The sequence below is a fragment of the Vanessa atalanta genome, chromosome 19, assembly GCF_905147765.1.
Source record: "Vanessa atalanta chromosome 19, ilVanAtal1.2, whole genome shotgun sequence".
In the NCBI taxonomy this organism is placed as follows: Eukaryota; Metazoa; Arthropoda; class Insecta; order Lepidoptera; family Nymphalidae; genus Vanessa; species Vanessa atalanta.
The window spans coordinates 9,210,915-9,355,093 of record NC_061889.1 but is presented as its reverse complement, the minus strand read 5'-3'; the positions used below and the strand labels follow the sequence as shown (position 1 = coordinate 9,355,093).

The window sequence follows — 144,179 nt, the reverse complement described above, 5'->3', positions numbered from 1 at the left end:
AATCCTCCGCACGTTTGGGCTCAGTTCGCTCCTCTTCCATTATTACTCCGTGCTTCAATTCCACCGTTATCGGACTTCCCAATATTTTTATTTTTTTCACGACAAACAAAATTTGTAATAACCCATTGGTTATTACAAATTTTGTATGAAATTTTGTTTGAATTAATGACAGCTCCATCAAATATGCAGTGATGCCGTTTTTCAAAATCGAATCCCTTTAATTCCCCTTGACAGCAACACCGAGGCATAGTTCTTGATCGTATTAACAAATAGAGTTGCTCGTTCCTCGACAACTATATATATGAAAATTCATTCTGTATTTTTTTCGCTCTCAGACAGACAGTCTTTGTATTATTTTGTGTATCACTTCTAGCTTGTTTTATCGTGATACATATATATATTTTAAAGGCTTTGAAAGAGTCTGCGTTTATATGGAAAATTGGAAATTCATGTGACAACAAATCCCTTTGATAGTACCTTGTTTGACGATGCTTTACACAATTATTTATATTATCAATAGCTGTAACAAATACATTTTTCAATTAACCGGTTCGATTCTCAGCTGTAAAACAGTTGTTTTTTTATATGACATAGGTAAATAGTTGGACAAATGGGCCATCGATGGTTAATGGTGTCCACCAACCATAGATAATGGCACTGTTAGAAATATTAACCATTCCTTACACCTTGTGTCTTTAAATTGCCTTGTGTCTTTAAATTAAATACAACAATACTAAATTCAAGTGGTCGTTCCTCCGTGGTCGAGTAGTATGTACACCGAATTTCATGGGTACGCCACTCCGAGGTCCCGGGTTCGATTCCCGGCCGCGTCGATGTAGAAAAAGTTCATTAGTTTTCTATGCTAATGCAATGCTATGGGTATGTTTGGTCTGGGTGTTTGTGGTACCGTCGTTACTTCTGATTTTCCATAACACAAGTGCTTTAGCTACTTACATTGGGATCAGAGTAATGTATGTGATGTGATTAAAAAAAAATAGTGCTGTTTGTACCACTAAGTAAAAAGAAATATTTTATTAAACTAATAATACAATGTCGTCGTCATGAAAATAAACCCCATAACTGTTTCAGCATTTTCCGATATCCTTGTAGCTTCGAAATTGACCGTCCACGATTCAATGATTCACAATAATTGCTGTGTAGTGTGGTTACTGGTAAAGTAGAATAGAGCCATCCCAAGGATGATTATAATTAATTGTATTAACCGAGCCAATCAATTCAATCAAGCCCATTCAACCACTTATGATATAAATTCTAATATGCCTGCTATTAACGACTTAAAAATAATATTTTTATTCACGTTAATTTTTTAAAGGAGAAATTTCATAATAGGTAGCTGTTACCCGGTCTCTTTAAATAAAAAAGTGGGAAGAATCCATGATATTCAAAAAATTAATAGCCCACGTATAATTATAAACTAATTATAATCTACGAACGATTCTGCGTCGACTGATTGTAGTCCACTGCCGATGCGTTCAGTATTTTTTACGTGATTGACGCACAAACTATACATAAGCTTAAGTGTCTATCGTACTTGATAGACACTTAAGTCACTCTGTTTGTAATATTAAAATAACCGCTTTTTACTAAATTTAAATGTATATATACACGATACATATACCAAAATAACATATTTTTCAATTTTCGTCTGTCTGTCTGTCTGTTTGTTTGTTCTGGCTAATCGCTAACGCGCACGAAGCCCGGGCACAGCTAGTTTAAAATAAATATATCGATATAAACTTTGTAATAAACGATTATCATATTCGATAATATGCGTCGTATTTATCGATTTTTTATTCTGTACAAACAAAATTACTTCCAATAAGAATGATGTGGTTTTTATTTAATTTAAAATATGTAAATGTATACAAATCGAACTTTACAAATAACGATCGCGTGTCATGATGGCAAGTATGTCACTCGAATATCAGTATTTCTATCAGTATATCTGCTTAATCGCAACCCATGTCTGAACCAAACATTAAACCAGGTTGTTCATTTTCAGCAATAAGACGCAATAAAATAGTATCTTGTATTTTACTTAAGGTTTCTACACAATGAGAAAAACCTCCAAGTCTTTCAACTGCAAACGAACCAAAGAATTGGAATTAGATATACAGCGATAAACAATGACGTCATTTGTACGATTCAATATTTTCCGCGACAGCTTCGGCATTTAACACGTCTCCCAGACAAATTTGCCGATGTATCAACGCGTTTAGCGTCTCACAATAAGGCCCGTCACCTTTTCCAGGCATTTCCAGGCAAACTAATCAGCCCGTCTGGTATTTTGCCATAACTATAAATCAATAAGCAAGAACTTCGAGGGTGGCAAAGGCCTTTTTTTATATCATTAAGAGAACCATGGCGAAAAACCTACTTTCTAGATTTAGAGATTTAATATCCCACTGTCGGGATAACTCCTCTCTCTTTTTCTCAAAAGATTCTACCACGCTAGTTCAATGCAGGTAGCATACACATGAGGTAAAATTTCATTGAAATGAGACACATGCTCAGTATATTTTCCATCACCTCGGCGGTGATGGAAACGAGATGAATCAAAAACACAAAAATTCAGGCAATCACTGCTCTAACAACTAGGCCATCTTCGGTCACATTGTGTTATAACGATGCAAAATAAAGGATTTGATAGATCTTGCCGCTTACCACTAGTGGTGGTATTACCCGTCAGAATTCAAAAGGCTCCTACGTATTTAATATAGCACATTTAGCACATTTGTTTTCTTAGTAACTCTTATAGTATACACATACAGAAACAAGTACTGCTAGCCTACTTTATTTGAATACTTTTCAGTCTTGTAAGTATGCCGCAGAGGCTGGGGTAATGCCGCAGATATTGAAATTTTATAGAGCTATTTATAATATTAATTTTAGAACATTATTACGCAAAAAAAAGTAATTGGTGTATTTATGATAATATAATGTTTATACGAATCACTATATAAAAATATTCAGAAGCGGTGGTAGAGTTGAAATATTGACGATTCTAAAATGCTTTACTTTAATTTTAATTGATATCCACGAGTTTACATGCTTTAGATGGCTTAGATGGATCTAACCTACTATGCTGGATATCTGCTATATTTATTGTAGATGAGTTGAAACAGTGCTCGTAACGAGTTATCTCAGCTGAATGATAAATTTCAATTACGCTTCAAGTCTAAGAAAAACATCCTGAGTGGCATAAAGTATTTTTACAGGAGAAATGCTGAAAGAGAAGGTGCCAATTAGTAGTAGAATAGCTTGGAATACTAGATTAAATTCCTTGACTTTCTTCTATCAGAATTTATTTATACGTTCGGTTATTAAAGTATTAAGGCTTTAATTTTAAGTCAAAGTCAAAATAAAAAAATTTAATTAAATGTAGAAGTGATAACACTTGCTTATTGATAGTCAAAAATCTACCACCGGTTCGGAAATTAACACCTGGGACGTGAGAAGAACCGGCGAAAGTAACTCAGAAAACAAGAAAAATTATATTGCTGAAAAATGTATGACCATGACTCAATATATTAACTATATGTTGATACAATTATATATTCTGTGTTAGTGCCTCACAAAATGTTCTGGAACTATTTTTTTTGTTGACTATGATGATGATGTTCTTCTGACCGATTTTGGCCACGACGACGATTATATTGCACAAGTATACGACCTTTTCCTACACTCTGATAATCCGAAATGGCAAATAGAATACGACCATAGTTCATAAGCATGACCAACGGCTTTTCGGGCCGGTAGTATATTCCAACTTCCAGATTCCGGACTGAGAATTATTCTATAGAAAAACGCAAAAATACTATTGACCCTGCCTGGGGTTTGAACCCGCGACTTCGGGATCTGCGGCCTTATATCTTCTTACTAGATCATTTACTTGAATTATACTGTACTGTTTGTTTAATCTTTGAAGATATCGAAATCGTATTCCCATAGTTATCTCAGATTAAAACACGAAATTATCCTTACATGTAATATATATCTATATTATTATATTATTCAGTCCATTAGCATTAGCATTAGCATTAGTAGCCTGTAAATTTTCCCACTGCTGGGCTAATGGCCTCCTCTCCCTTTGAGGAGACGGCTTGGAGCATATTCCACCACGCTGCTCCAATGCGGGTTGACGGAATACACATGTGACAGAATTTCGTTGAAATTAGACACATGCAGGTTTCCTCACGATGTTTTCCTTCACCGCCGAGCACGAGATGAATTATAAACACAAATTAAGCACATGAAAATATAGTGGTGCCTGCCTGGGTTTGAACCCGAAATCATCGGTTAAGATGCACGTGTTCTAACCACTGGGCCATCTCGGCTCATCATCATCAGTCCATCACATAGAAAAATGAATAATTCTATTAACATTTTTAAGATACACACAAGTGGTTTTACAATCCACCGAACCATTTCATTGCCGAAAATATTATTGAACACAAAGGGCACCCTGATCTTATCAATACGTCTAGATCAAAGTAAACACGCATAACTTGAGGCAAAGTTAAATTAAAACGTTTATCTCATGGCAGTGCACTTGTCGAAGTTCCTCTGACATCTGGAGTCTTTGTGTAACCAGATTAATTACCAAATTGCGGGATGATGCGGGTTTTATCCGGCTCAAACTGGTTATTATGGACTAAGAAGATGGCGCCTTCTGTATTTGCTTATTTCGGTGTAAATGTAATAAACCTAAAAATGTTTTTCTTTAAAAGCAAAATAAAACATTTTTGGGATTAGTTAGGATATTAGTTGACTTTAAGGAATGATTGTATAGGTATGTATTAGGTAGGTATTATTATTATTCTTCCTTTTCATCGATAGCCAACAAATATTAACAGTCATTATCGTCACACGTACTTTTATCGTCTGGAGATTCAAATCAACTTGGTGGTAGGGCTTTTTGCAAGTCCGTCTGCTAACAGCAATACTCAATATTGTTGGTTTGAAGGATTAGTGAGCCAGCGTAACTATGGTCACAAGGATTATAAGATAGAAGTTCACAGGGTTGATGGCGCATTGGTACTGTAAGGAATTGTTAATATTTCTTACGGCGTCGATGTCTATGGACGATGGTGAACACTTACTGTCAGGTAACCCATTTGCGTATCTAACTTCCTATTTTTTTTTTTTAATATATCACTAGCGTGTAAAAAATTAGAACGTCTGCCGAAAAGGTACAATTTTAAAATATACAGAAATGAATCACCATCTTTACGTTGGAAATGAAGATAAGCATCTGAATACCTAGTTAGTTTTACAACTTGCTACCTATATTTTTTTTTAAAAATAAATATTAACATTGTATCCAAGAAAATCATTTTATAGTAAAGGAATATCTTTAATACTAACTAAAACATCGAAATCATAATAAGTCCGCAGGCGTTACGATATAAACTTGGCTCTTATCTGTTGAAGTTCACCTTTGAGGCGTCTTGCGTTTATCGGCGCCGAGTTGAAGAGTTGGCGGACAATTCTTAGGAAACTAATTTTTTTTAAATGAAATCTCGCCGGTTGAATTCGACTTATTCGCTTCTGTAAGTTAAATTTTAGCTTCATAACTATGCCTTTTGGCCAATGAACCAGTTACTCCACCTGCTACTATCATTGCTTTGTGTTTCTGGGTATTTATAAATTGTGAGTAAGCCTGTCTCATAAAAAAATATCTCGTTCTGTGAATTTTCGCATTAACATTATAATTGTCCCTTTTGAGATAGGATCACCCGAAATAAATATAGTAAAAAAATTCAAGCTCCAGGTAATTCTCGAGAGTTTTCGCCGGAGATCTCTTGTGAGGGATGATTATCGTCTGTAAACTTTTTCTCATTGTATGTTTTTATCTATACTAATAATATAAATGCGAATGTAACTCTGTCTATATGTCTTTTACAGGTAATCTACTGAGCTGAATTTGATAAAATTATATGAAACCAGCTTGAGCACCAAGGAAAGCTATGGGCTACTTTTTATACCTAATTTAAAAAACGTAAGCGAAGCCGCCAGCGGCAACTAGTATCGTATACTTTATGAGAATAAATAAATAACATAGTAATTTTCATTATGATTAATACAGTTATATTGGTTTATTAGATATAGAATAGGCCAGCGGCGTAATGAAAGACACCAATACATGCCTGTAATTCACGGAAAAACTGAAATTTATTAATTACATATATCAAAAATCTTGTCGGTGTAAAAAGCGAAGCGTTTTTTAATCGCTGATACTTTATAAATAGTAGAAAAACTAGAAATAGATTTAAAGTAATCTTAATTCATAATATATAAATAATTCATTCTTTCTTAAATATGTTAATAGTTTTGCGTTTTCTACACCTTCGGGTAATTAATTGCATAGCTGTGCTCCTTCAAAGAGTACGCTTTTACTCCGTACTTCATTCTATTTTGGTAATTCTAGTTTATTTCCATTTCTAATGCGATGCGAATGAAAATTAGTTTCAAAGATAAACTAAGCGTAAGGAGTTTGTTATTTGTTTTCGGATATGTATATATATTTTATATTGGTAACAATTATTTTATTGATAATATTATTCTCTTTTCGTAAACGAGTTTTGTAAGATAAATCATGTGGAAAAAGATTTTGTGAAGTTAGTTTTGAGAAAACAGTTTTTTTTGTAATAGACTGGCAAATCGGCTTTTAGGCGAGTAGTAGATACTACTCGCCTAAAAGCCGATTTGCCATCAATATTCAGTAGATACTCAATATTGGTTGTTTCTAAATATTCAAAATGGATATGCATAGTAAAAAATTATTGGGTTTTTAAAAATCCTGAAATAGTCTGAAGTTTAGAAATGATCAGTTTATACATTCTCGTGCTGGTGGTCCTAATAGCTCGCTCCTTCGACAATGAGTTGAGGACTCAATGCGTGCCTCAAAAGGACGGTTAAGCTGTGCCTAAACTCTCTAAGTTGATTAGAACGATTGAATAAGTGAGTGAATACAGAGTATTACTATATTTGGTCTCACACGTCATATTTGCACTATGATATTTGAGTTGTTTCTTCTCCGTGAAAATTTGTCGAAAAAACTGAAATCAGTCAGGAGAATATCATCGCCTATTTCGAACCAATTAATATCTCCCTAACTCTATTAGAAGAAGTTAACTAAAACCAACACAATATACATTGAACTTGATGTATTAAAATTCAGATTTAATATTTTTAAATAAATAAGTGTCTGTTAAAGATCCTTATGAGATAATTGTCCAACAAAATAATTTACAAACAGTAATATATATTTAGGGTTTGCTAGAATTTACTAAAATTTATTCGGAAAACGTGAAATTTTTAACATTTCATTCTTACAAATCCAAAAATGAAATAGACGATATAGACGAGTCTATATATACGATAGACGAATAGCAGTCATAATTAATAAAACAGCAAAGAGGTTACTATCCAGTTGAGTGAATTTGTTCCAAGTTAATTTTGCCTTCCCTTGCGCTCGCTTTCCGATCTGGGATCTACGAAAGATTGGGCATTTAAAATTACGGTTATATGAGAAACTTTTGTCAGAAGTTTTTACTTCTTATCACTGTTATTTCTAATTGTTCTACTGCAAATACTCGTTAACTGGAAATATTTGGAGTCTATTCCATAATCTGTTGTTTTTTTATGTAATCAGTAGACGGACGTGCAAATGTGCTACCTGAAGGTAAGTGGTCATCACCGCCCATAGACATTGCCGCTATAAGAAATATTAACCATTCCTTACATTACGCCAATGCGCCACCAACCTTGGGAACTAAGATATTATGACCCTTATGTCTGTAGCTACACTGGCTCACTCATCCTTCAAACCGGAACACAACAATACTAAGTATTGCTGTTTGGCGGTAGAATATCTGATGAGCGGGTGGTAACTACCCAGACGGGCTTGCCCAAAGCCCTCCCAGTGATTTATGTAGCCATTGTGGCGGTCTGCACCTTAGCGCGGAATGCCTGGAGAGAGTGTCAGGGGCCCCACCAGAATGCAAAAACTGCACAAGGGCCAAATTCGAACATTGCGCCCATAATGCATTTAGCAATGAGTGCCCTGTTAGAAGGAAATGGGACAGGTTGGCGAGAGCTTCGGTAGCCTATTGCTAAGATTACCATAAAGGACAACTCCCAGTCTAAATATAAAATGTTCCAGGCAAACCTCCAAAGAAGCAAGTTAGCCACTAACGAACTCCTAATAGAAGCCGAAAAGCAGAAAGATATTGCTCTGGTACAGGAACCATACACTGGAAACACATCTTCATAGACATGTTCTCCGTATTGTATCTTTTCTATAATTTGGATTTGTCTGCATTTTTCAATCTATTTTTGTATAACTATATTTATTTATTTATTTATTTATTAAGGCAAACACAACAGGTTACAATCACATAGAGAATATTTCTTAAGCATTAATAGTGTCGAACAGATTATAACCCTAAGGGTGCATGCACAACATGACGGGATTGCCAATTATTACAGTTAACAAATTCCAATACAGGGGATAACTATGTATTAGTACTAAACAATAACAACAGTAGGAATATCAAGAACATAATAAAATTAAATTACATGGACTAAACAAAAAAAGACAAAAATAAAATATTAAAATTGATATTCAATGAAGTTACACGAATTAAATTTACAAGAAGAAAATAAATAAATGGTATAATAAACAATTTTGGTTTGAATTTACGAAAAAGACAAAAAAATATAATCGTTAATAACTACAATTTTTTAAGTTTACAAATTGCATTTTTAAAATAGACATTTTTTACAATTTTTACAAAGGACGCTTGGTTTATATTAAAAATATCAATTTCATGATTATTATTATTAGTTATTTCGTTATAAAGGCGGCACATTCTGATAACTGGATTATAAAAAGAGGTATTGTTTTTAAAAACTTGTAAAGAAAATGTTTTTGGCTTGCGGCAGTTGTACCTCGTATTAATATTTATGCTCGCGAGCAAAGCAGAAGAATCTAAATTTGAATGTATGATTTTGTGAAGTGTAATCAAGTCCTGCTGCTGTCGACGAGTACTTAATGGGGTCATTTTGAATTTTATTAGACGATCTTTGTAGCTTTTGATTTGTCTATGGAGATTGTTTCGATAAGTTAATACTTTTAGAAACTTTCGTTGTATTTTTTCAATTCTATCTGAATGCACATAGTAAGAAGGAGACCAAACCACGGCACAGTACTCCAGGATGCTCCGAACTAAGGTGTTATACAATGAAATAATAGCATTAGATTCTTTGAAGGATTTTGTTGTACGTATTATGAAACCCAAATTTTTATAAGCTTTGGTTGTAATATTATTATAATGATCGCGAAAAGTTAATTGTTCATCAAAAAGTATTCCAAGATCTTTAGCTACTGATTGTCGAGCAATTGCCTGGCCCTGCAGTTTGTACTCAAAAGATATTTTATGACGTTTTTTTGTAAAAGATATAACAAAGCATTTTTTAATATTTAAGTTCATTTTATTTACTTGACACCATTTGGACAGAGTAGTAAGGTCATTTTGTAGATTTACACAGTCAAGATAATTAGTAATGACGTTAAATATTTTTAAATCGTCCGCATATAGTAAAGAGGGTGAAGTTAACTCATTAATGAGATCATTTATAAATACGTTAAAGAAAAGGGGCCCCAAATGTGAACCTTGGGGCACACCTGATTTAATAATAACCGGTGACGATAATAGACCTTTTAGTCGTACTAATTGATTTCTATTTAATAGATACGATTTTACCCATCTAAACAAGCAACCATGAATACCATACAGTTTTAATTTTTCCAGCAAAATTTTGTGATTAACTTTATCGAAAGCCTTGCTAAAATCTGTGTAAATTGAATCTACTTGATCTTTTTTCGCAAAAGCATTACATAAGAAATTTTTATATTCTAATAGATTGGTGTTAGTAGATTTGCCCTTAATAAAGCCATGCTGGTTTTGGAATAAGGAAGGACTAATGTGACGGTACAAATACTTGTAAACCGAAGCTTCAAATACTTTAGCCATACCTGATAGAATGCTTATTGGTCTATAATTTGCACAGTCTGATTTATCGCCAGATTTATGGATTGGGGCTAAATGTGCCGTTTTCCAAACTGAAGGAAATTTACCGGAATAAAGAGATTTGTTACAAATTAAATACAACGGCAAGGACAGTTCAACAGCACATTTTTTTAGAAAATATGGAGGAATTCCATCGGGACCCGAGCTTTTGTTAGGGTCCAAATTTTTTAAAGCCAAAAAAATCTCTTTTTGTGTGACATGAATTGAACTTAGAGTCGAATTGTAGTTAGGTTCAAAGTTTGTTTCTAAATTAGAATAAATATCTAGAGACTCATCAAATACAGAACTAAAGTACCTAGAGAACAGTTCACAGCACTCCTGGGCATCTGTTGTATCCAAATCTTTATAATACATGTTTTGCGGTAAATCGTATGTATTCTTTTTATTATTTACATATCTATAAAATGCTTTAATATTATGTATTACTGATTTTTCTGTGAAGGATAGGTAGTTGTCAAAAGATAGTTTTGTTAATTTATTGCATCTAGCGCGTAACATCGAAAAAGTATCATAATCACGAGGATTGTTGTGCAGTTTAAAGCGACGATGGTATTTGTTTTTTTCAGCTAAACACTTTATGAGTGATTTTTTAAACCAGCTCGGGTGGTTATAGTTAGATGATTTCTTAACGGTAGGAGTGCATTTTTTAACCTTTATTTTTTATCTAACTAATAAAATATGCCGTATTCAAGTTATTAAGACATTGTACGGTACGAGAAAACTCATCCAAATATTTTCTTACAGTTCAAAGTAAACAATTCACTGAAATGGTAATTACAAGGTGACGTCATTCAGTTATTTTGTTTCGAACGAACGTATTTTCAACACTATCGCTTGAGACAACAAAACATTTCGAAATGGGAAACGAAACAACAAATATATTTAATTTTATAACGTTTCATGATTGATTAACTATTTTCGTGTTATAGAAATGTTTATTTCCTGTTTGAATTTCGTTATTTACAATAAATACAGTAAAGGCTTTTAAATAAATAAATCTATATAAGAGCCGAGATGGCCCAATGGTTTGAACGCGTGCATCTTAACTGTTGATTGCGGGTTCAAACCCAGGCAAGCACCACTGAATTTTCATGTGCTTAATTTGTGTTTATAATTCATCTCGTGCTCGGTGGGGAAGAAAAACATCGTGAGGAAACCTGCATGTGTCTAGTTTCAACGAAATCCTGCCATATGTGAGTCTACCAAACCGCATTGGAGCAGCGTGGTGGAACATGCTCCAAACCTTCTCCTCAAAGGAAGAGGAGGCCTTAGCCCAGGAGTGGGAAATTTACAGGCTGTTAATGTGAAAAAAAATACTATTTCTGTTGTGCACAATGTTTATGATCCGTCGGTAACGTTTTACTTAGTCCTACCAAGCTTTGTGCAAGTGATTAGGGGCAGATGGTGGTACCGACTCTACTCATAACATTCTACCGCTAAACAGAAATAATAAATATTATTATTTAAAGGCTAAATCAATCAGTGTACCGACTGGAACCATGGACATAAAAATGTGTTAAGTATTTGTTACAGTACAAATATCTTTGGGTGATAGTGACCATTTACAATCATGCGTCCCATTTGCTAGCCCATATGCAAACCTGTATTAAATTTAAAAAATACCCACAAGTAATACAATCGCTCGTAAAGTCCATAAAGATACAAAGCGATCAATCATTTCATTCATTCCCAGTTGACGTTTTAGTGATTATTATGACATCATAATAGTCATCCGTTATAGACTGGACAAACTTGACATCGACTTTTTTTCACTTTTCGGCTGAAATTAGTTCGAAAGGCGACGAAATGTGATTAATGAATCTGGTAATCTTCAAGAACGATCTTTATTTAACCGATTTTTTTCTAAGCTAATTATAATTAAATAGTTATTTGGAATTAAATAAGATTTTTTTTTATTTTACTCGAGTAATAATCGTATAATCGATCGGTCGTTTTTTGTATCTGTGGAAAAAGGAACTTTGAGTATTTAGGCGGGCCTAAAAAATGTTTCATTAAAAATAAAATGGCGGCCTTCTCATTAATGTCATTATGTTTAATTATAAGGTTAAACTTGATTCATTTGTTGAAAAATAATAATTCTTATGTAAATAAATATGTAGTCTTAACGTCTGTTAATTATTAAACCGAATACATATATATAATGAGAGCCGAGATGGCCCAGTGGTTAGAACGCGTGCATCTTAACCGATGATTTCGGGTTCAAACCCAGGCAGGCACCACTGGAATTTCATGTGCTTAATTTGTGTTTATAATTCATCTCGTGCTCGGCGGTGAAGGAAAAAATCGTGAGGAAACCTGCATGTGTCTAATTTCAACGAAATCTGCCACATGTGTATCCCGCCAACCCGCATTGGAGCAGCGTGGTGGAATACGCTCCAAACCTTCTCCTCAAAGGGAGAGGAGGCCTTTATCCCAGCAGTGGGACATTTACGGGCTGCTAATGCTAATGCTAAGCTAATATATATAATACTTTCTTTAATAACTATCGTGTTGTTTTATATATTTTATGGTGTTGCATTATTTTTACTCATACTTTTTATTGAAAACAGCTGGCGATTAAATTTCTACGTGTTTTCCTCTATTGTACGTGACATTAGTTGAATATTTTGCGATTAACAAGAATAGACACGCGCCAGAAATAAAAACAGAAGATAGCTTGGAAACAATCGTCAGCTAATAAAAACACTTTAATTTTTCATTTATCTTTATTAGATCTTATAACGAGAACATAAAATGCAAAGAACTTAAGAAACTGCGAAACGTAGCTACTTATAATAATGTTGGTATAAGGCAACAGTTTCCAAGGTTCTAGGTTCAAACCCCAGGTCGAGCCGATAAAAATTGAATGTTTGAAAATTTTCAGTAGCAGTCCGAAGTCTCGAAGTTGGAAGATATACACTACCATGCCTCGGAAAGCAGTTTAAGCCGTTGCTCCTGCGCCTGACCTCTATCCGATCGAATCGGACTTATCATCTAATTGGATCATGACAGTAAAGGGAAGGTGCACCTGTACTGTCACACCTACTTTCCGTTTGCATACGGTACAGCTAACGTTTTTTGGAAATGGTATAAGCATATATAATAAGATACCGGAAAATATTTATATATTTATTTTTATATTTAATTTACGAAAAAATGTTAAGACAACATTAATCAATAAATCTGTTTATTTGAAAAGAGCTAAAACTATGCGAGTTTCGTGTCGTTTCTTCTCACTGGAGACTGCTCTCCAAAACTGATTTAGCGTTTAAATATTGACGATTTAAAAACGCTTCATTGTGTATATATTTGATTTGATTTATAGGTCACACTTTGTACACTATAATATATCCTGTGCAGTTGGTTGGAACTCCGAATCGCGCTGCATCTTGTGGTATACGTTTTTTTATATTATATTTGTAGTTTTTTAATGACACCTTATAAAAAAATGTTTCCTCATTTATTTGAATAGACGACATATATTTTAGGTTAACTTTTTGTATTAGCCCGTTACCATTGTAACTCTAAACATCCTTTATCTAACCCATATCGTACCATAAGACCTCATTGAGTTCGAAAGCCTCGCATTCGCTTGAACACAATAGAGTAACATATTATGTCGTTTGTCACTCAATAGCCGTGAATGGGTATCACTAAAATCCTACTAAATTAAATAAAGTTATCGTAACGAGTAAATAATACGCTTAAAGACTATTTCGCTATTTTAAAGGATAATATTACAAGGCACATTAATTCTCAGTCCATAAAAATTTGCGCTCAAATAAAAATAAACACCAAAAAATCATTATAATTGGGTATACTCCAAACGTTGATATTACATTAACAGCCTGTAGATTTCTCACTTCTGGGATAAGGCCTCTTTTTCTTTTAAGGAGAAAATTTTGGAGCAAATTCCACCACGCTGCTCGAATGCGGTAGACATGTGGCAGAATTTCGTTGAAAATAGACTCATGCAGGTTTCCTCAAAATGTTTTCCTTCTACGCCTAGTACGAGATGAAAACATAAATTAAGCACATGGAAATTCACTGGTACTTGGCTAAGTTTAACCCGTAATCTTCGGTTAAGATTCACGCGTTCTAACAAATGGTGAAGCAGGTGCTCTCACTGATTTTATCAATTTAGCACTCAGGAGTGCAATATTAAATCGAAACTGTCAAAACAAACCATTGGAAAATATATTCTCGTATCATTGAAATAATTGTGACATCTATGGTTTCTCATTAACTGTTCAAAATGCATAATTTGATCCAACTATTCAGCTTCGTGCTCATGCATACATACATACATACATACATGGTGAAATATAAACTAATCGATACGGTAAAATAAAAACCAGTTTGAACCAGTATTGTTAATGTGTCAGTTTTAAGGAAATGGTTCTGCATTGGCCATTACTCAAAACGATATCGCTGACTTACCTCGAGGTTAGATAAACGATATTATTGATGACAATATAGTTTTTAATAATTATTCATATCGTTCTGACATAGTAATTTATTTTATGGTAGGGTTTAAAGATCCATCTACACACACGAGACAAGTCGCACTTTTATGAGAAATGTTTTCACGTAATGCATTTATCTACCATTGCCACCACCAAGCAGATACTTTGCCTTTCCCAACAAACACCTTTATTATCAGTAACAAATAATTATCTCAATATTGGGCACTTTATCTCCTGTTGAAGATAAGAATTGGAGTTTATCCATGCACATTTTAGTAGTTGTCACATCTCTTAGAAGTGGGGTTAAACAAGCCATATAAAATAAATTTCCGGGTTACCGGTTATGTTTCGAAGAATCGCCCGTGGAACAATAAAAAAATACGCAATTCAAAATCCAAATTGCACCCAAAGCATTATAGTGCTTTCCGTTGAATACTTTTTGTAAACATAGAAAAAAAAATGACAAAACAAACCTATGATTTTTGAAATGTATGTAATATTATTGATGTCGTCCTAATCGATTCACGGCGGAGATTCTCGAAGGAGACTTATCACATACTTTTGTGCACAAATGTGTGTGCAAAAACAGGGGCACTTTTTATTCCCTCACTCTTTTAATCAGATGGGACGGCAAATCCGAAACGACCGGGAAGAATTAGACTATACGGAAGTGTACATATTACCAACTTCCAAACTCTGGGCTTTTATTGAGATTTTTTTTATATATTAAAATCCATAATTTTTAATTTGTTAGGACCCGCATATTTTACCATACATCTAGCGACTAGACCAAAAAGGAAGTCATGTTATATTTTTACATATACTAAGAAAGACAAAACTCATTTTGTTGTGTGCGTAGTCCTTATAAGATGGCCGACTAAGATAAAGGGGCGTTTGATGTTAAATAGTAGAACATAAAGAAATCGGAATTTATAGAATGCTCGATAAATTATTACGGAACTTATAAGCCTACGAATAAACTTTTATTTAGTTAACAATCATTTTTTCTACATGGCCTTATTTTAAAGCGTAGCGTAAAATTGCGATGGAGAAAGTCACCAAGTATTCTTGGCTTCCAAAACGATTACAATAACAAACCTAATTTAGTATGGATATGTTATTACACTGTGTTTTTATTAAACGCTTATTTATGTATACATTGAAGCTAAAATACGCCCACTATTTTGCAGTTTGTTCTACACTAAAACTATATATACAAATTATACATTTCAAGATCAGGACTTTAGCTTAATTCGTTTCGATGGCATATAATTCGAAAGGAACTTTCCAACAGCGTGGGAGAAGTTATTTGATGGGCAAATCATGAAGCTCGTAACTGTATTTACTTTGTTTTCTTTTAATATAACTACGAAAACAAACATCCACAACAACATAAACGCGAACCTTTCTCTAAGATTCCTTCCTTCACCACACACTAAATGACTTAACAAAGAATTGAAAAAAAACGTAATAAAATTAAGAATATGAAAATTCTGTTGTGCTTGCTTGAACCTACAAACTTCGATTAAGATTCCATTGTTCTAACTACTGGTGTATCTCGACAAATTTCACTGCTAAATGGTCATAAATCAAATCACCTTTAATCTTCCATTACTAAACTCTGAACCTAAAACTTTAGGGTAAAGTTTGGGACTAGTGCCAGCTTTACTCATTTCTTTGAGATTTCAAATTAAATTCGTATCCATCTTAAGATTTTATAATTAGTCTTTAAAGATCTTGTCAGTGGCAGAGAGTAAGTTAATTATGTCCTCAATTTTGTGAACTTAGTTAAAAATGGTTAGTTGCTAAATCCTCTTCAATTATTTTAAGAAAGGATACAGCTGATAAAACTCATAAGATCAGCGTTTTATGAAAAGTTCTGACAGTGTACTTATTGTTCTTTATATAAAATAGTTTTACACGACAACTGCTACAACAATGGTTTTCCTCCCCCGTTAGCCGAGATAAATTTATGAATGCAAGTCTATTTATAAATATTTAATAATGTGTGACTTCGAAATTTGCACATGATTAAAGAATGGTGAATGAACATATATATTTATAAGCCCAAGGAACATAATGTCTAAAATCGTGTGGTTAGCAGTACATTGACGCTGTAACAAATGGTTAGAACTTACAGTGTCAGAATTTACGGGCGGAGATACCGCCAAACAGTGATGCTTAATTTTTGTGTTATTACACCTTTCTAGTCACCATGGCTGGTGGTGAAAGAACGGTTAATATTTTTAGAGCGCTCATGCATCATAGGCACCATCGCCTATGATTTTTTGTCACCACTTATAGACACATGGCCCATTGGTGTGTCTATCATCTAACTGCCAATTTTCTCGATTCCCTTCGAAAAGACACAAAGAAATTATATGTTTGTTAAATATATATTATCTTAAACGACAAGTAATCCTTTTACCGAATGCTTTCAAATATGATTCCATCTCATTACGAGATATCCGACAGACATGAATTAATTAAAGTGACAAGGGTCTACTGACGATCAAAGGGTTGACTTTTAATGATATAACTGCAAAAACCTTAACGATATGTTTATATTTTTACGTTCTCTTTATAGGATATAGAATTTCGAAACATTAGGATCGTGGTCATCAGATTAAAAAAAAAAATTTATGAAAGTTTTTCTGAGAAACTCGTCCATACATTTTGGGGTCCAAAATATGGTGCTGAATTCAATCAAAGAGGTAATAATGAAAGCGTTTTAAATACACTGCCACGAGACAATCCTTCAGATGGCATCTTTTCCTATAAATTATATATAAATAAAGTCAAAAACCCTATTATAGATTTGTAACGCATCATTTTGGATTGGATATATTCGGAATATTTGGAAAAATCTCCACTTCTTCTTCTTCAAAACATATTATTATTATTGCCACCTGATGGTAAGTGATTACCACCGCCCATAGACAAGGGTGCTGTAAGAAATATTAACCATTCTTACATTGCCAGGCTTGCACAAAGCTCTACCACCAAGTAATATATGAACTTAGTCTACTTTAATTTTCTGTCATGTAACAGAAAATTGTCATAAAATACGTCATAGAAGAATAATATATTTTATGCTTAAAACAATAGTAGTAAATTGAGAAAGGATATGAATCTTTTCTTAAATTGGTCTTTTGGTATGCGTATGCTGTCAGTTATCTCGTTATCTGGGTAAAAACAACCCGTTGCCCCTCCGATCGGTGCAAGGGACGACCATCACTGCAGATTCAGTTGTCAAGAATCCCATATACCCCGTATACTCCCATTTATAATAACCCCAAGGATTTGAGTGCCTCTAGAAGGTCACTTAAAACTTATTAGGTTTTCTTGTGAAATATTATTATTAATATATTTATTTATTATTCTCAGTAACAACCCAGAGCTAGGTCGAAAGATATTGCATTTTTCTGTCAGAGAATCGAAATTTATTTCAAAAGGGAAGCGCTTCTAGTATTCTATCCAACATTCCACGCAGTTTATTTGTACAGTAACTATTTTTAATTTTGTGCTATATAATATTGTTGAACGCAGACTGAGTGACGTGGCTTGGGAAGTGACGTCACCGGACAGACGACGTGGCATAAGAAAATATATGACACACGCGGCGAGGCAGCCATATTTAGTTGACATAAGAGATAGAATTGAATAGTCCTTAATGTTTTTGTCATTTTCTAGAATATAATTATAACTTAGTTAACTAATGAGTACTTGTGTATATTTTTCAATATTTTGATGAATGATAGATTATATCAGAAGTGGGATTGGGTTTATGCCCTATCCGACTCGCCTTCTGACATTTTCTTATATTTTTCACGCATGGACGCTCATAGCCTTCATATATTTTTTTGAATTTAACGTTTTTAAATTTTTTCTCTTTAAAGGTGTGATGATTACTTTGATTTTTGATTTCAGATTTTATGCTATATGGTTATACTAACGTTGTTAGTATTTTGTTAATAATGTCTGACCAAAAGCGTGAAAGACGTAGCCGAGAAAGAGGACGAAGTCGACATGGCCGGCATCGTGACAAGTCCTCTAGTAATGTTAGACGTCAGATGGATTTGATTCTTGAACGTCTAAATAAATTAGAAGGTAATAATGTGCAACAATCGCCAACGTCGGAAGCCGCGACTACACGGGTACCTTCGGACCTTGGCACACGGACGCCGCAGGTGACAAAGAATGTGGAAGGGGCAGGCGCTGGGTCTTCCTCGAGGACTCAATCTGTGAGTGGTATCACTGATGCAGAAATGACCACCACTGAGCGAATTGTAGATGCATTTCGTTCTATAAATACTTTGGTAAATCATTCATTTTATATTTCTAACTGTGATCCCAGTGTTCATGACATTGATGTTTGGTGCGATGAGGTAGATCGCGCGATAGCTATTAACAAATGGAGTAATAATGAATGCCTCCCTCGTATAGGGAATTGTCTTAAAGGTGACGCTAGATTATGGCCTAATGAGTGGGTTACAACAGATCGTAGTTGGAGTAATTTTAAGAGAGAATTTAAGCCATTATGTCCAAAAAAACCCGACGCTGCAAATATTTTATTTGATGTCATGAATACGGAATCAAATAATTATCCCACCTATGCGGATTATGCACGTCGTTCGTTACTTCGTCTCCGAATCGTTCGGGGATAAAGTGATGAATTTATGTCTGCAATAATTATTTGTGGTATCACAGATTCACAATTACGCGCTGCCGTAACTAACGCAAAATTGATGCCTTATGATTTGGTAAATTGAAGTCAGAAACACGAAATAGGGACAATGTTAACTTCTGTATGGAAAAAAAAAGATACAAGCGATAATGATGTGGTAGTAGCAGCTATATGTGGTGTACCTGTAGACATTTTAATTGACAGCGGTTCTACTATTTCTCTAATTTCCTTGTCCTTACTGAAACATTTTGATTGTGTTCGGAAACCATGTTTTCTTGTTTTAAGAGGTATAGGAGGACAAGAAATAGAAACCACTCAATATGTCACTTTACCGATTGAATTTGATGAAATTACTTTAGAGGTAGAATTATTCGTAGTTTCATCAGAACTTATGAACTGTCCTATAATTATTGACACTGATGTACTTAACCGTGCAGGAGTTATATACGTTCGTACGTGTGATCGTCAATATATAAAACATGTTTCCAATGAGGTGACTGATGTGTTTACGATTGAGTCTCATAGAAATATACCCTTAAAAACCAAAATTATTGATGATAATTTACAACATTTACACGAAGTTATTCGTAAGTTTTCAGGATATTTTATAACGGGAACTTCAACAGAAAAAAGGTATTATGTCAATCAGTAAATATTCGAACGTATCGCCTTTCTTAGGTAGAGGTAAGTGTCAGCGACTTTCTCAACATAAAGATTGCAAGAGAATCCATTTAGCCACGAAAAAAGACGGCACGCATCGTATGTGCATTGATTTTCGCGAGCAACTTTTACCTCCTCTTATTGTTAAACAGTGGATAATTTTTAACAAACTCCGTCACCCCGTCGAATCTGGTAAAGTCCTTTTCTATGATATTTTGAGTAACATGATTAAAAACAGGTTTACTACTAAATGTAACTGTTGAAAAATTTAACTGATGTCCGATTTTCCATAACTTTATGAAAGCGTTCTTTCAATCAACAAGAAGTGTGTACAATAAGTTATGTCAGGAACAGCCGAGCATACAGAGGGATCTGTGGATCCATGGTACCTTGACGAGGCGAGTCAACTGCTGAAGCCTATGCTGCATAATGTGAGAGTAAGTAAAAGACATGCTTCACGTCGTGCCTCTGTCTTATGTACCTGAGATATGCTTCACGTCGTGCCTCTATCTCGTACATTTGGGATAGCCTCACGTCGTGCTTCCTCCCTTATGTTTGGTTTTTGAGATATGCTTCACGTCGTGCCTCTATCTCGTACATTTGGGATAGCCTCACGTCGTGCTTCCTCCCTTATGTTTGGTTTTTGAGATATGCTTCACGTCGTGCCTCTATCTCGTACATTTGGGATAGCCTCACGTCGTGCTTCCTCCCTTATGTTTGGTTTTTGAGATATGCTTCACGTCGTGCCTCTATCTCGTACATTTGGGATAGCCTCACGTCGTGCTTCCTCCCTTATGTTTGGTTTTTGAGATATGCTTCACGTCGTGCCTCTATCTCGTACATTTGGGATAGCCTCACGTCGTGCTTCCTCCCATATGTTTGGTTTTTGAGATATGCTTCACGTCGTGCCTCTATCTCGTACATTTGGGATAGCCTCACGTCGTGCTTCCTCCCTTATGTTTAGTTTGTGAGATATGCTTCACGTCGTGCCTCTATCTCGTACATTTGGGATAGCCTCACGTCGTGCTTCCTCCCTTATGTCACAAACTGTGAGATACGCTTCACGTTGTGCCTCTATCTCACTTGTTAATAGCTTCATAGCGTAATTTATCTTCTAAGATGTTTTATGTTTTTTTTTGGTAGGTCCAGACTCATCAAATGATGAGGCCATTCGAGACCAAGTTGCTGGAACTGAAGATGTTCAACCTAATACCTCGTCAGAAGCGGGGCCTAGCAGAGAAGTACAGACACATTCAACAAAAGAGAACGAGGACGTTCTCATGTCAGGAGAGGCCGTGTTGAACGCAGACTGAGTGACGTGGCTTGGGAAGTGACGTCACCGGACAGACGACGTGGCATAAGAAAATATATGACACACGCGGCGAGGCAGCCATATTTAGTTGACATAAGAGATAGAATTGAATAGTCCTTAATGTTTTTGTCATTTTCTAGAATATAATTATAACTTAGTTAACTAATGAGTACTTGTGTATATTTTTCAATATTTTGATGAATGATAGATTATAATATATTTATTGAAATCATTAATGTAAATAATTTTTATTCTCTCAGTTTAAAACAAGTGACCTCATCCGTTGATGCTTTATAGCTGCTCCGCACGGTTTTGCAGGAGTTAAACATTGCCCTCTGTTGCTCCAGCATCCATTCCCATAGGTATGACATGATGTTATAAAGTCTATACCTTTTAATAAATAGGTTATCTAACGCAAACATATTATTACATATCGGTTCGAAGATTAACATATTTCAATTGATTTAACACACAAAAAGGTGTGAGGGCCAATGTACTCTAAATAATGGAACAAGTCTTGCAGAAACGTCATCTGACTTTCGAAGTCTTACGATCACTCGTCTGACGCTCGAAGTCTCGGTTAGGCCCTACCATTTACCGAGCGCTAGGATGTTTACATAGCAACAATAATCTCTTCAGCCTTACAATTTTATTATAGTAATCGATTAGAATTCAATAAATATGCTATTACATAGTACTATTAAACAGGTCATCCATAGGTTTGTGTTAATTGACAGTCAAATCCCTAATTATCTGTAAATCTTTATACAAGACGACATTCGATCAAATATCACAACGACATTCAGAACCGAACTTAAGATGGCTGTTGTTTGCCTATGCTAACCCAATCTCTGAATTCATTTTTTTATACCAAGATAATGAGTTAGTTGTATAAAAATAAAATACAATATTTCTTTAACAAAATCCCAACAGCTACATCGAGAAGATTACGCGCTCCATCACGAAGATTGTGCTCAGTGTTTGCCGCAAACAAGTAACCGTCTATATTACTTCAATTTCTTCAAGTTCTTATCGTGGGATATTTGTATGGACACACGGCGCTACAGAAAAATACTAAATCATACCTCATCAAAAAAAAAAACGTTCTATTTTTAAATGAAATTTTATTTGACGCCTCGGCTATCAATTATTAACTTAGCAGTATATTGTTATGTATTTTTTTAATAACAATCTTTTGATTTTTCTTTTACATTTAATAGTTATAATTAAAAAATTTGAATACTATTATGATCCAATTTTCTTTTTTTTATAATTATCTGTGTCTTGTTTTTAACACGTTTAATGGAGTTTACAAAATGAATCATTAGAAAACTGAGTAGCTACTATTTAAAATATATTTCATCTTAAATATTTTCATCAAAATCAAAATATACTTTATTTTTTTACTTTACAAGCACTTTTGAATCGTTATTTTACAGAACTTTAATAAACGTAACATATTATCTTTCAGATAATATGAGCAACATAATAATTGCACTGTGACAGTACTAAAGTAGAATGAGGCTCATCATCTCTATGTGCAGTAGGCTTCGACTAATTCCCGGTATAATATTTTAACTCAGTAACCGATTTTGTTTGGTTAACGAAATGAGAACCGTTAACGTCAAAGTTGTACCCATATGTGTGAACTTCAACGAAACGTTTTTATAGAGACGCTTTTGAATTACGCCTCGTCGACAAATCTGCCCTTTCTCAAGCGCATCCAATCGTTTTCAAACATGCCTCGAGCACCCGTATAATGTCGCGGAATTACCAGCATTGCATTTTGCATTAGCAGCCTGTAAATTTTCCCACTGCTGGGCTAAAGGCCTCCTCTCCCTTTGAGGAGAAGGTTTAGAGCATATTCCACCACGCTATACTAATACACATGTGGCAGAATTTCGTTGAAATTAGACAAATGCAGGTTTTCTCACGATGTTTTCCTTCACCGCCGAGCACGAGATGAATTATAAACACAAATTAAGCACATGAAAATTCAGTGGTGTCTGCCTGGGTTTGAACCCGAAATCATCGCTTAAGATGCACGCGTTCTAACCACTGGGCCATCTCGGCTCAAATTACCAGCATTTCTATCTATTAGACGTATGATCGAAATCTATCAATTTTTTGTTCGCAACCAACGTTCACGTATTGGTGAAAAGAATATATCTTCCTTGACTGATATGTACTCATAAAAATTTATACGTTTTTTTGTGAAATATCTATCTGAAAAAAAACCTACTAAAATAATACATATGAAACTTATACCAGAAGATACAGCACGTTTCAGAGAAGGTCTTAATGTATAATATTGTTGTACAAGTACCTGGGTTACGCAGCTTCACCTGCTTTAAATTTAGACAATTGATTCGCTACTCGCCGGTCAAGGTGGAAGTCATTGGGAGAGGCCTATGTTCAGCAGTGGACGTCTTACGGCTGATATGATGACGATCTGATATCGTGAATTTCATGGTCTTCTAAATACTATCCCATCAACTATAGTTTACATACTCTTATTAATCTATAGAACTCATTCCAACAAATCAATACCAAACCTTCATATCATTTGGAATGTAATATTTACACAATACAAATAATTATTCGGTAATAGAATCATTGCAAGGGATTAGTTTCATTTTGAATTAATTATTACAAACCACATACGCGAAAGTGCTAATATAAACGTTAACATAGCGCGAAATGATTTCGGTAAAATGGTTTCAGTATATATTTAATTATGACGTAATTTGATTTTTCATATAACTGGACTCTCAATATATAGGATTTATAAATTCATAGATGATCTGTGTTCCTCTTATATTTCGGTTTATAATATAATCTAATATTTATCCGAATTTAAACAAAACACATCAAGTATGGTTTGAGCAATGTATACATTTTAATTTTGGAATTTATGTACGTAATTATGAGTTTAATGTTAGTATGATAAGTAACCAAAAAGTTTTTAATTGTGATAGAATTGAAATCATTGTCAATTTTTTTTTTACATCAGTCACGTACTCAGATTTACCTTGAAATGTAGATGAAATGTCGATCCCTCTCAGGCCTGACCGGAACTACCGTTAGTATTTTTCGTTTGTGAAAATCGAACCACAAATAACAAAAACTAAATAAACTAAGAAAGCGTTGAAGTTAGTGTTCTGAGGAATTATTCTCTCTAATTCCTGCTTCTCCTTTCCTACAAAGATCTACACGTGCTGGCTCGCGATGTCACCACCTAACTGAGACATCGATCCCATCGCCCACAAAGAAATTTGGCAACTCTTTTCTCTGTCGCACTGCCAAAAAATGGAACTCTTTACCAGCACACGTGTTCCCCTCCTCTTATAACCTGGATGCCTTCAAACGAGGCATGAAGAGGCATCTTGCGGGCATGTCGAGGGTGACTAGTGTAGCTCATTCTTGCTGACTTACCATCAAGTAGAGTGGAGTCACATAACTACCCGGACAATATAAAAAAGAACCTCGATCTCTTTAGATAATGTCTGTCTGATGTATTTTAACTTTTAACAAATCAAAGATATGAAGATAATATTTGCGATATACTACTAAAGGGTAAATAACTGTTCACGCTGATTTCCACTGTACGACATAGAAACGTTCAACGATATCGTAACGTGCTACTGTGCGGCAATCTTTATCTAAAAACATCTGTATAGAATAAAGATTTTGGGTAACCGAACCGAACCGAACAAAAGTGTATTTTGACATTGATTAACATTTTATACACCTGTGTGTCCGAAACAGCAATCCGAGTAAAGGGATTGAACTACTGCCCGGCCCAGGGGAAGACGCATCAGGCGATTCGCCATCTGATTACTCGTAGGCAGAGTTAGCTTTGTTAGCAAATGACGGTCATACACAGCCCTCGAGATTATTTGAAGGCGTCATTCCATGTTTATTGTATTACTATAGTATGAAATTTTAACGTTAGACAAGAGATTGCATATTTTCTTATAAATCATCTGTGGATTGCTTTATCTAAAATGGCACTGTATAGTATATCTCTGAGTATCTTTAAACACTGACAAACTTTGTGGTAGGGGTTTGTGCAAGCTCATCCAGATACGTTATACGAACTCATGATCTACTGCTAACCAGAAATACTTAGAATTGTTGTATTTGGGTTTAAAGGTTAGTAAGCCAGTGTAACAAAGTACATATGGGCTCCCAAGGTTAGTGGAGCATTAATGTAAGGAATGCCTAATATTTCTTACATTGCCATTGTCTACATATGTCAACAAAATACGAACATAAAAAGATAATACTTTCAATAATTTGTATTCAACCTTTGTTCAAATTACAGAACGTAATTATATTACTACTGAACAAAGACGTTTTGGAATAAGAAAATCAATCTTACACAACATATTTTCCGCATAAAGATTTTCTCCATCATCAAGCCCAATTATATACACATAAACAAATCACGGTGTTGCAGATATCCATGTGCATATCCACTTTCCATGAGGTGATTTTCCTGCACGTTTGCCACCTATAGCATAAGAAAATACTCAGTGGAACTCGCCCGAATTTGTACTATCGATCTCTAAGATCTACGTTTTATTTCCACTGACAGACTCATTATTATTCCATAACAATATATAATAGGTTCATACCTCACGTGTTATTGCTTTCATTATTACAACTACAATTACCATAATCACCTGCGGAACTAGTGATGCATATTTCTGACCGAAAGGTACGAAGTTTATAAGATTACTGTGACCCAACTGGAACTCGCTCAACTTGAAGCTATTCAGAGCGAGCGGTCGCAAGTTCGCAGTAATTACTCAGTAAGTTAACTACGCGAGACGGCTATCAATCTGGAAGTTCGCGTACGTTAAATTGTACTCGAATTTAGTTTAATCGATGCTCTTTATAACGACACCTTTTTGTTTACGGAAACTGTGACATTTAATAAGTGACCTTGAAAATTGAAGAGAAAATAAGCTAAGCAAGAGTATTTATGTCCAATTTTTTTTTATATGCTATCGGTAGACGGACGTGCAAATGGGCTACCTGATGGTAAGTGGTCACCACCGCCCATAGACAATGATGCTGCAGGAATAGCTGTTTGGCGGTATAATATCTGATGACTGGGTGGTACACAGACGGGCTTGCACAAAGCCCTACCATCAAGAAACTTCTTAACCGACAAGATCTTCTTGAATAATAGAATTGAAAAGGGATGCAAATATGAATAACATTCGGATTGTGACACCCAAAACGTACGCCAACAAAAATTTACTTTCATTAAAAAGTCCATATTGGTTTTTCTTCTGCTTCTCTTTTTCGTAACATTATCAATTAAAAAAAAGGGGTAATGAAAACATTTACATTGAACGAACATTGAGTTGTATTTCCAATTATTAATTTTAAATTATAGGTTTATCATTATTTTATTCCTCTTATATTATTGCTGTGGTATGGAGAATTGATGATAAATAATAAACGATTTGCTACGTTTAATCAAATACGATTTTTACTAAGCACACAAATATATTCTGTAGGAGGAAACATATTTCGGATAGATTTAAGTCCGAGGGCCTATTACTTTTTTATCCTAACTCGAATATACTCACACACATGATTTTACATATTAAGTTATATTATTAAATATAATCACCCATAGCCCAACACTCTAATCCCTATAGAACAGCAGGTCTGGCCATGGTCTTATAGAGCTTCCAATTAAGTTTGTTCCCATAACCTGCCGCTATTAATTTATATCATTTAAACGTAGCAACACTGAATTACTGACAAATTCCAAATAACACTTAGAAAAATCGCACCGATCTTTCTCTAAAATTTTCACCATTATTTTCGTTTTCTTGCAGATTATTTAACATACGAATAAGCTGTCTAAGTTGCCTCAATATGAATAAAGTTTCAGAATTATTGACCCCAGGTCTAATTTCGACTCGATTTCTGATAATCATGACGAATACAACATTTACTCTACCTTTGTTAATATTGTAGATTGACTATCACTAGAATGCGTAGACATTTGCTGAGGAGAAGAACATGATTTTAATACCCGGAATTATCTAACAGTTACGGAACGGTTCACAATCAAAGACAAATTTGCCACTGACGCATATCGACGGAATCTAACCAGATATTCGAACAATTCGATAGTTGAGTAACTTGAAAGCCTTTGAAAATTTCGTAGAAATAGATAGTAATTGACCCCATAGTTTTGTTTTTGCACCCAACTTATTGACTCAAAATAAAGAGAATATAAACCGATAATTCCGTGTTCAAACTCGATCGAGCACACCTGATTATTCATGTGCTTAATTTGGGTTTATGGTTGTTCCTGTCCTTGGTAAAGGGAAACATCGTGAGGAAAAGTGCATTTGTTGCTTATCTATTACCTTTTTAGGTAGTAGGATGGAAGTTGAAACCTTTATATCATGAGAAAAGCTTATGCTCAATAGTTATTGAGAAAACAGTACTTAACCAGTCTAAAGAAATTTGTGCCATCCAGCACAAAGTTTTAACATAGGTCAAACTTAATTTATTTCTCACAAAATATGATATCCAGATGATGTCCTCCTGTTTAAATTCAGTCACATCAGCCATTTTTAAGTGAGAGTAGCCAACAACTCAAAACACCATTTGAACCCTCAAGTGTACTCGCCTGTTGGCGTGGTTCCTTGACTTTCATAATTCGAACGGCAAATCCGAAACAGTTCAAAAGTTCCTCCGGTCTGTTACTGAGACATTTTCAACAGAAAACCTGGGGTTATTATTGTTCTGACCTGGGGCTTGAACTCAGAACCTTGGAGTACAAACCTTGTCATTATAATTCAACCTCTAGACCAACAAGAAAAAAAAACAAAAATTAGTCATTATAAAGGCACAAAGAGGCATGTTTATGATTAATTAGCTCCATTTTCGAAAATAAAAAAAAAATTGGCTGAACCGTAATTAGAAAATTCGTTATCATTGGCAGAATTTTTGAATTAAGAAAACCGATTATACGCCGGTTCGGTTAATTAATAACTCGCTGGCTCAGGCTCAGTGCGGGTCCGAGATGAATTTTAGCGACCCAACTCATTCGTTAAATGTTTTATGTATTTTGTATCGTCGTTTGCTAAATTAGCATTTAGTATTTCGTTTGTAAAATTATTAATTATTCAAACAGCATACATATATATCAACCTATACTATATAACATTTTTGCAGTCGAATTAAAAATGTCAATTGAAAAATATTGGTTCAAATTTTTAAAGCAATGTGGAGTTTCGAAAAGAAATTTATAAGTAACGCTGTTTTTCGATCAACATGTTGCAAAATCAATAAAATAATCAAAATATTCTTTATTAAAGTAGACTCATAAAATAACTTTTGAATGTAATGTAAAGCTACCACAGGTTCGGAAAGTAGATTCTACAGAGATTCGGCAATAAACACTTTTCCACGACTTTAATTACAGAGTATATCAATCAGTAAACTATAATTATTGATTTATTTATTAACTCTATGTCTATGCTTTTTTATCTAATAATAATAATCAATGCATATTTTTGCCCCAGGAAGGATATATTAACTTTGCGAAGTCAGAAACCAAGTATTATTAGATTACAAATAATTTTGTTATTAAGCACTGTTCCTGTTTAGTAGCATTAGCAGCCCGTAAATGTCCCACTGCTGGGATAAAGGCCTCCTCTCCCTTTAAGGAGAAGGTTTGGAGCATATTCCACCACGCTGCTCCAATGCGGGTTGGCGGAATACACATGTGGCAGAATTTCGTTGAAATTAGACACATGCAGGTTTCCTCACGATGTTTTCCTTCACCGCCGAGCACGAGATGAATTATAAACACAAATTAAGCACATGAAATTTCAGTGGTGCCTGCCTGGGTTTGAACCCGAAATCATCGGTTAAGATGCACGCGTTCTAACCACTGGGCTATCTCGGCTCCTGTTTAGTAGAAAGAGTTAATTATGCTGATTGCTAATGTCGAATTTCTGGAAGACCAATTACATCTATTTAATATCTCTATGAGAACATAAACTAATCCTTATTAAAGATTACATGAATACAACGCACGACCAGAATTACATCATAAAAGGATACGCTCAAATTAAGGGATGTTACTTTTTATAATCGTACTACTAAGTGGCACTGAAGTCATGCATTATATTTAATTATTCTTTTTTTATGTGATAGGTAGGTGGACGGGAAAAAGGGCCACCTGATAGTAAGTGGTCACCACCGCCCATAAACAATAGCACTGTAAGAAATATTAACCATTACTTACATGACATCAATGCGCAACCAATTTTCGGTATTACCCTCTCATCACATATTCTACCGCTTGTCAGCAATACTTAATATTGTTGTGGTCCTTTTAAGGGTGAGTGAGCCAGTGTAACAGCTTAGTTTTCAAGGTTGACTCATTGGCTATGTAAGGGTTAGTTAATATTTCGTACAGTGGAAATGACTATGGTGGGGACCACATACCATGTAATGGCAATAGTCCGGCCACCGACCTATTTTATAAAATAAAAAAGGTGAAGAAAATCATTACCAAGAAATCTGTATAATAAACAGCCCACGGCCACAGGACTAACCTTCCCTAGGTTGAAACGTTAAGTACCCTATGCCTGTAGTTACACTGGCTCACTTTCCAAACTGGAAGACAATGATAAAAAATATTACTTTTTGGGGGTAGAATATATGATAGAGATATTAGTCCAAGTAGACCATCGAGGACAAATTGAATTACAAATAACAAATTATGGGTTGAGTAGTTTTAACGTGATTTGAGATAAAACAAACGAACATAACTTTTTCCCGTATTAGTATAATTCAATGGTAAGTTACTGTACAGTACAACACCTCGTATTGTCTAATGTTTATTCATCATTAGATCCCCTAAGGGCGCTAAAAAAAGGAAGACATTACTGACGTCGTCTTCACACACCTACGTCAGTTATTTTTTGTTATGAAACTGCCATTGTGTCTGATTTTATGTACTTTAACAAGTCGTATTGTCTTTAATACGATAATTGTAAAGAGTTCTCTATATTTTATAAAACGAATAAATACGTGTGGGGTCTCGGAACGCTCCACAAGTGATAACTTAAGATATTGTCTGTCCGAAATACGGCTAGTGCATAGGGTTAGAGTGAGAGAGAAGGAGACTACCGCTGCCGTATGCGTAAGAGAAAGGGAAGCCAGACAAACTGACTGACTTAAAAAAAAAACCAGCTGACGCTTGACGTCTGAGTGGTGACGTCGTTGGCGTGATTTCTGTTCAGCAGTGCGATTCTGTAAGAACTTCGTATCACACTCGTGATATGATGACAACTCACTTATGATGATACGCCATTTTGACACGTTTTTTATAATGTTTGTATTGAATGTCACATATCATATTCTGACATTCCACGTTCGTGTTCTACAATTGCTTACTGGACGTTAACCATGCAACTTCTTGCCTTGGAACTGCAGTGTTTCGACGCTCAGAGTTATTGTGATTTGTGATTATTTTAAAATGCAGTTATTTTCTCGAAACTTTGTCTTATTTTGACACGATACACACGTCATCAGAAATGTCTATGTATATTTATTAAAAAATATACATAGACATTTCTGATGAATACTATGCTAACTTGATGCTGTTTAAAGCTGCTTAAAATTACTTGATTCTGTTCTCTGTTACTGTGCTTAAAAAATAAATAACAATATCAATGGCCTTATATTATTTTATATTTTTATTCAAAAAAAAAATATATATAATCTTACAGGAACATGAAATTCACGCGCGTCGCTTCAATAACGAGGTAAATCTTCTTTAAAAAGCTAAAAAAATCTTACAGATTAGGTATTCAAAAATAAGCCTCCTCAATTATTAGAACATATTGTTCAAGCTAATGTCCGTAATGCGTTCAAAAGTCTCTTTAAATTTGTAAACTATTAGCCGATACGATTTGCGCGAATATATTATCAGTGATCAAATGTATTCCAATTGTCGTAGCGATTGGTTGAACGAGATACCAGTTGATGTGCTGCAGCGACATTAAGCGGCTATTTAGATCAAAATGGATAGCATAAGCCTTCTCCATAAGGAATAAAGACGAATAAAAAAAGTTTGAAATTGATTCACGTGATATAATTGGTCGATATTTTGGATAATCGATGCTACCTACTATGGATTCAGGAATAAATTTGAATGTAGGCGAAGTTATCAACGGAACTTTGGAAACGAAATTTATTAAAATGGCTTTATAAAAAAAAGATATATTAATCTGTTTTTAGTGCATAATATAGCAGAGGTTTGTTTATCTTTGCCTTACGATTGGAAATGGATATATAATATATAAAAATATTAATGAAAATCAATCGGTGTCAAACAGCGGACATCCATTTTATACATTATATACACGAACCAAATATTTTCAATGAAAACTAAACTTCGTCATGAATTCCTTGAAATTTTACTCTTATAATAGTATAAAATAACAGGTTGTGAAGTTAATTAACCCCGCATCTTTGTCTCGATTTGAGTTTCTTCCAGTCTTCGGCATATTCTAGAAAGTTCGTTGAGTAATATCGTATAATTATAATAGTTATTCAGCTGGTAATTTGTTAAGCAATTTAAACATAGCAATGAAACTAGTTGGAATTGAAATAAAACATTTGAATGTAAATTAAATTGAAATTAAAAAAAAATTAAAACATTGTATTTTTTATTTATTAAAGACGGACTTGACGGTTGGCGGTTAAGTGGCTTATAACGCCGCAGATCCAAAGTTCCGAATTCAAACCCCGAGTAGAACGAATAAATAATTACAGTTTGAAAGCACGTACTGGCTGTGACTGTTATTCGTTATTATATTAATTGTCAATCAATCATACAATTCGTAAAAGTAACACAAGTAAGGTCTTGGTAGATTATCATCAGACAACTGTACGTTTGGTCGAGATATTTTTCTTCACCGAGCAAGACGTGAATTAGAACCACTAATTAAACACATTCTCCTTAAATTTTACTAAGGAGGTTTGGATAAAACCGCACCACGCTTTAATGCAAGCCTCGCCTGAGTAAGTGCCAACTGCTCACCATGTGTTATAACAACCAACAGCATCTCTTAGTATTACGACTGTTATAATCCGATTTATAGGACTCATCTCAACTCCCAAGGATGGTGGCATAAGGTGGTGATATAAGGAATGGATAATATTTCTTAGAGCGCTAATGTGTATGGATAGCGTTGTCCACTTACCATCAGGTGGCCCTTTAGCCCATCGCTTACTTATATCATAAAATAATGGGTTTGAACTTGTAACAAAGAGAACAGCTAAAGATTCACCTATCCTAACTATTGGCCTATCCTAACTATTTCTAGCAATGGCCAGTAGTAACTAAGTTATTAACATAAACGATAATACGGATGATGAATACAATCCAATTTGTTTAAGGGTATTAGGGCAATACAATTTGCCGGCTAGCGTCGAAACAACTGTTTTAACAAGGTATAGTTCCTTCGCTTGGTGGAAATATTTGTATTTATTGTATACTAGCTACCTGCCCCGGCTTCACGCGAATGCAATAAGAATCTATATAGAACTTTTAGATTGATGATCAATCAATATTATATAGAGAGAGCCGATATGGCCCAGTGGTTAAAACGCGTGCATCTTAACCGATTATTTCGGGTTCAAACCCAGGTAAGCACCAAGCAATTTTCATGTGCTTAATTTGTGTTTATAATTCATCTCGTGTTCGGCGGTGAAGGAAAACATCGTGAGGAAACCTGCATGTGTCTTATTTCAAGGAAATTCTGGAGCAGCGTGGAGCAATATGCTCCAAAACTTCTCCTCAAAGGGAGAAGAGGCTTTAGCCCAGCAGTGGGAACTTTACAAGCTGCTAAACGTCTGCTGCCTTATATCTATTATATAGGGAACAAACATCAGATATTTTTTATTTATTTATTTATTTGGATAACCAACAAAAGTAAACATTATTACATGCGTTATGTTATAAAGACTATATAATAAAAATGACTTAAATGTCCTTTTAATTATAGGTTATCACATCATGCAAAACATTAATATTGTAATGTATCAAAAATTAAATTAAGAAACAATAATGATTAAAAATACAATAAATCTCTTACATTATTCAATAAAACAATTACATTACATAATAATTAAACATTAACATTTGATAATATTATAATATCTATACAATTACCACGAAATTAAACACTATATTTTGATTATTATATTATTTTGATTATTACATTAAATGTGGCTTAAATTTAAATTAACTAGGAAATAAATCTATACCTAAATTTATAAATATACATATATATATAATTTTTATAGGAAGTTCTAATATAATGGACATGTATTATACATATAATCCTCTTTTTATTGATTAGTTGAAATACGTTGCGTAGTTTTAAAGATCTAAGCGTACAGACGATTGGAAGCGACTTTGTTTTATACGAAACTTTTATTAAAAAGGTATATTACTAGTAAACAATTATAGAGATGATACAAATCACTTATAATATTTAATAATTAATGTAAAAGAATGACGGAAAATAGGAACTGTTCAATTTCTTGAAGGTTCGAGAAGGTAGGCTCGAGAATGACGTATGCGCCATAAATCAAATAATGAAGCAAATAGCGCGATGACTACGTTTCATGCCCCATGAGTTGAGATCTTAGCCCAACAATGAGACATTAAAAGCTGTTAATGTCATAAATGAGTCCCTTACGAACTAAAATAATACTTATATGTGTAAACTTTCATTGTTATCAGTCACAATATCGACTCCTATTCATTTCATATATATACATATATCAAATTATATATTATAGATTATTAATTAAGTACATTATTGGATTTTTTTTTTGTATTTGTATATATTTATTACATCAATATGTAAAATATAAATTTTAACTGACTCAAAATATAGCAATTTAATATCATATTTAGATTCGTTTCTATGTGAATTCTAATTCATTTCTCATTAAAAAAAATAACATTTAAATGGTCTATTTCCAGCATTATAAATAGGTCAGACGGCTCTATTCGAAGAATGAAAATAGTTCGCAATAAGTTCTTTATTCTCCACATTATTTCCTAATCAAAGAAAACATCACTCGGTCGCCTTTATCCCATTTATTTGGGGCGCACTTTTATTTACAATATTGCAAGAAAAAAATGCCTGTATTTTCCGACCTACGTCAATTCTCCTTGGAAATGCTCTGATTGGTAGGTTACCTGTCTGTGATAGAGATTAGTGATGACTAAGCAATAATGACGTGCAAACTTATTTTGAACTTGTACTTATATTTTTATTCATCAAACATATTTATTGTAAGCAAATTTAAAAAATATATATTTTCACATTTATTGTTATTACTAAATATAATGTCACTAATTTGAAGGACGGTTAACGACTCTCTATCATTCTATTTTCAAATGATAACATTTTTCTTTATTTAAATTATATCTTAACTTTTTAAATCGAATTCAATTTGTTAACAAAGGTCATATTTGTAAAGACTTTGATTATAAGTCAACCTCCCTTAAAAGGGATATAAAATGAAGCTGTCACGGTACGCCTGGTAGATGTGAAACATCGATAATAATGTTTATTTAAGTAATTTATTTGATTAAATCAAAATAAGTATACTTTATTCAAGTAGGTTTTCAAGAGCAATATTAAATCGTCATTATATAAACTATATTAATTGAAGCTACCACTGGTTCGGAATGTAGATTCTGCCGAGAAGAACCGGCAAGGAATAGTTTTTTATTTTATTTAATATAAACATAATTTGTTGTACATATATAGCAAAAGAATATATTATGTAAGTAAACACACACGCAGAAGGGATATGACGTTACAAAGATAGCACCACGCCGCTCGTCATCGATCCTCAACGATGTTTTACATTAAAAAAAGGTTACAGACTGAGAAGTTCATTTCAACTACACTGGAGCCCAACCAGAAAATGGTGTTAAACGGAATTTGTTAAACGAATATATATTAAAGCAACAATAAAGTTCCGGATGGGAACGCAAAATTTTTAATCAAATTCAATCGATACGAAAACTACAGCCTGTCAGGAAGCTAGGAAATTGGATTCACTAACTCGTCCTAATTTCGATAATACTTTGGCTACACAGAAACTACATTCGCTTCATTTAACATTCTGCTTGTTACCGATTCAACTCCAATAGATTTATCTCAATTATATGTATCTTTTATATCTATTCTTATATTATAAATGAGAAACTAACTCTGTCTGTCTGTTGCTCCTTGAAATTTGGCATGAAGTAAAATTTAATTCCAAGGAAGGACATGTGTTACTTTTTTTATGCCTAATACCCGACCAAAAACATGAGCGAAACCGCAGGTAACACTTGTGCTTTATAAAAAGATAAATTCGTTTTGAAGGATTAACTTTTTTTTTTAAACAACTAACATTTTGTTCTTTGACGACGGGGAAGGGCAAATGAGTCACCTGATGGTAACAGACATTAACGCTGTAAATATATATATATATATATATATATATATATATATATATATATATATATATATATATATATATTTATATATGTCTCAAAAACCGAAAACTATAAATTATTAGTAAAGATATAGTGAAAGTACTTTAAATAAAAATTATTGAAATAGGTAATAGACAAGATCTAGGCATATTTGGGTTGAAATAGATAATAGAACACTAGCGCTCGAATTAGAACCGAGATGGCCCAGTGGTTAGAACGCGTGCATCTTAACCGATGATTTCGGGTTCAAACCCAGGCAAGCACCACTGAATTTTCATGTGCTTAATTTGTCTTTATAATTCATCTCGTGCTCGGCGGTGAAGGAAAACATCGTGAGGAAACCTGCATGTGTCTAATTTCAACGAAATTCTGCCACATGTGTATTCCGCCAACCCGCATTGGAGCAGCGTGGTGGAATATGCTCCAAACCTTCTCCTCAAAGGGAGAGGAGGCCTTTAGCCCAGCAGTGGGAAAATTTACAGGCTGCTAATGCTAAAAAAAAAATGCTCGAATTAGTGACAATGGATTTGAAAAGATATATTAATTAATATGAATTTAATTTTCAATAAAAACATTATTGATTAATAAATTAGGAATATTTATCTTTACATATACGTGAAGTAATTTTTTAAAAAGACACAAACAAACGAATTTTACTTGATTAAATATATATTATAAAATATATTTTTACCAGCTCTCGCTCTGGTGTATAATTCATCACAACGTGTCATTATTTTCCTTAACTAAAAGATGGAAAGATTCAAATATGGAATTATTTTTCTTATAGTGATGTTCAAACACCAAATGTACCATGACTATATGAGGCACAGGAGTGTACCATGACCAACTTCGACACCACCACGCTGCTTATTAAACTGTTTATTATCGTTAATATTCCATCCCGCGTGACGTTATTTCCATAGTCTAGGACGACAAACATAATTTACATGAAACAATTTTGTCCGAATTTTACAAAATAAGTTTTATTTTCGACTGGATTTAAAGAAGAAAAACATACAGAATATTATGTGGAAAGTTTTGGACAATAAATAAACCCGAGTTGGTCATCTAAACTAAGTTTAGTACAGCAACAATAGGTCTCCGGGACTTCCTAGCAGAAAACTCCAAAACATCAATTACGTACAGTTTTAAAAATAAACTTTAAAACCCCGAGTCTCCGGGGAAACGTTGTGTCTGATTGGCGGAACTCGCACGGATTCGCCGGAATTGGCCGAAATTCGCCAGAATCCGACGGAGTTCGAGGCACTGCGACGCTGACTCCGCGACATATTACTTGTGGTACAAGTACAAAATTATATTGCATTTCATTTATTATCATTTACTTGAAAAGCTATTGGCACATTCGTAATTGTAAGAACGTTTATTTGAAAACAAATCGGACTGATATTAAAATGATAAAATTATTAACAGACTATTTTCAGTGATCATATATTTCAAGAGTATTTAACATTGAATGTGACATACTACTATACGCAAAATATGTCCTTTTAAAATAACATAAAAATAAATAAAAACCGACTTTCGAAATTTTCCGGAATGTACGCTCCAAATAAAAGCATAACAATGTCCAAATCCAATGAAATTGATTTGGTCTGCCTTGGGGATATATTGGAACTAACACGGATAGAATCAGCAACATGAATAGCGAATATAGATTAAAAAAATATTTTTAGATGAATGGAGTACCTGTTTTTTAAGCCAGTAAAAAGCCGTGGAAAGTCTTTTAATCCCAAGTATAAAATTGGGAACCTTCTGAAGTTGAATGATGTACAACTAAATTCTATTGCGCCTTGATGGTAGAAATAAACTAATAACTTACTTAAATATGCTTCGGTTCTAAATCGGTCTTTATAATTGAATGTTTTAAATCTTAATTGTATGGAGTGTCACTATTAAAAACTGTTAACTACCTACCAAATAATGCCCAAAACTAATAAACCAACTAATCATAAATCAGTCACTTTTCCCCACAAATATGTTCTTTGTACATCGCAATTGCTCGCTTCGAAATCGCTTTCTTCGTCAGCATAAGTAAAAGTCGTAGTTTCCTTATTATCATGAATTTCTCTGAATATGTTATATAGTTTTGCAAACTAAAACTGGTTTTTTTTTACGAACGCGTACCGAATAGATCACCATGGCTGTGTAGTATTTTCTTACTTGTAAATTCAGACTTGCAAATATGTCACCTGATGGTCGAAAATCTCCACCACCCTTATATATTGGCACTGTTATATAAACAAACGCGAACACAGCCCAGGCACTACCATTCTACCTCAATTTGCCTATAGTTGTAGTTCACTCACCATTTAAACCGAAACACAACAATTCATAAAACTATTGTTGTTTGGCGATAGATATATGAATGGCTGGTACAGATTTGCATAAAGCTTTACACCCGATTGTTATATTTGCAGCAACGATATATATATAAGATCTCTCAAGATTTAAAGTAAAGCTACCACCGGTTCGGAATGTAGATTCTACTGAGAAGAACCGGCAAGAATCTCAATAGTTACTCTTTTTCAACATTTTTTTTAGATGTTAAAAAAGTTGTTAGTTACAATTATATGTATATGTATTTTATGTCTCCTGCCTGGAAGTCAACAAGCATTAACTCCACGCTTTTTTATCATCAATATATACTGAGATCTACTGAGTCTACTATCTGATCTACTATACTGTAGATCTACTGAGTCTTGCCTTTTTTAAATATTTGAAATAGATAGTTATGTCAGTTAAATACAATTATATATAATCCTGCCTGAAAGTCAAAAAGTATCTGCTCCACTCTTTTTTCTATCAATATAACCTCGAGTTGAATAATATGCCTTATTTATTGGTGTTTAACAAAGTATTTGAACGAAATTTATATTCAGCAATAGGCTATTTGTCTGGTTTTTAAAATAAATTTTATATTATTTAGTAGAGGTTAAGGAACCCAGTAAAATTTGTTTTTTTTTAATTACAGTAGGTACATATTTGATGAAAAATAACAAAATAAAAATTCCATATTTAAATAGCGCGCGAAAACGCTACTATGACAATATGGCGCTGCAATGGGGTCGGTGACGTCACTTGCCCAAATTTTAATCTGTGGCACATATAATCCACATACAGTAAGCAAACGAGGTTAATAAGCAAGTGACGTCATCATAAGTCCGATCAATAAGGAGCGTTTTGTGTCACGTGACAAACGTTTAAAAAAATGCATTTTTATTTATGGATGTTTGAATAAATTAATTATTATTTTCAACTTTCGTTGATACATAACTATTTTTAAACTTATAATATATACTGATTACAATAATTGACACTTTATTTTTCGCATTGTCAAATAGCCTATTATCACTTATGACATTACACCATACACCAAAGAATTAGCGAACAATAGACCGTGTTCGAAGGAAAGTTTTCGCCTGTAATAATGTATTTATATGCGTCTGCTCGGCTGAAGTGGTGCCGAACAATTGATTCCATTTCAAATTGCATAATATCGACAATGGAGGGTAGCAATTGTCGTGACGGGTAATGTATTCAATCCTAACTGAGCTACGGCCGCGACTTTCGCCACAGGGCCAATCTGTTTCTGAATTATTTAACGTTACGTTAACGTATTTATATCAGAATTGACCCAACGCACAAAAAAAAAAACATTCGAATTTTTCTATGACCGCGAATTTTACCAATAGATCCAACCTCTTTGTGAATCATTAATAATGATAATAATAATCTCTTTTTTAACGTCAAAATAAAAAAGTCAACTATGTCATTAAAAAAAAAATGTCACTCTTAAAGCTCATCTTATCCACCCAAGTATCGGATCTATTTTTTATTTTCCTCCTGGTGCACTGAGCTATGTTTAAATAAGGAACAGTCCCGATCTCATCCAACGAAGTAAGGAACTCGGCGTTGAAGGCACGTAATCGACTCCAAAATGACGGTAGCTTATGATCGAAAAGAAGTCTCTGGCTTTAGCAAACACATCCGACCTGCTGCAGTACCGTAGCAACTTCAGGTGCTGTAAGGATAATTAACCATTCCTTACATCGCTAATGCACCACCAACCATGGGAGCTATAATGGTATATCCCTTTTGCCTGTAGTTACACTGGCTTGCCTTTCTAACCGAAACAAAAAAATATTGAGTACTGCTGTTTGGTGGTAGAATATCTGATGAGAGCGTTTATGATATATTAGCATTTTCCACAGATGTTCTAATAGTCTGTGAGCCAATAAAAATATATAAAATTGCGTCCCGTGCGGAGCTGGGCCGAGTTTACACAGAAAAAAACACAGATTTAGAGTACACTAAAAACCCATCGTGTCCGTTTATACCAACGATGACGTCATCCTGGCCTTACTAGAACACCATAAATGATTTTAAAATTAATTGCAGCCATTTGAACAACAAAATTACTCATTACCTCCAATAAATCGATTTACTACCCTTGAAGAGTCTCGAAGGCACAACTGGCACTGGCGCAATCGAACACAAACTAAGTCGCCTCAAGTTTTGTGCATAGCACAAACTTCGGGCACGCTTCGTCGTCGTAGTATAACTAATATTTGATGATATTAAATAATAATGTTGACGTTAATAACTTATAATGTTAATACAGAATCTTGGAAAGGCATATCAGGTTCATTGTCCGACCACGATCATCTCTTTTCTCCCTCTTTCCTCAGACTACGTTAATGATAAGACAGAGAATGATGTCACAAAAATAATGGTATATACATACAGTTATACGTTGCTGGGTTAAATAGCACGAAGTTTTAAGCCAACAAGATGCCCATCCCAGGAGTCCACTAAATAGGTCTCGTGTAGTGACTAAATCAGAATTTTTCGCGCTAATTTTGTTAAGAGGAAAACTTCCTGCATAAAGTTGTTTAACCAACAAAGTTCAGCTCAAAGTGTTGTTTATGTTTTTGATAAACAAAAGAAATAACGTTTTGGAACGTTTAATATTACGCTGATCTTAATATTACTTTATTCAGTGGTAGGGATTTATGCCAGTCGATCTGGGTAGGTGCTACTCTTGTACCGTGTCCTATATATGACGGGGAGCCGGTAAGATTGTTTGGTTCGGGGTCACCATGTTCTTCATACATATTCACGATATAATACAACGAATCGATAGTTGGATTATCTTATATTGATGTTTACAATATTTCATAGGCCGCGACACCATCCGTCATGTTTCTTGACAACTGACATTCCATGTTTTTCTAACGTGACAAAGAGCAATTGACCTCACTGGCCGTCCAGAATCAAATCTCAAAACTAAGAGATCACTAGCAAAGTATTTAATTATCTGACGCTGCGATATATATATATATATAGGGATCTGACTACCAAAGAGAATCATAAATATCAACACAAAAATCCAGGCAAATACAACTGTAACTTTCATGTCCTAAAATATTTATAATTTATGTCTAAAGTGATAAAGAAAACATAGACAGGAAACCTGCATATGCCGTCAGAAATTCTGACACGTATAATTTCCCACCATACTTCACAGTAGCTTTGTGGAAAATGTTTTACGAGTATGTTCTCATTCTTAAAAAGAGAGGATTTGTACCAGACGACTAGGATTTGTTCAGCCATTTATGAACTATTACTTTTAAACAGACGTCAAAAAGTTGGAAGAAGTTATACATTGTTACACATTTGGCAAACCTATCAGAAGATAATGCAGCATTCAGTAAGGTATATTAGGACAGTAGGAATAGGTTCTTATAGAAAATTGGATATTTTCTAATTCACTTATTATGTCAGCTTATAATATTTTTATAGAAAGAAACTCGTGCTAACAAATAATAAGTTTAAGTCTGATTATTTGATTACATTACGCCTACAGGAGATTCATTACACTCAGTTGAGTGTAATGAATTGTAATGAAGTACACTAAATATTAAAAGAAGTTAGACAATTATTTTTATTAATAGTTGTTCTATACACTACAACTCATACAATACTATATACTAATACAAGTTATACATATAATATTCATAACCTTTAGAGAGTTGAAATACAGAATAAGTCCGTGGAGTCCAGTGGAAGTCGAGATTTAATTGTGAGAAATAAACAAATTAAATCACACAATAAAATTAAATACTTCCAAAAAACAAAATAATATAAACTTATAAAAAAGGTTATCGATTACTTGTGATTATTATTTATCTTTAGAATACCGTTCATGATATTTATTTATCACGCATAGTTTTCGGTTTTCTATCGCTACACTTGTCACGTCGAACAATTGGAACCTTTTAGAAGTTCAATAATAATTTGCCTTATTTTTTTACATAATTAAATTTAATAATATACTCATCAAAATACTACTATAAGAGGCGTGGGATCCCAAGCACCACCGTGTGCCATATATAGTCAACGATAATGCCAGCGGAACACTCAGAATGGAAGCGAACATGAATGTTAGGAAGCTACTAAAATAACCAGTTACACGTAAAATTACCGAAATATGACAAAAACAAAGTCGCTTGGGGTCCAATTAGGGTTCCAACGAGACTAATTGAAAGCTAAACTATTACTCAATAATATATTGAGCACTTAATTTTCATTAATTGGTACATATTCTGTCATTTAGAACTATAGTTGTTTATATCGCTAAGGAAAGAATTTTAATAAATAAGATGCATTTTTAATTATGAATATATTATAGCCCGTAACTTTTTTTATCTGTTTCTACCCTTTATTTGCGTGATGATGTAACATAGAAACTATTTATTATACACAATTCTGTCTTTCACACAAATCTCGAAAAGATCCAATCAAATTTTTACAAAGCTTTTAAGAACATTGTCGAACAATGTCAATTCTCTGCACGACTGTACTTGATAATTCCAATGCTAAAAGGACTTTCAAAGAAAAATCCTCACTTTTCTATTCAACATTACCATCACGTACAACTTAAATTAACTCGACGTACATATTTCTGTTGCACTTAATCTCGCTATCTACATACGTCTTCTGGTAATATACCCGTTCTTCTCAGACAATAAAGCGCTCGTATAAGTCTATCTCTCTCCGACAGGTGTGGGCGAATCAGATGTAACTTTTCCTAAGATCACTCGGGGGTTTAAAATGGAAATAAGTTTAGAAGTCGCCCTTCCTATTTTTCAGAGGAAAATAAACTTTAATATCTACGTTATAAGGTTCATCGGTATTTTCGAATTGGATTATTTCGATTCACAAATACTGAAGACCTAAAGATGTAATCTATTTGGAAAAGTAATGTACTCATTTAAGTATAAACTAGTGAAGTTCGCCTTTAAAGGTAATGTAATTAAACTTTATATAGGAATGTGTAAAGTTTCAATGTGATTCTGTGACTTTAGTAACAATAATTGGATATAAAAAAAAACAAAACGCAATCAACAAAGTGCGGATGAAATGAAACTCTTATTTGAGCCGTAACGTTTTCTAATAAACGTCACAAACATAAACGCTGTTTTACATGACCTATTCTAAGTTAACTTTAATTTAAAAAAAAAAAACAAGAATTGTCTCGGTGCACCGGTTTAGAATAAATTGTCGTCGCTATATATTAGGTATTAAATAAAGAAAACAATAAACTAAATTGAAAATAATTAGAAAACAATATAATAATAAGTTCAAATAGCAATTTGTGGAACCGCTTATAAGCGAAAGACAGGGGCAAGTCGTCTGGAGGGGGCATGACGCCTTCTCCTTACGTGACCATTTCTGCCACTTCACTTTACTGTAAACCGAGTGAAAGAGTGTCATGTGCTTAATTTGTGTTTATAATTCATCTCGTGCTCGGCGGTGAAGGAAAACATCGTGAGGAAACATGCATGTGTCTAATTTCAACGAAATTCTGCCACATGTGTATTCCGCTAATGCAGCGTGGTGGATTATGTTCCAAGCCTTCTCCTCAAAGGGAGAGGAGGCCTTTAGCCCAGCAGTGGGAAAATTTACAGGCTGCTAATGAGTGAAAGAACTTCGTTCCAAATATTCGGTCACCACACAATAATTCCCTCGAGATGATACCAATTTTTATTGTTAAATCAAATATTTATAAACACAAAGCAAATCTTTATTTACGTAAGAATTATTAACATTAATTCCTTACAAACAGCAGTACTCAGTATTGTTGTGTTCCGGTTTGAAGGGTGAGTGAGCCAGTGTAACTACAGGCACAAGGGACTTAACATCTTAGTTCCCAAGGTTGGTGGCGCAATGGTGATGTAAGGAATGGTTAATATTTCTTACAACGCCATTTTCTATGGGCAGTGGTGACCACTTACCATGTGGTGGCCCATTTGCTCATCCGCCTACCGATATCATAAAAAGAAATACAAATATTAATTAAAAACAGTGGAATGGTGGCAGGAATGCTTCGTAATTCCGAACCTCTGGTCAACAAAACAAACTAACCCTCTTGTCACCAGTGGAGGCAGTAAGGCGAGGTTTTAATGAACCTTCTTGCAATTCTACTTTTTATAAATTATTTATCGTGTCTAATCAATATAATGTAACTTGAATTGTTATCCCGTTGTTTTCATAATCAACATTTTTTGGATGGCACCAGTTTTATGTGCCTTTAAAAAATAAATTAACATTATTAAATAAAAATATTTTAGCAACAAGCTTATAATTTTGTTTTTATCTTTTTATCTAAAAAGGTACATTACCAATATACATATTTAACACTCACCCAGACGAGCTCGCACAAAGCCCTACCACCAAGTGACCTTATTAAGGAAATTAATAATTAAAATAATCGGCGTTCATATTTAAACAGATTGGCCTTACCTTGCTTTGGCTAACAATGATAAATATTTAAATATTATACGTAGAAATTTTAGTTATATCGTAAAAAATATAAAACCTTTCCCGATACATATATATTCCCTGCGCGAACAAAATCAATAAATACGAACATCAATTTAAGTATATGATAAAGTGTCCGATTTTGAAGCCGCAATCGTCATTTAAAATTCACGTGTTCACTTGACCACAGGAGACAATAAAGTGCGCGAATTTGTCGCCTCTGTTGCACTCTCAATACCCCCAGTCATAGTAAAATTCCACGGCTACCCGACACGACTCTAAGGGACTTACCGAATACACTTGGCCGACTACTCCGAGATTCGAAGCTGGGACCTCAGAATTCGTCTTATAAGCTCGTCACCAGATTTAGAGATGTATTATCAAATATCGTTTATTTACGCGTTCTGTTATATTGTTACAGTCTCATCAACGTATTTAGGTTATCATCTTATCCGATCATGACGAAGGTCGATCTTCTTAGAGATAGGTCACGAACTCCATCTGCTTGTTTGTTTGTCATCTGCCTGTAATTTGGCGATTGAGACGAGGGTGGAATTTATGAGCTATATTTGGAGGTGAAACGAAATCCGTTTTTGATATAAGTTTTTGACGTCAAGTTACCTGAAGTTAAACGTAATCTAATATATTAATAAATTACGTTTTTTTGTGTTACCTAATAAAAAAAACTACTAAGCTAATATATATGTCGCAGGTGCCATCTATTGCTTTGTCTTTGCCGCGGCGACTGGATCAGCGTCGGTCACGGGTTGACAGCCGTCATTAAAAAATACAGGAATTATCAAAAATATAAAAAGAGAATAAACGATTTCACGTTATTTGATTAAATCTAATCATCTAATTACGAATCTGACAACAAGGTCCTCATTTAACGCCGTTATATATAAAACTTATACCCAAAGGTGCAGCGCGTTAGAGCTTTTAGTACCTATATATTATATTACTAGCTAGTAGTTACCGCTTGGCACCGACATAAGAGTCTACATTAAACGATAAAATTTTAATACATAGGATAACTCGATTCGTTAACGTGGCACACGCTGTCTGTATGATTATTTCCGACATCTTTAACAAAGGTCATATTTCATAGAACACAATAACGTTAAGGAATAGAATAGTTCCTCCCTCATGAATCACCCTTTTGACTTACTTTTATAAATCATAACTTTTATTAGTGCTTCTATTTTTTTCAGCTTTTTGCCGCCCACTGCTGGACGAAAGCAGAACGCCAAACATCCCGATCATGGACAGCTCGCATCCGTCTAGTACTTTTTTTAAATCGTCCGTCCAGCACGCCATAGGACGTCCTACACTACGTTTAAGCTATAAGCGCTTCTAGGGGTTGGTAAATTCCTCCACAACAAAGTCCAATTATAAAAAAAAAACTTTTGATACAACATATTATTTTTGATATAGTAATTATACATAATACAACATATATATAAAATAATAATTATATTGATTTCACTTATTAATATTTTTATTTAATTAATATCGTAAAACTACCAACACGACTGATATTTAAATTTCACATTATAATAATATAGTTTTATGGCCGAAATAGGCTAAGTTATGTTTGCACATCGCTTGGAAATCAATAAATCATATATGTATGTGTAATAATTCGTCACGAATTAAACCTGGTAATGCGATTGGCATTACCAGCGTTATCCGAATCACAACATTTTTATTAATGTTTGCAGTTGATATAATCCTGGAATATGCTAATTAAATACATATTTTTTGAAAGAAAGGTCATTTGGTATTTTGAGTAACATATTTGGAGTGAGATAGTACAGGATCCTTAAATGTCTGATCGTATTTACACGAGAAATCTGACAAATAAATGTAAATGTCACCAGATTTACCGCTTTCAGGTCTGACGAAAGCTGCGCTCTTGATTCGAGAGTGTGCAACTCGCAAATAATAATGTCAAAGATCTTCTCATTTAAATATATTTTTAGTAATTACCTATTCCAATAACTTGAGTGAATTTTCCTAAATATGTGTTTTTTGTAACCTTAACTTATTTTAATTCGGTCACGGTATATTACTTGTCTAACCCATCCCCAATTTCACCCTCTTCGCTAATATATTTTCACAACGCGTACAGTATTTTTCTCATAAACAGCACATTTCAAACATTGACAAAAGGCGAACTTTTTAACAAACTTTCATTCACAATTTCTTGGGTGATGAATTTTCTAAAATGATGTCTTTTACGCATTCAAATAAGCACAAATATTGATTTCTATATTTCTAACATCAGAAATGACGAATATCCATGCAAACTATAATCCCTCATTTAAACCCTTTATGAAATAAATTTTGAATTATCCGTTCGTAATCCTCACTTACACTCTAGTAAGATTCTACCACTATTTTATCCACCAACCCACTTTGTAGCAGTGTGGTGAAACTCCAAACCATCTTCTGGCCACGAGTGATCCTATCCTAAAAACAATTAGGTCTCAGAGATTTGTTAACTGGTAAATTTTGGACACAATTTTGAATTAAATTCAATACAGGATTATATAGATGATAGAAAGGCGTGGAGCTAATACTTGTTGACTTCCAGGCAGGATATATTATTTACACATGTTTAAAAAGAGGAACTACTGAGTTTCTTGCCGTTTCATCTCGATAGAATCTACATTCCGAACCAGAGGTAGCTTCACTTAATATAGTCTGTAAAATGATGATTCAAAAGAGCTTGTAAAAGCCTACTTGTATAAAGTATATTTGATTTTTAATTTTGAATACAAAATCCTGTTATAATATTATTATAAGTTATTTATAGGTTTAAATATAATGATTTCGATGTCATTGTTATTCTCAATCGTGTCAGTCGGCTGACTCTGAAAACCGGCGTTAGACGCTCCTCCACAATAGCTGAGTGGCATTCCAATTTTAGCGTCAAATCTCTTTACAAAATCCTATTATTATTTGTTATGGTTGTATTATATATGGTTTTTCTTTTATTAAAAGTAATAAATTTATTTAAACACACACATGTATGAGAGTGTGAGTACATATATGAGAGAGTTCATTAAAAAATGGGTAATTTACGAGAACAAACAGTATAAGTCAATATTATGTATTACGTGTAATTAAAATCACTGGATCATGAATGCTTTATTTATTTAAAATATAGATAGTGAACGGTCATAGTCCAATGAAGTTACATATTCAGCCAAGCACCAATGAGTTTTCAAGTGTTTTTATTTATAAATCTATGATGTACGTAATGAGATATCCTGCATGTATAAAATTAGTACGTTGCAAAAAAGCAAATAGGCCACCTGATCATACGTGGTTACCACCGCTTATAGATAGTGATGCTCCGTTTTATGTCGTCCCTACTTATACCATCACCATGAAAATCATGGATGCTAAAGTATTAAGTGTGTTATGTCCCTTGTGCCTATTCTAACACTGCTGGTTGGCGATACACTTCCCTAATCCTACCAGAATGCAGAAAAGTAAACTATCGCTGTTGGGCTTGTAAAATTAATTGCATATCAGCGTAGGTAAAGGTCGCCCACGGCCCATTATTTTACAGAAGAAGGTCCGATTATTAAGTATTGCAGGACAAAAGTCTTTCCTCGTGCGTGATTTATTTCCATTACGCCATGTACGCTCTAATCTCATCTTGATTTGAAATTATAATCTTTCCATATTTAAATACTCATTTACAAATTTACGACGTTCATATTTTTTTATTAAAATAAAAGAATAACGTGATAATAACAATATAGGTACGTTAATATATCAAAATTCACATTAAACACTAGGCTGTATGTGGAACACCGAAGTACAGTTTAAAAAAAAAAAAAAAACATTGGAATAATACTAGTCATAATTCCTACTGTTGTATTGTTTACTGTTGTATTAGATCTATAATAATATTCAGCTCTTTGCGAATTAAATTGAACTTAAAATATTAATTTCAATCAAAATAGACAAAAAATATTTTGTCTATTTTGATAGGACTATATACCGAAAGATTTCTTGATAGAGAATGGCTTCGGTTATTACGCCTGTATTTTATTTTTTATTGTATCTTTTTTTTTTAAATTAACATTTTTCATATAAAATAAATTATAATATTTTATTTAAAGTGTGGATCCAGCTTAACACAGTCTACTGCAAACAAGTCTTGATACAATAAGAATGAATTCAAACATATTTGTATATGAACACGAGAAGAAAAACACATTATATTTACAAGATACATACAATTTACTGTTCAAGAAATCTTAAACTTACTCAAGCAAGTTCTAGACTTTAGGCGCGAACTCGAAAACTACAAAAAGCCTACTCAAAGGCCGTTCATAAAATACAATTCGTATGAGAAAAACGTTTTCTGAAAACTGGAATACGCCTTTGTGATGTTTATTATCACGCTTCTTTCCTGACGAACCGGGAGAACATAACATTTTAGCAGCCTCTTCATCTTAAAACGAAACGATTGCAATGATTTCACTCTTCACTTCTCTAATGTCCGATTCTATATGTGATTACGGTAAAAACAAAACCACAATCACGACGTCAGCAGTTTCGGATTTAATCAACCGATTTTTGATGATGTAGTTTGTAGCATTACACAAATGTATAACATTGAGTTTATTTATATGTCAATTTTTGTTGTCAAGTTGTCTTGTCGATATTTTAAAAAGATTCGGGAGTTTGGAAATTTATTTTAATTTGTCCAATACATTTTAAATCTAGATGATAATTAATTAATGGTAACATATTCGTCGTTTGAAACTATTATCTATCCGTATCTCAGTAATGTATGCAAGTATGAAATAATATGTAGTTTATAATTATACTTTAATATCAACGCGTGCATCTTAACCGATGATTTCGGGTTCAAGCCCAGGCAGGCACCGCTGAATTTTCATGTGCTTAATTTGTGTCTATAATTCATCTCGTGCTCGGCGGTGAAGGAAAACATCGTAAGGAAACCTGCATGTTTCTAATTTCAACGAAATTCTGCCACATGTGTATTCCGCCAACCCGCATTGGAGCAGCGTGGTGGAATATGCTCCAAACCTTTTTCTCAAAGGGAGAGGAGGCCTTTAGCCCAGCAGTGTGAAAATTTACAATCTGCTAATGCTAATGCTATCAGTATTTTTAAATTACATTTATTATCTCCTCTTTCTATCTATAACTGCACTTACCTGTTTTCGTTCTAAGCTTCTGTCACCAAAGGTTGTCTGTGTGAGATCGCTATAAGCCCGCCTTTATGCACCATTTGTCACATATTTTTCGTTTCTTTGATGTACTTAATAATTGTCGTATAATATAAGCTGCACAATAAAGTATCTTAAATAAAAATATTCCTTCCACTATCAAGCTAAACTAGACATATACAATTTCTTATAACGAGAGTCTGGAATAAATACTGGAAATGACTAAGTTACATCCGAAATATTTCTTTAAAAATAAACTTGTGTGCGGCTCGAAAAGTAAAAATTTTAAATCGAATTCGAGTTAACAAAAACACGTGTTAGTGTAAGTAATAAACTTCTAACGCAAAGTTTCGCTGTCACGTGTGCTGTTTCACGTCCTCCATTGTGGTTTGTAACTTGAAAGAAACTAAGTGAAGAAGCTGTTGGATCCATCTAAGTTACGGTAATAAGTTCAAAATAGGGTAAAGTAATGTAAGCTGCTTTAAGAGATAGCGCAAATGACGCGTCACTCTCACCAGTGCCTACATTTTACTTTCTTTTTTCCACAATGAAATTACATTTCCTGAAACCAGTTTGAGAAATTACTTCCAATCGGAATGTATATTCTTTATTCACAGTAATCATAAGACTTCAAATTAATGTTATATTCGTTTAAAAAAACCATCTCTTTAATGTTAATAAGTATTTATTTATGATAATGGTGTCTTTCGGTCGATTTCGAACACGGTGCTCAAACTCATGGGAGACCAACCAACTACGCATGAGATATTATAAGGCACAAGTGTGTGCGCAAAACACAGAAAAATCAGGACCATTAATTTTTAATATCAGGCCGATAAAAAAATTTCGTGGTTTGAATCCAGAATCTCGAGATCTGTTATCTTATGTGGCCGCTAGACCAACGAAACTGTCTTAATATAAAGCCATCGTGGCATTTATTTGTACCAAACAGACAAAGGGATCCGAGACTTAATTTCTAATATTACAGTGCTTAAGTGGGTGCACAATAGCACTCCATGTCTATTCCCACAACCTCATCATGAGATGTGATCAATAAGAAAGCAATCGAACACGCCCAGATCAATAGGACGTCTTCAAGTGCTTTCCTGAGCAAGTTGAGTCCTGGTAAATTAAGTTTAAGGAAATTAACTTCCAAAATCCGAGCCGGCGAAATTTTAGTCCGAAAATTCTAAAAACATTGTCTCTATTCAAAATTAATATCCACAACCTTATGAGATACAACCGTATTTACTAGCTACTAGATCAATGATACAGTTAAACCCTGAGCTGTCAATTTATCAATCATTAAAAAAAACATTTAATTTAAAACTTTTATCAGCACTTGGTGGTAGGGTTTTGTGCAAGCCCGTCTGAGTATGTACCACTCACGTAAAATATATTCTACCGCCAACCTAACCAGTGTAACAAGACATAATAACTTAGTTCCCAAGGTTGGTGGTGGTGATTACTTAGCATCAGGTGTCTATATGTCCATCGAACTACTTATTTCATAAAACAACTAGTGGTCGCCTGCGGCTCGCTCGCGTTTTAGAGGGTTGGTTGTCACGTGTTAGGCAAAAGGGCAACTATGTCCTTCCTTGGATTTCAAGTTGGAGTTGCTTCATTCCAAATTTCATTATATTCGGTTAATTGGTTTGGTAGTGAAAGAGCGACAGACAGACAGACAGACAGAGTTACTTTCACATTTATAATATTAGTACAAATCTATAGATCAGTATAGATTTTATAAAAGTAATTATCTTTATCTAAACTAATATTATAAAGAGTAAAATTTGTTTGTTTGTTTGTTGGGGGTAATCTCCGGAACTAATGAACTAATTATAGATAATTATAGAACATAAACTATTAGGGTTTAATTGCAACTCTGGGATGCTGATCCAACCATAAATGAATTCAGATTTCATGAAAGTCGATGTAATAAAAGTTCATTAGTTTTCTATGTTGTTAGTTTTGTATGTGGGTCTGGGTGTTTGTGGTGCCGTCGTTACATCTGATATAACACATTGGGATCGGAGTGATATATGTGATGTTGTCAATTATTTATTTATTATATGATTTTGTATTGAATAGACTTCTTTTTGCAACAGTTTTGGAACGAAGTTCTTTCACGCAGGGAAAATTCATTTCCCTTTTATCTGGTTTAATACAACATTATTTTAACATTTTTTGTTGTTATTGTACGGAATTTTTAATAAAAAATTATATTTTTCGTATCATTTAATTATTCTCAAACGTTTTTAATCTTATTATGTATTTTATTTAATACATAATATATTATAGCAAAAGCAATTACGATCCAAACGGGTATTCCGCGACACGTCTAATCTCTTTCTGATATAACATTAAATTTCTTTTCCGTTCTCTGAGGAGTGGAATGTTTTTGTCAATAGACATATTATTATTTATTTACATTGTATACCACGAATAGCACAGAAAAATACTTAGAAGTAATTAATGCGTAGGTTTTAGAGCGGCATTATGTATAATTAGTCATTTGTTCCAGACAAGCAAGTCCAGTGAGACCTTAAAATAGAAACCGGGTAGGTGGTTCAGTAATATACTCAAACATAAATACAACGTAATATTTATACTTACAAAAAATAAAATTAATATTACAATTATTATAGACGAATGACAGTCTCATTGTTTTAGTGGCTAGATTTTTTTATTTTTATAGTTGTATACGAATAGGCGTTTGTCTTCCATCTCACCTGATGGAAAGGTCACTGATCCCGAGTTCCTGTCTTTAAACCCGTTTAAGTCAGGTCGATAATAAGTTATTGGTTTCTCTCTTCTCTTTTTCTTCGTGTGCTTCATTACTGAAGGTCGTGCTTGTCCTGAAATGCTTTTACCGATGTGTCAAGTAGCTTCTTCCACGCCACTCTGTCCTCGGCTAGTCTCAGGGCGGAATATAGTAAAGGTAGACAAATAGGCTACCTGATAGTAAGGAATCACCACCTTTAGACATTAGCGCTGTAAGAAATATTAAGCATTCCTCACATTGCCAATGCCATTGAAATGTTTGAAATAATTGAAATGAAAGATTCAATCTTTAACAATTAGAAATACTATTCGTGTATACAACACAGTGTTATTGTGGTCTAATATAGCAAGAAAAGTAAGCTAGTTATCTTTTAAACAAATTCAATATAAGAAAAATCAGAAAACTAAGGAACCCTCTATCGATTGAAGTGATTCGATTCCAGTCTTTTCAAATCGGAGAAAATTCCGTTGCCTACCTTCATAAAATACCGGAGATTGGGGATCACTCGCGTTACGGTAATTGTGGGACTTGTCCTTATTTACTCGTACTTTGTTTATAAAAACGGATATTGGTACATCAGTTTGAGATTATTAGACACAGTTTGACCGATAACCATGAAATTTGACTAAATATTACATGTGTATTTTCTTAAAAGGAAGATTTTTATACTGTCCATTGTTTGTAACTCGTCGCTAGATGGCGCTACAAAACAACAGAAGAATATTATATCCGCCAAATAATTAAATAGTAAAAAAAATACATCGATTCCTTACACTAGATTTATTAAAACCAAAAACCAAAGCTTTATTTTAAATTAACAGTTTTAATGAAAAAATTATCTATTGTTTATTACAGATTAGTTAAAAGAAACAAAGAGTTAGTCCAAACAAATAACTATCAATTGTAACAAAGTATTGAAAAATGCAATGGAAACGTTTTCTACTTCATGTATTGGCGTGTTTCATAAAATATTTTACTTTGAAAAGGGCGACAAAAGATGAATAATTGTCCCACGTACGACACATCCGCATGTCACCCTACAAAAGATTGTCGCGCCGCCTGCCGTCCGTTTCCAATACTACAAAGCGCTCTGAACCGAATAATTTACGAAGCTCCTCAACTAAATTAAATTTACATTCGCCTTGGACTTTGTACCCTTGCAATAGAGGTTGTTTTAACTTAGCAACTTTTTAAGAACTTTGCAAATATCAACTTGAAAACGGCAACAATGAAAATCCTTTTAGAAAGAATCGAGTTCACTGGGATAGTAACATTTATAAGTAATTTTTAAAAAACGTTTTATGGGAGCTAACTATGACGCTGCCTTCATAAACTTCATATAATAGTTTAGTTTAAAAATTGCTTTTCAAACAATTTCTCTCCCTGCTAGGTATGTTTAATTTCCTTTTCTTGGTTCACTTCCTTAGGTTCGATTTAATTATTCGAAGAATGTCTATGTGTATGGGAATGTATGTATTAGTATGTTTAAGTCCAGTCATTACGTCGGAAAATAAGTTATAAGTGCAAACTAAGATGGCTGACTAAGATATCTTGAGATTGTCGACCAATATTTCTTTTTTTGTTTCTTATAGATAAGTGGATTGGTAATCAAGGTAACTTAAGGTAAGTGGTCACCACTGCCTATAATTACTCATATCTCCAATGCGCCACCAACCTAGGGAACTATTGTGTTATATAATTACATACCGTAACAATACGAAATAATTACTCTTTGGCGATAGAGTAGGTATATAATGAGTGGTCCTACCCAGCTCTAGCACCAAATTAAATTAATACATAATTTATAAAAACAGCGTTCTCAGTTTACTTGCATCTTTAAATGTATATTATGTCTGAACTATATATGTAGGTACGATTATACGCTACTATTACAAATAAAAAAAAATTTTTTTAATATATTTTATTTTGAAGAAAAACCGATCCGAGATGGCCCAGTGATTAGAACGCGTGCATCTTAACCTATGATTACGGGTTCAAACCCAGGTAAGCACCACTGAATTTTGATGTGCTTAATTTGTGTGTTGTTCGGCGGTGAAGGAAAACATTATAAGGAAACCTGCATGTGTCTAATTTCAACGACATTCTGCCACATGTGTATTCACTAATCCGCATTGGAGTAGCGCGGTGGATATGCTCTAAACCATAAGGCCTTAGCCCAGCAGTGGAAAATTTACAGGCTGTTTACAGAAAAACTAATAAAAAATATTAAATAAAAACCAATTTACAGGAATTATTTATTTATTGGGTATTTCATTGCTATCATTTTTATTGAATACGTCAGTCAAATCGATCTTTGTCAACCCGATTAACGCTGAGACATCTTGCCAGGTTCTAGCGTCAATGGTCGTCATCAACTCCAATAGTATTAAGGAAGCTTGCACTGAACAAAATAACATATTAATAACGGTTTCTATAACAACAAACGTAATAAATAGTAAAATGATTAATAAACGCATTGAAAAATTATGAAACCGAATCATCAAGATGAAAAAATATTTTAATATGTCCATAGCAAGGAACGCAGCTTTGAGAAGACCTCCATTATAGAGCTTGAGATAAATTACAATTTAAAAAAATATACGTCACGGTACGAAATCGATGGTTTACGCGGCCGTTATACAAGTCTACTACCGAGGTTATTGACCTTTTATATTATTGATGTTACAAAATTTACATCAATAATATAAAAGTTTAATATTAAAATGTAGATTTCATAGATAATAAAATAAACTTTGTATATTTGTTCTAGCTTTATTTAACCTAATAGAGTATGCTACACAAACGAATTTCGATTCGAGTTTATTTTATAACAAACCGTGTACTGGAATTTAATGAAAAATATTTTTTATCTGTCCTTCTTTCGAGGATTAATAGGAAAACTGACACGTGATTAGAACGTTTTATTAACATCTAATCTATCTCACTTGTATATTTTTTAAAGAGTAAATATTGAGTTTATTTATGGTTGTTCTAAGCAGAGTCCTCATTTTAAACCAGCGGGACCGTTAAATAATTGAAAACAACTTGTAGAAATGTATAATAAAAATAATATGATATGTTCTATCCTATGAGATTTGTAGATATGAATTCCACACAGGTTGAAAAATTTTAATTTATTATAAATATGGAAGCTAACGGACTATGGGCGTAAAGAACTTAAACAACTTTACTTTACTTGTGGTAGGGCTTTGTGCTGGCCATTCTGGATAGGTACCACCCACTCATCAGATATTTTACCGCCAATCAGCAGTATCCAGTATCGGTGTGTTCAGGTTTAAAGAGTTAGTAAATAGTGTAACTACAGGCACAAGGGACATAACATCTTAATTCCCAAAGTTGGTTGCCCATTGGCGATGTAAGAAATGGTTAATATTTCTTATTTGGTGGTGACCAATTTACCATCAGATAGCCCATCTGAATTCATACTGTCAAAATTACATCTTTCGTAGTAACAAATAGTCCTGCTGAGTTTCTTTCACGTATTCTTTTCGAGTGTGAATTATTCTGATTAGAAGTGATTTACTATTTTCACACTTCGTATTTATTTAAAATCGGAATTAAGCGTGTGTTGATTTGCTAAAAAAGTTCTCGTAATCATTGATAGATGGCATTAATGGCTTCGACTTGGTCGTACATTTTAAATACGAGTTAAAATAGATTTTTAATAAATGAAATTATTTCATGTTTTACGAATTCGCTTCGGTTCCATATGATATTTACAAAACCAGTATGGATATTGGATTTATATATAAAAACATCCGCGCAATTAACTAATAGCTGGAATGCACACATTCCAATATCGTTCCAACGGAAAAAAATATTTTTAACTCGACATGTGTATACTGGGTCAGATGTTATGGACGAGCGGACAGATTTTCAGATTCATCAATATGTTTACAAATAGCCTACATCTGTAATCTTAAGGCTTAAAATTGTTACCTGTTTTTAATCAAATAAAAAGATAATTTATTTTCAATCACATCATGTACATTTTTACAAGTTTTCCTAGAAAACTGCCAAGTAAAATAACAAACATGATCAACGTTATTTTATCTATATAGTCTTGTATAGAGTAAAAATCTGCCATTTATATTAGTGTATTTTTATCAATTACAATACATACCTCGCATTTGTGTTAGTTGGTCGACTACCTTCTTTAAATTTGATATTTCTGTATCTATGGTAATTTTAGCCATGTTAAAAAAGTCTGGATCGTCAGTAAATTCTGATAAATTAGCCATTTTCGTAAAGTTTCGTATTTTAAATTACAATATCTTCTGAAAATCAAAATCAATTTTCTTTTTTCTTTCTCTAAAATTCCGATATGTATCAACGCTAGTTGTAATTTTTCCCGCGCTTATCAAAAAATACATTTTATTTTTAATCTGTAATTTATGCTGTCAAAGTTTTATTTTTTTATTTCAAAGATATAAATTCATTCAACATAAAGCAATTGAATCTTTAAAAAAGATGAATTAATAAATGCATTCCAATCGCTGCAACAATTTAACGAAATAGGTCAATTGACACGATCAATTTCAGAACAATTCGAATCTCAATTAAAAAAAAAATGTTACAAATAAATCAGTCTAAAGAGAACAATGCCAGTCATCGTGTCGGACGAACTAAATCTGCTTTTGGATGAGTTTTGGTATGCCGCGTCACTGAATGTCATTGTATTTATAAATAAGATCAGCTCCAGAAATAGGTGGCTACAGGTTTTCCAGGCGTACCGACTAAAATAAAGCAGCCTGGATTCGTTAAACAATAATATTGTCTGTACCGCTCGTCCAGTCATTGTGAGTCTATCAAACGCACAGTTTCAATATGGACGATGATTCTCAGCAATTCTCTTTACGCTGGCACAATCACCAGGTGGGTAAGTAAGTTTTTTTATACACAATACATATTTGACAGTTGTTTTTTTTTTATAATTACACTGCACAAGTTTTATATGTTATGGTTACCTTGATACTATGTTTCTATAATTCTTGTTTACTGTTGTAGCACGTGACTAAAATTAAGATTAAAAGATTTATGTTTCTTGTTTTTTTATTTGGTGATATTAATTGTTGTTGTTTTTTTTTATCTGTTTATTAAAAATATTTTTATTTCTTAATAATTACAGATACACTGAGGACCGTGTTATCTGAAGCACTGTTTCTTATTGGACACGATACAAATGGTACTAGCAAGTGAACCACCATATTTTTACTTATACTATTAAGCTTGATTATATGTAGCTTATTTGGCTAAATGCTTCCCAGTTTTAATACTGTTTCTATTGCAATCATAACCGATGACAACATTTTTATTTCAGAAATACTCACATGTCGATATACCGCGATAAAAAATGCATGATTTTCAACACAATGATCTATAAATATAAATTAAGAAATTGGAAACTAACTTATATAATTCGAATAATAAAAAAAAAACATATGACGCCATATTTAATTAAAAATAAGGTTTAAAATCGTTTTTTTTATTCCAAACGTTTCGAACTATTTTGTTTTTATAATTATTAACATAATCTTAGAAAAACATTGTCTAATCCATCTATTATTATCGTAGCTGATCCGTGTCGATACAATTGTCATTTGAATGCCAAGCCATATGCTAATACAGATAAATAACGTTGGCACAGATAATTAAAATAAACAACAAATGAAACGGAATTAACTTGGTATTTTTTTTTAAATACAATAACAATGTTTTTGCAGTTAAAAATCTGAGACCTTAATGAGAGTATCATTATAGATTCAATTTGAGTTCAACTGCAAAGTATTTATGTGTAGCTACAAATAAAATGGTTGTATAACCACTAAATATTATGCAAACAAATCAAATATTAACAAATCTAGCAATTTCTATTACAAGAATAATAACGTAATAACTCACCTTTTTGGCCTAAAATCTCGAATCTCGGATACGGACTCAAATCCTGGGAAATAAATAATAAATCCATGATAGTAATATAGTTAACTATTGTGGAATTAGTATTTATAAACAATAAATATTTAAAAAAAAAAACCATTTTTAGAAATCAAAGTTTATCAAAACCAACTAAATATACTCTGGAAAAGTTAAATAAAGGTTTAAAAAAAAGTAGTAGTTACTCATATTTAAAACTAAAAACTAACCTTGTTACTACGCAAAGTATTTATATCAATCGACATTACTTACTAACAATATTGCTAGAAGCGTCTCGCGTTGACTGAACTTTATTGATTCTAACTCTGTGATCTTATGTGTGCCTAGTACAAGTGTGACACTAATCACCAGTATTTTTTGTTGTTTTTCATACTTACATTCTCAAAAGCTTAGTTTTTTATTCTATGCTGTTTTAGGTACAAGCCCTTAAATTATAATTATTCCAATATCCATCCATCAGTCTATAAAGGGCCATAGCTGAACTTCTCCAACCTTTGCTCTCTGAATCTAATGGTTACCCGCTGTCAATGTAGCCCATGAATATAGACGTCAAACCTCTTCGGCTATTGCCTACTACTAAGTAGTACTACCGACTACGTGTAATACGTAGTCGGTAGTTCAATTGAAGTTGAGAGTACAAGAATCGCCAATTTTCCTTGTTAATTTAAATTAAAAAGAAACGACGATGTCAAACATTAAGACGATGTGTTATGTTTTTAATTAAAAAGCATAAATTTGTCTTTAAATATTAAATACCTATTAACATTAGATTTTTTTTAAATATGTACCGATACATCTATCTGTATCCTGTTCAGTATTTTTTCTTTTTCATACACAGATATACATTTAACTTATGAATACAAAAATTTTCACCACAAGTCCACAAACACATTCTTATATTCTTCTCAAACCGAAATTAATAAATACGTTTGATTTCAACAGACGAGCGTAATAGGAGCCCTAGGGCGCATGTTGACGACGGGGGCCCTGAGTGATGTCACACTGAGCGCCAGTGGGGCTCTGTTACGAGCACATAAACTTGTTTTAGCCGCTTGTAGCCAGTACTTCGCACAATTGTTTAAGGTGAGGATTTACAAACATACTTAGTATAACGAGGTAAGATTTGTTTGTCTGTTGTTCATTGTTAACACAGTTACACATATAGGTATCATTTATATGGAAGTGTTACTTTTGGGGCACACATAGGCTATACGTTATGACAATCTTTTGCATGCCTTCTTGCTCTAGAGTCCATATAAGGTCGCAGGTCCGAGGTCCTGGGTTCATACCCCAAGTTGGACTCGCAAATTTTTTGGGTTCTTTCTAAAAATTCTCAGTAACAGCCCGGAGTCTGGAAGTTAGAAATATGTGCACTTCCGTGTCTCGGAAAGCATGAAAAACCGTTAGTCCTGAAAACTATTTGATTTGCCTTCGCCTCGGATTATGTGAATGTGTGAGTAGAGAGTAAATCTATGCTTTCACACACACTCGTCTAATCGCCCTATAGAGTTGACTAGTCTTGAGATTCGTCGCGTTCGAAATCGGTCAAGACGACATCACCGTCATCATTGTGGCAATATGTTTAATTTTTAATAGATATTGCCTATTTTTAATTATTTTTTTAAACTCAAATTCCTTTATTCAATATAGAAGCATTACGCTTACTTATTGATAGTCTAATTAAACACTACCACCGGTTCGGAAAAGGAAACACCCTGACCTCAGAAGAACCGGCGAAAGAGACTCAGCGGGTCTTTTTTTTGTCAATCAAATTAAGTACATATATTGAATATGATTAGAAATAGCCAGGAGGCGATCGTTTCATTCCCAAGGTGTGCTATCAATCATAAACTCGGTAAATAATCTAATTTTTTTGGACTACTAATGCCGCAGAACTCAGTCTACTCGCCAATCCGTTAATATTTAATTTATTGTATTATCGTAGTCAGAGAATATATTGTCTATCTAAGCGAATGCTGCCAAATTATAACAGATACAAGATAGTCAGTAGGTATGTAAGATTTGTAGAACTCTACGAGGTTAATAGGGAATGTTACGACAGTACAATTAGTGAGGTTATGGTTGATACACCTTGGGAATAAAACGATCGCCTCCTGGCTATTTTGATATTGAATAATTGTAAATAATCACAAATTAACGTTCGCTGTTCCTCTCAGGTCAGTTTATCTTCTTTTCTGAATCAATGCTTGTTTCTAATGTGGCAATCAATAAGTAAGTGTAATGCTTCTATATTGAATAAAGAAATTTGTTTTGATTCGACTCTGATATCTATCTTTTACAAAATCACACGGTTATAGGTATATCTATATAAAAAATGAATAGAAAACATTGTTTAACAACTTTAAATTAATTAAATAATCATTAATTTTATTAATTCGGTACATTATTATTCCTTACCGAACAATTAGCATACAATAAATAACATTAACTACAAATTAAATTAAATTTATTTTACAATGCAACAATCTCCGATGCGAATTATAATACAAAACATTATTGTTGTCTGAATAAAGAACAAAGTTTAATTGCAAACAATGTCTTAACAGACAATGCAACGGGATAGCTCTTAAACCTCCGCTTTGCTCGGAGTCAATTTAAATTCACTTCTTGCTATGTTTTTTTTATTATTGTTATTAATAATAAATTAATAAGTAACTTGTATTATTTAAAGACCTTGAAGCATTCCGATTTGTTATCAGTTCTTCAAACGATGTAGATTCCTTTACCACGTCGTCTGTTTTGTGGCTGTATAGTTTTGACCTTTTACAAAATAATTGAACCTCTGTAAGCGTAGGAGCCACTTAGAAGTCGCAGTTACAATCCTGACCTCTTCGGCTATTGTCGTGACTACAAATAAGCTTTACGTTCAATTAGAGGTGGCATTACAAGGGAAGCTAACTGTTTTTATTAATAATATAAGAATAAGTTATTATCTTATTTAAGGGTTTAATCGATATTTCTATTTATTAATCTCTGTCGAGTTTGATTTAACGTCATACTAGTTACATATTCTGACTTCACACGGTTACAATAAGGTTATAATTTTTTTATGTCATATAATTTTCTAAAGTCGTAACAGACAGAGTTACTTTCGCATTTATAATATTAGTACAGATAAGTCCTCTACAAAATGTCGTGATCACACAATTAATTCTAATTCACAAACACTGCGTTAAATACCGCGATTTTATTAGAAGAACATATCGTACTTAGCCGATAATGTCAAGGCCTCTACTCCTTGACAAGAAGATTTGGAGCCTTACGCACCGAGCTTGAACTCTAAGGAAGGCCATAGGCATTTTTATGATTAAACCCTGAAGACCAGAATCCTATAGCGCGAGCGAAGACGCGGCCGACAACTAGTTATATGAAATATGTTGACTGTAAACTTTACGGTACGTTTCCATTATAATATGTGACAATTTCTGTATTAGCTACTGTTTGTAAAGTTTTAGAAAATAACCAATAATTACACAACATTATTCTATTTTAACCTGAGCGTTGATACCTTAAGGTCCAGTTTCACCATACCCTGTTAAATATTTAACGTATTGTTAAGTCAGTTAACGGACTGTTAAAGTTATCGAGTGTCCCACCACGAGTTAACGCGTGTTTATTTGTTATAACAAGCCGTTAAATTTAATCACCGCTGTAGACGTCCGTTAGACCGTAACAGACAATTAAACTCAAGATGGACGCTGCGTACAATTTTATTTTCGAAAATAATATTTTAGAAAATTTAGATTACTTAGACACAATAGTGCGACGCGTGTTAAATTCTTCCGCTAGTTTCTTCCATCCTTCATTTTTGATCGCAGTAGTTACTGCGTCCGTTTTCTTATTTTCAATTAGATCCTTGTATTTTGTAACTAAATGAACAAGGATTTCCTTTTCATTTGACGAAAAATTCGGTCCGCGTGTTTTCTTTGACATAGTTATTTATATTCAATAAGAAGCACACCACAAACACAATCAAAGAGCACAAAATAATGCTGCATAACCTCAGCTCAAAAATAAATATTACCATGTTATAATTATTTGACGTTTCAATCGGTTTAAATCAAAAGTAGTTAACATTTCATTGAAATCACTCGGAGCTAACGATTTTTGAAATTGGTCGCGCAGCACAACAAATGACGTATTATACGACTAGATAAAATATTACCGAACTTCGTCTAAATGACATGTCACAAATAAGCATTTCAATTTGGTTGCTTAAAATAAGAGTGAGTAACTTACAAGCCATTCAGTTAAATGTTCTGTTTAATAACGGCTTGTTAAATTTTGTTCCTGGGACATTTAATGATATAACAGCCCGTTAATTATTAACAACTCATTAGTAAATTACTGATTAAGATTTAACAAACATAGTTTGGTGAAATTAGACCTAAGTTAGCCTTTCAATTAATAAACTAGCCGTTTTACCAAACGGCGCTGCTGAACTAGAAGCCTGATAGACATTCAGCCAATATATCTTGCTTCACAGAATAGAGTAATTTGCTTTAGACTCACATCAAAATAAAAATAATTATGTCGGTCAGGCTGAACGAGAACAATTTTTTTGTCAAAAAAAATAATTATAAAATTAACCTATCAGCAAATTTTACAATGTAAAAAATACGAATTGAGATTTTGTTAGGCCGTTCATTGAACGGCGCAGATCAGTGAAAAGGCTAGACTGTTAATTGGACGGCTAACTAAGCTAATTGCGTTTGACATACGTTTCGTTCGAACGAACTTACAATTCGATATAAAAAAAACCATTTACATCAAATAGTACATTTATTACTAAAGGTTGTGGAGTACCGTCACGCTATGGCGAAGCAACAGCACTTAACTTGAATGAAACACACAGAGCTAGAACAACGATAAATATGAAAAAAATACGTGTGCGACTCGGGACGCCCGACAGAAGTGATAACTTAAACTAAACAAAGTTGAACTATTTAATATTGAAATTGTTTAACTTGGGAAAAGCTTAGGCTACTACTTAAATTTTATGTATTATCAATGTGATAATGTAAGCAAAGGCTATTTATTAATAAAGTCTTTTATTTATTATAAAATATATATTATTCATAGTAACAATTCTTGAATATGTACATTATAAGTATCATCGTATCGCAACAGAAAGGGAATCCATGTAGACTGGCGCCCTAACGCGTTACGTAACGAAGCGGTTTACCTATCCATAAGATGTTATCAGTTCAAATTGAGTTAAACAAAAATAAAAGCTAATGATATTTTGCAGGAAATAGACGCTGAGAACAATACGCTAGTCGTCGTGTTAGGATGCGAAGCAGCTGAACTGAGATTACTTCTAACCTTCATGTATACTGGCGAAGTGACCGCTTCTAGACGCTGCCTGCCTGCTCTGCTTCGACTGGCTCACACTTTGCAAGTATCTGGACTAACGGATGCTGATAACGTAAGAATATCATTTTTTATTATGTATAACGACATGGTGATGATATTGACAATTAAATATTCTAATCGGTTGGCAAAGTATTAGAAAGAAACTTACAACAAAGATGGTCAGATCATTACTAGAGAAACCGTTACCCTTGCATTTTTTTGTAGGATAATGAAGCTATGTTTGTGAGTGTGTGTGTGATCCAAAGAAGCTTAAAGAATATTCTTTTACGTTAGGAAATAAGTCATATATCACTGTCAATCAAAATAGCTATAATTTAGTAAAGTATCCATAAGTCGGTGTCTTTATTACGACCTTACATTATATCCTAGTTGTCGCCCGCGGTTTCGCTCCCCTTTTAAAGGTTGGTCGTGAAGTATTAGATATAAAAAAGTCTATATCCTTCCTAGGGTATTCAAATTTCATCAAATTCACTTCAGTGGCTTGACGGTGAAAGCATATTAGTATATATATGACGCAGATTATGTCCTCCCTTCCGATATCTACGTACTAAGAAACTTACAGGAGGTAAAATAGGACGTACGTATTCTGAACCCTTAAATATCAGACTCGTCGTTTTAGTACTCGCTCTACCCGCACGGTGGCGCTATCAAGACTATTTGAAGAAATGCCTTATTTAATGGAGTTTTTTGAACAAAATATTTTAATTTATAATTGGCAAAGTTTAATAGATCTGCGGAATTTTATTATAAATGTTTCAAAGATAATTTTCTTGTTTCCTTCAAGTGCAAAGTAAAAAACTGTAAATGTCTCACTGCTGGGCTAAGGCCTCCTCTCCCTTTGAGGAGAAGGTTAGGAACTTATTCCACCACGCTGCTCCATTGCGGGTTTGGTGGATACACTGGATTACCTCACGATGTTTCCCTTCAACGCTGAGCATCGTCATCGTCAGCGTGGGTTCAACTTCATCGCGGAAAACCAGTTGTCTACTTTGACTAATCATTCAGAAGAGACATATTGCAAGTTTATCTGAAACTGTGTCAGCGTAATTCCATGATAAGTAAAATATACTTCAATATTTTCAGAACGCGAATTTGACACAAACACAAGAAGCGATCAACGAGCCCGCCTCTCCTATAAATCTAGAAAAATCTGACCCTCAAGAATTCATGACAAACGACATCCAAACTGAAATTAACAAAACGAATGACATCAAAAGCCAGCCCACGGAATACGTTGAAACTGTTGACAGAAATAACAAAGAGAAAATCAGCAAATTGGACCAGATTGTACAGAATCTGTACAGCACGCACCGAGTCGGAAGTTTCATACCGGATATCACAACACCACCGATACCTACATTAGGAGGTATGTATGTAGAACGAATATTACGTAATTCCATTTGTCTATTCAATTTTATACTTAAAATGTGGTTATGAGCCAAACCTAATTCAGATCTCTTCGTTCTGGCGCAACATACATCCTCCCTCGAAACTTCCCGATGCTGTTCACGCTTTTTACAGATAATTATCAGTCGAACATTGACTATATTTGTTCAATCGTAATAGATACGTATTCATATGAAAATATAAACAATGAATTAAAAATCATTTAACAATTTCCAGAATCACCGGATTTCGATAGAAAATGGCGTTCGAATAGTTCGGTGTGCACGATATGCAACAAGCGGCTCAGCAACCAGTACAACCTGCGCGTGCACATGGAGACGCACGCGGGCCGGCGCCACGCGTGCCGCGCCTGCAGCCACGTGTCGCGCTCGCGGGACGCGCTGCGCAAGCACGTCGCCTACCGACACGCGCCCGCCGCGCCACGCGACCGCCCGCTGTGACGTCACCCCGGACCGCAGTGACGCCACACAACATACATCGTAACGCTCTCAGACCCAGGGCTGGTTTTTAAGGTTTTGGGGCAACAGAGGAGTGGGGGCCTCTAATTATTATTTTACAAATTAACTTGAACAATTAATTATTAATTTCTGTCAGTAAGGATTTTTAATAATTTATTTAGTCTTTGTATCAGTAAATTTTAAATACATTGTTAACTAATCTCTTTTGTGGGGGCCCCTCTCCTGTGAAGACCCCAGAGCAGTTGCCCCGGATGTCCTTCCCTAAATCCGACCCTACTTAAATATGTACAATTGTGTAATACTCCACCGTTCGCTTGTCCTTATTCCATTTGGGATCAGTGCTAGACAAGAATTTGGCAGATTTTTGCTGGTTAGTCGGTTTTATTCCACCGTATATACGGGTCGATATTGTTTAGAAAATTTTATTTAGTCAAAACTTAAGACGAGAACTGACAATCTGCCAAGACTGGAAGATGATCAAAGAGAAATCAGAATGAATAGTTAATAGACCAATATCGAATAGAAATAATAGTAGTGAGACCGACATTTGACTGTCATTATTTCAAAACTTCTACTTTTTTTACTGACTTTACCTTTTAATATGTATGACTAATTTTCAAACAAGTTCCACTCGACTGATTAGATAAAATCTTTCATATACCTTGAAGTGTGACTACATATTACCATTAATTTTAACTCGTTAACTTATTTATTTTGTCATGCGTACCAATCCAACAAACCCACTTTAATAATATGGGCACCAATTGTAGCGTCGCCTTAACGGAAAGAATGAATTCCAATTTTAAAAAATTACCGCGCTTACAAATTTTAACAATACGTAGATATTTTCTAGTTTCCAAAAACAAAATGCTATGCCTATTTCAATCTTAGTAGTAAGATAATCAGCCCATAGATCAAAATATTATTTATTGTAGTGTAGAGGTAAGAATTATCTTTGTGAACAAAAAAGGTTCCTCAAACTGTACGTAACAGATGACAGAGGACTACCTACCCCTAATTACGTTTGACATCCATCTTCAAAAAATATTTTCAAATTATTGTGTTAATAAAATTTATAAATACCGTATAATAATTATACATAAATACATTTTGGAAAATTATGAAAACCTTTTTTCATAAATTTTAATACACTTTTTCGGGTTAAAACTTACATACTTTTAAGTATGTGTAGAGGACACGCCATAGTGATGCAACTTAACTTTGTTATATATTTTAGTTTTATATCATCGTAATAGGACGAGGTGTTTTGAGTAAGGCCTAAAAATATAATTTTGTTAATATTTGCAAGCGCGTTATAGTTATATAGTTAGGTACATATTCTTAATCTATACAATGTTATAGTTAATCTAGTCATTTTTAGTTGTAAGGACTTTTATAAAAGACATAATTATTATCAATAAATGATATTTTCTTATCGTAAGTTTTATTTTTATTAATAACATAATCGTAGTATTAATTTTTAGTAAATTTATGTGATACGTTTTTGCGTCGAACTATTTATCTGATCATTATGAAATTTTACACATACACGTCGTCAGGGTTGCCAGAAAAGAAGACACATGACGATCAAAATTCCGACGCAAACGGAAACTAATTACTAATTTAATTCTTATTAGCGAACTTATCAGATTGTGTAATAATGAGTTTTTAAAAATCAATGAATCCATTTTGTTTATTTTTTTAATTATGATATTAACCACGCACTTTGTAAAGTTTATTAGTATAGTAATTTCGAAATTAATACGTTTATTATACGCAATAAGTAACACTTTATACGACTGGAACCAAATAAAACTGCAAATACAAGTGTACACAATTTATTTATCACTTATATGCTTAGTTTTAGTAGAAACCACGTAAAAAACGAGAAAATCTATCAGAAAATTAGGTAGTATAAAAATACTGCTCGAAATGTTTAGATTTCGTTCTTACTAAGTAAAAACTTATAAAAGGACAAGCGTAAATGCATTTTACACTATCTAAGAATCTTTTATTTGATAATGATTTATCGTTTAATTAAATACAGTCAAATTTAAACAACGTAAACAGCGGACATGTCATTTTTTAATTTATACATAGCGTCAGCAAAACAAATTATATTGTTATACATTTTTTCATCAATACAAAGCAATTCTGTCATTCACATAGGCATACTTATAATAGAAAACAAAATAGAGGCAAGGCCAAAATTTTTGAATATAAATTATAATGTAAGCCTTATATTTGAAAGACGTAAAATGTATTAAAAGACAAAATATTTTTTTAGTTCAAGTCAGTTTTAATAAGTTTAACAATCAAAGTAGTATTTTGCATGAATAAATATGTTCTATGTGATTATAAATAAGTAATTAAACGATAAACCAATGAATACTTTTTAGTTAAAAAAAAATCAAGTCCTGAACGTCATATCATGTTTTCTTTTAAAAAAAAATTAGGACAGTCGTTTCTGTAAATAAATAATTTAAAGTTTGTAAGTAATATTTAAGAAAATTATGTTTTGTATACCCATTTTTAAGAAAGATTACCCCTTAATCCAACGATCGTTTAATATACTTGGTAACCAAATCAAAACATAAATTCGTAGATTAATATCGACATTACAACACAACCCGCCCTATTTTAAAACAAACGTCTCACTGGTATATCGAATCTTACTTGTAGTAATACAAAATAATTCAACTTCATAATATGACGATCAGAACTCATTTTCCATTTCATTACAAATTGTACAAAATTCAAATAAAATTCAAAGAATTAAAACATGAATTATTTGACTTGGAGTATAAACAATTTGTAACACCAATCACAGCCTGTGATGCGCTTCCGTGTAGCAAAGCGTCCTTGCAAGGTAATCCGACATCCAATCTCGCATCGCTAACCATACAAATGATTAACTAACTTTGTATGAAACTTATTAGAATATAAATCCAGTAATATACGTTGAAGCAAACATAAATTCAAGACTGATTCCATTGCAAATTTAAAAAATGTACAATATCTAATGAAACGGTATCTAGTTATGAGATCGTTTAATCTCTGAGCATTCAAAAAATAAATATAAAAAAAAAAATGCATTTATTCAAACCTGATTAGTAACTTTAGTCACAAACCAGCTAATTAGTTTCGTAAATAAATAGGTTAGTATATAGTATAGACTATTTAATCACGAGTTAGTTTTTAGGATGTATTTACTATACAATATACGTATGTCTTACACGCTCCTTCATTGCTCTATAATGCTCTGCTCTGAAATAAATGCTGATTTTTATATGCGTATTTATTTTTAAGAACTATTTATACAGCATGACCCAAAATCATTTAGAATTTTGTTGAATTTTAAATATAAATGCAAACATTTGAAGTTTTATTTGAGGTACATAAAAAAATTACGAAACGATTATTTAACAGAGCAACGCCAAGACGAACATATCATATAGTCTAAATAAATATTATATAATATCGTAACACAATTTATCCGATCTATGATGCCTTCCGTGTAATTCCAGCTGACATTTACCAATAATACATTGTATAGTAAAAATGAATCCGAAGTTAGAAGCGTTTATGCGGGGACGTCCCAGATACGCGTGTTGGCGTCCTGGCCGACCGTGGCCAGCGTGTTGTCGTCCAGCCACGTCAGACCCGTGATCTGGCTTTGCGGGTGTGCATCTGGAAGAAACGTACATTTATATTATTATTTAATAACAATCCAAATTCTATGATACAAATACATTTATAAATTATATTTTTAAATGTGTTGTATAATATATTACACATGAAGTATTTCGCGATGAATGTTGATATTGTTCACGTAAATCTTAGCAAATGCGACATCCGCAGTGCGTGTGCGTGTGTGTGTGTGTACGTACTCTTGATGTGCGTGTGCTTGTTGGGCGCGAGGCGGCTCCACACGATGACGCTGGTGTCGAGCGAGCCCGACGCCACGCGCGCGCCGTCGGGGCTCCACGACACGCAGTTCACGCGCGCGCTGTGGAAGCCCCACTCCCTGTTGTGCGCCAGCTGCAACCGACGGGAATTGATTATTCATCTTTTACCATATAACAAATAACTTAATCCGAATTCCGTTGTAATAATATTATGAAAAATACTATACGATAGAAGGAGACAGAGATGGAGAGAGAGAAAATAAGATCTGACTAAGAGACTTGGCAGTCAGGGCCGGATCTACCATATGGCTTTATGGGCTTCAGCCCAGGGCCCCGTGGATTCAAGGGGGGCCCCAGCTAAGTCACGTCAAAGTCAAAAAGAGACGATAATGCGAAAGAATCCACAACTGTATTAAATTAAAAAAGTCGTATGGTTCCAAGTCTACGTTCAGATACGTCTTAGGTGGGCCCCTAAGTAGTGTTAGCCCAGAGCCCTCTAAACTTACGGTCCGGCCCTGTTGGCAGTAACATCTTCGTCCTACTTTCAAATTAAATAAATAGTTCAACTAACCTTGTACTCATCGGTCGTATACAATATCAGCTTCCTATTAGCGTCACAGGCCACTAAGTGGCTCGAGTCCGGACTGTAGCGAGCGTCCGTGACCGGTCCGAGGTGAATTAACTCCGTCAGAGGCGAGAGGGTTGTGCCTTGGAGAGTGTATATGTGGACCTTGCTGTCTCCACCTAAATTGAAAATATGTTCATATTTAAATAATTATAATTATCATGATATTTTAAACCAGATTAATGAGAACTGTTATAGGTATGTAAATATAAGCTTTGCTTATCTATTTTCTAGACTAATGCGTTATATACAGCTTCGTAATGGTTCAGTTATGGCCCGTGGCTTCGCTATAAAAATAACCTTCCTTTCTTTCCGTTCGAACTTACTTTATACAAAATTTGTCATCAGATACAGTTCATGAATTTAGTCGTGAAAGAACAGCAGACAGACAGTTCAATTCCCATTTCTAATATTAGTATAGATTGATATATTTAGGTAATATATGACAATGTCCCACTTCATTTTAACAACAAGGACTAATGTAAATGTACTTTAAATTGTGATTTTACTACTGACCACCAACAGCGACGTGCTTGTTTTTCGGGTCGATGGTGACGCAGCTCGGCTCGTAGTCGATGGGGAGACTAAACTTCTTCGCACCACCCACTATGACCGTCAGCTAGAGATAATATGTTACTTTAATGAAACATTATAAATGGCTTATCGACTTTGTCAAAAGACCCTTTGAATCAGCTACATTTTTAAATAGTTAATAAAGTTATAGAGAAAAGACAAAAAAATAATAAGTTCCATTTATATAATAGATGAGGCAGAGTAATGTAAACTTTAGAAATATCATATAAATTTAATTTATTTATACTAAAACTTGACTGCGAAAAAATGTGTAATTACTAACAGTAATTACATCAAGAATAGAAGAACAACAAAACAGACAGACTTGGAAAACAATTTCTTCTTATTCTGTTTGAAGATATATAACAACTCAATAATAATTTAATACAATAATTATATTAGATACTAATAGTGACTTTAGCTTTATTGATAGCGTATGCATACCTCTTTAACAGTAGCGACTATGGTTAAGTCTTCATCAGCGAGGTGGTCCAGCCCTCGGGGCTGAGAGCCGAGCGGGATGGCGTCATCTGTGTATGTCGGGACATCATCTGAAATACAAATTAAAATATGCTTATTCATATACTTTAAAAGTACTTTTGAATAGTAAAAACACGTTCCAATATGAACCAAATGTTTAGAATGCGGATTCTTTTGAGAACTGGCCAGAAACGCATTCAAAATAAATTACAAATTAATTAATTAGTTTTTTCTAAGCTAATTAAAAACTTAATTTGTTTAATTTTTTCATGACATCCAACCGTTAATCTGAGCATTTTTTTAATATCGTTTTGTAAAGCCCAACCTCAAAAGTCGATTATATCGATATTACTCATTCAAAAGACTGGCCAGCTTTGAGTAAAATTTGACATAAAAGTCGAGGGTTCTTTTGTAAATATAAAAAGAAAAAAAAAACGATGTCGAGCCAAGCGAGCTGCCGCCGGATAGGATAGGCCAGGTGTGGCGGAGCATGGGAGCGGGCGGCGTACCGTCGGGCGGCGCGGCGGCGCGGCGCAGCGTGTCGTCGATGCCGCACGTGAGCAGCGCGCCGCGCGCCGCGCGCATGCCGTAGAGCTGGTTGCCGTGCCCGCGCCCGCGCACGTGCCGCCCCGCGCCTGCGCACACGCCACCAAAGTGTACTTCCATTAGACAACCGTTTATACCACCGACTGAGCCTGGGAACTGAGAACTTACGCTCGAAAGCAGATGATACGTTTTTGCCGTATTGGAATTATTTCATACGTAGTCCATTTGCAAGTTCTATTACGAATTCAATAAAAATGTCTACCTTCGAACTGTTGCTTCCCGACTTTTATATTTTAACATTATCTCAATTTCATATTCATTCAAATTTCTTAAGTTACCAAAATAAAGTGGGCATAATATACTTACCGGTCTCGACGTTCCAGAGCGTAACCGAGCCGTCGTGGCTCGCAGTGAACAGACCTTTGTCTTGCAGCTCGAGGCAAGTTATGGGCTTGTTGTGACCGGTCAGCACGCGGAGCGGCGTGTCCGGGTTCTCGACGTCTAAGTAGTTGATGTCTCCGGAGAGCGACACGGAGAGGAGGTGCTTGCCCTGCCAGAGACAAGATACCTGGCGACAAAAATTAAATTCTAAATTTAAAAAATATTATAATAAACATTATCCTTAGATATATTTATATTTGAAAATGTTGTTATAAAGGAGCATTTATTAAATTTTAAATAAAATATTCTACAAATACAAAAAAAAATAAACAAGTTGGATTTATTTCAGTTTTATTTACAAAATACGATATAATCTTTTCTCCCCAAGAATGCTATTTACAAAAGACACATCTACCTGCTGGTTCTCGACGGCGGTTCCCATGTTGAAAGTGACGGCTCTCTGCATGGTCTCGATGTCCCAGATCGCGCAGGTCTTGTCACCGGAACAAGACAGCAGCTGCTTCCCGTCCGGCGACCACGCGATACCGTACACGCCGCCTTTGTGTGCCGGAGAACCGATCTGTGATTAATTAAATTATCAAAATTAATACTATAAATACGAAACTCTCTCTATTAAGTTTTCACAGACACACCACTAAACTGGATTTGGTCGGTATGAAGCAAACTTGAAAACAAACCCTGAAGGACATAGGCTACTTTTTATATCTAACACCTGACTACCAACGACTGCAACGCGAGCGAAACTAATAAACGACAGCTAATCTATAAAATATTACCTAACCGTACAATATTTTACACGCGTATAAGGGTCTAAACAAAACGTTTATATTGAAAGAAGATTGTGTTTTGCACCAAGAATCATCACTGACTTACGCACAACAAACGCGCAAAAGTTACATCACAATCGGACGAATAGTTTACAGAAACATAATAACATTATTCTTTATTTGTACAGAAATTTATTGAATGTATAATTAATTACACACGTTTAATTTAATATTTAATATAGAAATTGGTTCTCCAGCGATGCCTGCCATCTATTGGCATCTCATTTGTCATTCGGCTACTGTCATTTGGAGGAAAGTGTACATGCGCGAACTTCCATGTTTCATGCCCATCTGAGCTCACGACTTGTGCCCGCATACAGAAAGGGACACACGGAACGAAACACGTGCCTCCCGCACACGCGCATTTTTACAAGAATTATGATTTATATTGTTTTAAATCCTCGAAATTTATTATATCAACTCACTTCTCCCTTAAGCTCTGACGTAGCTCCATCGAAGAGGAATATCTTGCCATCGAAACCAGCCGAGGCGAACAGACTGCCGTCCGGACTGTAGCGTACAGCTTGGGCGAAACGGGTGTGCTCCTGAAACATATTATGATAAATGAAATTTCAACCGATTTCAGCCAAGAATCATACTCGGAAACCAGACAAGTGCACAGGGGATATTGTACGTGTATACAAAACATGAACTGCCGAAACGAGCTGAGGTGTTAAAACCTCATCACAGTTCCAGTCCGAATTGGGATCCCTTGTAACTTTAGTTACACTGGCTCACTTACCCTTCAAATCGGAACACAACAATACAAAGGATTGGTAATTGGCGGTTGAATATCTGATGAGTGGAGCAAGCCCTACATCTTATTTTTACCTGTTTCGTGCACTTGAATTTGAACGGTGGGCCCTCGAAGACGGCGATGGTGTTGTCCTCGGAAGCAGTAACGATGCGGAACGGTCTTGCTGGACGAAAGTCGACTGAATTGATTGGTTTCGATTGACCGCTAATTTCTCCAACGGATGTACCAGTTTCCGCCATGAACACATGACCGAATCTGAAAAACGAACACTGTATTTAATAATCTTCTTTGGAGTTTCTTGAAAACTGTTTGGATCGTATCGTTTTGCTATTTATAGATAAATTAGCGATCCTCCCCGGCTTTGCACGGGTGCATTGCTGATACTAAATATACCAGAGAATGTCTTACAACGTTCACAGTTTTTCAGTCATTAGACGATATAAACCACTGTCCCTGCGTTTTAAATCTGTATTATCTTCGAAATTCATTCAGAGACAGACAGCAGTAAGTGACTTCGTTTTAATGTATGTAATGAAGAAGAGTGTGTAAGAGATAGACAATGAATGGCGGACGCAAGAGAAAGAAGACGTTTTCGTATTTTCTTCAGTCAATCAGTCAGGACAAGCTATTTTATAAATATAGAAGATATCTTTATCTCATAAAAAATACACGTCAAACTAAAAAACTCCTTGTTTTGTTTTTATCGTTTAAAAACTAAAAAAATGCGTCGTTTTGGCATGTGTGTAGAAATTGTTAAGAGCTCACCTCTCCCTCCCTTCTCCAACGACGACCATACGTTGACTGTCAGCGCTCCAAGCGATATCCTTGATCGGCCCGCCGATTGGTTGGAACTCGTTCTTCAGGATGTGCTCCTTATTCACAGTGTCCCAGATCCGAACTTTGCCTGACACATCTATAACAATATTTACACCTTCAAAAAAACTGCTCACATTTGTATCTTGATTACGTGTATCATAAACGAGTTTAATTTTATTTTAAAAATACCTGCATTCTGATAAGATCACCAACCTTTGCATTTTGAGCTTTTATTTTCTAAATTCAATCTTTAATACATACCGGGAAATATAATCGATTTACCATTTACTAAATTTAAAAGTTTTTTATGACTAAATTAATAAATAAATCTTATTATTCGTTAAAATAATACTTTTTTAGAAAAAAAAAACGCCTGGATTTAGGCTCGGCTTCCAACACAGGACAGTAATTAGTGTATAAAAACAGTATTGTAAATTTGTTTATTTGAAAAGAGCAACTATGTGAGTTTCTTCTCGTTTCTTCTCGCTGGAAGCTGCATTCCGAAACGGTGGTAGTATTTAAATATCGACGATTCAAAAACGCTTGAAGTTTACTTGAATAAATTGATTTTGATTTTCTTTTTTTATTTTAAAAAACAACCAAGTCGACTCTAATGATAGCTTTAGTATCGTCATTATACAGGGTTTGATTAAATTATTATAAAATAATTTATTCGTAATATATTGAGAAGAACCGACGACAAAGACAGTAGTTACTCTTCTTCGCTAAATAAATAACATACACACATATGTATGTCAATAATATTTTGTGTCAAGTTATATAAACTATACCTACACGTTCACAAATATATGCAGTTAAATAGAACAAGTCTGGTAATACTAAATGCATATATATATGTATACACGGTACATTTATAAAAAAAAAAAAATTATATGTCTGTCTTTTTGTTCCGGCTATTCTCTGGAACAGCTGGACCAATTTTGACGGGACTTTCACGGGCAGAAAGCTGATATAATAAAGAGTAAACTAAGGCTACAACAATATTTTTTTGTTAAATTCAAACGAGCCGAAGTCACAAATGCAACATTTTAAAACAAGTTTTTTAGTTTTTTGTTTTTTTTTATTTATTTCATACAATGAAACATTTACAAATTATAATCTGCATTATTGTTTCTGTGTTTCCATTGAGATCCTTAATGCTATAGAGATACGGTGCATTACCATTTGAAACGGTAAATGAGTCAACGCGATGTCAACATCCTTATATACATACATATAAATAAACGTATCACGAAACGAGTTATCTACACTTGAATTATATAAAACGTAAATTTTCCCATAAATATGGCGTAATAATTATATTCAACATAATTTTCGCTTAAAAGTTATTCGACTCCCTATAATTTGACAAGATTAAAGAATTATTAAAGTATCAGAAACAGCTCCTATATAATAAACCACCCCACTTTTTTGCGAGTTCTGCGTGTGAAATAAATTTGGAACACATTTGTACCTGTCAGATATTCCGGATACGTCCATTACATCTCGATGGTATTCTTTATAAAGCTAAAGCAAGAGAAAGCTTAGTGATCTATGCGCGGATTTGATACTACAATCTTGCCTTTTTTTATGCGATAGGTGGCAAACGAGCAGGAGGCTCACCTGATGGTAATTGACTACCACCGCCCATGCAACACCGGGAGTTTATGATTAATATATATTTATTTATAATACATAACTATTACACTAAACTACTTATATCCACATTAATTTTACGTCCAAAATACCGATAGCAATTTCGTCTACGTTCAAAAGTTAATTTTTTCGCAAATCCATAGTGAATATCATAGATTAATCAAGCTCTTGACCAATGATATCGCGTCAATTTGTTCTCAAATGTTGTTTATTTAACTTTTCTCCTGTTATGGTTGGAATAGTGCATATAAATCTTTTAATCTGTATAATATTTTCCGATAAATTCAACAATCATCAGAATATTTCAGCCACAAAATTTTAATGAATTATCACCTAAACCTTTCTAATGAAACGTCCATTAGCGAAAACCGTATTAAAATCCTTTTGGTAGTTTTATCGCGTACCGACGCGGTGGGTGGACTTTATTATATAGATAAAGGTTAACAAATCTTTTAGTCCTCTCATTATCTTAATAATGTGAAATCTATGGGAACGTTAATAACTTATTATTAACGTTCCCATAGAATAAGAAAGCAATTTTTAAGTTTGCAATTATTCAGAAGAATAAAGAATACACCGAAAATTTTAGGAAAACTTTGGAATAAATTGGACGTTAAATTTTGGAATGGAACTAAACAGTTGACAAGAACAAAGTCCACCAACGCTCGTTGACAACACACAAGTTGACACCAATCTCTATCAACACAAGCAAAGTCCACGCGATCTATTCTAGAGTGCATATTATCAAATCTTATTAATATGTTTTATATCTACGAGCGAGTGTATTCGTGTGCGTGAATATGTATAATACGTAGTCCTGGGATAGGAAATACGATATTTTTAATACATTATAAATTGTTATGTTAATATAAAAAATACATAGATAACATTTTTTATATTTCTGTATTAAAGAGTACTACACATTTTATAGTTTTCAATACTAGACTAGTTGTCGCTCGCGACTTCGTCATCAGTAGTATTTGTCCTTCCTTGGAGTTCAAGCTCGGTACGAAACAAGTTGCATTAATTTCGGTTCAGTGGTTTGGAAAGAGCAAGTAGCAGATAGACAGACAGACAGAGTTACTTTCGCATTTATAATATTAGTATAGATTCGTTGTCTTGTGTCTGTGGTCGGTCGCCATTTCTTGTATGAAATATGGCCTCATTTTACATTTCATAACCGACAAACCTTGCGGTTGATATACATTGAATTCCTCTTCTTTCATAGTCAATACTTTAAAAATTCACGAGATATTTACACGTATTTATCTCTACACAGCATTAAACAAAGTCGCTTCCCGATGTCTGTACGCTTAAATCTTTTAAAAGACTTTTAATGCAGTTTTTATCAATAAACAAAGAGTTTAAGAGGAAGGTGTATCGTGCATATTATATTAGAGACAATATATGCAACTTTCGTAGCCGAAAAAAAAAAAAAAAAAAAATTTTTATCGATGTAAAAGTTGTATATAGACTCATTGTACCCGTGAGAAGCCGGGACGGATGACTAGTATTTTACAATACTACATTTAAAAAAAAAAAACATAAAAAATAACGTAATTATGTATCCTACTCCTCGAAAATTACTATAACAATTAAAAAAAAATATATATCAGAAAACCAAAGAGATTGTAATTATTTTATGATTTATTTAGTTTTTCTATTTATTTAATGATTTATTTAGATTCTCCATTAACTTTTTTTTTTCAGATTCACTGTATATATAGTTAGAAGCTAGTTCAAAAATACATATACGTATCGTGTAGGTATGAACAGTTCGTCCGACTAGATTCTAAACATAGTTTTATATAAAAGCGCTTCCAGTTGGCTCGTTTCCAAGTCAGCGTATCACAAGATTACATCTTGCATGACACTTATTCAGCATTTCCCTAGATCCATAGTTTTATGTTCACTAAAACTTTTAGATCGTAATGGTGTCTGGCAATAAAATGCAACATTGAAATAAACTAACAATTTTGAATAAAGTGATGTCACAACGACACGGACAATCGGATATTTATACTGATATTAGGGACCATTCGCTTATTACGTAAGACTATTTTCGCTAGTTTTTGGCATCCTCCCTCCCTAATATAAGAAAAAATAAGAACTGGCCGACCCTCTCCCTCCCTGTTTAATATTTATTATGTAAGGATCTAAAGGAGAAAATTAATATACGAATGGTTAATTTTACTGTTTATTTTTAACTTTTTGAAATGTGTTTATTTGTAATTTCAAAGGCACACGTCTGAGCGAACCTCAGCAATCGCGCGGTTTGCCGTGTTTTTTCAAATAATTTTAATTATTTTTTAACTTACGTAAGAACTATGGAAGCTCCTTTCCACCCCCTTTTAAGAAAACATAAGACATGGTCGCCCCCTCCACCCCTAAATCGTCTTACGTAATAAATGAATGGCCCCTTATAAACGCGTAAGTAACTCCGTCTGTTGCTCTTCTACAGCCAAAGCACTGAACCGAATTTGATGAAATTTGATACGAAGCAAGCTTGAACTCCACGACATATGCTTTTTTATGCCTAACACCTGACTATCACCCTATGTCGCAAGCGAAGCCGCAGGCGGCAATTAGTACAAAAAAATCAGGTTCGAGCATAGTTCAGACTACCCCTACGTTTTACGAGCTGGCGGACAAGCTTGGCGACAATTAAGATTCCCTCACTGGATACTTTGCACACTTCAATTTTGAACGCGTCGAGAGTGCTTTAAACACGCTTCATGCTTCTAGACTATTCCACTGATTTTAAGTATTCTTCACATTAATTTGTTTTTTTTTAAACAAACACGAACGATTTATACATAATCGATTCGAACTGATATAGTTAAATTTAATCACATCAAATTATCCGTTATAATAAGTGACTATAAAGTTTGCCTTTATTTATTTCGTTCTATTGTTTCGTATTCCTGGACAATAGCTCTTTTGATACCTCTATACAATTGTTTTGGGTTCAGATATAATCAAACAAAAACGTAAAACATATACCTAATTCGACATTAAACATGCGCATAAACCGTAACGAGAGATCGCTATTGCTATTTATCTCTTCTTTTCCTGGAATATTTAACTTTGTAGCTTGTGTTTATAGCAACCTTTCTTTAAATATGTTCATATCGACATCAGTACCGTTTTACCATAGGGCACATGGGGTATCCAGGGCCCCCATCCTGAGAGGGCCCCAAAGAACCAACAATTTACCAAATTAAACCAAAAAATGTCTAGCAAAAGGGCCCCAAATTCATGGGTGCCCAAGCTAGCAGGCTTTTCTTCTCACCCATACATAAATACATCCCGAAAGACTCAGTAAAGGTATTCTATACGATGAAACTCGAATCTAAGGTTTAAGTTCATTTATTTCCTCAAATAATAACATTCACTCATATGACAAATTCCATTTGCATCACTGATAAGCGACATTCACTATAATTATTATAAAATTTACAGGATACACGTATCAAAATGGCGTACGATATTCATAAATTACATACGAAGTGAATTCTTCCAGACACACCATTTTTTTCACATCGTCCAACAACCACTATCATTTGATTTAGTATTTTTTTATTTAATCGAGTTCAAACCGACAAATAGACAAAGGCGACGAGGGGACATTGTTTTATAATATGTAGAACTTTAAAGGCGATCGAAGAGCACGGATGTCTAGGTAGCCTATCAAGTGATCGAATGAACGGACGAAAGTAACTTATATTTTTACTGTGTAGGATTTTTGAATAAATTATCAATAAAACTGCTGGAGTGTGGGTTTGTGGTATTGCTATTGAATCATCATAAATATATATTTAAACAGACAGATGTAAACAGTAAATAACACCGAGGTTTTGGTTATCTGCCAATATAGCCAACGGCAAGGAAACAAATATAAATAATCCTTTATTTAAAACGGATTCATTCCATTAATAGTTCCTGTGTATAATTAGATATTTTAACTGATCATGTAATATACCACTTTATAGATACATTAAGATTCAAAATCGATTACAATCTAGTACTATGTACGAATATATATAGTAACATTAGCAGCCTGTAAATTTCTCACTGCTAGGAGCGTATTCCACCACGCTGCTCCAATGCGGGTCGGTGGAATACACATGTGGCAGAATTTCATTGAAATTAGACACATGCAGGTCTCATCACGATGTTTTCCTTCACCGCCGAGCACGAGATGAATTATAAACACAAATTAAGCACATGAAAATTCAGTGGTGCTTGCCTGGGTTTGAACCCGAAATCATCGGTTAAGATGCACGCGTTCTAACCACTGGGGCATCTCGGCTTCACTTCGATATATAGCAACAATATCATAATTCCCAAATCCCAATCGGTTTTCCTAAAATATCAGGAAAACTTAAGGGAAGACGGAAGGCATTTAAAGGATACAGGCATAAAATGGGATTTCATTGTAACGTAAGTTGGGATTCAATATTTTACGATCGACTATTAAATACCTTTCATACAATAACCATTCAAGTGCGGGCACTGCCCGTTACTCCAATAATCGATTTTCAAACTGTCACTAAAAAGTGAACGACATTATCAGTAATTTTCGCAAATCGATTTTAGATGTGTTATGTAGATATTGAAAAAGAGTAACTACTGAGTTTCTTGCCGGTTCTTCTCGGTAGAATCTACATTCCGAACCGGTGGTTCTAATTGGATTAACAATCCAATACATTTAAATAACTTTGAAGTATATATTTATAAGTAAATAACGATAATAATGAGATCAAATCAACCACGAGATTGAACTTACAAACATGACTGCGCTCAGTTGTATCAGTTAGCTTTACTATTTGGTATTTTATTTATTTGACGTTTTATTTTATTATCTTGTGTCAGTTTTAATATTTTTAAACTGGAAAATATACTACTTATAAGTTTGTCGAAATGTGAACAGACCTTTAAATATAGATGTTTCCATAATTTCTCAGCTCTTTAGTAGTACCAATTTTTTTATATTTGGTTACGAGAAGATATCAGAGACTGATACTGCGGTTAAACATTGACGAGTACTGCAAAGCAGCCAAATATTTCCGTGACACGAATATGATACTGAAGTAGATTTTGTGGTTAATCAAAGACCCATTTCGCAAGGAAGTTTTAGCCTTCCTGTATCTTGTTACTGGTTGCTTCGAACGTTGACACAACCAGATTACAGTAACAAATTATGACATAAGTATCGGAGCGGGAAGTTAGGTTAAGTACATATAATTCAAGCTAGTTGAATTATCATAGCAGTTATATATTTAAACTGGCCGTCCTTATAATTTTAAGAATATTTTTTTATTTTTTATTTTATGATAGAGGTTGGCGGACAAGCACCCATAGACAATGGCGCTGTAAGAAATATTAATCATTCCTTACATCGCCAATGCGCCACCAAACCTTGGGAACTAAGATATTATATCCCTTCTACATGAAGTTACACCGGCTCACTCGTCATTCAAACCGTAACACAACAATAATGAGTACTGCTAATTGGCAGATAAATATAGAATATCGGATGATTGGGTGGTGCCTACCACCATCAACAAGTAAAGAATATAAGATATTAGCACTGCCATTAATAACATTGGTGTTGCGCCTGACAGTTACCATAGAGGAAGTGTAATAAATCTGAAATTTACGTCACACGTGGACTGGGAAATTGAGAAGAAACTTGCATTTACATAAAAGAGTGCACCTATGTTTAGGCAAACTGCAAACATCAAATATCTGCTCTGTAATATCTTCAAGGTAATCAGCTAAGTATCCATTAAAAATTGGTACCATAATTAAAATCTATCAATTCATCAGATACATACAGAAGACAATTAACAAAAGCGTTTCTAGGTATTGATATAATTGAATTAAAATAAACGAAAACTCCATACTTGTTTCAGTTCATTTTATAATATTAGTGATCGCTCTTTGGTCGAAATTCAACAGTTTTTTATAAGAAATCGAAAATTTTATATGAAATACATCGATTCGAAATTTAAAAAAAAATGAGGCTCAACTGGACTATACCTTGTCACTATAACAATTAAAAAATAAAATATAAACTATCAAAAAAAAAGTACTAATAATTTTTAGTTTAACATGACATGTAGTTGTAATTATCAGTAACATACGCTATAAATGATTTACGAAATTTAATATAATGTATTTTTAAAAGCATATTATGTACAAATTATAGCTGTCTCCTGTACTTCTCTATATAAACTTTAACAATGGCCCATCTCACACAACTCCATGCATGCAGTATGCTTAAAACATTTTCTCTTTACATATTACTACTAATAAAGCAAAAGATATAGGATACAGGATAGCATATACGTTGGTTACTCAATCACCCAAGAATGGCTAATAGGATTTCAATGGATGTACGTAACAACTAACCCCGCTTGTTCACAAGCAGGCAATCCCTAGAAACTAATATTAATTAATATACACATATATTTTTTGTACTTGAATATTTTCATTACTTTATGGTATCACTGACAAAAACTTAATATTTCAAATCAGTTAACGATAGATATCGATCTGACTTATGAAGGCGTGACTCTACAATAAATTATCAGCACCCATTAAACAACAAATATAATTTCAATTATATAGTTATCTTTCTTTTACATTTATCAACGCACGCACACTAAAATATCTTGTAAGCTTGAGTATAACTCACACCATTAAATTTAATATGCACCTTTGTGACTCAACAGACCAATAACATATCAGGGATATTTTTTTTTATTAATCCATGATATCTGTGTTGTTATCACATATTATCAATAAACTTATATTTATGTTTATTGTTATTTGATTCAAACAATAATTATTATGATAAGCATAAATATATTTTAAGCAGATAGTAAAAATTTATTTTATGGAAATAAATATATTACTTTATTTATTTAAATTAAGAATATAAATCATGTTCATAGTATAATTATTGTGAAAACACACACAGGAAAAATTATGTATAAATAAAAAATAAAAAAAACTTTGTATATTCCCTAGTCACTATAAAGATATATAATTAAAATTGGAATGTTGGAACATTTTATTCTATTTGAGTAATGTAAGTTAATAAGGTAAGTACGTAAACCTAAAAAAAAAAAAATATAAGTAGTTGGAATCTTATTAGATGTTATTTAAAAACAACATAAAAACATCACTTCACAATAAGATGATTATGAAAAAATAAAATTAATAAAAAAAAATATTCAAAAACATTCTGGTTTATACAATTTAAATTTAAGCACATCACTTGAACAAATATGGTATTTGATTTAAATGAACTTACTCTCTACTAATCTAGGCACTTTAATGTAAAATATATACATATAAGGCATCTGATAAAGTAGTACACAGTATGAATCACAGGTAACACACCTTTGATTACAGATATGGTGATGATAAATTAAAAAAAAAATATATATATATATTATTACCAGCCAGTTATTAAATTTTTTATTGATACTTTTTGTCACAATAACACTCAAATAATTTAGGGATCTTGTTTTAAAAGCGGGTGGATTTTTTATGTATTAATTCACTAGTCCCAGGGACAAGTCTGGTATTTTTTCTATAGAGAGACTGTTTATTGAGTGAGGTCTAGATGAAATTCAGTCTAATACAGTGGGCAGAAAGCATGAGCAATAAAGCATATTAGGAAAATACTAATCCTCTACAAACTCTATGAAATAGGTAATGTATATAGATAGTAATTGACTGAATGGAAATATTATTATTGTTATTATTAAATCTAATTTTAATTGATGACAAAAAAATAGATTAATTCATAAATATTATTCACAGGTTTTTGTACCATTTTAGCTCAGTACTTTCATTTAATATATAAGGTTTCACTCTTGTGTAATTGAGCAATGAATATAACTTCTAGTAATATAAATTTGATATATAAATGACTGTCTTACCTCCAGAAGCAATATAAAATCCGCTAGGCGAGTACTTGGCAACATTCACTTGACAGGAATGTTCCGTATATACATCCGAAATTGCAGGATTTTCAATATCTCTTATTATAACAGAATTTCCGTTCGTGTACAGGAAATTTTTGCCTTTTGGATCACCTCCCAACACTAGAGGTGTTCCCCGCTGCGTTCTAGGCAACGCCGCGAAGGTATACTCTGCGGAAAGAAGCACTCATATACTTCACAAACATGGAAAACGGATCTAAAATTTTAACAGAAAACAGTCTCGGTCCACCGCTCCATGATTCACCATAATACAGAAAAATATACTTACTGTTAGAATACGACATATTATTTTTATATCTATTACACTATTCCTTAATATTTAAATACAATAAATAAGTTTTGTTCAGTACTTTTTAGTTAAAATAGAAAAACAAAATCAGCCGCTATTAGGTAGGTACTTTCCATAGCCTCCCAAAAATGACGTGACGTATAGCAATAGTGACGTACCGAGGTAGATTTCACTTTGAAAATTTATATATAAATAATAATCGAATCAGATCGATTAATTACATTAAATTTACATTTTTAGATAATTTTATAATGTTCTTATTCCTAGGTTTTTTAAATCTTAAAAAATATTTTAATTTTTAATTAATATTTTTAAAACATTTCATGTGATCCTAATATTAAAGTTATTAGTTTTTATTTGAATTGGATCATTTTTTATAAACATAATAATTCATATGTAAATGTTAATTAATTTTTAAATTCATTATCATTATAAAAATAAAAGATCCTTATTTAAAAGCTCTCTATTTACCTTAAATGATGCATAGAAAAAATGTTATTTTTTACACATTGTATAAAACTAAAACGGCATATTCATTATTTTAATATTTAAGCTGAATAAAATATTTTAATTAAAATAATCGATTTTTCAATTCATCTTTATTAAACAACACTAATGTCAACTTATAAAACGAAGTTGGTAGCCTTGTCTTATTTCAAGAAATGCCCATATTTGGCGATACATAATAATAGTAATATTGCCATACGATATACTTTATAATTTTTTTAAGCTATTCCTCAATTCTATTTAATAATTTAAAATAGATGCTTTTACATCCACATTCTCGAATTGTATGCGCAAATATCCAGCTTTCGTAGTATTCTAAATATTCATAATATGGTGTTTCTGTACGATTAAGTTTTTAATCTATCAAAGAAGCCATGTAATAAGGTATAAAAGTAAAAAAAATACGCATAAAACTTTATAAATAAAACTTTTTATCTTAAGCTTTGCAAAAGGAACGAAACAAGAAACATTCGTCAAAAGAAATATAATGACGTTGTCACTTGTCATTGTCAACTTCACTGTAAAATTCTCGCATTCTGTGGATGCATTGAACTTTTCTTTTTCATGTAGCGTCAGTCAACTGTCAAGCGTCGACTTTTCAATGATGTCTCGGAGTTCGGACTGGGGGAGCATTGCATCATGAATGTTCATGAAAATTTCACTCATTCGTTACAATATGTGCCTTGCATTTTTGTAGCATACATGTATGGAACAAATGTTAAGGGATTTAAAGTAACGATAAAGGGTGTTTTTGATCAAGCTGTGATATTTTAAAGCGAGTTTAATTGACGTTTGTTTCCACGTGGTGACTGTCACATTTGGTCTACGTGTTACGAATCTTTCGTCATATTAATTGTGTTTTTGTTCTCGACGGCATTAGAAGATTGAAATGGAGACTTTAAATATGTCTAAACTAAATCTGTCCAGCGTGAGAAGCACCGTTCCTGGTGACAATACATTAAAACAAGATGTTATAGAGCCAAAGTTTGAGACCATTGTAAGTGCATTTTTGTTTATAGAAATTATTATATAGACACAACTTAAATAATATTTCCAAAATTAATGTAATTGTTCTGTTAGAGTTTTTTATGACATAGAATAGGAAACATGGGATGCATACAAAAAATAACGATTGTGTTCTCTTAACCTTGAAAATTGCATGAGATAATAAAAAAAAACTTAATAGACCTCCTTCGTACGTCTCAATTTAATTAAAACACATACAAACAAATATATTTTTGCATCATAACATTTTATGAATAGTACAAAAGCTGAAAGTACCAAATATTTAATTTATTCATATGATTTTATTTGTTCTAGGCCTTAACTGATCCAGATGATGAATATCATTGTGAATATCGTGAGGAAATTTGGAAGAACCTGCTGGAACAGGATGCAGAGAAACCTACTATACACCTTCAATCACCACAGGTATGATATTACATTACTATAGTAATTGAATTTTCTGTCAAAAAAATCTGCAATGTAGCCTGTAGCCTTTGGCAGTGATGTGTCTGCTCCTGAGTGTGATCTTTATATGGTCAAAGCTAATTGCTGGACTACCAAACCAGAGAATATAGATTAATGCATTATAATTTCTCTAATTCTGCACAGATTTCCTTTTGGGATTGATTATCAGATCTACTAGTACATTCACATTTTACTCTCTGATTATATTTCATTTATTTATAACTTTTCTTTAAGTATAAATTATTTTAATAACACACAATTATAATATTTCATGGTACAGTAGTCAGAGAATTCCGAAAATGTTGTTATTAGATCTGTCATGTCAGTGTTTATAATCGAGATATAAATTATTATCTGTAATGTCAAGAATTGATGCTTTAAATAACAACATGTTTACATTAAACAAATACACACATAATTCTTTTGAAGAATAAATAAGACTCAATTTGCAATGTTTTTTATGCCCAGTTGTTTGTTCAATTGGACAATGTTGTGTAGAAATATTCTATTAAAATTCATTGAGATTTGAAAGAGAAAAATGTTGTTATGAAATAAGACCGATTATATGAAATGTATTTATTACGTTATGTAACAGGGTTAGTGTAAATATCATTATAGAGAGGACTGTGTAGACATAGTTTTAAGTCTCAAACGTTTACATTCAGTGGCTAATTCTAAGCTGACACTGCAAGGCCACCTATACAGGTCTGTTTTGCTGTTAATTAACCTTTTAAATTGATAACTACAATATGTATACAATTTTTTTAAATTAAAACTGGCAGTTTTAGAAAATATATTTAGTTTGTTGTTTAAAAAAAATTAACATAATTTTCTCGTTCACTGTTATTGTTAGTGTTATGATAATTGATTTTGACATGGACTTACAGATCCAGTGTTAATAGTTTCGTCTATAAATTGTTAAAATTGTATATTATGATAAATTAAAGTTTGCGTCTTACTCATCAACTTCTTTGTCCTAAAAATGCAATATTTTGCATAAGATACATAATTAACTACTATACTAAATTTATAATCATCCAGTTACATATATGTGTATATCATTAAATTGTATTTAAACATATATTATTTTTTTTCTATAAACTTACACAATTTATATTGTTATTGTATCATTTTTAAACAATTTCATCATTATCATGATTGTTGCATCATGATTGCATTTCATTTCAAATGTTGATGAAAAGCTTTTTATCATTATGCAATTAATACATATATATAATATTGATTATAAATAAAGAATATTAGATATATAGGGGTGGATGGTCGAATCTTATAGTTAATAATACATTATTCTCTTGTGATCACTATTACACTGCCTCACATAGACTTTTTTATAGTGTGATAATCAAACTATAAAAATGTCTATGATGAAAGCAATAAATAATTGATGGCTGAGGACCCAATACCCACCTTGGGCATGCACAAAGGGAATAAAAAAAAATATAATACTTTAAATTTCGAATGTATTAACTCAAAGACAATTTCTTCTGACAGCTAGAGTTCCGAGGTGCCTTAGTTCAACAACTCCGCGACGTCACAAAGAAACTGGGTCTGACACTAGCCACTCTACACTCGGCGGTCGCCCAGTTAGATCTGTTTATGGACGCACACAGGCTACGTGCAGATAGACTGACACATGTTGCACTCGCCTGCTTGAGTCTAGCAGGTAAGTCACGTAGTTCAACTTCATTGTTGTAGTTACGTATGCATATGAGTTCCCAAGAAACATAGATTCCAGTGGATTAAAAAAGTCAAAAACTGTTTTACTTTATTTTATTTCTCTTATTGTTTAAAAAAATGTAGTCTCCTTAATATATCAAAGGGGAACTCTTTCCTCTTTTTCCTATTTGCTCAGAAAGTAAAAGTTAAAATTTTATTGATTACAGCAAAAAGCGAGGAGAAATTCAGCAGAGCACCTACATTAAAAACATTATCAAAAATATCTGGTGTGCAGCTGTGTGGCAAGACTTTTAGACAGTTAGAATGGATGGTAGGGCAGCATGTGCGATGGAGGCTGCTTGCACCGACGCCAGTGACTTTCGCAGCTCTACTGGCACAGTATGTGGTAGCTGACTGCGATTTGACCACAAGGCATCCAAAGTTTGTTAGACGGTTCAAACGAGATGGAGCCAAGTTGTTAGAAGCTTATTTAGATTTAACTTTGTCTGGTGAGTTTATTTTTATAATAATTATAATACAGATATGAATCTTTATGTATATTATTTATATTAGTTCAATTTTTTAATTTTATCATATGTACACATTACACATACATGATAAAATTATGTATACGCATATATACATATAGATCAAGCATAATGTATTAACTTCTATGTACATTTGGTGAAGATTTATAATTATAGAACCATGGAAGTAAAATTTTTAACAAGTAGAAAGTTAAAATAAAAATAACAATATATTTTCAATCATAAATGTTTAAGGTTCGTACACAAAAGTTTGCGTAGGCAAACGCGTATGTATGTATGCGCAAAACATCATGCAAACGTTATCGCTTAATCGGTCGTTACAATACTTGCCTATTAAGAAATATTAATAACAGTCTATTTTCAATATTATATAATTTTATTATCAAATTACATTATTTGAATAACCAATGATTAGGTTGAAACAATCATTTGTAGAATAAAATAGTATAAACCATTTTTATATCTATAAGTCTGTCCACCCATTTCAGAGGCATACTGATTACCTTATAGAGGATTCATAAATATTGATCGCATAGTTTCTAAAATATCGTTCACACATACAGGGAAAATAGAGAAACATTCTTCGAAAAAGGCACGTAGAATAGCAACATAGTGTCTATCATATCTACAATCTGTTGAATTTAACTAAAAGTTAAAAATATTACTGGTTTTAGTGCATTCCTAATAACCGCCTAAAATGTACTAGAAACACAATGACGTCAAGTATATATCGTCGGCTACGCAAACGGTCGCCAAATATTTTTGGTCCGTAGATATGGTCGTTATATTAAAATGTGTCGTGTTTGTGCGCAGACGTGCGGCTGAAGGTGGTGGAGAGCGCGGACGTGGGCTGCGCGTGCGTGGCGTGCGCGCGCGCGGCGCTGGGGCTGGCGGCGTGGCCGGCGTGGCTGGCGGCGCGCGCCGGCCGCAAGCCCGCCGCCGTGGCGCCCGTCGCGCGCCTGCTGCAGCGGTCAGTGTACTCGCGTTGCTCTTGCAGTACGAGTGAGAAACTCGTATATATTCAAAATATATATATATATATGTATTTTTTTAAATGCTATAACAATTAGACTGTTCATTCGGTCTGATTAGACTTTTGATAAAATCGTGCGAAATTACTATGACTGAACAACATTTTAGTGTAGGGATGCTCCTGTACCATCCCTACTCGAGATCAACTTGCAATTTATATTTCAGTCGACGAATAACTCAATCAAAAGTAATTCATTCAAATAAATTATATTCCTATTTGAAGTGTTTTCAGATTTTAATTGTTTAAATGGAAAGCAATATAACGATTCGAAAATTGATTCGTATTAAAAAAATAAAATATCTTATTCTATGTAAATCTAATGATGAACAAAGGCCGAAAAGTCTTGGAGAGTCGATATCCCGTAAGGTTGACGTCCTTTCCTTTTGTGGTTATAAAAACGAAGCGAAAATCTGACCGATAGAGATATAAAACTTCAATCACCAAATAATGAAAAATCGTAATAAAATTCGTTTTCTCTTACAGAATGATGCAAATTCTAAAGTCGCGTGAAACAGTCGACTCTGAGGTGGACCAGGGCTATAGCAGCGCTCGAACATCACCCAACCTAACTCCCTGTGCATCACCGAGGTATCAGATCTCCCCAGCGTCCAGCACATGCAGCACCTCTTCCAGAAGCTGCCTGAACGTTGACACATCATACCGCCAACGTCCAGTCAGGTCAGATAATGCTTACACCGTATTAGATTTGGACGACACAGAAGTATCTCACGTTCCGAACCAAGAGTACTATAGGCTACCTACGGCGGTTGATATGACTTGTCAAAGGGTCAATAACCCAGCGGATTACAGCTTCTGTAGGTCCAGTAGGTTAATCGAAGCTAGCTTCGATCCGGTCCAACCGTCTACGAGTATGGCTGTGAAGAGAGGTTTAGATAGTAACGTTGAATTTGATAGAAAGAGGTATCGTCTCGCTTCGCAAATGTCGCAGGTTGTTCTTTGATTATTCTTCTAGTCTTCGAGAATATATCATTTCAATTATTTTTTTTAATTTGACATATTCGAAACATTTGCATTTATGTTACAGTTCAGATTCAAAAGTCCATGTTTGTTTGTCCTATTCCACAGTACAAAATAATTTTCTGACTGTTCTTAGCAGTATTTTAAATGTTCATGGTAAAAAGTTAAATAGCCTCTATACAGATAATGTTGAAAGTACATACTAAAATATATTCGAATATTCGATTATAAAAGCGACGATTCGGCATCTTCAAAAAATAGTTATAATTAAATTATCTGAGCTTTAGTTTGTTACAAAAATTACAAACATACAAAACTAGTACAAAAAATATATAAAACAGATAACGAAAAAAAAGTATCGTAGATAGAAGAAAAAAAAACATTAAAAAAATGGTTGCCGAATTGCCGCGAAAACGCATAATATTGTGACAAATAACCGAGACATACTTGTTTATTAAAAATGCTAGTTTAAAATTATTATATCTAGGCTTTGCCTGCATCGATATTTATTAAAAGACTTGTATAATCGTTAACCTCTTAATACATTTTATACAATGTATTTAGAATTGTAGTTTTAGATAGAAACAAATTACAATCGATTTCACAACCTTTAAATACAAATTAAAAAAAAAAAACTACATATTTGTTATATTTTTTTACAGGAAATATTAAATTAATAAGCCCTCGTTTTCCTTACAATTTAGCAATAAAATATGATAATTTTAAAATACAAATAGATCTGAAGATTATATGATATTTACAAATTATTTAAAACAGAAACAAGCGAAATGAAAGTACCGGATTCCGTTTACAAATTAACACAACGATAAAATATGTAGTTACTTAACATAATGAATACGTATTTAAATAACGTAATAAGGTTGTGGTTTCGATGTGAGACTATCGTCGAGGAACGAACATTAACTATGCCAGAGCTTTAAACGCCCAGTTATAGAAACGTTAGATGTAAATAAATGTATTAGTGTCGAATGTTTTGTTCGTGTTCGGTCGTCGTCGTCGGTCGTATCCCGTTTACAATATGACGGACCGAGTATTTCTTTAAATTTTTTGTCTTATTTTCTTTTCCGAAGACGAGAATTAAGAATAAAATTTCAAGTGTGATTCACGTACCATGACGTACAGACAAAGAGATGATTTTTTCAATTTTCAATCTAATGGTAGCTATAAACTGTGCGGGTATTTTACACTGTGCCTCAAAATTCAATCCTACATCTTTATAATATCATTAAATTAATAAATGAGAAATAAACGGTGCATCATAAGGTAAACGTCATTTCTATAACCTATCTATCGATTATAATGTATCTACACATAAATGTATTAATAGCATATGGTTTATAACTAAAGCTATAAAAAATATACTGCCCTTATGTAAAGACGTTAAGTCTTATAGCAACGTATGATAAGTAGTCTTATATCATTAGTATAGTTAAAGTCGCTATTGGAGATATAAAAACTATTTTGATATAAGAAATAACGCTAAAACGTGTAACAGCTTACAAATGTAAGTATTATTATATTAGGACAGATGTTATCTGTATGAATACGGCAATAGTATAGCCATTTCAATGAAATTTACATGTGTGATCAAAGCAACGTTAATTACTAATAAATATTACATAGCGGTTGTATAGTTAAATGATTTGTCTTCTTTCAAATGAAAAATTATTAATGTGAGAAAGAAAGAAGCGATACGTCGAACTCAACCGATACATAATGTTTATTAGTAAAGCTATAAAAGTTAAGATTTCTACATTCAAGTAGGTGTTTTTTTTTTCCTTAATTATTCACTTTGACTACGACTGTAATATTCGCTTTTATGGGAACAAATTCTATTGAAATGGAATTAAAAAAGAAGATCAAAATTGAAGAAACATTTGTATGGATAGATGAGTTACAGAATTGTTAATTGTGAATTACCAAAGCAATAGCTTGAGGTTTATTTTGTTTCCTAATTGTAATTAGTTAATTTTTCCTACTTTTTTATAATATATTAGGGTGATTTTTTTTTATATTTATACGGCATTGGATTTATTATAAGATTCAGTTTATATAAATTATGTGAGTACTTAACTGGCAACACACAACATGATAAGGTTGCAAAAATTTTTCTTTAATTGTGAAGGTACTTTTTTTAATGTAAAATTCAATTATAGGAGTCAAAATCTAAGCCATTTAAAAGAATTCAATTTTTTGATAAATTTGGATTTATTTTAAAACATCACCCTAATGTTAATCATTAGTTTTATTCATATCTTAAGACCCATTGTGAATATAACACGAGAAGTCTGCGTCTAAGTCATTCGAATCACTTTCGATAAGAAATAAATTTTAATACGATAAATGCATTTAAAAATAATAACAGACTGAATGAATTGACTAATGAAGACAAAAACTACTCGTGCGATATAAACCGTAGAAAATTGTATATCAAATACATACATTTATTTATTTTTTTAAGGGACGTTTTCGATGGTGTGGTTGTGAATAAAGAGTTTGATCTTATTTATTTTTTTTCACACTTTTAAATGTATTTAATTTAGCAAGTGATTGAGATTTTTCAATTTATATTTTTATTACACACCATTTTAATTTTGGGGATATGTTTCATTGTCGTTATTTGAATTTGGAAATAGCGATATATCATTAAGTTTGGTTGATATTTAAATAAAAATGTATGATCGATTACGTATTCGTAATTAGCGCAAACCGGCTTGCACAGGTAAACGCGAATGAAACCATTTCAGCGTTATTAATTTACAATGTATAAATTCTCATTTTAGGTACAAAGAAAATCGCTATTTCTCAATTGCATTCTATATATAGACAAATTAAATAACCGTTTGTGTTTTTTTTTTTTTTATTTAACTCATAAACTTTAAAATTGTTTTCCGAACCAAACGTTCTCTCTAAGTTACCATTGTTAAATTTGTAACGTTAATCTTAAAATTGATTGTTTATAGAAATAAATATTATAATGTATTCAATTTTGTTACGCATGTTATTTTTTTTTTAAATGTACCAACAATCGGAAAATTCGCCTTTCGTTTAAAAAAAGGAAGTCTCTTTATTTTATTATCTGTTCACTGCTTAAATTGCCTACGAAAATAAATCTTTACTTTTTCTAATTTTTATTTTCATCTGACTGTAGGTACATATGTTTAAAAAATTTAACATGCTTCCGATTAATTGTTAGTTACAGTTAAAAATCACATGTGAACTAAAGTAAAGTGCAGAAGTTTTTTTTAAATTAATTGTTTTCTTTTCCCCCTTCTCTTTGGAGTCTACGCAATATAAGTACATTTAGAATGTTAAAATATTTAGTTTTACTAGAGTGTCATATGACACAAAAATTAAAACTTATATAATTTATAAAATACCTAAACAATTCCAGTTCATCAACCTTAGCCACAAAATTAAATATAAAAGTAGACGCAGACTTATGAATGTCATGACGTAAGTTTGCGGCCTTACTGGCAGCGGGGCAGTCAGCGTGTAAAACGAACGCTCGACACTTATGACTAAATTACTCAGACACTGCCTAATCAAGGTTGGGTGACGCGATTAAAAAAAAGGGAAGCGCTTTCCGTTGCATGTCTCATATATTTGGTTCTTAAGTATAAAGTGTAAAAAATGGTTCAACACTTAATACGTTTATTGGCCATTTATAGGTTACATTTTTGTGGGTAAATCATAGTCTAGTAGATTACTATAGGCTCTGAAAAGTACAAAAAGCCAGAGTTTAGATTGCCTGGCAAATACTGGCCTTATTTTTTTATCAGAAACTAACAATTGAATACTAATGAAAATTCGATAGAGACATTTTATTTATCACAGTACTCCTCTTTTCGATTGCGACACTTGTAAATTATATATGAAGCGCCAGTGGTCGCAACCGCAAAATAAATTTTAACGTTGGGTAAATAATTGCTTTTTGCTTATGAATAATTAATGTAAGTGCTTTTGAGGCCGAAGTATGTAGATTATTTTAAGTGTTGCATTTTATACATCATTACTTTATTCGTAGTTTGTTAATCAATTGTATATGGCTAAGGTAAACCGTAGGAAAATCTTCTCCGATGTTAAGCACAAGGTTTGAAGTTTATTCCACTACGTTAATTTATTTATGATGTTTCCCTTTATCGCAGATGTATTATAAACAAATTTAAGTACCTAGCAACTTAGTCAAGTTTTCCCTTAACGTCAAATGGCTGGACTTTTTTTTACTAAGTGTAATTACTAAAAAAAAGACTAAATATTAAGCCGAATAATAGCTATATGACATTAATTTCAATTATTTATAACTTAGAAATTAACTTGCTGGTAAAAAATTATCCGCATTTATAGTAGGTATAAATGGTGCAAATTGCAACCTTGAACCTACTGACGAAAAGAATTTCTTTGAAAGATTAATGTGAAGGCCGCGTCTTTTCAATTTCAAGTGACTAGAAGCTTTTCAATAACTTTATTGTAATATGGACAATGCAATATTCATTGTTCAAGGCAAGTTAGAATTTATTGTTAAAATATTCATTTTTTAATTTTTTACGTGCTATGCTTATTCAGGGTGTCCCAGAAATCAACTTGAAGCCGGCAAAGGGCGATATTTATGGTGGTTATCAGAAAATTAAGAATATATATAAATAAATAATTAAAAAATAGATTTGCTTTTTAAAAAAAAAACGAGAAATTTACACGCTGTGACAGTCTTTCAAGCTTTATGAACACGAATCTTGACCATGCTTTGATTTATTTGGTTAACGGGAACCTGTACCCTGTACGGGTTACGGGTACGGTAACCCTGAATAACCGTTTTATAAATTGTAACCATTACGCAAAAAAGATTACATCATCCATCTTTATGTGACTGTCTTGTAAAAAAATGTACTACGCTCTTTTGGCAAGTGGCTTTAAAAGTTGGTGCATTTAGTCTGGATTCTAAAATGGTACTACACTTAGAGTAGACTACACATAACATTAGGTACGAAAAAAAATGTAAACCTATTGAAGGTAAATTATTTTTATCACTTAAATTGCTATGCTATAATATAGTTTACAGTATACTTATATGTATTATCTATGAATATAGTGACACTATTCTGCCGTGTGTGAGCGAGACTAGTTAGTGACGCCTCCATGATGTATCTGCCATTTTGTGTTATAACGAACCTAGTTTTCTTCTGGACTAAATTGTTTCGACCGTTTGACAGTAAATGTCTGTGATGCCGCATCTGTACACGACGAAGAAATATGTATGCATGTGCATCTCATTTATTGAGAATGTAGATGCAATGCTAGGCTGCGGCTAGACTATCGTGAGAGATATCCAAATCGTGAAAGTTATCCGGATCTTCGAGTTTTTGTAAATGTGCACCGGTTACTCTCAGAGGGTCGATTCCCCAACTAAGTAACTAGTGAGGGAAGACCGAATACTTCTATTGAAGACATGGTCTTGCAAGAAGTCACTTTCGACCCGAGTACCTCAGTCCGTTTAATCGAAGCAAGGACAGGGGTGTCAAAAAGTACAGCACACCGAATTTTAAAGAGAAACGAGTTATAAAGCAATAATTAAAGAGATTAATAAAATTAGAGAACATTGGAAATTAAAGTTTATTGTTACAGTATTCAAATAAAATCCACTGTGCTAATAATGCTTACAAAAAAAAATTAGATAATAATTTTAAGTCTATACAGTATAAAATATGTTGTATACCTAATATTTACTTTTAATTACGAACTTAACTGAAATTAAAACTGACGTAGCGTTCGTCTACCTAATAATTGAATGTAATAAGTTAGATACTATGAAAATATATTTATTTTAAATCATGTTTAACCTTTTTTTTACATCATAATGTATTTTTAATTTCGTGTTGCATGTTAAATTTAGGGCCCAAAAATATATATTTTAATATGCATTACTATACAAAAACTAAAGTATATATAAAATAAATTTTGAAATAAAACATCATTAAAATATACAGTACTTTACTTATTCTCCACATAGTATAGTTATATTTAAATATATCTGCGCGAAAATTCCAACTTCTTTTTTTTTAATTACTAGATATCTAACATTAAAACGGAAATTTGGTACATTGGTGCAATTCATAAAATAAGTAATTTGGATATGTCACACCTAGGCGAGTCGGTAAACAGCTGTGTCATCGAGAGTTAGAGTCGGCAAACGTGGTGGTCTGCGTGGGGGACGTCTTCGGCGTCTCGGTCTGCACTCGCAGTGTAGTGCACATAGACCGATACCAGCACAGCCAGACAAGAATAAAGGTATAGCCAATGTTCTGGTCACAGTCGCCACTTGCTCGCCTCTAGACCATCTAGGAACCACGACGGTGGTATCAGCACGAGACCAAAAACAGGGATACCTTGCTCCAACATATCCATAACTCAACGTGAAGTTCTCGCAATTTACCTGTGGAGGATATCCACATCCTTTGATGTTTACAAATAAAACAGCAGGGCGCCAATCCTCAGCCTGTGCTTTGTACTTTACGTGCAATTGAATACATTTGTAAGCGTCGCTAGTACATCCTTCTCGACATGACGCCCACGTGCAATTATCCAGTCCTAGCCTGTCGTCTCGTCGCTCTGTCACACATTCAGCTGGTATAGGATCAAAGTCAGCTGCTAAAGCGCTTAAAGCGGGGTCAGCATACAATGGCACGAGGAAGAGAAGAGCTGAGCCGCCACCTCCAAGGAGAGCCGCGAGCATAACAGTAATGTACCGGGTAAGTTTTGCGCGCGTATCGCCTCTTCGGCGCGAAGAACGCACCACCAAGCGTTCTGAACTTCCACCCCTCATTTTATCACCACTGCGTCAACCCATGCTGAATTAAAATCCTTGCCCTAAATACTATTACTGAAATGCTTCAGGTAGCATGCGCAAAATTGGATCATGCGCAAAGTGAAATATATTTAAGATATTTTTAATCATATTGCTCCGCTTTTGTTGCATTGATTACTAAAATATATATAAAAAATTATAACATTTAGCAATACATCAAAGGCATTTATTTTAATAATGATATTTTAAATTGTTATATAATTACATTAATAAATTATTATAAGTTCAACCTGTATGCAAACTGTTGCACCATAAATTGCAAACAGGTGTTGAATGTAGTAAAATTTTATTTTTGTATTTTTTGAATTTTCTTCTATAAACTAAAATATATTACATTACAAACTTTTTATTTATGCGTAATCTACCGGATAAAAATATTTATTCCTAGTTTTTGAACTGTCAACTGGTCAAGTGTCAATAATTGTCAACCTAAGCCTTAAGATGGCGTAGTATGTAAACTTGACTATACAAAAATATTGTGGATTTTTCAAGTTTTACAAATATATACTTTAATTTTTAGGTATGTCAGTTCGTTTACTTCAATTATTTGTTAGTTCTTTGAAACAGAATCTACCAAGGCCCTCAAATATAGTAAGATCAGGTACAACTCGTTACAAAAATTCACGTGTTTTTAAGAAACTTTCCGCAACTTTGGTTATTATTTTATTTTTATATAGGTTTATTTTATTTGAGCCTTAATTTGTGTACCCAAATTTACATTTAAAATTTATTTAACTCAACTCCATGTTAACTACTATTAAATATGAGATTTATAAATTAAGCTTATACTATTTTATAACAGGTGTACAAATAAGATTTATAACAGAAATGAACGCAATGGAACCGTTAGAAGACAAAACCGATGATTCAATAGTTCAAAGCAAAAATCATACGCGTTACAAACGTCGTTTTTTGAAACGGCAGTGGGAAACCACCAAGAAGGAAACAGAACCTGGTGAAAGCGAGGAAAAGAAGATATGTGATAAACCATTTGAGAGGATCAAGAAGAAGAAAATGGCGGTACTGTTAGGCTATTGTGGGGTTGACTACTATGGTATGCAAAGGTAATATAGCCAACTATATTATTACACATATTTAGTACTATATAGTTAAGATGTTAAGAATATATTTAATCTAATGTAATTGTACTATTTTCTATCTATTCATCTGCTAAACAATCTTATTCAAAATAAATATATTGTAATTCTGTGTGACATTAGAAGTTAAGCAAAATCGAAACTGTATAATTTTTGTACCTCTGTCGTTGTCGTAGATAAAAATTAAAATAAACTGTATTAATTTGTATAATCTATTCTAATGGCTAAAAGAGTAGATATAAACATACCTTAGATTTACATATACCAAGAGATGTGGTAATAGGTCTATAATATGCAATACAAATAGTTCTTGATTAATTTTCCTTCTGACATAAATGTAAAAATGCATTTTTCTTCACAACTTAATTAGTTGAACAACTAGCTCACTAGATCCTAAGTTTACTGTACAACACTAATGTTTACGAATAAAAAAATTAGATGCCACTTGTAACTGTACACAAAAAATAGCAAAATTTGTTGTAATATCAAAAAACTGACACAACCCTAGTGTTCAGAAGTAACAATAAACACATGAATTATCTGTACATTCAAATACCAGAATTTATTCTAATTTTGATCTATGATGTTCTTTCAATTAAGTTTCAAACAAGGTTAAAGTTATTATTAATAATAATTAAGTAATAACTCCTATTGAAATTGGTTATGAAATTAGTTATTTGGTTTATGGCAAAAATGTATCAAATAATGCCTAAGGTTTTACTGTAGTATAAGTTTAAATCTTACATAAACTTAATTACCAGAAATCCAGGTGTCCCAACCATTGAGGAGGATCTATTAAAAGCTCTGTATGATGCAAAATACATTACAGAAGAGGATTTCAATAATCAGCAAAATGCACAATTCCAAAGAAGTTCTCGTACAGACAAAGGAGTTTCAGCGGCAAGACAGGTGGTTTCACTTAAGCTACGTTAGTATTAATTGTTGTCAAGTTTTTGCTTTAAACTTTAAATGTTTTGTTGCATTTTTTTTTCGTAGTTTAAAAGTACTCAATTGATATAACATTTTTGTTTTGTATTGGTATTTTTTTTACTTTCCTAGTAAGTTCCTTGCTTTTTAAGAGTCATGTAGGTACATTCATTGTAAATAACAAATTATTTTAAATTTTAGCTTTAGAAGTGAATATTGAAGAAATAAATAGTAGATTACCTCAGTGTATAAAAGTGTTTGGAATCAAACGTGCAACCAATAAGTTCAACTCTAAATCAAAGTGCAATGCAAGGACATATAGCTACACTCTTCCCACATATGTCTTTGAACCAAGTTTAAGTAGTGAGCAAGAGAGAAAGATGTACCGTATTACCGCAGAGAAAATGACAAAAGTTAATGAGATTCTTGGAGTCTATAAAGGAACGAAAAGTTATCACAATTTCACTGAGAAAAAGTAAGTATTAATACATTATTATTTATGTATCAATTGGATTTACTCAGTATTTGTTTATTTTTTACTCTGTGTTGTTTAACAACTAGTAGTAACTTCAATTTTCGTGGTCTATCCTGTATGATAATGTACAGTAATTTGTATCTCTAAAAAGATATAAGTTACACTGCCTCATTCTCCAGTTCTGGTGGAATGAGGTGTCAATATAAAATTGTTTCAGACATTATCAAGATCCGTCATCCTTAAGGTACATGATGAATTTTGCATTAGAGAGAGTATTCATTGAGTCTGAAGTAGAATTTGCAGAGTTACTAGTTAAGGTAAGTTTTATCTACATCTGTTGATGTATTAGCACAATAAATCGTCCCTTAGATATAAGCCGAGAAAGCAGTATCCATCCCATGATGATTGTGATGATATTGTAAGCGAAGATGATAAAAATAAAGAAGTTGAAATACAAGTTACACATGCTAATTATATTCACACACAACATGGTCTATATTTAGGCTATTTAAAATTGCCATGTTCAATGTAAATCTCCTTAGGAATTTTGAACTCAATTCGATTTTCAAAGTAAATAAATTACTTTGAAAATCGAATATTATTTATTTATTTAATTCCTTAGTATCATAATAAAAACAGTGTTTTCTTTATAATTTAACTAAGGATGTCTCGACAAGTGTATAAGGCCTCCTCCATCTCACTCCACTTTTTCTTTTCCTGTCTTTAGCTATTTTCATCCAGTCTTAGTTTGTGAATTTTAAAAGTTTTTCCAACTAATTTCCAATAAAAGATAGATGAATAAAATTTAATATTAATGTCACTTATTTTAGGGTCAGAGTTTCATGTTACATCAGATAAGGAAGATGGTGGGTCTTATGATAGCAGTTGTTAGAGGACAGACTGACATGGGTATGATGGATAAGGCATTTGGCAAGGATAAAGTTATGATACCAACTGCACCTGGTCTAGGACTCATGCTTGATAAGGTAATATTGTAGTATTATAATAGGACAATCTTAAAAAAAAATTGAAAATAAAAAAATGTGTTTCTGGTGTTAATTATTCAAAAATATACATTAATAGTCAAGTAAATTAGATTGGTGTTGCTATTATTTAATACAATATCTTTAAAATGACTCCTGAAAAAGCAGAAAATAAAAGATTATGATTGTGATGATAAGATGTAAAATGATGATATAATAAATGTAAATATTAAAATAATGTTGAAATTAAAGTTGCAAGTGAAACCATAAATAGCAAAACATGTGTATAAACAAACCTTATATTTACATATCCTAAATATTTTTTACTAGCTTTCCTATATTATGCTACATTACACTACAAACATTTCTTGAATAAGATTTTTTTATTTTTAATACACCACTCTGGTTGAGACTCTCGACCACTTCACTTTAAAATACTTAAATACTATTTAAAACTCCAATTTTCGGTAAACCCATAATGAATATAATTTCGTAGATTGTTTAAGATTTCGACCATTGATTTCGCGTCAATGCAATGTCAAAATTGTTTATTTTTTATGTACTCCTCTTGTGGTTGAAATAGGTTAAAGAGACTATATTCTGATATGCCGAAATAATTAATGCATGTAATTGTCTATGGGAATATTTTAGTGTCTATGACAAATTTGGTTGTACAACAGACCAAGCGTTTATGATCAGTGTGGAAGTCCTTATAAAGGTGATAATCAAAATTAAAGACTTGCTGCCACATTCAGAGACAATTACATGTAAAACCTGCTAAGGAGTGTTAGTAACCCATAAAAGTCTAGGTGTGACAATTGTATAATGATAAAAAAGATTTTTCTTAATGTATTCCTATTGAAAATATAAGGTATTTATGAGCAATTATATATTTTTAGGTGCACTATGAAAAATATGATGCTAAATTCAAAGATAGCCATGAGAGTCTATCCTGGGATGCAGAGGAGGAAGCCGTAGAAAGATTTAAGCGAGAGCAAATTTTTCCAAATATTGTCAAAGGCGAAATAGAAGATAATTCAATGGGGTTGTGGCTTGAAAAGATAAAGGGGCATTCTTTCGAGCCTAGTGATGAAATTCCTGATGATAAGAATGCAATAAATGGTGATGATGATGACGATGGTGATGATATGGAAAGTGAAGATCTTAAAAATAACGAAGATGAACTTCAAGTTGAGAGCGAAACTATAAGTAGCAAATCAGAGAATATTGAGAACAAAGATAATGAAAAAAATGTTGCTATAACAATTGATGAGAAAATTGAAAAAACAGAAGTTGTTCATGAAATTGATGCAAAAAATGGTGTTGATGATGAAATCAAATCCAGTGATAGTGTTGTTCGATAGAATAAAACAAAAATATATAAATAAATGTTATGAAATATGACAGAGCTACATATATTTTGATGTACCAATGTTTTAGTATTCCGATCCTATTAAGACTAAGTAATTTTATAGTAACGTAAGTGATGTATGCTTATAAACTGTTATTAAATGAATCAAAAGAACTTTTTTTTTATTCGTGATTAATAAAATATATATATATTATACAATTACTGGAGTATTTAATGATATAACATGGTTTTATTTTCTGGATTCAACTTGTATTTTGTCAATACTTGATTCATTTGGTTATTCATTTTTTAACTAGGGACTACTGACTGCAGTTTCATCGACGATACAGTTATTGCTCTTGAATAAACATTTTTTTGTTTGATTTGCTTGCATTATAAATAAATATAAAATCTGTGACCTGTGTTTATTAACATTGAAAATCAACTACATTCAAGTTAATATGTTTAAATGAGTACTGGTACAATACAAAATCTTAAATTTATTTTAAATATCGTAATAAAACAATAAGTGAAGTACACTAGAAATGACCATAATTATGATATATATCGGATTAGGAAAAGATGTAGATTTAAAGTTTTTTTTTTTTTACATTAGCAGCCCGTAAATGTCCCACTGCTGGGATAAAGGCCTCATCTCCCTTTGAGGAGAAAGTTTGGAGCATATTCCACCACGCTGCTCCAATGCGGGTTGGCGGAATACACATGTGGCAGAATTTCGTTGAAATTAGACACATGCAGGTTTCCTCACGATGTTTTCCTTCACCGCCGAGCACGAGATGAATTATAAACACAAATTAAGCACATGAAATTTCAGTGGTGCCTGCCTGGGTTTGAACCCGAAATCATCGGTTAAGATGCACGCGTTCTAACCACTGGGCCATCTCGGCTCTCGATTTAAAGTTTAAAAATTATAAATTTAGGAAAAGACGCGTTATCAAACAAAAGCTTAATGTCGGAAGACAATAAATATGGCATATACATATTTAACATTAAGTGTGAGAAATAAAATCAATTCATTTTTACATTAGCCATATCTAGTATTCCATAATATTAGGCTATTCCGAGAAAAGTACAATAGATGTTAATCATGTCGTATCACTCTGTATATAATACTGTACCTACATTCTGGAAGATTAACATATTCTGACGTGTTAGTTTATCTGTATTTAACGTCTGGTAACACAAAAAATGCGAATTGTCAGACAGATGGAACTGTCAGATTTGGTTCGCGCGCTTTTTGACAGTACAATACAAAACTATGAAAACATGTCTCCGGATCTGAACTAACGGAATTTATTCAACAATAATATAAGTTTTTGAAAGAAAATTACAGTTTATACAAATATAAATAACTTAAATTACAATGGTTAGTATATCTTTATTGTTATCAACTGTGAAGTGCCATTTGTATACTCATGATTTACTCAAACTTATGATTGTAACATGTTGTCAGTATTTTCGTATATTTCTTACATTTTGTTTATTGTGTTCAGAGTTCGCCAATACCTGATACGCCCGATAGAGATGGAGCTCGTTCTCGCATGACATCTCCAGCTCGTGATTATGAGATGTTCGAAGACGAAGGGGCCATTTTGGGTGACAATCCTGAAGAAGAGGAAGAAGATGGAGAGGAACTTTTTAATGATAATATGGAAGCGTGAGTAATGTTACAAAATACAATACACAGTATAATTAGTTCTTATATATACATATTATAAAAGTTGGATGCATTTTTTAAATATATATACCAATTTTTATTTAGTTAGTCATTCATGTATTCTATAAAATATCTGTTCTTGTTTGAATCGCGTTAATGTTTATCTGAATTATGACCACACTGTAATAACTTTATTAGTCCAAAATCACAATTAAAACTTTTTGAAATTAATCTACAAACTTCGGTGTACAAATATTCATTTTATTCTAGCAGATCCTGAGAGTAGTGTGACCAAGCAAATAAATTGCCCTGTTACTTATAATATAACAGACGAACAGCTCCTTTTAATTGAAATAAATGAATAAAAAAAATCGAAAATGATGTTATTTTACTGTATTTGAACAACTGTGTGTTCTAGTGATTATCGTCCAATGCCAGCGTTGGATAGGTATGATGCTGAAGATCTGGACGATGAAGACTACGAAGCAATGTCTGTTGGAGACCGTGTGGCAGCAGAGCGAGAACTTCAGCGACGAGACAGAGATGAGGGCAGGATGAGGAGAGATGATCGAGATTTACTTTATGGTTAGCTTTAGTTTATTAAATATACTTTATAGTAAGCTTTATTATTTATCAGTAAAAAATTGTCTCAAAAAATAACTCACTATTGTCAATAATTTATTTACTTTACAAGTAGTTTAGAACAAAGGAAAAAACTTATTGCCTTACCAGTTAATGTTGTATAGTGTGTGGATTGTTAGATACATATTCCACTCTTTCTTTTATAGTATTGAAATTTGGTGAAAGGAGTCAAATTATTGTGGAACTACAACAGCTATATACAATGTTTATTAGCTAGTCTGTTTAGCTATTATCCTAGCTTGACTAATTTAATATATACTTTCACTTTTTCCAATTTAGGGGAAAGACAAAGTTTCTCATTTACATAAACTCTGCCTTTAGCTAATAATTCTGCTACATTATAAACTATGGATTATTAAGATCGTAATGAATGATGTTATGTCCATTTAAAGTCTTTTTATTAACCTGCAATAAGGAGTAACTGCCATTAGAATTGGATTTAGTAAGTTTTTATCAAGTTCTAGCTAAATTTATTAGGAAATAATGAGATAAAGATTTGATGTTTTACTCAGATGATTCTGATGATGAAAGCGGCGATGCTCCTCGTGCTAAGCGTCGAAGAGCTGCAGAGAAGGCTGCTACAGGTTCAGACGAACAAGTTGAGGAAGGCATTGAGAGTATTGAGAACTTAGAAGACACAAAAGGGTATACTACCAAGGAGTGGGTCTCTATGTTGGGGCCAAGGACTGAGATATCTAACAGGTAACAGTGCCAATGCTATTCTGACTATCTTTATGTCAAACTAGTGTAGGAGATAGGTGTATTATAACTTTATTAGTCCAAAATATAGTCCCTAATAAGTAATCACATACTTTATACTTTTATTATCTGATGATAAGCCAATCGACTTGGAAGTGAGAAAATCATCAAACTTGTTAAGACAGGGGAGAGTAAATCTAGGCTTTGCAGTAGCATGCACGAGAGAAACCGATTCCGTGACCCTCCCAATGAGACAGATAGGGTACTGCTGGTTTTTTAGTAGCTGCTAGGTCAGAATACCTACTACTCCAATACTATAAGCTTCTGGGTACTGGCGAGTTCACTTCATGTGGGAAAATCTATAACACGTTTTTCCAACAGGAAGAAAAACTGAAGAAAATTTCCATTTTTTCACTTCCAGGCTGCTATTGAGTCTCTTTTCTGGCAAACTCAACATTTCAAGTTACTTTATTTAAAAAAATGTTAATAGAATACATAAATGATACTGATGACGCTAGCTATTCTCAATGTCAACTAGTCGAACGTGACTATGACATAGATATATTTAGAATTGAGGAGCAAACCTCAAAAAACCTGCAAAAAATAATACTGTTGTGTGTCGCTATTTTCAACGGTTACATTATTGGTTTTTTATATCTTTGTCTGTAAGATTCGTCTTAGTATTAGTGTCGTATCTATTGCAACTATTGCCTCTATTTACCATACTGTCTATTTTTTAGATTCAAAAACTTCCTCCGCACATACACAAACAGCAAGGGCCAATTCGTGTACAAAGAAAGAATCCGGCGCATGTGTGAACATAACCAGGCCTCGTTTCACGTGGAGTTCGATGTGTTGGCGCGCAGGGAACAAGTGCTGGCTTACTTTTTGCCGGAAGCCCCCTTCCAGATGCTGCAGATCTTCGACGAGGTCGCCAAAGAAATCGTCCTGCAGATATTCCCGAGCTACGAGCGGGTGACGTCAGAGATCCACGTCCGAATTGCAGACTTGCCGCTCATTGAAGAGCTGCGGACGTTCCGCAAGCTGCATTTGAATCAATTGGTGAGGACGGTGGGAGTGATCACCGCCACTACGGGCGTCCTGCCACAGCTGTCGGTGGTGAAGTACGATTGTAATCGCTGCGGTTACATACTTGGACCGTTCGTGCAGTCGCAGAACTCGGAAGTGAAGCCGGGATCCTGTCCCGAGTGCCAAAGCGCTGGACCATTTATGGTGAGTTCGATAAAGTAAAGCTTGTATGCATATTTCTTTCGATGTTAATAACTTAAGGTAATAATAGTGTGTCGAATCTTAAAAATAGCGACAGCTGAAAATATACAAAAAGATTTTATTCTAATATTGTTGAAAGCAGCTTGGAGTTTCAAACGCCTACACGGTTGTGTCCGTTCCATTCACTTGGCAATAATTGGAGTAATATCTAAAAGTCTGGTGATTTCGTCATAATTCATACGACTTAGAAGACTATACGACATATGGTCTTCTCTGTTCCGACACGCAAGTTTCGACCTAAGGAACACTTAACATAAAATTCACAGCAATAACTAAATAAATATTTATCTAGCATTATTATTTTTCGAATTTTTACAGGTGAACATGGAACAAACAGTGTATCGTAACTATCAAAAAGTCACTATACAAGAGTCTCCGGGGAGGATTCCTGCGGGACGTATACCAAGGAGCAAGGATTGTATACTGCTGTCAGACCTTTGTGACAGATGCAAGCCTGGCGACGAAGTGGACCTCACGGGGATATACACTAACAATTATGATGGCTCTCTAAATACTGAACAGGTTAATTATTTTTCGTAGTTCGATCAAATTTATTATACTAGTATTCGCCCCGAGGTCGAAATGCAACTACAATTTTATTATGAATTTATATATTTTGCGTTAATTTTTCATGAATAACACTATAACTCATCATAAAGATTGGTTTAAAGATATCCGTTTATTTGAGATGATTAGGTAGATTTAAATACATATTGATGACTGACTGATGATGAGAGATATTAATAAACACCCGTTTTTAAAAACTCACCAAAGCCACAGAAAATATGTATATGAGAAAAAAAATGTAAAAAATATCTTAAAAATGCTGAATATTTAGTTTAAACCTATGAATAATTTTATCTCAATACACATCTACATCTTATAAAGGAGACAATATATTGTAGTTGCGTTAAGTACAATCTTCTTTTTAAATTAAGCACACAAAATCCTATAATGTTGTCTTAGATTTTCGCGATTATTACACATTGAAATAAAACTAGTTTTTAACGGATTTAATCGCGTATATTAATTATTTTAACAACAAAACTAGTTTTATTTCAACACAAAATCCTTTCCACTAAATATCAAATCAAATTTGAAATCTGTCAGTGTATGTGTACCTTTAATATTTTTGAGATGAAAACCAAATATGAAGATTATTGGAATGTGTAGTAAAAAATAATTAAGTCACTAGGGAGTAGGAAATAATAAATATGGCATCTGGAAGGGAGTGATAAGGAGGGAAGGGTCACATTATTTATATTAGATAATTATATAAAGCAACTATTCGTTAATATTACTTTACGTTTGCATACGGTAAAGAGAATGTTTTTGGGCAATGGTAATACTCATATATAAAAATGAATAAGACACCGGGAAATGTAACCAATTTACCATTTACGATATTTAAAGAGTTTTTTAAGACTAAATTAATAAATAAGTCTTATTATTCATTAAAAGAGTACTTTTTAGAAAAAAAAAAACGCCTGGATTTAGGCTCGGGTTCCATCACAGGACACTAATTATTGTAAAGAAACAGCATTGTAAAACTGTTTATTTGAAAAGAGCAACTTTGCGAGATTCTTGCCGTTTCTTCTCGCTGGAGGCTGCTTACCGAAACGGTGGTAGTATTTAAATATCGACGATTCAAAAACGCATCGTTGTGAAGTTTACTTGAATAAAATTGATTTGATTTCAGGGTTTCCCAGTATTTGCAACGGTGATCATCGCAAATTACATAGTGGTGAAGGATTGCAAGCACATAGTGGATTCACTAACAGACGACGATGTTGCCAACATAGTCAAACTTTCAAAGGATCCTCAAATAGGAGAAAGAATCGTCAAAAGTATTGCTCCATCTATATATGGACATGATTACATCAAACGAGGCTTAGCACTCGCCTTGTTTGGGGGCGAACCTAAGAATCCTGGTGAGTAATACAATTTTTATTTTTAATATGTCGTCTACATGAACTCTGGAGACAGTGTTGCCAAGGTTTACGTAACTAGACTGCAGGAAGCAGCAAAGTGACGAAAATTTTGCAAGGTTGTCTCATATTATCAAACTAACAAACAATAGTGAACCTAGCAAAGAAGTGGTAAAGATAAACAAACATTACTCTGCTATAATATTCACTACAACCAATTCAGTTTTACTTTCAACTTTGCCAACATTAAATTAATCCCTTTTTAACACAAATCCTTACTAAATACCAAAGATTATTCAGCGTCAAATTTGTTTATTTGTATTTACTTCTGTTGTTGGAAGAGGCTATGTATTGGCTGGAATTTGAAATGTATAAATAATTAATTTAATTACTTTATCTTAGGTGAAAAGCATAAACTAAGAGGGGACATCAATGTTTTGATATGCGGGGACCCCGGTACAGCTAAATCACAATTCTTGAAATATACAGAAAAGGTTAGTCCAAAGTAGTATATATATGTTCTATATCTGTAATAATAACATATTAAGTACTGCCAATAAATGTTTCACTGTTGGACTAAGACCTCTTCGCCTTGTTGAGGTGAAGCTGCTTACTACATTGTGCTGCTCTAATAAAAAACTCAATGACTGAGTAATATTTTACAATAATAATAATCAGTGGAAGATCAATTTTCATTATTATTAATTCAATATTTAATTATGACATTTTCTTACATGCTGACTATTTATGGAAACAGAGATATTTTTTAAGGTACATTATTGTATTTATATATTTTATAATTTATGTTAGAAAGAGATACATACATTGTTCTGTTAATAAATCAAGAATAAAACTAGTTTCTAATCTAATATCTTAGATCTCGTCCATAGAATTTGACATTAAATGAATTTTTAACTATTCTTCTTATACATACCTTCAATGCTAATCTTGGTATTTAAAACGTCTCATGTGTCTGAAATGACACTAACTCACTTACATTTAAATCAGAACCAAATAATTCGAGTACAGATTACTTGCGATAAATGAACAGTTAAAACCTAAGCGAGTTGCCCTGCATATATCCTTTATAAAATGTACACATTCTTAATGTCAATTATTGAAAATTATAATTTGTGGAATGCGTAGGGCATATTAGAGTGTACAAGTGTACGCTCAAACAAAGGTGCACTTTTTATTCCTTCACTCTCATAATCCGATGGGACGTCAAATCCGAAACGACTGGAAAGAGTCCACGCGGATCAACGGCAGAGGTACGGGAGTGTACATACTTCCAACTCTGCGTATTGAACCCTAACGCCTTGGAATCTGCGACTTTATATCTAGCCACAAAGCCAACGAGACAGTCAATGCTCTAATAATAATAATAATAATGTTTCTTAACGGTGTTTTTAGATCGCACCCCGAGCCATATTCACAACTGGACAAGGCGCCAGTGCCGTCGGTTTAACGGCCTACGTGAGAAAGAGCCCAACTACAAGGTACTATACATTTTTATTATCTGAGATGATGACCTGCTGACCGATTTCGACCATAGCGGACATTCTCAAGCCGAACTGCACAGGATTTATAATAGTGCTGTGCAAAAATACAGATACTTATTTCATTTTTTTCATAATGAATTAAGGGCAGCCGTTTAGAATTTCCAAATGTTATATAAAACATGATATTTCCAGGGAATGGACATTAGAAGCAGGTGCGCTAGTTCTGGCAGACCGAGGCGTCTGTCTCATAGATGAGTTCGACAAAATGAATGACCAAGACCGAACCTCCATCCACGAGGCCATGGAGCAGCAGTCCATATCCATCTCCAAAGCTGGTATTGTCACATCATTACACGCGAGGTGAGTTACATATACTTTTATACAAAACTCATTACATCTGATTATGTAATCTATATCTATACATATAAAAAAATTGGAGTGTCTGCTTGTAATATTAAAATAACCGCTTTTTATTAAATACAGTGGAATTCGTTTATAATGACATCGAAGGGAATTGACAAACACGTCATAATAACCGGACGTCATACAAAGAGTTTTGTGAAAAAAAAAAATATATATATATAGGTAGGTATAATAATAGGTATTTTAATGTAAGTAATCTGTAATTTTTATCTGCTCATGTTTTGTAATAACAGTCTCTAATACTATTGTGTATAGAAGACAAAGCCATGGTCAAATTATCATTTTCACTATTGCTATGAACAAATCTGCAGCCTTTACTGCCTCTTCTGCGGTAGGTAATGGTTCTTCCTCGCCTTCTTTTTCCACGTATGTGATGCGTGACCTTCAAGTGTCAATTATGTACTCTGATTAAAAATAAAAACGAGCCTGGTGCTGAACAAAACATTACCGAAGGTGTAAAGAATCATGTCGGTCATTATAACCGGCCATAATTTATTAAAAGGGTCATAATAAGTGAACTGTCACTATAAGGGAAGTCATTATATCCGACGTTTTTACAACGAATTTTATATGAGAACCAAACGTGATAGTGTAAATACGTCACAATAAACGGTTGGTCAATATAGGCGGAGTCATAATAAACGGATTCTACTGTACATATGTACGTATACACGGTACATAATCCAAAATAACATTATTTTCTATCTGTCTATTTCTTCCAGCTAATCTCTGGAACGGCTGGACCGATTTTGACGGGACTTTCACTTTTTATTCCAACGCGCATGAAGACCCGGGCACATCTATATATGAGCAAACACATTAAATGTTTGTTACCATTTCAGATGTTCAATAATAGCAGCCGCTAACCCCATCGGCGGTCGATACGACGCGTCGCTTACATTCACGGAGAATGTCAACCTTTCCGAGCCGATATTGTCTCGGTTCGACGTGCTCTGCGTAGTCAGGGACGAAGCTGATCCCATGCAAGATGCTCACTTAGCTAAGTAAGTAAATCAATTTTGATAATGATAAAAGTGTTGAAGCGTTTACATATATACAGATATAGTAGAAGTCGAGCCACTGCTGAACAAAGCTCTCTGATGATATGGGAAATTCCCTTTAAACATTGTACACACATTGTGTTACGATTCTGTTGATAACTAACAATGTTTTCCTTTACCGAGCATAAGATGAATTATAACTAAAAATTTATCGCATCTTGGCCACTGGGCCATTCCATTTTCCGAATATCAATGGTGCTTTAGATTTTTAGCAATTTATTAATAAAAAAAATATAGTTAATATAGCATATAAATTAAAAAAATACTACCTTAATATATAGAGTATCGTAAAGCCTCAAGTTCAACCTAGTGTTGATGTTATTAATAATTAAACTTATATATAATATATTAAATTATACAGAGTTATTAGTTAAATAATTTTACCTGAACTTTGTGAGATTTATTTAATAAAATACTTCAAAGAAATAAAATTGTATTAATTTTTTTATACTAGATTTGTAGTGAGCTCACATATAAGACATCACCCAACTCAACGTGGTACACCTATAGAAGATACATCAACGGACAATGAATTTATCCTACCTCAAGATCTATTTAAGAAGTACATTGTGTATGCGAGAGAAAATGTTCATCCAAAATTACAGGTAAAATTTAAGAATATTTGGTTTAAATAGTCAGTCTGTTTTGCTAATTATTACAAAAATGTACCCTCACTTTGGATACATATACTGCAGACACTACTTTTATTGTTGATGATACTCATAAATATATCTAAATATTGTAATTTAAAAATGTACGTTTACATATATACTAGTTGTCGCCTACGTCTTCGCTCACGTTGTTAGCTTGGTTGTCAGGTGCTAGGCATAAAAAGTAACCTATGTTCTTCCTTAGAGTTCAAGCTTGGTTTTAAGAGAGCAACAGACAGATATAAAGTTTATAATATTAGTAAAGATAGCAAAACTTTTATTTTTATATCAATTTAAATATTCCATTAATAACTGTTGATTCTTAATTTGTTAATTTTTTTAATTGTCTTAATTTTCCTTTAGAATATGGACCAAGACAAAGTTGCGAAAATGTACAGCCAGCTGAGACAAGAATCTTTAGCAACCGGCAGCTTGCCTATCACCGTTCGACATATTGAATCTGGTATGCTATAATAATAAATAATTATTGATAGTATGGCATTGTGTTCGCCCTGATCAAACATTTTTTTAACCACTTACAATCAATCATCTTATTGCCAAATATATAATTATATACATATAAAATTAGTTAGTTGGAGAGATATCACCCTCTCATAATTTATTCTACCACTAAACAACAATACTTATTATTATTGGGAACAGTATAAGGGTGAGTGGCCTAGAGTAATTATAAAATGGTCATAACTTCTTAGTTTCCAAAGTTGGTGGAGTATTGGCGATTTCAGGATGGTGGTGACCATTCACCAAAAGGTGGGACTGTCAGTACACCTATTATAATTAAAATTTACATACTAATTTATTTCTTATTTTTCAGTTATCCGGATGAGTGAAGCGCACGCACGGATGCACTTACGGAACCAAGTGAACGAGGAAGACGTTAACCTCGCCATCAGAACCATGCTGGAGAGCTTTGTGGATACGCAGAAGTACAGCGTCATGCGCGCTATGAGACAGGTAATATATAAAATACTAAAATATGATGCTATCCTTCTTTGTATTTTATCTAAAAATATATCAATGTTGAATTTAAGTACCATTGTGACATTGTAATATTTGATTGGAACATTTCGGTAGCAAAGGTCACTCGAAAAGGTTCAAAGGTTGCATTCGTTTTTTTTTTTTATTTAATATTTGTGCCGAGAACCGACGATTGTGAGTTCCACGTGCTTAAGTTTTGTCATTAATATTATGTTCATCGATGAAAGAAAACATCGTAAGGGAACCTGCACACATGCATTTCAATGAAATTCTGCTACATGTATATCCATCAACCGGCATTGGAAGCATGGTGGAATTCAGTCCTCTGCCTGGTTTCTTAGCCCAGAAATGCGTCATTAATGGACTGTTACTTTTAATGTTTGGAAAAGTAATGAATTCCCTAGCTTAGGAATTGTACAGAAATATTTATTTCTTTTAAATTGGGTTATATAACACCTAATGAAGTAACACAATACTTTTATGTTTATTTATTTTTCATATATAATCCTTTAAATACCGTTTACAATACTAATTGTATAATAATATGAACAATCATATAGTTCTATTAAACTAATAATATATATATATATATATATATAATGTAAAATTTAAATATAATAAACATATGTGCATACTGTTAAAAACATTGAAGCGCATCAATTATATTAATAAAATAAAATTAATTTGTTTACAGACATTCCAGAAATATCTATCATACAAGAAAGATCATAGTGAGCTACTCTACTACATACTCCGTCAGCTTACAATGGATCAACTAGCATATATGCGGGGTCTTCATAATCATTCACAGTCAACTATTGAAATCTCTGAGCGGGATCTTATTGAGCGAGCAAGGCAGATTAACATCTCAGACTTGAAACCCTTCTATGATAGCAGAATATTCAAATTAAACAGCTTCAGCTATGATCAAAAACGTAAAGTAATTATTCATACACTTCCCGAAGTGCCGTCTGTATCATAAAATTAAAATTATTGTTAACCGAGTTTGTTTTACATTTTAAGCTTTCTTCGTTGCTTTATGATGTGTCTTGTTGATCGACCATATTGAATCTTTTGTTTTTTTTTTTCTTGTCATTTATATAATACTAGGAGTATATTCCCACAGACGACAATATTCACAATTTTTTTATTTTATATGTATTAATGATAGTTTTAAGTGGTATTTTTAAAATTTGGTATAATTCCAAAAAAAATTCGAATATCTTAAGTCAGAGCTGAATCGGTTTGCAAGGTATTTTGTCGCTTTCGTATTTTAAAGACTTAATTTTCATCTTCTCGACGAATTTTTCATTTGTATATTTTACTATATATTAAATGACATTCATTAAGTAGAGTTATATACAAAGATGTAAACAGCTTCGAATAGAGCTTTGTATCTAACCAATGACGACAATGACAAGTTAAGAAATATTAAAATTGTGTTTGCAATCAAATTTATTTCCTTAATGTAATTTGAATACAATTGTTTTTATAGAAAATCATTATTTTATAATTATTATGTAACATTCATTTCATTAAAATAAAATTAACTACAATGTTTGCTAATTTTTATCTATAAACTGAAACACAATACAGTCGAGTTCTACAGTCAAAAATGTTTATCTGTGATCGTAAAACATGCACTATATAAGCTTGTTTTCATTAAACGTGTTAAATATACCCACCTAATTACACACAATTATTGTTAATATAATATGTGCCTTAAATTTAAGTACAAAGTTGTTAAGTATTCTGTAATGTAACCCATTTGCCGGTTTAAATTGAACTGATTTTTTTGTCATTTTATTGAATAAAATATGCATTACCTTACTGAAATTGTTTTATTCATATTAAAATTCGAATTTCATACTTTGCTAATTAAATAAAAACAATTTAACTCCAGAAAACATTTTACATAGTCTTAATATAAATAGTAAAATAGAGAAATACACAATCTACTACAATACATTTATGTTTTTAAAACTACAATAAGAGCATGTTTTTACAGCTTTAAAACTATGCCTAGAGTCACATTTTTAAAACATTAACACTAAGATAGTAGAATCACACAAATTAATAATCTATTTTTTTTTTATATAAATTATAATGACCTTTATTACCAATAAACAATAAATAGAATAACTTACAACAATTTTTACAAGCCTAATATAATTAAGATAAACTAAGTCATAGATTATTCTTTAACCCAAGTCTTATTTGTTTATCAGCAATCAGGTAACAATGAAATTATACAAGTTAAAAATATAATAATATCATGCCAGTATGATTAATAAGGAATATATAGACAAAAATTTAACTTATCCTAATTTTCAATGACCAGCATCATGTATCAAACATACTGGCAAACTGGAACTTCTCCATCGCATTTAAACAAAGAAACAATTATTTCCAATATAGATACAGATAGAAAAAGAAAATAAAAACTATAAAAGAAAGATTATAGAGAGTAAGTTTGTTATAGATAATAAATATATTCATTAAAAAATTAAAATTAATCTTCAAATGCATAAAAATAAATCTAAATGAGAAAATTCCAACAACGAAACAACTTAACAGTCGCTACATGACTCGGATCCACTGCTGCTGCTGCTGCTGCTGTCGCTCTCAGAGTCGCTGCTGCTGTCACTGTTGGAGGAGCTTGAGCTACCTGACGACGAGTCTGAAGAACTGCCAGATGAGCTGCTATCGGAACAGTCCGAGCAATCTGAGTTTGTGCGCTTCTTTTTGTTTGATATCTTGCACTTTCCATTGCTAAAAGAATAAGAATCATTTCATAAATTCTGCTAAATTTGTAGATCGGTTCATCAAATTAGCTTCTTGCATAGAAAATAACAATTAAACAACAATGGCTAGTCCATTTCAGATATATTGAATTGATGCTATATCAGTGCATGAGATCTTGATTAATCCATCATTCTTCCATTCTTCATTATGGATTCTTGAAAGAATGATGTTTTAAATGTCGAAGTTTTTGGAACATTGAAAGTGAAATTAAATTTTATATAAATAAATAGGAAAATGGAATAAATAAATATTCAATAACTGTCTGTATTGCATAATATAGCAGAGCAAATAATATGGATGGCAACATCTAAGGTTAGTTTAACATTACTCCTTCTTTAATTGGAAAAGGATAAACAATAGTGTATGAGGTATACAAATTCAGTTGTAATATAATTAAAAAAAGAGTTAATTCAATTCTAAGTTTATTGGCCAGAGTGTGCCTAAATGGTATTAGAATTATTTTGTTACTACCTTCGCAAGCAATAACAATTTCTCAAACAAGAATATTCTATCTTACGAATAAGGCAGAATGAACTTTGCGTCTCAGCAGTGTAAAAAAATACTTTGAATCATTATCAACAGGTAGTTGTAGCACATTATTTATAATTTTAAAACTACCCACAATTTGCATCTATTTCTTACATTTTCAGTTGAATTTTAAATGTTTTACTAATTTAAAAAGAGTAACTATAAACTACCTTCAAACATCTATCAATTTTTCAATTGTTATTTTCACACCAATTACCTAAATATGCCTAAAAATTTATTTTAATATATAATATAAACGTGTAATACATAATTAATGTATAAACGCTACGAATTATCTTATATTTGACGAAATAAATGAACAAAGTTATATACCTTTGATGAAGGTAGTCGGAAATTTGAATTCGGAAAAAAACATCTTAATTTACTCAATAGCAATATATTATAGAAGTAAATCTCACCTGCAGTCATTCTCCTGCTTCGCTTTCAAGTTCTTCTTTAAGATCTGGGAGCGAGACGGACGCACTGGTATCTTACGTTTGCCTTTACATTCGTAGCTCCAATGTCCATATTCCAGACATTTCTGACAGCGTATCCCTTGTGGAAATGCAGCTGCCAAAGCTGCTTGCCTGCAAATTATATATAATTATTATATCTCATAATCGATATAAAAATAATAATATGAAGGACAGGTATTTCGAAAATTTCTCACTTTTTGCGTTCTGCTTGATGTCTGTTGTAAGTACCCAAAGTCATTTTTCCTCAGATAATGCTCCTTAGTCTTGTAATATTTTCAAGTCAAAATCGTTTAACTGTTTCGGAAAATAAATATGTATTTTTGAGAGATGTCCGACTCTTTCTTGATCACAATTAAATCTGATGCGCACACAAATTTGCGTCAAGCGTGGCCATAGAAAAATTGTCAAACACAAACCTTTGTTAGTGATTGGATTGGTGATACCTGTCAACAAAAATTATTATTGAAGATAAAGGTGGTACATAATATCTTCTGTTGGTAACGTTTTTTAGGTTGGCAAAAATTAAGCTAGACCCAGACTTTTGTTAATGAGTTTGACCCTAATATGTTATATTATAATGTAACTTGTAATATTTTAGTAAAAGCATTTTTTATCTTGTATATATTATTAGTATATGCTTAAGTATTCTAGATTTCTAGAGACATAGTCATTAAATAATAATAATAATTTTAATTCAAGTAAGTTGACACCTAATTAAATATTTAAAAGAAATGAAAAAGAAATTACGTGTGTTAAATAAATTGCGTGAGAAGTTATACTTCTTCGGCGTAATTAAAAATGTTTTTATTGCATAGAAATACTAACAATAAAATAATAATTTAATTCTTAATAATAATTACAGTTATAATTTTATAAATAATTTGAATGTTTAAATTTGTAATAAAATAAAAATAGTAAAATAAGATAAGGTGTGAAGTCTATTTTGAATAACATGATACTTAATTGGCGGTTTAGGGAACAACTTAATCATGTAGTTTTGATGTCAACATGTATGGCAATAAAAGCGTTGCTTTTAAAAAAATGTATTAACTTGGATGCCGCACGAACAGTGGCTAAAATTACTGACATGAGGAATGTTTTACCGGTTCCACCAAGGGCATCCAGGAAATATAAACCATTTCCATCATTAATGTATCATAAACTTGCATTTGTTTGGGATTTAACAGGGGTACATTCGTTTGAACTACTAAATCTCCTTACTGGTTATATTCACGGTCCCTTTCTGAAACCTGATAAAAATCTACCGAATTTTCCACGGGGAATGTTCCGAGGAATTGATTGGATTAATCCCGGCAGCTGAATTTCACCTTCGGACATCTCGTCAAAATTCTAAATTTCACCCGCACCACTTAGATGTCCGTAAATCCACAACAGCGCGATTTTTAAGGCATTTTCTGCCTCGGACAACCACTCTGTGGAACCAGCTTTCGCCAGCGGTTTTTCCGAACCGATACAACTTGGGAACCTTCAAGAAAAGAGCGTACTTATTTCTTAAAGGCCGGCAACGCACCTGCAACCCCCCTGGTGTTGCAGAAGTCCATGGGCGGTGGTAATCACTTTCCATCAGGTGAGCCTCCTGTTCGTTTGCCTCCTATAACATAAAAAAAAATCCTATATCCGTCTCCTGGTTCTAAACTACTTCCCCACCAATTTGCAGCCAAATCAGTTCAGTAGGTCCCAACCGATTTGCCGTTTGATTTTAAACGACTTCAATTTCTGATCCGTCTTTCATTCGCCATGACATTTACAAATCACAAGGCCGATCTTTAAAAGTTTGTGGTCCGAGTATAGATAATCCATGTTTTCTCATGGTCAATTATATGTGGCATGTTCGGGGTCGGAAGACCATCTGTGTGATTTGTTCTTGCGCCTGATAATTAAACAAAAAATGTCATCTATCACAAGGTGCTTCACTAGACTGCACCAAAATTCCTGCACGACAAAGAATAATTAAAATACTTGTTTTTTTTTTTTTTTTTTTTTATTATATATTCATAAAAAAATTAACTTCAACCAAAATCTTCAACCTTCATTCGAAATCTGCTCATTTATTGCATCTAAGGCGGTACAAAGTTCGCCGGGTCAGCTAGTACTTTAATATATAAGAAATAACAATTACAGATACTTGCTTGAAATTATTATAATCGTGTCTTCGCGTCTTGTAATATTACGATTATTTTATAATTTAGTTAAGATAAAAGTGATTTATATTGTTTTGTTTATTACTTAAATATTAAGTACTTACCTATAACTAATGTAATATTGGGTAAAAACTTAAATAAGTAATTAAGACTTTTAAAACTATGTGATCTTAAGAAAAAATTTAAAACACACTGATTATCATTATGTTTTCTTCACTTTTCCCTCTAAATATGACCCCTATAAGAAAGTATCGGCCAAAACTGAGACCGTTGCCGAAATTCGGTTTCGCTTTTGGTCGTTAAAACCAGTTTTGGTCGGACACTAATTATTTATTTTTAATATATTAAATAATCTATCACAGTACTAGGCGTACTTAGACGTTTAAAAACGAGCTGAAGCTTAAATTAAAAATGGTTCAAATTATTGAAGCCTACAAGCACAACTAGAATGAAAATAAATAAATTTCTCTTCTTTTTTAATTGACGATATATCAAATTAAATAAATATTTATTGAAAACCAATAATTAATAATTAGGATAAAAATTATTACTTATTTCACTTAAAGATGTCATTGCGTACAGAGGGTTAATCTACGACGCACCCACAGTTTTGAGCTTAGCCGGCCTTTAACTTTCTGTTATCTCTAGAACAAGTTTTTATTCAACCTTTTTATATATTTTAAATAAATCATGAAAATATTTAAAAACTTTATTTTTATTTATTTAGTTACTTACTTAAGTTTACCTTTTTTTTTTAATTTGTTACTATTTTATTGACCAAATAATTATTTTTAAATTAAACCTTTAAATTCGAAGGATAGCTGGAAGAGGCATATTTTTTATGTCAAATATGTTTAATTTAGGTTTCAGATCAGTAAAATGGATAAAATTTGACATTCAATAACATAACCTATAAATTTTAAGACAATATTTGGATTTGTCGTAATGACATTGGTTTTAACATTTTCTTATTTCTTAATCAAAAAATGGCAAAATATATTGCTCAAATAATAGTTCTTGGAACTCAGGTTGTCGGACGAGCGTTTGCTAGGGCACTAAAACAGGAATTAGCTGCGTCACAAGAGGCTGCTAAAAGAGCTGGTGGAGGCCCTGAAGGCGCAAGAAGAGCGGCAGCAAATGCTTCCACAGGACTGACACTAGAAGAAGCTATGCAGATTTTAAATGTTGAAAAATTAGACCCTGAAAAAATTAAGAACAACTATGAACATTTGTTCAATGTTAATGATAAGGCAAAAGGTGGTTCCTTCTACTTACAATCTAAAATAGTTAGAGCTAAGGAAAGAATAGAAACGGAACTGAAAAGTAATCAACCGAAGCAAGATCAAAGTCAATCCAAGGCCTCGTCATGAAAAAACAAAATTAATTTGTTCTTTGTTGTAGATTAATTATTGTTTTAGTAAAACAATTATGTTTTATAAAATATTTTATTACGTAGAAAATGGACACAATAGTGACTAGAATACATCAGTCTTTAACTATGTAACATGATTATGTAAAATAGTTATGGCATTATATAAAAATGCAGCATAAGCAGATACATCGCTTAAAAATAATTTAAGCCTGATATGATTATTAATAAACCCTAAGCAGTACAAATAGTTTTTTTTTTGTTTTAGAAACTAATAATTATACTAACTGATTGAATGACAACATTTAGACTTATATTTTATGAATACAAACATTATACATAAAAATTATCCTTGGCTTAAATAAATTCTCTGTTCAAAATAGATAAACTTACGATTATTATAAAAGTTGATTGTGCTACATAACAAGCAGATTAAATAAGTTTTTAAAATTTTCCTCCATTCTGCAATAAGATAAAAATTGGTTTTACTATAACATCTATTATACACCATCGGTAGGTTGTAATATATACTTAGATGATAATGGACTTTGATATTTTAGGCGAAAATGTTATGCAACTATGATTAGACATTTTATAAAATTATTAAATAAAATAATGGAAGCATTTGAGCAAAAGAAGACTCGTATTGGAAAAAACATTCCATTAAAATACATCTTAATCCTAGGTAAAAAATACAAATTCAAAATATTGTATAAAACCTGTTACATCCCATTTTGTTCCCGCCAATTTACCTTCTCTTTTTTTTTTTAAATCTTTCATTTGTCCCTAACCTCATTCCAATCTTATGTTAAAACTTATTAAATACCTTAAAATAATAAAAAGACTATGCTTTCTGACTAGAATTGTTTTGATAGGAATTAATATTATAAAATTAATTAATATATTTTATAAAAGCTGTGATAATGTCGATATATCTTTGTTACATTTTTGAGGATGGCAGTTAACTGTAGCTGGATTTGAACATAGATAACAAATATTCTTCCTTATTTTTAGTATAGAATTGTTACTCAACTTTTAAGAGTCGATAATTATAAATATTGCTTTATATAATAGTTTAAATAATGCATTATATTGAATATGTAGTATGAGATACTGATTTTCAAATTTGGAATGTATAGACAATTATTTTTTATTGTTTTACATCCATTAACACGACAACTTCATAGGGGCAGCATTCAGATAAACCTAAAGTATTACAGAGCCATCCATAAAAGCCTTTCTCAAAATCACATACATCCTTCCACCAGTTAGCACCACTGAATGTAAGTTGTGAAATCCCAGCATATAACCCAAGACCAATCGTAAACAATACTATCAGAAATGGGTAGGATAGTATCACTATTGGTGCCAATAACACTTTCTTGATACAACTGAAATCTTCTGTAACATGTGTAAATATATTATACCAAGCCATGGTACCCGTATAGAATGAATACATTGATGATATGAAAGCAACAAACGGAATGCAGAGAAGGCTGAATAAAAATATATGCGGCCCATTGTACAAGGAACATTTTGAAACATCCATTTTGTTATACTCCTCTGCAACAATTGTTGCTTCAATTATTTCTAACTCCTCCCTTGATATGTTTAACTTGACATCGACATTCTGGCCCTTCTTTTTTCCCCTTTTAATAGTACCTGTCATGGTCAAATAGCAGTCTTTACTCTCAGACAAAGAAAATTCTGGGGATATTGATCCTTCTGATTCTACTCTTAGAGCTGTGATCTCTGTGTCAGTGTTGTCAGTTTCTACGATACCAGGCACAATGTTGACACGTTTTCTCCTTTTAGCACTGTTTTTAAGACTGTCGGTCAGCGGACCCATTTCAAAACTGTTTTCAGACTGTGTTTGCGATAAGCTGTTTGGTGTGGCACAAGAACTCTCATTGTATTCTGAATTCAAAATTCGGCAGCTTCTTTGGATATCGTTATCATTTATTTCTTTCAAGTCACCGTGGCTGGAGCATGCGTCGGAAGAGTTCTCGTATATTGGCGATAGATCAATAATTTCACGGCTGCTGTGTATTGTTGACAGCGGTTGGTAGCCATTCTTCTGTAAGCTTAAAGGCTTCTGATCCAACTGTAATTGATTTTCAGTAATTTCTTCATCATTAACATCATTGATGATTGGAAGATTTATTTTCATATTAGATTTGAGACCTTCCATTGTTGAATGGATAATTCCATTAACTACATGCTCAGAAACCGGCGAAAGTCCGTTTTTGTATTTCGACGGCAATTCAGTATCCACAGCTCCCTAAAATCGCAAACCGAATAAATTAAATTACAAATTAATTAAAAACACCCATTAGAACATTTTTGAATATATTTTATTTGAAGAAAAATGTTTTATTTACAATAAAATAATAATTTAGCAATAAATACTCTCACAAAATACATCGGTACGTTAAACAAACCTGCACTGTGATTATATGATCAACGTGCCCGGCGATTGCATTTGGCTTCTTTCCATTTCGTTTCTTTGGCAGGATGAATATAGGTTGTTCGACTTTCGCCATTATAAGTTCGGTCTTGTTCAGCTGTTGTAAATATAAGTAATATATGGAGCGCTTTTTGATACGAACTCGTATACTTTAGTGTGGGATTATTTTATTAGTAAAAGTCAGGCTATTGTGTTGAATTTGAATTATATTTTTTTCATATCATATCATTTAAAGAATTAGACTTATTAAGCCATGGATAATAAGAAAACATAATAAAATGCTAATCCACCATTTTCAATTTTCATTGTTTTTCGCAAACATCGGTCGTCGGTGTATACAAATCGGATACTTATACAAAACTAATTATATTATTTTTCTATATATATAAAATGAATTATTACATACTCATAAATTGATTTCTAGTAATAATTAAGAAAATGTTCTAAGAATAATTAAGAAAATCAACAAAACTATTGTACATAACAACAGTTATATTCTAGTACTTGTATCAAATATTGACAAAAGTGACATTAGATTTGAGACTTGACTTGAGTGTTAAATTTTAAATTGAGGTTATGCTTATTGCTTATGATAGGGCAAAGGACTTAATATTATAACTTATAAGTGAAAATTAATAAAACCTGTAAAATTATCTACTTATAATTATAAAATTCCATAATAAGAATGCTAAAGGTTTGTCATTTAAAGCATAAAAGTGTAGAATTTTAAGTATTGATAATATATAAACAAAAAGCTAACCTCTTTACAGGGGCTTGTAAGTTTAGTTACTGGAGGTGCTTCAGGTCTTGGAAAAGCGACCGTGGAAAGGTTGATTCAAAATGGGGGCAAGGTTGTTATATTGGATGTTCAAGGCACAAGGGCACAGGAGTTGAAAAAAAAACTTGGGGATGATGTCCTTGTTTCTGTTGGTAATGTAAGTTGAACAACTAACAACAAATATACTTGAAAATATTTTAAAAACGGTTCTAAATATTTTTTTTAGTACCATACACTCAACATTCTAAAAGTATATAATTATTAAATTATGAATTTTAATATCTTTTTTTTAATTGTTGTCATAAAAAATCAGATTATAACTGTTCTTTTTATTAACATATATTTAACATTGATATACAGATAACGTCTGAAGAGGATGTTTTAAAAGCGTTGGATTTAGCCAAGTCGAAGTTTGGTAAATTAGACACACTAGTCAATTGTGCTGGTCACGCTCAGACAAGTCAGGTTTACAACTTCTTCCAGGACAAAGAAACAGAAATGGAACATTTTGTTAATTGCATAAATGTAAGTATTTTCTTTTAAAAAAGGAATAGCTTTTATTGACATTTCTGTTTTATCATTTAATTTGAAAATTGATTCACAATAAACTTTCACTTTTTTTTAAATTTCATTATAGTGGATTTATCATTTAGTAGTCATAAATTTTTATTAATAAATAAAACCTATTGATTTAAAAAAAGATAAATGATTTATTACACAATATTCAACTCGTAATTTTACCAGTTGTGTTAAAGACACTGTGAGTTAATTTCTTCCATATTTTCAAATCAATGTATCTTATGTTTTGTAGATATCAAATGATGGTTAAATTTCAACCAATGAGTGACCACTAGCTATTATAATTTGTTAATAAAAATGTATTATGGGTTGTATAGCTTATTTAAGTGATAAGGCCTCTGTCTGCTTTCTTAGAATTTTTATATATCTCGATTGAGTTTTGCACTACAACAGAAATAAAACAAACAACCGAATATATTTTGGTGTATGTATGCTTGACACTTGCTAAATATCATACTAATATACTTGTGTGCTTGTAATAAGTGGGCAATGATTTTATTCTATGTATTCTCCGTTTTAACAGTCTATCTAGATGTTAATAAAGAAAGCCTGCTCTATAGATCACCAGCTTTTTATTATTTTTAAAAACAATAAATAAAATATCAATATATATTTTTCTTACAGGTAAACACAATAGGCACATTTAATGTCATAAGGTTAGCAGCAGGCTTAATAGGCAAGAATGAACCAACAGAAGATGGTCAGAGAGGTGTTATAATAAATACAGCATCAACTATAGCATACGAGGGTGATATTGGTCAAGCAGGTTACGCTGCATCAACAGCTGCAATTGTTGGAATGACATTACCAATAGCAAGGGATCTTGCTCCGAGGGGTATCCGAGTTGTAACAATAGCACCAGGTGGGTTACATTGAATTTTATCATCTATATAATATGTTATGTATTGTATATATATTATTTAATTTATACCACAGTGTAAGTTAGTAATAATATAAGTTAAAATTGTAAGGTGTGAAATCTATGCTGATATTTTAATGCAAAAGTAACTCTGTCTGTGTATTGCTCGTTCACAACCAAACCACTGAAATGATGATATTTTGTATGAAGCAAGCTTTAACTCGAACGACCAATCCTCAAAATGCGAGCAAAGCCAGAATTTTATTTAAGATAATATTTTCTGGTCGTCTTTTTATCATGACTGTCAATATATCTATTTCCTATTCAATGAAGTATGATAATAAAGTTCTTGCTCAAGTATTATAACACTGTTCTGTAAGTAAACAATATATATCAACCCATATTGGAGCCGTGTATTAGATTTAGTTCCAAATACTCCCTTCGTATAGGAGGGTTAGCCTCTGCCTAGCATCAGAATACTTATGATACTAATACATAGTTATTTATTGCAGGATTTTTTGACACACCCTTAATAACATATTTACCAGAGAAGATGATTGAATTCTTGAAACGAATGACTCCGTTCCCATCAAGATTAGGCAAGCCATCGGAATATGCTCATCTTGTTACTAGTATAATAGAAAATCCAATGTTAAATGGTGAAGTTATAAGGTTAGATGGAGCTCAAAGGTGGTTCCCGCTATAAATATATTCTAGGAAACAGTGTTGATTCTCTTGTACATAGTTTATAAGCTAATTGGCAGGAATTTAACAAGTAAACTAGTTGTTTTTTTTTGCTGAAAATTACGCCTGTCTGTCTGGCTTCCCTTTCTCTTAAGCATACGGCAGCGGTGAGCAGGCTCCTCTTTCACTCCAACCATAGCGCTAGCCGTATTTCGTACAGTTTAAGTTCTTAGTATCACTTCTGTCGGGCGTCCTAATATGAAGATAAAAATACATTAAAAAGAAACGTCGCGGAAAATTAAAGAAAATAATTCTGAATGATGGCAACAACACCTTACAATCACAAGGACCAACCATTCCATCCAGATGAACTAATAAGTTCAAAAAAGTATTTCGTCAAAATAGATCAAACCAATTTAGACGGAAAAAAATTCAAACATAATATAAAAAAAATGAGCCATAATTGCTTATAAAATATTTAATATTAAATATTCCAGTTTCATAGCATTTCTCAATAACATACGTGAAATTAGAATATTTAATAATTATTATTTTTTCAACTTAAGTGCTTTAAGATTGTGTATAACAGAATCGATACCAATGTAGATTTATAAGTTTAGACTGTTTATTGAATTAAAAATCTATAAATATAAAAGTCTATTTATTTTTTACCTTATGGAAGGATATAAAAAAAAAAAGAATCTTGGGGTGATGTCCTGACCGATTTCAGTCACGGTGGTCAACCACGTGGGAGACCAGCCTACCATGCCGGACATATTATCGAGTGCAAACACAGGTGCCAAAAGTAACTAAACCAGTGTGCTTAATGAGGCACGGGAGTGTACACACTTCCAACTTTCAGACTCCGGGCTGTAATTGAAAATTTTCAATAGAAAAACTCTGGTCCTTTTTACTGACTCTTGAAAAGGGTCTCCTGGTCCCCCTTTAGTAAATAATAGAAATACCAAATGTAAGAAATACATTATAAATTATGATATCTATACACATAAAAAAATTGGAGTGTCTGTTTGTAATATTAAAATTACCGCTTTTTACTAAACGTATATGTATGACGTATACACAGTATATATACCAAAATAACACTTTTTTCCATTTTTGTATGTCTGCCGGTCAGTCTGTTTGTTCCGGCTAATGTCTGGAACGACTGGACCTATTTTGACGGGTATTTCACTGGCAGATAGTTGATTTTATAAGGAGTCAAGGCTACAACAATAACTTTTTTGTTAAAACAAACGCGCACGAAGTCGCGGGCATAGCTAGTAAAAAATAAAAGAATACATATTATGTCTATATTATTTGTTACTATTTCGTACAAGTTAAGAGAAAACTATGACGATGTTAAAATACTGTCAATATATAATCGGTCAACGCTGTCCAAACTTTAAGAGATACGTTTAAACCAGGGCTTACCGCAAGTAGGTTTTTTTTAAGGATCTATTTATCCATTACATTACATTACATTAGCAGCCTGTAAATTTCCCAATGCTGGGCTAAGGCCTCCTCTCCGGAGAAGGTTAGGAGCATATTCCACCACGCTGCTCCAATGCGGCTTGTTGGAATACACATGTGGCAGAATTAATAAGATTAGAATAAACACTATAAAATAAATATACCTACTTAATATTTTCATGCTAAACGCACTTCTGATTTTTTTTATTATATTCCACCCGTGTAAAGTCAGGCTGGGTCGCTTGTATGGCAATAAAGACGCGATCCGTACGTGGTTTTTATTCATATAGTATTTATGCGGTCCGGCTGCGGCGCGGCGCCATGAACACGAAGCTTAACTTGTTATTTTTTTGTTAAATTATTTTTACTCCTAATTTAGGCACCTAATAATGTTTTATAGCGACAAATGCTGCATACCTTTTTGTGTGACCTTAGCTTGCGTGCTATGCAGTACGCATAATTTGAGTAAAAAAAAAAACTTTTTTTAAGGCTTAAGTTATTAGTTACCTGCGTAAGTTTCATTATTAATATACTTAAAAATTACAATTGTATTAAGTATTTAGTGAATAAAATATTATAAACCATTGTAAAATTCAAATATTGAATCATTTCGTAAACGAATAAATAAATAAAAGTAATAAAAGTTGGTACCAACTTTAATGAACATAAAAAAATATGTTCAAATCAATTGACTCGAAGTTATATTTTGTAGTCTGTACGTTCAAACTCGTTTCCTGACCACGAACAATGCGTTTGTGCAATAAACATATAAATTGTTACATATTTATTTCAATCGGTTTGTCTCGCGTGGCTTTTTATGAATATACTTACTGCTTTATCAGCCGTCAAAATGACATTTGGTGGCATACGACGCGCATGCGCGACGGGGTTCCGTCTGCTTTGTGCTCCGTGTATACATTTGTCCTCGACTGTACTCGAGGACTGTTCATAAGGTTATAAATAAACAACATAAACTTCGTAATGTATATTTCCATTTAGGTATGTTTACTTTGAGTAAAAATAATCTGAAAATGTTTTCTATTATTTGTTTCGATTTAGTCAAAAACTTTTTACTTTTTAGTAAAGTTAATTATTTAATATTTATTTGCGCTGTGATTAATTATAATAGCTTATAATAATAACAGGAAGATGGCGCGGGAATGTGCCACTGCATGAGAAGATTTTGTTATTGTACGAAATAAATTAAGAAACATTGTCAATGGGGTGATAAATAAAATCGACAATGTTGTGTTCCTTGTAATTATACTGGCTTACGTAACTACCAATAAAACAATACAGAGTAACATTTAGCAGTAGGTCTACTGGTGACAAAAATATGTAGTACTTATGATGCTGTTGGTACTTATATGAGGTGCGTGCATTTGTATTTCAACTAATGTTATGTTATCAAGATTTTCAGATCGTTTTAAATTTAAATTAATATATTTCATTATACTTAAATTAAGAAGATATTTTGTAGTGCTATGTAGGATGATCATATCAATTTAATTCGAGGGAGATATTGAATTTATATATAAAGATATATAAATTCAAATCTTCTGTACGTGTGTATATAACTAAACTCCTCCGTAATTGTTCGTTAAATTTCAATGAAAATTTTGTGTTTGTTTGAAACACCTACTTTACATGGTTTAGATTCGACCCGGTAGGTGGCATTGCGATCGGAAAGTAAATAAACTTTCACTCGGACTACAGCTAGTTTTACTATAAAAATACTTCTAAACTTCCTAATAGATTAAAAATAAAAAAGGTCATGAAACATTACCAAAAAAAAATAAGGCAAATATTTTACAAATTTGAAAAAAGAACGAGTTCCATTTAATGCACGGAAGGTCTACAAATAAATATAAATTCTTAGAAGTACGAATTATCAGAATATTGAAGGACGTTATTTGGAGAGCACATCTGGCATATGGAGTTGAGTGAATTTGATTTATATTAAAGGAATGAGACGCCTTTCGTAGGTGTGAGTGTGACTGGATTTTGCAGCTTACTGATATCGATACAAGTCAGCAAAATAATTATAGCATGTATAAATGATGAAGCTGTAAATTTCCAACGTATACGTTTTAGTATTGAATATCGCTAATTTAAAAAAAGAGCGACAACTATTATTACATATAATACATTTCTATTCTAACAAATTGAATGTTTATTTTATAAAAAAATATATTTGGATGTAACAAAATTATATATTAGTAAATTATATATATCTTTAAGAGCCACGCAATCTCAAGGGCGCATCTGATGAGAGTTAGTAAACAAACACATAATTTAATAAAAAAAGTGTTATTTACTTTTGAAAAATCAAGTGGCATTCAAGATCTAAATGACAGGGATGCGTCTAGTTGCAAATGAACAACGTGCCTCATTATTGTCAATCATAAACAAATCCCTATGATTCTATATTTGAAATCGAACAAAGGAGGTTACAGATGTTATAAAGTACTACATGGTTTCTTTAATTTTGTTATTTTTTATCTATGAGGTATTTTTTTTGTGTGTAATTAGTTGTTTACTATTATTTCCTTCGTCGCGTCGTATATTTTAAATTTGGAATGAATGTTATGAAATTTTATATGCCAAATTATCTAGCAATTACGAAATTTAATCTAGGCATCGGTTGGTTAAGGTTTCTTGAACGGAGAAACTTTCTAACAAAACGTGGTATTTCGTGCAACATCGACTTCTGTATTTGGCTCTTATTTCAGAACTATGCAACAGTTTTTTTAAGCGTTGGTCGAATTTCTTCGCTTTTACATATCAAGGACACCATATATGACTTCAAAATACTTGCCTTTTCGTCTTAGTACGAGATTCTCGTCATTGGAAATGAATCTACTGATGAACCTTCGACTGATCCTGGCTTTGGCATTTTTTTGGGATATTTATACGTGTTATTATTAAGAGCTTTGACTTAAGAAGTTGCCATAGTTACGCATTGTATTGTACTTCGCAGTACACATAAAGAAACATTATTATACTCTGCGTAAATTGTTTACTCATCACGAAAATAGTCAAGATAATTCTGACATTATCATATGCTTAAAAGTGTATGATAGTATTAGACTCCTGTTACTCTACTGCATAGAGTCAGTAACTCTTTTGTGGGGCAATGTATACGCTTCTACAACAGGATCCCAGAAAGCGTTCAAAATGCTTCTGTTGCGAAATTTAAAAAAATTGTTAAGGAACGCTTGTGTGCGAAAGGTTACTATACAATCAGTGAGTTTATGTTTGATAGCACACCTTGGGAATGAAACGATCGCCTCCTGGATGTTTCTACTTATATACAATTATGTATATAATTAATTTTATAAAGTCCCACTGAGTTTCTTTCGCCGGTTCTTCTCAGGTCAGGGTGTTTTCTTTTTCCGAACCGGTGGTAGTGTTTAACTTGACAATCAATAAGAAAGTGTAATACTTCTATATTGAATAAAGGAATTTGAGTTTGAGTTTGAGATGATATTATAAATACTTTGCAAAAGATTCTTGACAGAGTTCTTGAGAGGAGTGACGTTACTGTAAGCTTGTTGGAAATCTATGGCAAACTCGTTAATTAGTGATTCATTGACATTGTTTAAGCGCAAAAAAAGGTATTAGATGAATTTGGCGACTACAATTATCCAGTCCGCACTAGATCAGCACTGAGAAATAATCTTTAAGCAAAAGGTATTTTGAAGACTGGTCATACACCTGCTAGGCCCCTAATGTTGCAGATGTCCACGGGCAGTGATAGACACTTTTCATTAGGTAAGCTTACATATACCACCTGTGACATTAAAAAAAAAGAAATAAGAGACTCAGCATTTACCGTTTGAATCACCAATAAGAAGAAAAATAAAAAAATGTCATGTCAGACATAAATATTCTTGTAGTTTCCAAATAATGGCTGGCAACATTTTTATACGATATAATGTTTTGGTCTAGTAAAACAAAGCCGTGTATTGTATAAAAACCAAGCAATTATGATTTAATTTGTTAAACTATTTCGGTTTTTATTTCCAAAAACTTAAGACAGATTATACAATGTACATTTAAAAGTACATTTCAATTTATTACTTCTCTGGTTTATCTCTAATAAAATCACATGACATCGAAACCGAAAAGTTAAGAAAAATGTTTTAATAGCAGCGTTTTAGTAGACCGGACCGTCGATGGTGATATTGAAATTTGAAGTCCATGCTGTACATAATAAAGTCGTTTACTTTTGTGATGGATTTACGAGACATACTTAAATAATTTCGAGTCATTAATCATAAATGTCACTTACATGTTACGACGTGTACGAAAGACATAGGTTACGTCATAATTTAGAATTTTTTTTTTACTTTATGGTTCAACATTGCCTTCCATTTTGGTTTTATTTAAATGTCGCCGAAGTCCCACCGACGCTGAACCACAATATTGTATATAATGGAGTATGTATGTTATAGAATGTACGTAATTGGAAATCTATGATTCCTAGAGATAAAATCACGAGTAAATTTTTTTAAATGTATAAAATGACATTTCAAAATGTCTATTTTCTAAGAAATATATTATGTTTCACAAGTATTGTATATAATCCTTTATTAAATTACTAAATAATAAATTTAGTTAGTCAAAGTAAACACTACCACCGGTTCGGAGAAGAAAACTCTCACCTGTGAAGAATCGGCGAAAGAAACTCAGGTTTCTTCAACTGCAATCTTTAACTTGCACAGCACCAGATCTAATTAGTATACTACTAATTGAATTGTAAACCTGCCTTCACATTGCAGTAGAACCACATAATGTTAACTGTGCTGAAGTCTTATTTCAATAATAATAATTACATTACATTACATTAACAGCCTGTAAATTTCCCACTGCTGGGCTAAGGCCTCCTCTCCCTTTGAGGAGAAGGTTTGGAGCATATTCCACCACGCTGCTCCAATGAGGTTGGTGGAATACACATGTGGCAGAATTTCGTTGAAATTAGACACATGCAAGTTTCTACATGATGTTTTCCATTACCACCGAGCACGATATGAATTATAAACACAAATTAAGCACTTGAAAATTCAGTGGTGCCTGCCTGGGTTTGAACCCGAAATCATCGGTTAAGATGCACGCGTTCTAACTTATTACAATTTATTTATATTCATTGATAAATTTATTTAACGTAATGGTATAAGAACTGACTAGAAAAATCTGTTACCTAATCTTACTCTACAAATAATAATTCCAACAAAGCATATACATTGGGTACATCTTTACCTGCCAAATACAAGGGTGAATTTATAATACTCGATGACGATACGGTATTAAGGAGGTAAATTCTTAAAATATTCATAAATTCATACAAAAAATATAATTCGGAATGCCCATTAAAACAGCTGCTTAGGCGTGAAATTGACCGTTGGACAAAAATTGTGGCACGATAGAATCGCACGCGCATTCGCAGATTATTTTACGGTCTACCCGGTTCCGCTGCGGCTGAAACGTGCATGTGCACGAAGCCTTATAATGCAAAAGTATTTCTACTTTTAATCACTTTAATGTAATGTACGTGAACGATGCATGCATTTTAAACATAGTCCATATACATACATATAATAAAATTGGAGTGTCTGTTTGTAATATTAAAAAAAAATACCGCTTTTTACTAAATGCATATGTATGTATGTATACACGATACATATTACAAAACATTATTTTTTTCAATATTTTTCTGACTGTCTGTATGTTTGTTTCGGCAAATCTCTGGAGCGGCTGGTCCGATTTTGACGGGATTACACTAGCAGATAGCTGATGCAATAAAGAGTAACTTAGGCTAGTTATTGTTAACTATTTTCAAACGTGCACGGTCACAGCTAGTTTTAAATATATGAATATAAAATTGAACAAAATAGGTTACATTCAATGTTTATTTTACTCTCTGTTACACAAGCAACTTACAATTAACTTAATTTAAAAATTATTACGATTTAAATATTAAAACGAATCCTCATTAGATAAATATCATAACTTAATAAGCAAAATATAAAAGATTATTTGATATTCTAATTTGTTTTTAAATTCATTGTTACAATATTTGATCTTTGTTGCGTTTTAATTTTAAATTATTATATAATTTAATGATATATTTTTTTTTTATATCTTTAAACGCGTGTTCGAATGTTACTTTTAAATTTTTAGTGATAAATCGATGATGTAACTTTTTCAATAAATTAATAAGTACAATATGGAGGTATTAAACATTCGTTCAAAAAAACAGGAATAGTGTTTTTTTTATCTAATATTAATATAAAGAGAATATGAGAATGGAAGCTTAAAACAATGTACCGCATGAGTTCATGAAATTTATTTACTGATACTAACAAGATCGTGGAAGCTGCGTCCACATTTTTTTAATATAATATCCTTATAAACTATTTAAATATACTTGGTCGTAGGGCTTTGTTAAAGCCACCACATATTATACCGCGAAACAGTAATACCAACTTAGCGATGTTGTGTGCAAGTTTCAAAGGTGAGTGAGCGAGTGTTATTACACAGGCAAGGGAGATGTAACATCTTTGTCCAAGGTTGGCAGTGCATTGGCGTTGTAAGAGATGGTTATTGTTTCTTATGGTGTCAATATCTATGGGCGATGGTAACCATTTACCAACAGGTGGTCCCTTTTTATTTTTTTTTAGGTAGTCTTACCTATTTTTAATTTAAATAAAAGTTCGTAACGATAAAGTCTATTTATTATCTTGAATGTAAATGTTATTGACATAAGTTATTAAGTAATCAATTTTTCTGTATCAAAGCAACGATTTCCTTTTTCAAGCGGATGCGGAGAAAGCTTTTATACAAAAACATTATTCAATAAACCTCCCAATGATAATATGTAACATACAAATTACAATGATTACATAAATTTTTATTACTTTACAAAAAAGTTCTTCTGTAAAAAGTAAACTGACATCTTGATTATGTACTGTTGCCGGAGCTCCTTTCTATTTGAGTAGGCTTGGACCTCATTCAATGAAGGTGCCAATACATGTTTGAGGATACAAATGTACACGATAGTTTTCTACAGCGAAATTAGGGCACATGCAAATGGTGCTTGTCCGTTACTATTAAACTATTGGGACATTTACTGATGTATATACCTCATGGAGGAGGCAGGAATGTTTTAGGTGGCAGGATCGCGTCAATATAACGCATCAGCGGCTCGTGCTTCGCTCGGCGGAGCTCTCTTCAGGGGCAAAGGTAATCCCGCCCTCCCGTTTTCTCCTCGCTAGTGTGTAAGGCAGTTCGAAGCCATCCCGAATTCTCAGGGCCTTATCGTTAAGGGTACGATTTCCAGTAGGCGTAAAGACGATGAGTTATATTATAGTGATGATATGAGCTAGTTAAGATTCGTCAGTTATTTTTTTTTTTTTTTATTTATTTATTTATTTACTAAGAAAAAAATAATAAATATTTCATATAATCAGTGCAGCATAAACCACAGTCGGTTTTACTGTGCTCTGACGATTCTTAAACAGTAGTTAGTAACAAGATTATTTGGTGTAGGGATTTTTGGAAGCCAGTCTGTATAGGTTCCACACACTCAAGAATTTAAGGTAGAGTTTTATAAAAAAAAAATGGCCATTGTAATATTTAAACGTCAAGGCAAGAGATTAATTTCCTGTTCGTTGTCGGTTTTATCCCTTTAAAGTTCGAATCTTTCAGTAGAAGTAAAAATAAAATTGTTATTTTCTCAGGTCATAATCTTCGAACCATATGTTGAGTAAATGTATCCAAATATTATGTTTTGCTGGTTAGAGCTTGTAATGTAAGACTTACAAGTCAAATTATCGTAGATACGAATACGATAGAATGGCAACGGGAGCAGCAATGGATGTCGAACGAAATATGTTTAACGAGTGAAATATATCTCGTTCTAAGTATGTTCAGCAGCGTTATTCTGTACGGATTAATTTTTTCTCTCACTCTTGACATGTTGTCAAAGTCAAAAATCTTTATTCAGAAGCATTACTCTTATTAATTGATTGTCAAGAAAAATGAAATTTACTACCGGTTTAGAACCTCGGGAAGTTAGAAGATCCGACTAATGAAACTCAGCAAAAAACTTTTTTTTTACTTGAAGTTATATGTTATCGGTATTAATGGTGATGATGTCGTCTTCACCGATTTCAGCTAAGTTTTACATTCTCGAAAGTTCTCTCTAGTGGTGTTTCATAAGGGAGATTTAGTTGTATTATTCACTAAGGTTGCGTGTAAATTGGCTGAAATGTCACAATGTTTGTTGAATGTCGTATACAATCTTGCAGGCTGGGAATTTGACTGGTATGCGTTGTGTCAAAGGAGACTAGGCAACTCCGAGGGACAATTTATAGCGTATGAGTGTGTGCTCAAACACAAGTGTCTGTTCTATTCTCTAACTCTCATAATCCGATGGGATGAGAATCGGACACAACCGGAGAGAGTTCAGGCACAGGATAAATAAAAAGAACCGAGATAGCTCAGTGATTATAACGCGTGCATCTTAACCGATGAATGAATTTTCATGTGCTTAATTTGTGTTTATAATTCATCTCGTGCTCGACGGTGAAGGAAAACATAACTTTTTAATAGCCCGACTTGATGCTTGAACCTTGGACTACCTAAAATTTAGGGTCTTATAAGTTAGCTACTAGATCAATGAGGTAGTCAATTATTATTAATGTAGTTAATGTCACACATAAATTTCTGACATTTCACAATCGTGTTCCGCGGTGAGTTTCGATTTTATTCTTACAGAATAACTCTACAGATACCGCACACCGCGTCGTTTAAGTAATTTGCTATTAATTGTCTCGGAATAATTACACGATTTAAGAAAATTAGATCTCGTAATTTTAAACGCGTGCAATTTAGTACATGTGTACAATGTAAAATTTTTTCCCTTTCAAATTAACGTGTTGTGTCGAAATTTTCAAATAAGACCGTCTCAATTCTGAGTAAGGATTTTAACATGACAATAAATACAATTTAATTAAAGCGTAAAACGTTTTTATCTAAAAAAGGAATATGTTACATTTTTGTCGTGGTATTGTTTTAATTAACTGACATTTTTGTTTCGACTACGACACAGCAAAGAGGTTTAAACAAAAAGTTTTTACTGGTGAGAGTTTTCACTAGTTAGAGTTTTGCTTTTGACTGTAGCCTATAAAAACAAAAAGTTAGAGCAAAACTACGACTTTTTTTGTCTAAAGGCATACAGAGGTTAGTATTTTTATGCGTTCGTGTCCATTTGAGTTTATTTCACTAAAACGAACCTATCATAATTTATGTTATAAGGAAAAAGCTTTTTAATCCGATCCCAGATGTCTCAGTGATTCGAACACGTGATTCTTAATCGACGATTACGGGTTCGAATCGATTTGAAACAGAAGTGAAGCTTTTTTCACTGTATGGAAAAGTTGTCAATTTATAGAAACATATTGGGCTTATAGAATATTCGCGTTTTTAAATACATATGTGTTGATCTTGTTGCAGTATTTGTATAAAAATGTAATTAACTCAGACAAAAACTATTGCTATCCTTTTTAACCATATCCACAAGAAAGAGATAGCTAGATTTAGGTCTGTTAAATTATTTCAGTTTTAAGATTGTGTACAATCAAACAACATTGTCTATTTTAATGAACTTATACTAGTTTAATAAATGATTACAAGCAACAGATTTTAGATAGAGTCTGACGTAGAGCAGGATTTGACTGTGCTAGTAGTCTAGGCAAAAACAATGCTAGAAATCTAGACGGATTATAAATAACTTCTTAGTGGGTCATTGTATGGCGCCCTGCAAAGGTAAGTAATACATACGGTTACACAAAATTATAAAATTTTTTTTACTTTCACCAATTTTATACAACTTAAATAAAATCTAGGGAAAATGCTACAAACGCTGTCGAGGAGATTCTGGACTACAATCTTATAATGGTGATCAATAATAAAGAAGTCTGCGTGATAGGCTGGACGTATACCACTCAGACCAACCTAGGATACTTGAGTCCCACTAAGGTCATTTGACAACAATTGATACAAAACAAAAATAAGACAAACCATAATTGTAATCCTTAAATTTTGATAAGATGTTGCCTGGAAATAAAAACATGCACTCACATCAAAATTCCAAATTTAAAATAATAGAAATGTACAGCAAAGGCGGAAACCAGAAAGAACAAAACAATGGCGCCATATTAAGAAAATAATTCTAGAAATTATATTTTAGGTGCTGAGTTTTATACGATTTTGGGTCAGATGAAGAAACGGAATTTAATTACAATGATTGATTTTCGTGCGAAATTTTTTATTTTTTATTTTTTAACATGACTCTACGTCCAGTCTCAGTCTCTACGTCCGTGTGTCACGTGGGAGTCCTGAGCAACCGGTTGAGTTATGCAACGACATTGCATAAGACAAAAGACCGGATCAGAGAATGATTTAGAAGATTTTTAGCTTATTGTTCGTAGCTATGTATATAAAAAATATATATAAATAACTTATGTTATTGCATTTTTAACTAATTTCTGTTTTACTTTTATTCGTATGAAATAGATAGAAATTGATAGTTTTATTTGTAAAGGCTGAAAAGTAGTGTCATTAAAAAAGAAATAATAATAAAAAGCTAATAAGAGTGAAACGAAAATGAAAATTTACTAATCTGACCGAATACTCAACGCTGATTGGTCGCCAATAGCGTCATTGGCTGCTTTCGACCAATAAAATCAAGTAAATTAATCCTACTTTGATCAGCGTTTTAGATAGAGGTAATAAGACGTATTTAGGTATAAGAAATCTTATAAAATAAATAAATAGTAGAATTTACCTATTCACCAAGATGTCAGATGTTCGACTGGGTTTTTTTTATATTAATTTTAAGCGATGATAGTAGATTAAGATTCGATTCTCTCCCGGATTAATCATACTTTCAAATAAATGATATAGGCAATTGCCTTTGGGCTCGGCACCATCTAGGCGCCTACCTGTGTGAATAAATTATTAATAATACTTAATTATTGCCGAGATATTGTGATTAGTGTCGGTATGCTTATAAACCTAGAAGTCTATTTAAGGGGAGCGGGACCAAAATTGGCTAGGGGCCTCTGAATGGCTTAATCCAGTTCTGGTTTGTGATCTGGTTAAGCGTACAGCGTGGTGAACTAAACTTTCTCCTTAAGAAGAGTGGGATTTGCCCAGTGGGATTGTTGGTAGAACAGGACGACGACAATATACGTTGTGACAAATATTTTCTAGCTAAAGTATAATAATACTTAAGTTCAAACAAACAATAGTTTGTTTGAACCCGTTTAACTTGAACTACTTTTGAGATTTTGAGACCGGATTTGAGAAAATATTTTTGAATGTTATAGCCCTAATATTGAGGAAGGTTACAGACTATTTATCATCCCGGTATTGCCCATTGGGGTTGGATCAGAACGTTTTAAGCGGATCAAACCACGCGGATCGATTAGTTTATTATATTTCTTTAACTGTGTTAATGCCGCAGTTTTATTTAATTATTTAACATCACAGACATCCAGATGAGTTCCGTAAATGATTATAATATTTAATTATATAATGAAGTCGGCGTATTTGTAAGCTAGGATGTCGCATCTTATTATGTACTAGCTATCCGTCCCGACTTTACACGGGTGAAATAAGTGTCTTAATATCGTCAAACATTTTATATAAGTCTAGCGGCTAGATAAGGCCGTCTATCCCACGGTCCTCGGTTCAAACTTTAGGTCGCGCCTATGAAAAGTTATTAAGGTTTTCCGTCGAAAAATTCTTAATAGCAGCTTGGAGTCTAGAAGTATGATGTACACTTCCGTGCCTCGTAATATCTTTCGCCTGAACTCTTTCGATCACGACTGATTTACCGTCCTAGTGATGTATAGGAGAATCAACCTGTGTTTGCGAACACACTGGTACACTGTTATATGTCCTGGATAGTTCACTAGTCTCCTTTGAGATTAGCTGCTATAGCTAGAATCGGTTAGGAAGACATCATTATAAAATGGAAAGCTGTTTTGTTGTACGCAGCGCTCGTCAGTAATTTCATCCAACCATCGTAAAATTGATAATTTAAACGCAACCTTATTGATTTATATACTTAAATCTCGCACATACAACAATCCATTTGAATCAAAACCCAAAAAAAATATATCGTTTCAGTAGTTCATCAGTGTACAGACAGACAGATATGGGGGGAAATTGCTTATTAATATGTAGTGATGTTTTATATACATTGACCGGAACACGCTAAATACAACACATCTGTATTCCTTGCGAGTAAATATAATTAACATATCGTTGGTTCTCAAACTTTCACATGGCAACAATGGGTTAGTTGATTGTATCATAAATTATTTTTATTTCTTTTTTGATCACGCTGTAGGTAAAATTATCATACCAATATTGTGAAGGTGTGTTTTGCTTGTTTTGTTTCGGGTACATAGAACTAATACTAATTCGATTACTATGAAACTTTAACGTATAATAGTTTAGTTACATTTTAGTATAATATATGTAGTATTGGACGGTTATCTTAAACGAAGATATCAGGTTCAAAGTTCAAAGCACAACTAAATTTCGATGTTTAGTTTAGTAGAAATACTAGTTAGTTTCAGTTTAGTTTTCATTCGAAATATCTCATTATTCATCTCGTGGCGGATCATATTCTGCCTCATGTCTATCCACCAACCCGCATTGGAGCTGCGTGACTGAATTAGCTCCAAACCTGAAAGGGAAAGGAGGCCCTAGCCCAGCAGTGGGATAGTTAATCTTTACTTTTTTTTATTCAACCATGTTCTAACATCAACAATGTTTTAACCACAACTGATGGACAAGTTAGGCATGAAATGCAAATAAAAATTAAATATTATCGACATGGGTCGCCTGGCAGACATAAATAAATATATATATATATATATATATATATATCAAATAAAAATATGCTGCACACCAAAAATATAACACAGCAAACAGATATAAATGTTACATAAGTATGTATGTCTTAACTTGGTGGTAGGGCTTTGTGCAAGCCCGCCTGGGTAGCTATCACAAACTTATCAGAAATTCTACCGCCAAACGTCAGTATTCGGTATTGTTGTGTTCCGGTCGTCCTTTAGGTAGAGAACTTACACCTATAATTGCGGTTAAGTTTATAAAAGTCCATTTAAATTAATTCAAGTAAATATAAACTTATCGAAGTGTCAATAGCGCGACGGTCTAGCGATGTAAAAAGTCGCAGGCTCAACCCTTTACCGTTGGACTTTTGTCGTCCCCACTCCTGGCACAAGCTTAAAGCTTAATTGGCGGGGTGCATTATATACTAGGATTACTTGTATATATATATAAATACATACTATATTACACATTCAAATGTATTTCTTATAATAATTGTGAAGCCGAGATGGCCTAGTGGTTAGAACACGTGGATCTTAACCGATGATTTCGGGTTCAAACCCATACAGGCACCACTGAATTTTCATGTGCTTAATTTGTGTTTATAATTAATCTCGTGCTCGGCACTAAAGGAAAACATACTGAGGAAACCTATATGTGTCTAATTTTAACGAAATTCTGCCACATGTGCATTCCACCAACCCGTATTGGAGCAGCGTGGTCAAATATGCTTCCTCTCAAACCTTCTCCTCAAAGGGAGAGGAGGCCTTAGCCCAGCAGTGGGAAATTTACAGGCTGCTAATGTATGTATGTTATGTATAATAATTGTATATGGCAATTAGGTATATAGTATACGCCGAAACACACATAAGAGTCAGTATGTCACAGAATGACATAGAGACTCAGAGAGGCTTTAAGAAAGTCTACCGTCACCGTCAAGACGTTATAAATTTTGCAATAAACTCTTCCAACCTTACGACTCCCGACAACTAATTTAAAATATGTTTTCACATCAACCATTTTGACTTATCATGAACATTTTAATTGAACCATTACGAACGTCATCAAATAAATAACACTTAAAACATATCGACCGTAATCGCTTTAGGCGGAGTCGATTTTAATCGTTATTAAAATGAGAAATACTTTGAGATACTTTAGTTTATGTTAATAATAATACAATCCAATCTTACGTCTTCTGTTGAATATTAGATATACAGAACTGAACATCAATGAAGATCTTTTCTACTCTCGATATGTTTTTACTAGCACGCTTACATCGGCATTTTGTAGGATTATATCAAACTAGTTGTCGTTTGCCGGTTCGCTCGTGCTTTAGGTTAGGTTAGGTTCAAGCTTGCTTCAATGCCAAATAAAATCCAAAACCTGACCGTGAAAAAGCAACAAACAGATAGACAGACAGGCAGGCATTTCGCATTTATAATATTAGTATAGATGAAATGGTCGTAGACCAATATTATAAATGTAGAAGTGTGTCTGTTATGTCTGACTTAACCATTGGATCAATTTTACACTATACTATTGGATGTAGATGGCTTTAGGGTAAGTTTAATAGTAAATCACCATAGAATCTTTTTTTTGTCTCTGGAAACTCGGGTTTCACGTTTTCCCCACACTATTTGGGACTCGCCAGTGCCTAGGACACCTAGCTCGTGCCCTAGTACAGCGGAATATCCTCTGAAACACCAGCGGTACCCTCTCCATCTCTTCGGCGGGCATCATGGGATGGCTTTCACACGCTACAGTGACGTCCCTAGGGTATTCTAGGGTATTTAGGGAATTTACAGGAAATAAAGCTCTAAGAGAGCTAGGGACTGAGAACAGCGATAATAAAGATTACTTATAAATATTGGATTGCATATTGTAAATCTATTTAGAAAAAACTTAATTATTAAAAAATATATATTTAAATTAATAAAATAGAAAGTCGTATAATTAATATATTTTTTATATTCGAACAAACGGATGGCAATGATGATATAATCAGTATAATTGTTTGTTTAGGATCGTGTTAATTATGAATAAGCAAATAGAATCCATTGTATATGTTTACTATTCGAGTGGGTTTAGAGGTATTCGGAGCTGTGGTCACGCATAACTGAATAATTGATATTCGTCCAAACTTCTCTGTTTAATTATTGATACGAACCAGATAAGTGTACTCGAATAAATTATCTGAAACGGTCTTAAATTATTTTTTATCTGATTATAAGTTATTCAAAATTTGTTTGGACTGAAACAGAATATTTAATTCGTGTAGCATTAATTAAAATTAATCTCTAGTATCGTTTTATTTGTTTACTGTGCGTTTAATGCGTTTATATTTTATATATCTCGTTGGTGTTTTTTTTTTGTTTTTATGGCTGTACAAGTTGAGATCTTTGTCTTTCGGGTAGAACGAAAAAATGAGTTGAGAAATTTGTTATCTTACTAACGTGCTTAGGAAAATACATACGTCATACAGCCATTGGACTAGCGTTGAGTTATCTTAGATTGGCTTGGACTCTCGTTAAGGAATGAGGGTGCCACATTATAATATCTTTTATGCAGTTGACTGGACTTTGTTGAGAATAGTCACCGTTGCCTGAAGCAATCAAGTGGATATAATCATATTATCAAATTGTATATAATAATAGCCTTAGTGTATAAATGATTTAAGGAGGTATTAATAGTCTTTATATATTAAAGACGATTGATAGAGTGGGCGAGGATAAAAGTTAAATAAATTAATTCATTCTGTGTTAAAAGCTTAAATTTAACTTCAACTAGTATGTGTGGGTGAAATTTTGCAAACGAATTTTGAATTGGTTCATATTCACATACTTTTCTGGTTATCATGCAATCTGTATTGTAGATAGATAGATTTGGTTTAAGTTAGCGCTACATAAAAGCTTGTATTTAATTTAATATTCACTAGCGACCCGCCCTGGCTTCGCACCATAAGCCATTATTTCTCGTAAAAAGTAAGGGATAAATGTGTAATGTAAGCGAAAAAACTGTGTTTATTTACGACACCACTTCAGAAACCTCTAATATTATCAGTGTTTCTCTACTATCAGGTGATCCATTTGCTCATTCGCCAACATATATCATATAAAACATTGTCCACATATATATAAAGCACCAAAATGTTCACTAGAAGTTTACAAAGTTATAAAAGGGTATATTTTTATGTCTTCAAGCATTTTACTGTATGATGCGTCCAAAGTCATGAAGCGATTCACGCTTTTATTCTTACAGCTATTAATGGTATGCAGACTACAGTAAAGGTCATCGAAATATACAAATTGCTGTTCCCGGAACGTATTTATTGAAGCAATCAATCTACGGTGAGACAGATCGTAAATTATGTGATGTGCCTATGGGCAACATTCTGAGTTTATAGCGTGTTTCTTCATAGCACGGTGTCCGATTACTGATGACGTAACCAATTATCTGCATTAGCCTGACATGTAACTTTTTTTTTAATC

The 144,179-nt window shown here is 33.0% G+C and overlaps 10 protein-coding genes across 15 annotated transcripts; 6 read left to right on the top strand and 4 right to left on the bottom strand.

Moving 5' to 3' along the window:
* Window positions 1–57,236: 57,236 nt before the first annotated feature.
* On the top strand, window positions 57,237–67,318 carry LOC125071442 (modifier of mdg4). Of its 5 annotated transcripts, none has more exons than XM_047681692.1 (6): window positions 57,240–57,556; window positions 57,810–57,866; window positions 59,558–59,698; window positions 63,888–64,064; window positions 65,096–65,378; window positions 65,636–67,318. In XM_047681692.1, the coding sequence occupies exons 2-6, from the start codon at window positions 57,864–57,866 to the stop codon at window positions 65,857–65,859; spliced, it is 828 nt and encodes a 275-aa protein (XP_047537648.1). In that variant the 5' UTR covers window positions 57,240–57,556; window positions 57,810–57,863; the 3' UTR covers window positions 65,860–67,318. The 5 variants fall into 5 exon arrangements, with proteins under 5 accessions (XP_047537646.1, XP_047537647.1, XP_047537648.1 ...); XM_047681693.1 differs by having other exon boundaries at window positions 57,240–57,560; XM_047681690.1 differs by lacking the exon at window positions 57,810–57,866 and having other exon boundaries at window positions 57,237–57,556.
* Window positions 67,319–67,699: 381 nt separating this feature from the next.
* On the bottom strand, window positions 67,700–84,910 carry LOC125071371 (actin-interacting protein 1). The gene is made up of 13 exons (XM_047681589.1): window positions 84,757–84,910; window positions 84,426–84,638; window positions 74,761–74,908; window positions 74,070–74,250; window positions 73,664–73,783; window positions 72,806–72,970; window positions 72,376–72,577; window positions 71,973–72,098; window positions 71,428–71,534; window positions 70,927–71,029; window positions 70,357–70,529; window positions 69,768–69,918; window positions 67,700–69,567 (listed from the first exon to the last, which is right to left on the bottom strand). Exons 1-13 carry the CDS (start codon window positions 84,770–84,772, stop codon window positions 69,461–69,463), a joined length of 1,812 nt encoding a protein of 603 aa, XP_047537545.1. The 5' UTR covers window positions 84,773–84,910; the 3' UTR covers window positions 67,700–69,460.
* A 955-nt stretch (window positions 84,911–85,865) lies between these two features.
* On the top strand, window positions 85,866–91,415 carry LOC125071383. The gene is made up of 6 exons (XM_047681602.1): window positions 85,866–86,281; window positions 86,605–86,715; window positions 88,267–88,438; window positions 88,659–88,940; window positions 89,793–89,949; window positions 90,496–91,415. Exons 1-6 carry the CDS (start codon window positions 86,174–86,176, stop codon window positions 90,971–90,973), a joined length of 1,308 nt encoding a protein of 435 aa, XP_047537558.1. The 5' UTR covers window positions 85,866–86,173; the 3' UTR covers window positions 90,974–91,415.
* A 5,583-nt stretch (window positions 91,416–96,998) lies between these two features.
* Window positions 96,999–97,893, bottom strand: LOC125071384 (protein tipE). Its single transcript, XM_047681603.1, has one exon. It carries the CDS (start codon window positions 97,829–97,831, stop codon window positions 97,151–97,153), a length of 681 nt encoding a protein of 226 aa, XP_047537559.1. The 5' UTR covers window positions 97,832–97,893; the 3' UTR covers window positions 96,999–97,150.
* A 381-nt stretch (window positions 97,894–98,274) lies between these two features.
* LOC125071313 (tRNA pseudouridine synthase A) lies at window positions 98,275–102,759 on the top strand. Of its 2 annotated transcripts, none has more exons than XM_047681509.1 (7): window positions 98,275–98,393; window positions 98,676–98,937; window positions 99,732–99,898; window positions 100,099–100,372; window positions 100,590–100,689; window positions 101,203–101,358; window positions 102,255–102,759. In XM_047681509.1, exons 2-7 carry the CDS (start codon window positions 98,702–98,704, stop codon window positions 102,717–102,719), a joined length of 1,398 nt encoding a protein of 465 aa, XP_047537465.1. In that variant the 5' UTR covers window positions 98,275–98,393; window positions 98,676–98,701; the 3' UTR covers window positions 102,720–102,759. The 2 variants fall into 2 exon arrangements, with proteins under 2 accessions (XP_047537465.1, XP_047537464.1); XM_047681508.1 differs by having other exon boundaries at window positions 98,302–98,474.
* Window positions 102,760–103,955: 1,196 nt separating this feature from the next.
* Window positions 103,956–116,068, top strand: LOC125071364 (DNA replication licensing factor Mcm2). Its single transcript, XM_047681578.1, has 15 exons — window positions 103,956–104,093; window positions 104,221–104,384; window positions 104,803–104,969; window positions 105,539–105,728; window positions 106,466–106,958; window positions 107,334–107,537; window positions 108,715–108,946; window positions 109,346–109,437; window positions 110,357–110,442; window positions 110,638–110,805; window positions 111,711–111,872; window positions 112,384–112,534; window positions 112,943–113,042; window positions 113,415–113,554; window positions 114,273–116,068. The coding sequence occupies exons 1-15, from the start codon at window positions 104,091–104,093 to the stop codon at window positions 114,558–114,560; spliced, it is 2,640 nt and encodes an 879-aa protein (XP_047537534.1). The 5' UTR covers window positions 103,956–104,090; the 3' UTR covers window positions 114,561–116,068.
* LOC125071365 (zinc finger CCHC domain-containing protein 10) lies at window positions 115,885–117,808 on the bottom strand. The gene is made up of 3 exons (XM_047681579.1): window positions 117,582–117,808; window positions 117,331–117,498; window positions 115,885–116,350 (listed from the first exon to the last, which is right to left on the bottom strand). The coding sequence occupies exons 1-3, from the start codon at window positions 117,623–117,625 to the stop codon at window positions 116,149–116,151; spliced, it is 414 nt and encodes a 137-aa protein (XP_047537535.1). The 5' UTR covers window positions 117,626–117,808; the 3' UTR covers window positions 115,885–116,148.
* Window positions 117,809–120,422: 2,614 nt separating this feature from the next.
* On the top strand, window positions 120,423–120,994 carry LOC125071503 (mitochondrial import inner membrane translocase subunit tim16). Its single transcript, XM_047681784.1, has one exon. It carries the CDS (start codon window positions 120,536–120,538, stop codon window positions 120,917–120,919), a length of 384 nt encoding a protein of 127 aa, XP_047537740.1. The 5' UTR covers window positions 120,423–120,535; the 3' UTR covers window positions 120,920–120,994.
* Window positions 120,995–121,099: 105 nt separating this feature from the next.
* LOC125071502 lies at window positions 121,100–123,671 on the bottom strand. The gene is made up of 2 exons (XM_047681783.1): window positions 123,360–123,671; window positions 121,100–123,199 (listed from the first exon to the last, which is right to left on the bottom strand). The coding sequence occupies exons 1-2, from the start codon at window positions 123,459–123,461 to the stop codon at window positions 122,069–122,071; spliced, it is 1,233 nt and encodes a 410-aa protein (XP_047537739.1). The 5' UTR covers window positions 123,462–123,671; the 3' UTR covers window positions 121,100–122,068.
* Window positions 123,672–123,921: 250 nt separating this feature from the next.
* LOC125071331 (3-hydroxyacyl-CoA dehydrogenase type-2-like) lies at window positions 123,922–126,887 on the top strand. The gene is made up of 5 exons (XM_047681530.1): window positions 123,922–124,079; window positions 124,156–124,320; window positions 124,524–124,688; window positions 125,367–125,604; window positions 126,114–126,887. The coding sequence occupies exons 1-5, from the start codon at window positions 124,071–124,073 to the stop codon at window positions 126,305–126,307; spliced, it is 771 nt and encodes a 256-aa protein (XP_047537486.1). The 5' UTR covers window positions 123,922–124,070; the 3' UTR covers window positions 126,308–126,887.
* The last annotated feature ends 17,292 nt before the right edge of the window (window positions 126,888–144,179 follow it).

What these genes read in the sequence shown, in the direction of transcription:
- LOC125071442 (XM_047681690.1), top strand. Translation starts at nt 57,509, where the DNA reads ATGGACGATGATTCTCAGCAATTCTCTTTACGCTGGCACAATCACCAG. An exon ending in ACTTCGCACAATTGTTTAAG is followed by an intron (nt 59,699 to 63,887) that starts GTGAGGATTTAC and finishes GATATTTTGCAG; the next exon opens with GAAATAGACGCTGAGAACAA. An exon ending in GACTAACGGATGCTGATAAC is followed by an intron (nt 64,065 to 65,095) that starts GTAAGAATATCA and finishes CAATATTTTCAG; the next exon opens with AACGCGAATTTGACACAAAC.
- LOC125071371 (XM_047681589.1), bottom strand. An exon ending in GCTCTGGAACGTCGAGACCG is followed by an intron (nt 72,099 to 72,375) that starts GTAAGTATATTA and finishes GCGTGTGCGCAG; the next exon opens with GCGCGGGGCGGCACGTGCGC. An exon ending in CAAGCACGTCGCTGTTGGTG is followed by an intron (nt 70,530 to 70,926) that starts GTCAGTAGTAAA and finishes TTTTCAATTTAG; the next exon opens with GTGGAGACAGCAAGGTCCAC.
- LOC125071383 (XM_047681602.1), top strand. Translation starts at nt 86,174, where the DNA reads ATGGAGACTTTAAATATGTCTAAACTAAATCTGTCCAGCGTGAGAAGC. An exon ending in CGCCTGCTTGAGTCTAGCAG is followed by an intron (nt 88,439 to 88,658) that starts GTAAGTCACGTA and finishes TATTGATTACAG; the next exon opens with CAAAAAGCGAGGAGAAATTC. An exon ending in GTCGCGCGCCTGCTGCAGCG is followed by an intron (nt 89,950 to 90,495) that starts GTCAGTGTACTC and finishes TTTCTCTTACAG; the next exon opens with AATGATGCAAATTCTAAAGT.
- LOC125071384 (XM_047681603.1), bottom strand. Translation starts at nt 97,831, where the DNA reads ATGAGGGGTGGAAGTTCAGAACGCTTGGTGGTGCGTTCTTCGCGCCGA.
- LOC125071313 (XM_047681508.1), top strand. Translation starts at nt 98,396, where the DNA reads ATGTCAGTTCGTTTACTTCAATTATTTGTTAGTTCTTTGAAACAGAAT. An exon ending in CACAATTTCACTGAGAAAAA is followed by an intron (nt 100,373 to 100,589) that starts GTAAGTATTAAT and finishes AAATTGTTTCAG; the next exon opens with ACATTATCAAGATCCGTCAT. An exon ending in TTGCAGAGTTACTAGTTAAG is followed by an intron (nt 100,690 to 101,202) that starts GTAAGTTTTATC and finishes CACTTATTTTAG; the next exon opens with GGTCAGAGTTTCATGTTACA.
- LOC125071364 (XM_047681578.1), top strand. An exon ending in TTTAATGATAATATGGAAGC is followed by an intron (nt 104,385 to 104,802) that starts GTGAGTAATGTT and finishes TGTGTGTTCTAG; the next exon opens with TGATTATCGTCCAATGCCAG. An exon ending in AGGACTGAGATATCTAACAG is followed by an intron (nt 105,729 to 106,465) that starts GTAACAGTGCCA and finishes TCTATTTTTTAG; the next exon opens with ATTCAAAAACTTCCTCCGCA.
- LOC125071365 (XM_047681579.1), bottom strand. Translation starts at nt 117,625, where the DNA reads ATGACTTTGGGTACTTACAACAGACATCAAGCAGAACGCAAAAA. An exon ending in CATCAAGCAGAACGCAAAAA is followed by an intron (nt 117,499 to 117,581) that starts GTGAGAAATTTT and finishes TATAATTTGCAG; the next exon opens with GCAAGCAGCTTTGGCAGCTG. An exon ending in AAGCAGGAGAATGACTGCAG is followed by an intron (nt 116,351 to 117,330) that starts GTGAGATTTACT and finishes TTATTCTTTTAG; the next exon opens with CAATGGAAAGTGCAAGATAT.
- LOC125071503 (XM_047681784.1), top strand. Translation starts at nt 120,536, where the DNA reads ATGGCAAAATATATTGCTCAAATAATAGTTCTTGGAACTCAGGTTGTC.
- LOC125071502 (XM_047681783.1), bottom strand. Translation starts at nt 123,461, where the DNA reads ATGGCGAAAGTCGAACAACCTATATTCATCCTGCCAAAGAAACGAAAT. An exon ending in ATCATATAATCACAGTGCAG is followed by an intron (nt 123,200 to 123,359) that starts GTTTGTTTAACG and finishes TTGCGATTTTAG; the next exon opens with GGAGCTGTGGATACTGAATT.
- LOC125071331 (XM_047681530.1), top strand. An exon ending in TCCTTGTTTCTGTTGGTAAT is followed by an intron (nt 124,321 to 124,523) that starts GTAAGTTGAACA and finishes ATTGATATACAG; the next exon opens with ATAACGTCTGAAGAGGATGT. An exon ending in ATTTTGTTAATTGCATAAAT is followed by an intron (nt 124,689 to 125,366) that starts GTAAGTATTTTC and finishes TTTTTCTTACAG; the next exon opens with GTAAACACAATAGGCACATT.